Source organism: Anser anser (genome assembly GCF_964211835.1).
Source record: "Anser anser genome assembly, chromosome: 2".
Taxonomy (NCBI): Eukaryota; Metazoa; Chordata; class Aves; order Anseriformes; family Anatidae; genus Anser; species Anser anser.
Window position 1 is genome coordinate 39,929,497 of NC_139721.1, and position 115,705 is coordinate 40,045,201.

At 41.5% G+C, this 115,705-nt stretch overlaps 1 protein-coding gene across 13 annotated transcripts; it reads right to left on the minus strand.

The window, feature by feature from the left end:
* Positions 1–2,004: 2,004 nt before the first annotated feature.
* Positions 2,005–110,489, minus strand: FAM110B (family with sequence similarity 110 member B). 13 transcript variants are annotated; one of them, XM_083823430.1, is made up of 5 exons: positions 110,335–110,489; positions 81,240–81,370; positions 18,269–18,335; positions 7,358–7,445; positions 2,005–4,877 (listed from the first exon to the last, which is right to left on the minus strand). In XM_083823430.1, exon 5 carries the CDS (start codon positions 4,570–4,572, stop codon positions 3,460–3,462), a length of 1,113 nt encoding a protein of 370 aa, XP_083679556.1. In that variant the 5' UTR covers positions 4,573–4,877; positions 7,358–7,445; positions 18,269–18,335; positions 81,240–81,370; positions 110,335–110,489; the 3' UTR covers positions 2,005–3,459. The 13 variants fall into 13 exon arrangements, with proteins under 13 accessions (XP_083679556.1, XP_083679555.1, XP_083679551.1 ...); XM_083823429.1 differs by lacking the exon at positions 7,358–7,445 and adding an exon at positions 42,096–42,249; XM_083823425.1 differs by lacking the exons at positions 7,358–7,445; positions 81,240–81,370; positions 110,335–110,489 and adding exons at positions 21,642–21,884; positions 23,522–23,684; positions 24,271–25,035.
* Positions 110,490–115,705: the final 5,216 nt, after the last annotated feature.

Here is a 115,705-nt window from a genome sequence, read left to right on the forward strand (position 1 = left end):
TTGTTATGAAACGAAGTAGTTCAAAGACCAATTCAAAGACTGTGCTGCCTGTCTTTCGCTCAGAGGAAGGTTTATCTTTGTGCACAACTGCAGAGATTTGAGAGTGTACCTTGTTGCAGCATTTTGCTCCTTCTCTCATTGCAAATCAAAGTAACAGAACCACCGTAAGTCCTGTTTTTGTTGTTGTTTTGGGTACATATGCGCACACACATACCTGAATTTACACTAACCACTGAAAACACGCTGTTTTTCATCACTTCTTGGGCCAGCGCTGTCAGTGCTGGGCTCGGTCCTGGCTGTCGCAGGATGGCACAGCCCTGCATCTCCCTCAAGAGCTGCTCGTGCAGCAAAAGCTGCTGTTTAACCAGGGATGCTTGCCGTGCATTTTGCACCTGAGTAAACGCCTGCTGAAGGCAACAGGAACAAGACCAGAATGCATCCCAGGTGAGGCGTTTGAGTTGGTTACAGCCATCTGCAAATTCAGTGCTTGGCACTCGGGAATCTCCGAAAACACCACAAAACAATGGGCGCTCTGGAAATGACTGTTACCTGCCTGCAAAGGCAAAGTGGTTATTCCCATTTGAAAACAAAACCAGCTCAGACACCAAATGATGTGGCTTTTATACAGACACACAGGTAAGAGCAAGACTATAAATAAATAAATCCTGTCTGCATGAACGCTAATAAAGTGATAAATGAAGGCAATTGTTATCTGCTTCTTCAAAGCCTTGCAGAATTTCTGCAATAGATCTTTTCTTGCGATTTCTATTGCTGCAGCATCATCAGAGTTGCAAGTACGGCTGACTGAGGAAGCCTGGGTCCTGTAAAATCTTATTCACATGCCTATCCTTAAGAAGCAAGGACTGTGGGGTTGGACTCTCATTGAGCTGTGTCAGAGGTGCTTCTTAAGAGCCTGGGTGAGGAAATGTTCTCTTACAGACAGCTTACAAGCCTAAACCCTTGTGGCATTAGAAGGAAATGAATTTGGCTTCTCAGAGACCGCGGCTTCAGAGCAAACCTTGGGAAACAAGTCCAGAATACTAGCATATGCGCTAATCCATTTTTCTCCTGACAAAGGCTTCTTTATTGATGTTTCTGGCTGACAACAGTTGAGATAAGTGTTTTAAGAATGATGATAAACATGCTAAGAGAGAACAATGTGAGTGCATTTTTATTTCAGTATTCACTTCTTTATTTCACTGCTGTACAGCTGCATTACACTTGGCTTTAATCCCTTCAGCATTATTTTCCTTGGCGAAATAGTCACTGAACTGAGTAGAATCTACTATTGGAAAAATATGCTTGAAAAACCAGCGTGATGTCAATGCCAACTGAAAGCTATGGAGCTTAAAATGTCACAAGTGTGCCCGTAGCCGAAATGCCTATCTCCTCATTTTTTTTGACCAAACTAGGAATGTTATAGTCTTAGGTTGTGAAGCCAACTGTACAAAGCATAGAGTAGCCTACTGAAACTGAAAAATCATTTGGAAAGCAATTTTATAAAAGGATGTAGGGTAATTCCACAGGCAACAACTGACTGTATCGCTCTACTGTTAGTCTTGCCTGCGTTAACTGTGGCTATAGGTAAGAAGCTGGACTATAGACTTCTTACAGAAAGGGTATAACCCAACTTTGTAAAACATCTTTAATAGTCAAATATATAAATAAGCACTGCTGAGGAATAACTCAGAAGACTGTGGTGATTCATTATGAACAGATGCTATAAACGGGAGCAGTAACATTGCTAGGTAAAGAAGCAGCAAGCTATTTTAGGAGTCCTGAAGAATCTCTTCTAGTTCTTCAGATGGATCATGCTGCTACAGTTACTTTATAAAAAAAAATGTATTCTGAAAAGCACTTTTAGGAAGAAAACCTAACTGGGACTATTTTACTGGAACTATTATTTAACCAAGACCTTCTACAGCACTAAAACACACTGAAATTGAGTTCCCGGTACAGTTTGAGAATGGGAGGGGTCAAAAAATGAACAAAAAACCCACCATACCTGCACCAGGAGCTATTTATTAGCATAACACTCTTCCTTTTAAAGATTTCATAACAACTGAAGTATATACAAAGTCTTACAGCATTTACACAATAAAAAAAGTTTCCTATTAGCTGATGAAGTATAAGGTAGTGCTGCAATTTACTTCAAAGCATGTATACAATAATAATGAAGCAGACCACTGTACTTTCAACTTCTCCGCTACCACACCACAACTGCCAGTTGAAATGACAGTTAATTAAACCACTGGGAAGACACAGATTGTCAAAAGATTTGTAACAGGTTGACTTGCAGCACTAACCATCATAAGGAGGAAAAAAAAAAAAGAAAGCTACATACTGTCATGTTTCTACACTTTTCTAGAGCTGTAACAAACTTTCACAGCCTTAGATATAACATATGCAAGACAACATAATCACAAATTTTCAGATATAGTTCAGCTACTGAGTGTATTTACTTCTGAATAGGAGGCGTTATATTGATATGGCTGTGTGTTTCCATTTTTATTCATTAACTGTTCGAATAGGTCTACAAAAAAAAAATTAAAAGACAGCATGGAGTTTGTAGTCATGATGTGTTCGACTAATAAAGGCATTCAATATCAGCTATAGGATCTAATCATTCCTGTCAAAAGTTTAAGACCAGGAATCTTAGAGTTAAAACCAAACCCACAAAATCCCCCACCTTCAACGTTTTTGTTTGTTGACTCCAACCCTCTTTAAACTTTTACCAACAGGGTAATACAAAATCATTACAATACTTACACCGAACCAAACGTAAGACTCATTTCGTTTACGAAAGGTCAAGCAGATTCACGAGACCGCTTCAGTTGTAAAACTGAGGGTGCTTTATCTAGAAACGGAAACCTTTACTTAACAGTCCCTCACCACAGGTAGGGATATATATTTTAGCAAAGAACAGAGCATCCTTTGCCTTTCAGAGACAGTTTTACAGGTGCCAATAAGCCACTTTCTACAAGAGATAAGGCTGCTTTGACTATTGTTGTATGTCTAAACCTCTTATTTTGTCCAAATTTGCCCCACCCCCCAAAGGGATTCTACTTCAGCTTTGAAGCCAGTAACGTCAGTTGACAATATCCGTATTAAGACAAAAAGTGACATATAAAATCCACAAGGAACCACATAAATACCAAAGAAGTCATATAACCTTTCCATGTAAACACTTTGATTATACTGAAGCCCTAATTAGATTCTTGTCTTAAACTTTTGGCAGATAATGTGTATGCTTAGCCAGGCTTTGCAGTTGGTTATTGTTCAAGTGGAAGCCAGGTCAGTTCACATGTTGACAGGCATGCAACTTGGAAACATTGCACAACAAGCAACACAAAGAGATTTGAGAAGTGTACAAGACTTCAAGTAGACTTCACAACCCTTCACAACTGAATATTCACAGACAAAGATACAGTCCTTGCTTTTTCTACTGTGGATTTTCTCTCACACATGGGACACTTTCTGTGACTCTCTAGCTTGCTTGATGCTATATAACCACTTGATGATTCTGGCATTCCTTTCAATTGCAGAAATACCATATGGCACACGGTCATTGGCACTGTCATCGTTTCTAAGGTCACTGTTGCTGTCCTGAGACTGTTCACAGTCTGAACTAATCATGCTTGCACTGCGAAAGTTGAGGGATATAATATCAGAGTTAGCCCTTGCAAAGTTTTCCATCCCAAGGTTTTCAAGCTCTTCAGGATCCAGTCCGCAGTAGTTAAAGAATCGTTCAACGTCTGCGTCGACACGAAAGTATCTGTCGCTTAAGTCTGATTTTGACCGCTGCAGGGAGGGTCTTCTACTAACTCCGCATCCAGACTCGACAGCCTCGATCTCTGGGGACTTCAGGGTGGCGATGGCAGCGATTTTGGGTTTTGGAGGAAGAGGTGGGGCTGAACTACTGCAGGGTATTGCTTTTAAGGGCTTTGCGCTAGTTACTTTCCTAATGTCTGAGGAGCTGTGAGAGACATGCAAGAAAGTCTCTGCCGACTGATCTAGGAGCCTTCTGCTGACGTTGGAGCTGCTCTCCTGCGGGCTGCTGCGGCCCTGCGTGGGGTAAACCTTCAGAGACTCGGCAAACGAGTGTCGGTTCAGTTCCGTCGAATCGGCTCTGTGGGGAGGCCAGTTTCGGGGACCGTGCTTGTGCCCTGAACCGGAGCTGGAGCCCTCGGAGCTGTTGATGATGTTCTTCAAAATCTCCAGCTTCAGGTTTTCTCTCTGGACGCCGCTCTCGGTCTTGGCATTGTTGCTGAAGACTTTCAAGGTGGGGCTCCCCAGGGCTCGCTTGGCCGCGGGACAAACCGGCGGCTTCACCAGCACCGCCGGCTTCACGGGCTCCTGCTTGGCGTTGATGACCTCCTGGCTTTTGACGTACTTGGCCTTGTCGGCTTCCAGCCTCTCCACCGCGCTCAGTCTTTTGGGGTTAGGCTCCGCCTGCCTGCGAAAGTAGTCTGGTCCTTTGTTCAGGATGCGGAGAGGGACGGCGGACGTGAAAGTCACGGCAGGGCTGACCGGCTTCACCATGCTACCTGTCGGTAGTGTTTCTGTAGGCATGTTTGGTGGTCTTTCCCCCGCAGCCGTTTTGGATTCTTCTCTGGGATCTCCTAAATGCACGGTGTAGAAACATGTACATTAAGCACAATGAATAGCCGATGAATCCCGGGATCTGAGCGTTAGCAGCAGCGCCTCCTCATCTCACAGCTCATTAAATAACGCTGCGCTTCTCTTTTAAAGGCAGCCTTTGTACCGCCAGGCCACCAGACGCAAGCCCGCGTTAGTCTGCTCCGCTGCCTCCTTTCTTCTCGCTGAAAGACGTGGGAGTCTCGCCGCTCCCTTTGTGCTCTGCTACAGGCAGCGATCTGAAAGGCAGAAGGACCAACCACACGTTAGCAGGAGCGCCTGACATCAGAGCGATAGCAACAGCCGACCGACCCTCCTCTCCCGGCCCTCCTCTCCCAGGCCGCAGCGAGCACGGGGAGGTGGCGCTGGGTGGGTGCCCCTCTGCCAGCACCCAAGGGCCCAGCGGGGGGAACGCTCTCTCGGCACCCCCAGCGTGGTCCCAGCACGCCCGCGCTGCGGAAGGCAGGGGAAGGAAACCCCAGCCCCGCCACCACCCACTTCTGCAGGCAGACAGGGGAAGCACAGGGGATGCCAAGCATGGCAGGGCAGGGGGTTAGACCCGCGGGGCAGAGGGTTAGACCCATCTGCCTCCCGAAGATGGGTGAAAGAGCGCTTCTGAGCTGCTAGCCTTGGCTTTGACCAGTTGATTTCTCTACCCATTTTCTCTCAAGCTCCTGATCAGCAATATACTCTGTATATCCCACAAGTTCAGTGTTTTCCTTTTTTTTTTTTTTTGGTTAAAAGCTCCAGAAAATGAGCTGGTCTAAAAAGCAGCAACCCTGTGGACAAGTGACTTTTTAACTGCAGGGTACACGCTTCATCATTAAGCTACCAAGAAACCAACAACCACAAAGCAGGAATCATAGGACCATTAAGGTTGGAAGAGACCTTTTCTTCAAGATCTCGCTAAAGCCCCATATTGCAGCTTTGAAGCCTGTTTGAACATCGGTCCCCACAGCATGGGTGCTCCAGCAACGAAGCAAGGATTTCCAGCTTCTGGTCATCAACTTACAGGCCAAACAGAGGGAAAAATACAAATAAAATTAAAAAACAAAAAAAGCTTTTTTCTAAGAAAGATTTTGGAGCATGTAAAACATTCTGACTGGGCTTGAAGGAGAAGAACTTGTGTTCACGTTTGGATACAATTGTTCAAGCTTTCTACGAAGCACGGATTCCCAGCAAAGTTTACCTCAATTTACATCCTTTTAAGTTTCTATCACTGGATTGTCACAACAATCTGAAATGCAACAGCATGGATGACAGGACAAGTGCTGTAACAATTTTTCCCACATGAGGCACTGAAGGGCACTTATCAAGGAACCTACTTTTCAAGCAGTGATTTAGCTAATGGGTCTCATTTGTTTTATTACTGCCCCATTAATCTATGCTGTCCTTTTTAATATCCCATTTCTGCTACTATTGCGTTCTTCAGGGAGAGAAGGAAAAGCTGCTACTGCTTCTCCACTCATCCTGAGGTGCTCGAAGCAGCAGCCTTCCTGGTGATGACCTGCTTTCACGTACATTGCCATGCTCCCTGTGCTCATCCAGCAGCATCCAACTTACTAAAATAGGGTATGCCATCAGGATCCTGTTTGGACCAACAAGAAAACCACCCCCACATCCCACAACAGAACCCTTGAATTCCAGCTAAAGGTACATTAAGAGTAAAAGAAAGCAGCCTCAAGTACTTACTCCCAGAAATACATGATACATACATTGAATATTCCCTCTAAATCACTCAAGGTCAAGGCAAGGAAATCAAATACATAAATGCTATAACGAGATTACAGAAAAAAAGCTGAGCTTTCTCCTGAAGGCTCACTGTGACAAGCATTCTTCAAATACAAACTAACATATTTAGGTGGGTGATAAACCAGACACGCATTCGGTGCAATTGAAAGGGTAGTGAAATGTTAATTAAGCTTCCCTTTCAATGTTGTTTTATAAATCCTAGTGCTAACTCCTCAGCAGTTTGACTTCCTGAATTTTAACTAAGTCTTTCTGAAAAAGAAAAAGCTCTCTTTCCTCATTTGAATCAACATATTTATCGGTACTATTTTGAAATTAAGCATCGAATCTCCAAATGCTCTGAAGGCAATTCCAGCACGCATCTGCTCATACACATTTCCATTCCATACACACAAATCAAATCTTTCCACGTCGCCAGCTCAGAGCTTGACGGCTAAGTGCTTGTAAAAATACCCGATCGGTGTGTGCACTTGATGCTCATGTGCAGAAACCTAATATATGAGAGAACATAGGCCTTGTCAGGAGGGAAAAAAAAAAAAAAAAAGAAAAACACCACCAAAAAAGACTCAGAGCCATAATTCCACATACTATAACAACGATGTTACCTATCTAAGTTAATACCACTTAAATAAGAGACAACTCTGCATTTCCTCCTTGGACATTGCCATCGAAGGTCTCAGTGGTTTAATAACTTCCTCACTCATGACAGCCCTAGATGATGCCAGCCAGCATTGCTCAGAGGGCTAAGCATCCACCAACACCACACTTAAAAGGAAGAAAGAAGAAGAAGAAGAAAAAAATCCCACTGTGCATGCATGTTCACCCGAGGGAACAAAAGTGCTTTTTCATAAGCACTTATGGGGCCAAGTTCCTCGAAGTCACTGGAAATATGCTGTGACTGGAGATGAGCTTCAGGCACCCTACAAAGAAAAGCAAAGGGCTCTGGGGGACCGAGGGCAGAGATGCTTACCAGAGCTGGTAACAGCCAGGGGGTTATGTGGCCAGCCACAGAGGCTTTCTACCTGTGGGGCCACTGGTAAAAATTAAGGCAGATACAGCTACAAAAGAAAGATTAAAGTGCATTGTGTTAAAGTGTGTTGTTTATATTTTCCTGAGGTACTGCATTTAAATATCACAGGCAAGTTTATTCAGTATTCTCATCTCAGAGCGCTAGAAATTATTAACCAGACACCATCAGAAAAGCAAGTGGGATGAAAGAGGGGTGGGATGGATACAAGTGTAAATGAAACAGCCTCTCCTGCCTGCGCTGTGATGGCTGCAGCCTAATTCTGCTGCTAATCGGCAAAGCTAGTGCAATGCCTATCAGCCCCTCTGCTGTCCACCGGCACCTGAAACACAGCAGCGACACTACAAGAGCCTTGTTACCTATAAATTTCATCACTAATGAAAAACGCTGAGCAGCAGCAGTACAGTGTAGTCCTAGGAAGACTAAATTGTGCCACTTAAGTTTCCAGTTGTGAAAACCATCACTGCAGCAACGGAGGTGAAAATGGCTTTCTGGCGGCTTAAACTCCAGAGAAACTCATCGCTTAGCCATCTGAATTGCCTGTTGTGGACAGAACAGTACCGGTTTTGCACTACAGAAATTCAATGGCAAATTTTCACTCCCAGAAAATGCATGAGATATACTTAGGGACCTAAGTGATGATCCTGTTATTCTATTCTGTTTACATCCAGATGTCTATTCTGTAGGTGCATTTCGTCCTGCAGACTGGGTTGTGTTTTTCACGATTTGCTCCAGATTTCCATTATTGTTCTTCTATATAAAAATCACTATACTTAAGAGATCATTTAAAAAAAATGAAAACTTATGCACCCGTTCAAACATGGCTCATTTTAATACTATGCATGCACAGATAAAAGCTTAAAGTTCATACTAACTGACCTCTTCTAACATCAGCTACTCTTGCAGAACTGCTCAGCAGAATACAAAACATACAAAGGGGTTGAGGGTTTTTGTTTTTTTTAAAGCTACATTTTCAGCCAGGCACTTTGATTCAGGATTCCTTTGTGGCAAAGGCAGAGATCCAAAGCACTTACTCATTCTAGGCATCATGCTCTAATCACTCTTAGGTCTGCAATATGTTTGTCAGGTATTCACATTTAAGTAACAGAATCACTATCTGCATGATTTAGGGGGAAACAATACAGTTGAGAGAAGCAATAGCTACATGACTAACAGTAACTACAAACAAATTCTCTATAAAATATTCTTCCCTTGATTTAAAGTCAACACAGTAGGAGAAAAACTATGCAAAAACTTTGGAATTACAGTTCCATGTGTATTAAATATACATTTTTTAAAATATAAAAGAAATTTATGAAGTGGTCACACTGACAAGTATTTATTTGTATACCTATTATTTTATTAATGTATAACAATCAAGTTTATTTTCTCTCATACCTAAAACTACATTCTAAACACAAATCGAATGATGCTATCTGACAGCAAACACTGCACTTCTCTCCCTGCTCCTGTGTTGCCTTGTAGCTCCTATAACTTGGCCAGATTTCAGCCAGCCTTTGCCTAAAAGTCTATTCTGAAAACCATCACATATTTTAGCAATATTCAAGTTGCAGCACAGCATCAAAAAACAACAGTGAAAGTATGGCTTAAATGACATCAGTGGAATTTTTACTCTTGACTTCAGTGAGGACACAGCTTCATCCGACAATGCCGTGCTGAAGCTGATGCTCTTAATTCATCCCTCTGGGACAGTGGATGAGGGGATTGTACAGGAGGTAGGATGAAGCACAGTGAATAAATATAACAAAGGTTGACAGCCTTTCCTCTGCTTTCCTTGGTATTTAAAGGCCCGTGTCAATTTTGTTTTCCAGATGGTAAAATATAACTACCACAGTCTCAAGATGCACCATAAACATCACAAATTCAAGTGTAAGTAATCAACAAGTGATCTCAATAGGGCTCAAGGAAATCACAAAACAAAGTTTGCAAAGGAACATAGTACACAGATGAAAAATAACAGGCTCTGCTAATGACTAGGTGCACTTTAGAGTTGAAAGTCCCATTACGAAGATGCTCCTTTGTTAATAGTTCCTATAAAGCCTATGAAGACTTCACTGAGAATAACTTGCTACAGTCTATGTACTAGGATATACTAATGTGTATGCCTGAAATGAATTTAAGTTCTTCTGTGGATGATTGTCACATTAAGCCTCACATGTCTATCTTATGTTAATAAGTTTAAAAATACGAGCTAAGTCTAAATAAACTAGGCTTACATTGAAATAAAATAATCCACATCCAGAATGGCAACAGGTATTACATTTTTGAAATCAATTTTAGATAAACATGTGCATGGGTGTAGACTTGGTCTCAGTTAACATTAGCTGTCAAGATAAAGCATGAGGAGATTAAAAGATCTTTGAGATCTACCATGACCCAAAATACTAATCAATGTGCTCCCCTTTGGGAACATGAAACAGAGAACAACAAGTGAAGAGCAGTATCTGTTCAAGGAGTTAAAGCCTTGGAAAGGTCACAAATATGGTGTACACTGGCCTAAAAGTGGGAGTGGCACAGTTATTATAGAAGTGGGAGTCAAAGAATCATTAAGGTTGGAAAAGACCTCCAAGACCATCTGGTCCAGCCATCCCCCTACCACCAATGTCGCCCACTAAGCCATGTCCCTAAGCACCGCGTCCAACCTTTCCTTGCACACCCCCAGGGATGGTGATGCCACCACCTTCCTGGGCGACCCGTTCCAATGCCTGACTGCTCTTTCTGAGAAGAAATGTCTCTTCATTTCCAACCTAAACCTCCACGGGTACAACTTGAGGCCATTCCCTCTAGTCCTATCACTAGTTCCCTGTGAGAAGAGGCCGACCTGCAGCTCCCCACAGCTTCCTTTCAGGTAGTTGTAGAGAGCAGTAAGGTCTCCCCTGAGCTTCCTCTTCTCCAGACTAAACCCCAGTTCCCTCAGCTGTTCCTCACAGTTCCAGAAACTGGTGGAAGTTTCCACCAATTGAAAAGATAACAACTTTGGAAAAGGCTACCACTTTGCACTGATGATATATTACATTCAATCAAAAAAACCCTTAAACGCTTGCAACTATCATCAATTTTCTACTACTTTGCACAGGTGAACTGTACAATAGCTTGATATTTACACTAATTCAGCTCTGCTCTTGCATTACACTCAATGACATCCATTAATGCTGCATGCTAAACATGACTGTGAAGTGCTTTCAGGCTGTAAGTTTGTATGAGAAAAAATTCCTGTAACATAAAACTCTCCATAGACAATACTACAATCACTTGACACACTTTCTGTTTCAGCGTGCAGTTAAAACTATGAGGCTTAAAACCAGATGCTGACATAACGAGAAATGCTAACTTCGTTGTGTGGAAATCCATAGAGGTATAAATGTCTGGAAAGTGCCTTGGTGGCTTTACTTGCATTCTGCCTCTGTACAGTATGCTCAGTGCTCACGGGGAGCTGGATAGAGATGCCTCTTTGAAATAAAAGTCTTCAGAAATTATTTTGCTGCTTCTTAGTTCTGAAATTTAGTGCTGTTACGTTATTTTTTTACCCAGTAGCCACAATCCACTATCAGTGATACTTACTTCTGGGTAAATTCTGTCCAAACATGAAAACTCTGATTTCTTTAAACAGGTGCAGACAGCTGCACAAATACACAAGAAAATTCAGAAATGAAATTTCCCTTTCTTCCAACTAGATAGTACAAAAAATGCAACTTATCTTATTATTTAGAGAGATACTACATGCTGTGTTTGTAAAAGCAGGAACGGAAATCAATTCTGTTTTCTCTGGACCCCTGTGCTGCTTACAACATACCGCACTCTCAAATAATTTCAGCCTCTCATTTAAAAATACTTCAGGAGAAGGCCTAAAAAGTATAAGGAATGCAATGTAACTTATTATATTTGTAGCTCTGGCTTTTTGAGGATACTTCTACTTTAGTGCATATTTTATCAGAATATTTCTCTAAAACCCCTTGCAAAGCTTTAGGTGACACCCTTACCACTCCTTCATCAGCCAGTCTCAATGGTCCCAAGTACAAGCCCCAAGTATCTTAATTCTGCTCCTCTCCAGAACTGCTGCATTTAAACTTATGCCTTCCTCCTTACAACCACTTCACAGCCCTCTATTTTGGTTTCCTGGCCCCCATACAATTTGCCCAGGATCATCTCTGTACTTTTAGAAACGAACACAACCACTTTTGTTAAAGAACACTTGGCTCCGGTGCCTCGCAGCATTTCGGAGTTCATCAGATGCCAAGACAGGTCCCAGCGGTTTGGTCCCTCTTCTCGGAGAGAAGCAGAGTGAACCCTTATTTTCTCTCCTTCATCACCTCTTCAAACAATTTCCCCCTTTCACCATCCCATTTTTGCAAGATGCAGTAACTCCCGTTCTGCTCTGGTTAAAGCAGCAGTGCTATCTACTACTCTCCTTTCTTCTCCTCCATCAGCAGGAACAGCCAGCACCTCAGGTCTCCTTGCCCCTGGCAGCTGACTTTCACAGCCACGCTTGGAGTTGGTATCCTGGAAAACCATTTATTTTTCTAGCAGTAACATTTCAGATGTGGAACACAAATAATTAATTGGCCAGCTTTGTGTGTCATCGCTGCACACTGGGAGGAAACAGAGGGAGGCCGAACAACAAAGCATTTTTAATTAAGAAGCTGAAGAAAAATGTTTTGAACGGAACACTTCATATTAATTCGCATCTCAGATCTGCGGTAATTCCTAACAAGTCCATTTTGAGAGCGAGCAGTATTTTAAGCTACCCAAACTTCTGAGGTTTCTGTACATCACAGGTTCAGCATAAATCAGGTGCAAGTGCAAATTCAGTATAAATCACAGGCAACTGAAGAAGGAAAATCAGCATCTTCTATCTGCAAAAATGTGAAAATACAGCAAAAAAAGCACCCTTGTTCCAGCATTACCACACAGATACAGTGCCTCGCTAGCAGGGCTGGCAGGCTCCGTACATCAGTCACCTGCATAAGCAGTAATCGGGTAGTCGGGAAACAGCTCGGTATCTTCTGAAGAGTGGTGCGTCACCAAAAAAATGATTACCATTAACTCAGGATGGAACATATATTTTGCTAACAATATTTCCAACTTGTAGTCTCATTTTTCACCATTTAAGTGACAGCAGTATTCATAAATTCTTGGCTAGCTGATACTTAGACTCGAGACACCTGCTCCTCTGACAGAAATTTTTTGCTCAAGCCAAAAATGAGAATCACTTCTGAGCTCTTCCAACCCCATCTAGATCCTAACACCAAATGGGGTCAAAACCTGGACACCGTCCCCATCTCCCACACCGGACTTCCACAGAAAGGGGCTGTGAGAAGGCTGGAAGCAACAAGCACATGTAGGCCCAGCGGGATGCTCAGGGCACAGGCCCGTGGGCATGCCCTGCTCCCACCTGCCACTCAGCATGGGTGCAGCCCTGTTATTTATATTAATGGGCACGCACACAGCTAACTAAGCCAGATGGATAATTCCCAAGCTGTAGAGGAACCAGGGATTTCCTTGCCTCTCCTTGCCCGTTCATGCTGCCTTACCCAGGCAGGTACCTTCTGAGTATGCTGCAGGCCCCAGAAATGCAGCTGGGGATAAGCAGGATGACACAAGAAGCACTTCTGCCTCTCCTTCATTTGGAGTGCAGACTGGAAGTCAACTTCCACAGCAAATGAATAAACTAGTACAAAATGCACGTAGAGACAGACCCTTATCCAGCACTTCTGTTCAAAGTTTTCCACTAAAAGACAAATTTGCAAGCTTTAAGTTACAAAAAGAATGACAAAGCCCACACAGGGTACTTGGTGAGGCAACTTGGTTAATGACCCTACTCCAGCATAATTAAATAATTTCTAGGAAGTAGGATGGCTCCAGCTGAAATAGGAAGAGTCACCCAAGAGTGCCAAGCGGGTTCTTCCTCGGCAGGTGGAAGAGGACTGGAAGCTGGACTTGCCCCAGTTTGGGGACTGGGGAATTGATCCAGTCTCCCACTTCTCAGAAGCGTGCAGTAACCAGTGATCTCATGGTCACAAATGGCCAGCAGCTGCTACTGCTATGTCATTTTTGTGGGAAAAAAAGAACAGTTTACCAGACTCTGTCATAAAAGGCCTCAAACCCTGAAATCTCTAGTTGCCATGTTTAGGCTATATTTATTGAGAAAGTTTTCCAAAACAGTTCACAATGAGAAATATACTGAAGGAACATAATATCGTAACTACAAACATGTTTTATTTAAAAACAATAAAGCCACAATGAAAATAGCTGCAGTTAAGCATTCTCTTGCAGTTACTAACACTGTAAAACTCCAGAAATGTTAAAGTACGTGAAGATCCAGAGTAAACAAATACAGCCCAGAAGAGAAACAATCCTAACAATTTATGCTGTGAAAAAAGATACCACAACGAGCTCTTATAAATGGAAAAAATATATCAGACTTAAAATTTCCTTTCCTTTAGTAGTCAGAGATTTAATTAGTAAGAACTTTTAAAAATACTTAAACTTTCAAAACTAAGCTGAATAGCTTCTTTCTGAAGTTTCTTACTGTTTATGAAAACATATTTGAAAGAAACAGTGCACAAGTATATGGAGAATTTCTTATAATACTTACAAATTTTTACAGGTAAGAAACCAGAAAGTCACATAGATTACACAGTTATATATTTTCTTTCTAAGTCTAACGGCTTGTTGTTACCTTACTATACAGAAAATTCTTTTTAGTAAACGCCATACACAAATACAACCATTTCACCCTTTAAAACACAGAAAATGAATATCTTCTATTACAAATCTAGAAGACGACCTTTAATAAAGTAGTTGGGGTCTGGAGTGAGATAATCTTTAAGCTCCCATCCAACCAGAGCCATTCTGTGATTCTACGTAGTACACTAGGCGCAATTAAAAATTGGGTATGCTGAAAAAAATATCATTAGAAAAATGACAATGTTCACCCAGAGGAGTACAACAGAGTGGCCCAGTTCTGACAACTGAGGACTTTCAGTCACTTTGCTGATTAGCTGTGGGGTGTTGTTTGTCAAGTCTTTGTACTAAACATCATTTCTGTAACATGACATATTGCTGCAGTAAGGTCAGCATGGCTATTTAAAAATAATTTCTACACCATAATTGTCCTGGGCTAACCATTTATAAACATTCAGACTTTAAATACATGAAATAGTGCCCATTTATTTTTTCTTAAATAAACAAACTCTAAAAGTTTTGACTAAGTAAAAACAAATCTCTCTTTTTTTTTTTTTAGCATGTGTGGTGTTGTTTTTTTTTAAGCACCCAATTTACAACAGTGTTCCAGGGCACTGCAACCTTCAGAGTGACTCAGTGAATGGTATCTTTTATTTTTGACTGGTACAGCTATGTTTTCTCTAGATAAGAGGACATTTTCCCATACCACAGCACAGTTCATTCCTTTTTCTTCCAGCCTCAATTCTAAACATACATGGCGTTGGAAGACAAGAAAGAAAATCAAAGGAGTGCATAGCTCTACATCTGCATATTTAAGATTTGTTTAAGCACATGGTTAAACATACCAATTTTGGCTCTGGAACACAATACAATTTAGGTCTTCGGTGTTATTCTAAGATGTTGCAATCAATATGATATAGCTGTATAACCCTACACAAGTACTATATTGTACATGCATGGCATGACTGCACATTTGTGTAACTCCTTAGACTATACCAGATGCATTTACTGTAGCTGCTAGAATACATTGAGTACATTTCCTATTACCGACATTTAATGTAATGACTCTTCACTAAAATAGTGCACTTAAACAGCTGAATTTATGAAGTCAGAAATGCCCAGGGTCTTCTTATTAAATGGTTTTCAGCATATCTGAGGACCCTGATGAAGTTACAATTATGACAGAAATTCTTCCTGAACACATCTTCTGAGACACCATAAAAATCACACCGTCTTAAAGCAAATAAAGTCTGTGTTGAGTCATCGTGACCAGGGCATTTAATAAAGTGAAGAGGGAGGCAGCAGAGGGAGGGTTGAGGCATCCCATCTCCAATTAAAAAACATAACAAAACAAACACACAAAAAAATGGGAATTGGGAGTGTGGGGACGGGCACAAGAAGCAGGAAATGGTAAGAAAAGTCAGAGGAGAAATGCAGTTATTAGGAAAAGAGCAGAGAATAGGTGATGGGCACAGAGATAGTGGAACCAAAAGAGTGAGCTGGGAAGAAAAAGATTATAAGGACATTGAGGGATTACAGGAAAAAAGGAAGACACGCTTCAAGTGCTCTTCCTCATCACCCCTGGCTCAACTCCTATGTTCCACATGGGGAACAGAGATGTCTAAGGGTGCAGGGGAGAAGTGCAGACCACGTTAGGGCTGCAGCCAGGAGACACATCCCTCTCCTGCAACCTCCATGCCTGGGACAGGTCACCCATTGAGCCTGATGGGTTGGCAAGGAGGAACTGGCAGCAGGAAGGTTAGCAGAAGGAGGTGACAGAAGGAGACCAGCCTTTGAGCCCTGTATGTTTTCAGGAGGAAAAACAACGGAGGAAATCCAATCAACCAGAAACACCTGCCAGACCATAAAACAAGTGCAGAGGTTTGCAGTAGGTTTCCTAGCAAAGCCAGTTCTTCCTTTTGGCGCTGCTTCAGCTGGCTTTCACGTGCTGTCGGCTGCTGCAGTGCCAATACAAGCAACAGACTTGCCCTTGGCAAGTCCTGAAGCTAGGATCACTGTTGACCCTCTCTACAGAAGTGCCTTGGACCACTGCTTACATAGACTGACTTGTTATTTCTCTACTCGTATCCCCCCAGAGTACTTCACCATTGCCTACATACCTGTCCTTCTCTCGCAGCTGTGATACACGGCCATGTTAATAGTTCCCCTCTCTCCAGTAAGCAAAACAAATTCTCCGAACAGGACTGAATATGATTGCCCAGAGTAACAGAGGAAATTTGATTCCAGCCTAGAAATTGGATACAAGTCTCCTGAGTTCAAGGCTAATGCTTTACCCTGATAAATTGGTATGTCTTTATAGAGGTGAATAGCAGCGAACTTTGAGTAGGTGGATCTAGCGAAACTGAACTTCAAAATCCGAAGGCCAAACCCCCTAAGCCAAAAGAATTATGGGATGCTGCAATCAAGGTGCTGAGCCTCAGGTGAGGAGATGCAGTGCCAGCTGTTTCACCTGCCTGTCCTTGCCACATAAAGGTAACCGTTCTCAGCCAGACCGCCGTCCCTGCCACTGCCAGCCTCTCTAGCAGAGGGGACGCCCCTTGCTCACCAGCACCAGAGTGTCACTAATCTGGGCAGCCTGCTCTGGGTGCCCTGCTTGAGCAGGGGGCTGGACCAGATGGCCTCCAAAGGTCCCTTCCAGACTCAGCCATCCTGCGATTCTGACCTGCACTGGTCTCCACACATCCTTTAAAAGCAAAAAAATTTAGGAGGGCTAGCTGTGTCACTGTATGCAGGACCACATGCTGTCATTATCATAAATCACAGATTCCATCTTTCACACTTCAGAATGTGCGCTATGTCTCCCACACAGTTACAGACCTCCCAGAGCATCTGTATGAACACCAAACACTGAGTCCATTCTCTAAGACAGTGGAAATAAATTCCATACAGCATGGCATCATGAAGGTGAAAACCTGAAATGTGATGATGGAATCGGTGCAGGTTAGCTTCTAACTACAAAAAATGAAACAGAACAATTACAAAGCTTTGAATGTTCCTCATGTCAGTCCTTGCAGCAGCTACAACAGCTTTGCCGTTTTTAATTTCAGACCACAACATATCTGGAATTTCACATTCTGAATTTTCTCAGCTGACAGAAATCGGTTTTGGGATGATTTCAACATTCTGGGAACTGATTTTTACCCCTATATTAGCCATCCATATTCTCAGACCTAACACTTTAATCTAAAATAAAACCAGCAGTGATAATTGTTAATTTAAGACCCCACGCGATGCAAATTTCTATTCTGGAGCCAAATACGGTGATTGGAAACAGATGAACATAAAATGCCTTCTACTGAGTGGAGTTAAAACTAAGTACTAGTGAAGCGTGTTGCTAATTTGATGCATCAGAAATTGATTACTGATTTCTTCTTTGCCACAAAGAAATGCTGAAAGTGCTCTACTAGCCTTCCGAGAATTGCATGATCATGGGGACGAAGCGCCATGCTCATATAACTGCTGTCTCCCTGGGTTTCAGCTGGTTTCCTTGTACTAACTGAGCACAAAGCTACTCAATATACAATATGCTTTCCATTATTTCCGATATTGGATTTTCCCCCTTTTGTTTAGCAGCTTTTAAGATTTAAGATTTAAGATTTAAAGATTTTAACATTTAATACTCATCTTCTGCTCCAACCTTGAAATCAGGCTCAGTGCGTTGTGGACAGACTCAGGGATGTTTAAGCTTTCCTCTGGTTTTGAGCACATATGTAGTTACCAGATAAATTACAGAAGGCTCTGGAGCACTAAGGTTACAAGGGATTGCTTATGCTGAAAGTCTCTGTTATGAAACAGAGCCTACTGAACTGGAAAACCGTAACCAAAGTACAGGTTGGGAATAAAGAAGGACAAAACACTGGGAGCTACTTGATTATTTTGAGAGAGGATTCTGCCATGTTGACATGTCCGTCACTATGTGACTGAGGCTAACAAAAATAAACCTTGATATTTCTTCAATAGTACTAATGAATCCACCAACTCAATCAATTAGTAAAGGTCAAGAAAGAGAGATTCATTACCAGAACACACCTCCCAGGACAGCAGAGGAGGACAAAGAAAAGTGCCTCTGGAGCTGCCGTCCTTCTATCAACCCCTGGATAACAATAGGTATTTTAATTCAAAGGGTACCTGTAAAAGTGCAAGGCCAAGCTCTTGTCCAGGCTCTGAATGGTAGGCTGTAATGCTCCAGGGGGCTCTGGAAAAAAAATAAAAAAGAAAAATAGTATGAAAAAAGCAGTTTAAAAAAGGAAAAAGACCAGAAATATGACAGTTGCATACAGATCAACTGGAGGATGTGGAAACGAAGCACCAAGGCTGGTCCATGCCACTAGAAGGGAAGGAAAGCAACATGCCACCAGAGCAACCAAAACTATTCACATGAAAGACAAAATATGTGATGGAGGCAACATGGCTGCACACTGCTACAAGTTGTGCAATTATAACTAATTAAAAAGACATTTGGGAAACCTCAGATCATAAAGTCACATATGCCACAGTATCTCAGGTGCAAGACTGAGATGTAGCCATACTGTGGATAAATACATAAATGCAAACAGGGCCAAATTTCAAAACAGAATTTAGTATTCACAGATGAAGGACAACATAAAATTGCGCATTTTAAGTTCTTGTTATTGATTAACAAACACTTTTTTTTTTTTTTTTAACCATTTCCAGATGAAGAAGGGAAGAAATAATGGTAAAAACAAACAAACAAACAACAATGAAGCTATTTCCATGAAATAGCTTTAGCAGGGCGTGGAATCAGTGTCAGCTACCCTGGTGGTGTTTGTCTGAGGAAAACTATCAATACTTCAATGTACTTTGCAGAAGCTGCTAGTTGATTTTGACATGGAAATATGGAGCCCACAATAATGATCTGTTTGTAAGTGACCTCCAATATTTACAGTCAAGTTCAAAGAGTTTCACTTCATATTGAGTATCATCTTTTTCTCTCCAACATTATTCAGTAGTATTTTGGATTTATATCAGTTATTAAAATGCATGCAAAAAAAATCACAACCTTTGTATTTTGTGTCACTTGCTAAACGTTTGTAAATATCTCCACATTTTGAGATTATAGTCCTGTAATTAAGTATTTGCATACACAAAAGTCAAGAGAAAAAAGAAATCAGTGTATTAATTTTGACAGAAGAACAGTTCTGCAGAAGAATGCAGCCTTCTTCCCAAGCAGAAGTGTGTTGGTTTGAGTTTAGTTGAGTTCATGGTAATTTGCCAGTCCTGAACATGTAAAAACACAGACATGCTGTAAGGGCAAGCACCAAAGAGTATCCTTCTCATATCAATATATACACTTTTTTATTGATAGAAATATATATGGCTTACTCTAATACTAGTAATTCAAATGGACTTGAGAACTATTAGAGAGATAGTAGTGATACACAGAAATAAAGCCCTTCAAAATACTGGCAAGACTAGAACACTTTCTATCATTTCCTCAAAAAACGTAACGCTTATTTTAGATCATTATTTTGAATAGCAACAGGGATCAACACATTTATGATGTGAGTGTCAGTGTGAGCTATATAGCTGAGTATGCTCTTACTTTGTGAACAGCCGTGTATACTGTTTCAAAGATGTGTGGCCTACTGAATCTCCTAAGTGCTAGAAAAGAGGTCATGATAATAAAAAGTGCAAGTATTAATACTGGAGAAGCTCTCGTACAGTGGATTGTCATAATTCTCTGGTTCCACAGTAAACATCCTCCTCCACGTCTCAAGGGTTTCTTGAGAGGATATGCATTAAACTGTGAAATTACTAGGAAGGGACACGCCACATGGGCTTCACTGAACTTGGATCTGGACCCAGGATAGCAATGAAAGAGAAAGATATACAAACAAAACCCACACAGATTAATGTTCTGTGGAGCTTTTAAGCACATTACTGGTTTCAACATTCATGATATGGAACGAAACACCAACGACTCCATTTAGCAGCCACAAAAGGAATGTACGGTGACAAAACTGTTAATAAATAGAATAATATGGAGTCATTCAGCTCACGAAATACAGATAAAAGGCACAAAATTCAATTAAGTAGTTTATACAAAGCATGTTTCTAATGGCTTATACACACACATTATCTACATTATAAACATTCAACCATGTAAACTATTGTACTGCATTGCCACAAGGGCTCTTTGTACCATTCCCAGTCAGAAAGTGTATTTCCAAATAGAAACCTAAATATTATGCAAGTTCTTCAATCAACACCGCAGCACAATGCTCCCCAACCTACATGGGCCATGCACAAATGGGACCAACCATGAAGATCTACCTTGCGCAACCATCTAGGGGGGCTTGGGTGCCTCCACCAGCCAGGTGTGAGAGCAGGCAGAAGAGCAAATCCTCTGGCAGGTGGCAGTGGATTTTGTAGGTGCAGGAATGAACAGCCCAAGGCGGAACTATACATTAAGTTCACTGCTTGAAGTGGACGTATTGTTTTGGTAACAAATCTCCTCCAGCACTCTATCAGTCCAACACAGTGCCCTTCAGTGACACACTTCACAAAATCTTCTTTATCTACCCAACATCCTTAACACAGTTGAGAGGGACTAGGTACACTATTTTATACGTTTACAAATGTGCAGCTGCAAGAAAAATCTTGAGAAAACTCAGCACACAACCTAGACCTCAGCAGAAAACATGAATGAGGATTGTTCAGCATATTTGGCAGGACAGCTAAAGGCACCAAATTCCGCTTTCTCAGTTTATCCTACCTTTTTTTTTTTTTTTTTTTAAGTAAGTAAGAATGTAAATTTTATTCAGTTCTAATTACCCAGGTAGATTTAATTCTAATGTCTTTAGAAAACCTCATCCCTTCTGTCTGCACTACACCAGATCCTTCTCAGAAACGTTTGGTTCCCGTACCTATCTGTGTAGCCCAGCCACAGCTCAGACCAACCCAGGAAGGCCACCAAATAATCATTTATCTTCTCAGTGAGGCAGAAGGAAGGCCATGAAGATGTTCTGCACCTTCTGGGGAATTAGCAGTACGATATGCAGCCAGCCTTGGCTCAGAAGAACTCACGTACTTGTGACTAAAGCACTACCAATGACAGGCCTCCAATAACGCAACAGAGCTTATTACTGTTGACAACCAACGTCACTGATTCTTTGGTTCCTTTTAATGCTTGCTTGGATTTCATCCTGGGTCCGAAAGTCCAGGATTCCACTTCCTTAGCAGATGTATGATTCAAATAAAAGTACAGCTAGGCGTGCTGCCATACAGTTTTTACATTGGACACACAATACAATGTGAAAACATTTGCTAGCATGTACAAATGCTAGCAGTGCTGCTTTCTGGGGATGCCCAGATCTGCTCCATGCAGACCGGGTGCAGCAGGCACCTGCCTCAACATTGAGTGCAACGGTATGCACTGCCAGTTTTGAAAAGTTACCACTCCACTTATTGCTCATTTCAACTCTTAGATTTTTTCCCTTTAATCAATCTAACAAGACCAGTGATAGCAAATTCATATCACCTCAACGGGAAAGACTGGCCTCCAGAATTCTTCCTTTTAGAAACAGCAAGTGGTCCAACAGCACTCCTCTTAAAAATCAGTAATAATTATGCTGATATAGTGCCAAAGACATGGTAGCTGAGATCTGTGCAAAGAAATGATTGATCATGAGCTCCTAGTAGATGGGTGCATGGGATGTAGTTTAACTCTGGCCTCAAGGCAAATCATTAAAGCAAGTATCTTCATCTTTCCAATTCTCTTGTTCTAAAGAGTGGGAAAAAAAAAAAAAAGAAAGATAGATAGATTTTAAGATATGTCAGATCTAAAACAGCACAAGGAAAGTGATGTCAGACTTCTAAAAAAAATCACAGAAATCCATGAAACTGAACAGTGTACACAAGCCAGTTTACCTCCTGAGCTTTAGCTGAAAGATTTAGCATCATTTGTAAGGGCAGAAGATATATAACACCTAGGCAGGAAGCACCAAGATAAAAAACTGGACTGGAATCAGACTATAAGAAATGATAATTTCTTCAATATATGTCTCATCAACAATTCATACAGGTTTGAACTATCATCTTCTTCTCCGAACTGGTGTTTATCTATTGCTTTGTTCTCTAAAAAAATCCCACAGCCTCATTCAAATTTCTCTCCAAAAATCATTTTTGAATGCCTATAAAAACACTCCATAATGGCCAGGCAGCTGGCATACTGCAATTGCTTGTTATCCTAATTTTAACAGTCTCTCTCATCTGCTGGAAAATCAAGGTCAAGTGAAAAACATTAACAACCACTATAAGGAGATCTGGGGATCTTAAAATTATGTTTGTAGCTAAATACATTCTGAATGTTGCTACTATTTTCTTCTTTTTCTTTATTTTTTTTTTTTTTTACTCATTTGACAAGCAAAAGGATATACGAACCGTTAAGGAAGGAATAATGCTCCTTTTTGAGCCTGACTAACTTGAGGAAATCCATACCCAGGCTGGATGCTGGCAGGACCGAAGTTCTCCTTCCACTTGTAGGCCTGGGACATTCTAGTAACATGCTACATTTAGAAGACTTATTAAATAATATATATCTTTGTAACGGGGTTGAGATATTTAGGACTAAGAATCGTTGAAATGCAGAGGTAATTAAAAGAAAATAAAGATCTCCTTTTCTTTCTGGCTAGCTTCCCTACTTCTTTCTGTGGGTCAGCATTATCCCTAAAGGTACCTGGATCCTCCTGAGGTCAAAGATGTACACTTTCAATTAGTGGAGCCAGAAAATTTCACTTTGTGAAGCGACTAAGCGGTCCCTTTAGTCATCTGCCTGTTAGTTTAGCATCCTTACAATGGAAACACTATACTACGTGCAAAAACACTGAGAAGCCCAGATTGTTTCAAAATCTGAAAGGAATGGCCAACTTGTCTGCCATGCAAGCAAGATCCCAGAGAGGATTTTTAAAGAAGAGAGCCTAATACCTGGATTCTTTGAGACACATTGGAAGAATGAAGAGACATCCAGCCCTGGATACTCTGAGCAGAGGGACATAGTTCGTAACCAGTTCTCAAAGACACTGCCAAGGATGTGTCTTCCTCAGCAGCTCTTAACTAAAGAGCATGGTGAGCCCCATGCCTGCAGTAAGCATACAAGGCATCATGGACAGGATTCAAGGAATTCCCGTTTTTACTTGCTGGAAACCAGAATGCTTGGTTGCTGAGCCAGAGCCTGGCTTTTCCTTAGATATTCACAACCTGAGAATTACCAAAACCTATCTTACAGAAAACAATGAAAAAAAAAAAAAAGGACTGTTTCCTCTTGTTGAAGAAAAATGAAGAAAAAAACAGAAGAAAGTTGTTATAAAACAAATTTTGAGCATTTTCTTGGGAAACATCATGTCACTGTTTGTAGCCTACCTTCTTTGTGCAAAACTAAAATATTTACATCGAAATATTCTTTCCATAGTTGTTCTACTCTTTGCCTTCTTCCATGTTTAGTGTCTTGACCCTGAACAGCAAAACCACAGAACTGCCACAACAGGAGAAGTGCAAACCGCACGTGCAACTTTATTTGAACAACCTGGATGGCAAAAAAAAACTGAATCAGAACACTAATGAGTGACATGTGCAGACACAGAGAGAGGGGAACACCGTGTGCCCAAGTTGACCAAGGTGCAAATGAACAGAGAAGGAACCCAAAGCTGCTGCCCATGCTCCACGGAGGAGCACCCCATGCTTTTACTACAGTAGGTGGTTGGAAAGTGCTGGCACAAGTTAGGTGAGAGATAACAGCTTACAACATGTCTCCCATGATTGAAAACAAAAGCTGGAAATTGTGTGTTAAACACCTCTCAACCATCTTTCTATGTCAAAATATTTTTCTCACTGATTTTTTTTTTTTGTGCAAAAATATCATAATGGGGAAAACAGACCAAAAAACCAAACAACCAAACAAAAAACAACAATAACAAAACAACGACAGGACAGTTACAGAATCACAAAAATTAAATGGAAAATTTTAACAGAAGGAACTTCAAGTCATCAGTGATCTTTGCCTGCATGACTCAAGGGAAAATTTGGCTGGCTTTGGCAACACCAGCAAAGATGCCCTAAAATATTTGATGGTTTATATGAAATATTTGCATCTGGGTGTGCCACATTCTTACCTCACTCAAGAGGTGTGCTGGCATTTTCCATGATCGAATCCCACATTCCTCTACTTGCATTGTTAGAAAAAAGTCTTGCAAAAATTGCAAAAAGAATGATTAACAAACAGTTGCAGGTATTTTTTCGTTCTGAGTTATCACCGAACAGATGTTCTAGCACAACTAACAGTACTCAGTTTTGCTTAATCTACTACAAAAGAAAATCAATTGTTGAAATGAATAAATGTAGCTCAAACAGCATGGTTGGAGCACATCTGAAGTATATTACCTTCCCCAACAGTTACCACATATAATAGATATAAAAACATTTCTATAAATGTATATATTTTTGTATAATTTTTGCAAAATGTGAACTCAAGTACTGAAAAGTTGGACTTGTGTTTTTCAAAGAAATGGTTAATTAAGCCTAAATTCAGAGACTCTCTGTGTCCTTTCAAGAGGTACTTAACATCCGCAAGTTGAAGTGTGATTGCAGAGAAGAAGGAGCTTGGTGTCTCTGAAAAAAAATCAAACGTAGCAGTTCAAACTAGAGCGTATAAAGTTAAAGGCTACCGCTAGAAAAATGAGACCCCATGCCCCTTTGCTACACGAAGAAAGGCACCATGCACGATGTAACGAACACATTCCTCCTGATCCCTGGTCCATCATCCTTGGCAGCAGATCATACACATCTGTTACTAACACCTCTTGGTGAAGAGGTGGAGATGAAAATAGGACTCAGCTACATTTGTGCTCTAGTACCAAAAGGGGATTCTTGCTTCCTCTCTGAAAAAAAAAAAAGAAAGAAAAAAAAGGACTTTGATTTTAATGCAGTTACCTAATTAAATTTCACTGTGCATTTTTTCTGATGTCTAGCTGTTTTATGTTCAGCCCAAAATCAAAAGAGCACGCTTCCTTTTCATTAAAGGCAACCAAACCAAAAATTAAGACAAGGTTTTATCATATGTAAAAATATCCCCTGCTCTACTTCAGTTGTTTCCTCAGTTCAACCGGGGAAAAGAGATCATGCACGTAACTCCTAACTAGGTCACAAGTGCCACCTTTCTAATGCTTTATTCATGTGCCTTGTAAAGGGGTGCACATGATCCCAAGTTCCAAAAGGAGCATCACACTCATGCTACGAGCCACAGGAACCGATCAATACTGTGTTGGTATTACTGTGTTTTAGAGAGTGAGAGACGCATCCAGTATCTGCAGTCAGCAAGAAATAACAGCATAAAGTCAGGTTGTCAATTTCTTGACATACTGTTTGTTTTAACCTACGGTCAATAGTTCCTTGATGAGTCTCGGGATTATTCCAGAGGAATTCTCAAGAATACCTATTAGAAGAAAATGTATTGTCCATGGTCTGAAATTCTTCATATAGAATTCATACACATATTAGACAACAATAATGGTCTGCACACCAAAAAAATTACAACCTACTGCTTCACATGATGTACACTAAAAACAATAATACTTTTAGAATTATATGCACAGAATAATTGCACAGGAATTTCCAGATGGAAGACGATGGATATCTTACAAGATCAAATTTGAATTCATCAGGTGCCCTAGCTCTCAGGTCATTAACCTGCATGTTTACCATATGCCTGATCCTCAGGGTTCCTTAGGAATCGATACCTTCTTTCAGATCAGTACTCATCACAGGTGATTCATTAAGATTTAAAAAAATCTTTTTTTTTTTTTCTCTCTCTCTCCTGGTTTGAAAGTTTTGGCTATCCCCAAATCCACACCATGCTCAGCACTGCTGAAAAAGAGAAGGGCCTTTGCAGAGGTTAAAAGCAGACTCTGGGCACAGAGCCAGTCTCCAACTGTGCTTTGCCCTGCTAAACTGTGTTTGGATTTGCTGCAAGAGCATACGATATCTACATAAAAGCTCTTGAAATACCAGAGGCAATCTAATCTGAACAAAATCTGGAAGCAGCAGACACCGTTAAAGTGCCATTTTTCCACTTCAGTCATTAAGGGCATAAGATTTACACCCAAACCCTGGATCTGTAGTAGCATCCACCTGTCTTTCTGTTGGATGTTTGCTTTGGCTGATGCAGCGTTTTTAATTTCATGCAAGCCAGCATGTGTTAAGTTCTTCAAGAAAAGAAACCAGGATCAAGGCTTGCTGAATGAGGACAGTTGTAAGAATGGACACTATGAGAGAAAAAAAAAAAAAAAGAGCTCAGAAATAATAGCATGTGGTGCCACAGCATAATGTGTACGACAGTCTGACAAGTTTCCAGGTCTTCTCATACTGCTTGCTTTTTTGGAGATGCTGTACAAAAAGGTAGAAAAAGGGAAAAGATTAAGACCAGTTGAGATGAAAAAGGGAGCCGGTCTCTGGATTACATCTCGGGCGCTGCAGAGAAAAAGGAGAGCTTGTCCCTTAGGCACGCTGCTTGGAACGATGCCGGCTGCCCGGCGCCAGAGCGATACCGACCCAGCGGGGTGAGTTATGGGGTTGGAGCACATGCCATGGGAGGCTGAGAGCACTGTTTGTTCTGCCCTGGAAAGAGAGGGCTAAAAGGAGACCTAAATGTGGTCTGCAAGTACCTAACGAGATGGGATGCAGAGCCTTCCCCTAGGTGCATGGGAAACTGTAGCTCTATACAAGGAAAAAAAAAAAAATCTCTCATTGTGAGGGAGGTCAAACACTGGAACAGGAACCCACAGAGGCTGTGGGATCTTTGGAGATCCTCAAAACTGTCCTGGACGTGGCCTTGAGCAACCTGATCCAACGGAACCTCGTTTGGCAGCAGGTACCTTCTGGAAGCACTTTCCAACCTACACAGTTACTCTCATCTCATCTTGCTGCCCCTGTTCCAGTGGTAACAAAAGCAGTGACTCTTTGCCTCATCCTATCCTCAACAATAAGTGACCCAAATGTGGGAGACATGGTAATAAATATCACCCTGTAGATGTTAAAATTCATCACCATAGGTAGCCGTTTCATTCTAATGCTCCTCTTTTCCACTCTTGAAAAAAATAAGATATTTGCTTCTCAGTATGCAAGGGGCATTTCCTTTGCACTCCTGCTTTTTGCATCTCTCAGTGATTCAGTTGTCAGCCGCACACAAAACAGGATAACCTGAGGAAATAAAGAAAGCAGGAGGAGACGGAACAAGGCCCACCTATACAAGAATGCATGATCTCTCTTTTTTACTAGTGGGCACCTATAACATTCAGCAAGGCAATCAGTTAACGGGGAGTGCTGTGCAGGACTTCTTTGCATTCAGCATTTCGGAACAAGTTCGGGAAAGGGCTGAGAAGGACAGGAAGCTGCTGATGTTGGTGTTAAGCTTTCAGTGGAGGCTGAAAGAAGAGCTAATGTCCTTTGCCATTCTGTGCTAGCCTTTGCTGGCATGCTGTAATATTCAAGGTACTACAAGAACTCCAGATATATTGTACTGGTGATAGAGCTACGCAGGGACATAGAAGGATATATAGGATATGCTGGGACAAAACTACGTGTTGAGAACAAAATCCTGCTATTTAGAAACTGTCTAATCAGAGAGAGTTTCTGATGCCACCAAACAAGTGCCAGGGAGGGAAATCACTGAGGATCCCATGCGAAGTTCTGCGGTACGTATCACATCTACTGCATTAACTGATTTGATGGCAATGATGCACAGCACAATGATGGTGTTTCTGCCCACAGTGCAGTTAGGAACATACAAATATTTGTAGCGATACAACTCTGAGGCAGTATTCCTAGCAGGCTTTGAGCAACAGAGATCACCAAACTCATTTTTTCTATTTAGTGGAAATAAATAATAGCATTATTAAAAACTGACAGAGAACAAACAAACAAAAGCAACAAAGCTAACCCACACAGAAACTGACTAATTAAATAAATTCCATTTTTCACAGCACAAATGCCTGGAATCTCAAGACTGTGAAACATGCAACTCCTCCCCCATTCCATTTTCCTAACTCAGCTCTTTTTCTTCAGCATCCCAACCAAAAGCAAACTACCATTTTAAAAACATCCATCTTAAGAGATAAATACAGGTTAATAATGAAGCTACTGAAATTGAAGTGCAATCCTTTTTACTTGTTGCTCCTGCTGAACACCGCAGGGAAGAGGCTGCCCTTAAAGAAGCGGGTTTTTCTCGGCAGCTGCATATCTGAAAGATGTTCAGTGCCGGATCCCAGAGTCTGGTCTCGGAGTTATCTTCCCTGCTAATTACTGACGTATATGAAGCAAACTTTGCGATGATAACATTAACGTGCTCATTAACGAGCCTCCAAATACCTTTATGCTGTGGATGCTGTCCAGACTGTACGTAAGCCATGCTATATCAAACACTGCTTAAGGTAAGTGAGGTTTCCATACAGCATCTCTGCACTAGCAGTCCATTTTCTCATCAACTTGTCTATTGTGGAACTACCCAATATGATTATTACAACAGTATACTAGTAATCCACTAGAAAGGCATATTTTTAGGGTGGATCTGTTCTACTTCAGTATTTCCTAGGAAAGAATAATTGTATGCGGCTCACATCACTACATCTTTGTTTTCAGATTCCAAGCGGTATTACCAAGTCTTTTGATAAGGAAGTTATTATTTACGTTTGCACAACAAGAGCTGATGCTAAGCATTAATAACATATATGCAATGTTTATTAATTTTGTACTGACAACTTATTTGCACTTAGAAGCTACACCTCAGTTACAACGACAGCACAGCTGCCCTCTATTAGTGGTCACAGTAGACGATCCCTCACCAAATCTTACAGTGAAGACAAAGCACCCCATATGCAAAATTCTTCACTTCTGAATCGCTGTTTTAGAAGTTATAGTAGAGCACCTGCAATGTATTAATGGCAAACCGCTAAACCTGACTGCTGAGGTCTCCCCCAGCAACCTGCACACCTGGTGTGGCCAAAAACCGTGGCAATGAGTGGCCAGGCGCAGCGGGTACCCTCCCAGCAGCTTCTGCTCTCCAGGATGGGGCATCGAGGCAGGTGATGCTCGGGTACAGCTCACCTGTTAGACAAGAGCAGCTTCAGGTAGGATCGCCCCAGGACAGGGCTGTGTACCACAGCTCTCTGTGCAGCTGAGCACTGGCTTTGCAAACATGCTCACCCTGTGCCGAAAGCTGGATCGGCTGTGAGAGCAGAGGGAGGCAGCCGGAGCGAAGGGCGCTGCTCACGCTGCAGGTCGGCTCCTGTCCCCGCTCCTGACAATGGCAGATCTCTTGGTCACGTCACTGTTCTGGGAAGAGGGTATCATCGGGTGAAATTATAATGCCGTTTTAACGCTACCATTATTATTAGCATTGTCTTCAGACAATAAAATGTTCCGCCATAGCCGTTGAGGGATGACAGCAGTGAATACACACTGAGTCACCCCACGTTAATTTAAATAGCACAACTGTGTGAACACATGTTCTTCAGTTAAATCCACACGCACAAGTAAAAATAATCAGATCTCCAAGGAAGAACTCACTTTTGACACAATGCAGCACCAATCCTTGTCACTGTACTTCTACTCCCTGAACAAACATGAGGCAGAGGGCTTAGTATGGCTACTACTATTTTCCAATCTGGTAGCAGACAGGTACACAAAACCACCCCTAGGGAGTTATGTCATTAAAGATGTATGTGCCTAAACCTGGCTTTATTTGGTGACCTCCACAGCAGAAGCAGAAGAGGTGCCACCACGATGCTGACACAGTGAAGTTTTGGGTTCCCCTCCTCCCCCTTCAAATCAGGGCCGCATCTTTCAAAGGAAAAAAAACAGAAGGAAGAAAAAATCACACCGATGTTTTCTCACCCTAGGTAGTAACGTACCAGAGCTAGTGCATCGCATTCACAGCAGGACATATCCAGAAGGTTTCCAGACGGGGCACAGAGGGATGTCTGCTGCCCAGACGTTTGCCCTTATCACAGGACTTGCTGTCCTGCCAACTCACCACATCATGCTGATACCAATGCATATTTAAAAAAAAGCAAAGCCAACAACTGCTCTGTGTCTAGACTTGTCCATGTTTGTGCCCCATAACTAAACAGCCACCAGGAACAGAAACTGGACAAAGCACACCATAAATGAAAATACAGAAGAGTTAAAGTGAGCACACTTTTCTTCATATTAACGCCTGTCAAACTACCCTCAAAGTCATCCTCACCCCAAAGCTGCAAGGCTGCCTCAAGTGGCATAAAAACTTCCTAAAACGAAACCTCCAAAATCTAATGCTCCCAACACAAAACTGCATTTACTCAAACCAGGTGCTGTTACTATAAAACAACTTTGTTATCACAGATGATCCCAATACTGGGCACCTGAACGACTGCCTGCCTGATATAGGATGACTGCAGTACCACAGGGATTCAAAGCACAGGAATGGAGGCCAACAGATCATTCATACCCCGAGACCCGAGTTATCTCCACTAGATTCTGCTGTAAGGAGCTCTGGTACACACACCTTCAGCCCCTGCTCTTGCCTGGCTTCCTGGGGGATCTTCTCTTCCTCTCCGGTAATTCTCCATACACAAGAGCTGGGGAAACACATCCCCTGGCTCAGGATTTTAAGTTCACGTTACACAATGTAAGTGAGTAACACAGCATTAAAAAGTGTTCCTATCAAGTGTAGATGGGGCTGCATAAAAAAAGAAAATGCCAATAAAAAAGCCCTGTGTTTTTCCACGGAGGGTATCTGAAGGGGACCAAATCTCATAGGCAAATCCCTACCCCCCTCCAAACAAGTGTCTATGGGAAAGAAAAGGGATTTTCTTGCCTAATAGCGAGGCATGGTTTCTTAAATACCCAAAACGTAGGCAATACCTACTGCAATTGCCTACACAGAATAACATTAGACAGACATCCAGTACACCTTAAGCCCCGCGTACGGCAGTGCAGGAGCCAGACACATGCTGGCAGATACCCTGGGACTCAAGTGAGGGCCCACATGGGGAGGAGGATCGCGGAGAGAAAGTTGTAGGTCCTTGCTTCAAGGTCTCTCCTGCCCTTAGGTTTATCATTCTTAAGCTCGTTTCCTTCCCCAAGGGAGGCCGTTCAAGCCCTGGCTGCAAGTCACAGGCAGGCAGGCTGGCTGTCAGCTTGGATGTGGCATCCTGGTCCTTTCAGATTAGACAACTGAGCCAGAAAGTGCTCCTCTAACACGGAACAAAACCAGTGTAAATTACAAAGGGAAGCAGTACGGGAATGGAGCCTGATCATAATATCATATTCCAGAGCCAAACTTTCTAATTGGTCCCGTGTCACTACCAGAAATTGCAGGGTACACAGCTTCTGAGAAAGCTAGTTATAACAGCCCTTCACATTTTTGCATCAAAATCAATTAAATGACGCAGCACTGCACACTGACTAATAGCTAACTTGTAGTATTACTCACAGCTGCTTATATGTAATCAGGATGTGTATTTCTGATCATGCTTCATGACTGTTACCATTTTCATTTTAATGCTCCCAAGCAGATGAATACTTCAAATGACTATGCAAAAACGGTGTCAAACCTCAAAATTTCAGGTCAGTCAATCAATGAAGTCTCTCCTACTTCACCTGAGACTTTTTAAACAAGGAAAGAATTGCAATGCAGAGAAGCAGTCTTCCAGAAAAGTTAACTTTCAATGACTTTTACAGTCTATCCTCTGTAGCTGATGGAAAGGCTTGTGCTCTAACTCTGTGAAAAAAGTTATTAGGTACGATATGTTTCATGGTAAACATTTACATCCTTTTCTCCAGTGCCAATAACTCATGCTGATGTTTTAAATTGGACTCTGCAGACATGAGTCTTGTATTTCTGGCTTGTGTCATGTGCCACCCCCCAGACACCAACATAAGCTTTAAGATTTATTCAGAAAAAAAAAAAAAAAACAAGCACAAGAACAATGAAGTTTTGCTGAAAAAAAGCTTCTAAGACAAAAAAGGCCTGAGGCATTAAAATATATTAAAAATATATTTTTCATTTCACAAATTCAAACCTTGAATGATTTTTACTAGCCCCCAGAACATTAAAGCCTTGTAAAGTCGGACTGACTTCAGAAAATGAACCAGGCCCAGCTATAGCCTATGAAGTAGTGTTATAATACAAACTTCAGAAGTGTCAAAATCCAGTGAATTATGACACTCGCCGCTTCCTCCATTTTTCTTTTAGCTGGAATCACTGCTATGGAAAGCAGTTATCACAAGAACTACCTGCCCTTGTGCTGTAAGGATTGATTTAGTTATTTACAGCTGTAAAGATTGATTTAGTTATTTACAGCTGTAACTATGATATTAGAAGCGAAAACCATTCATTAAATCATTGATTTTGTGAAACTTTCTTAAAAGCTGGAATATCAGTATGAGCAGGTCTAGACTCAAATACGTAGATAAAAGCAGAAGGGACAAAATGAACCAGGAATGAATAGGTATATCAAAAAAGTCAGGTTTATAAATTTCATATTTTGAAATATATGCAAGGCAAAAAAGATAGAACGAGAGATCTGACAATAAAACATATTCAGACAGTAATGATATGAAACTTGCAGATTCTCTTTACTTCTTTTATGCAACTGTTTTCTTTTTGTATTCCTTCTTTCCGGTTTCTCTTAGATTTCTGTTTTTGCTAGAGGATTTCAGCAAAAACACAGTATTCTGGTTTGGGTAAATCTGTTCATTTTCTTCTCTGTAGATCAAAATGAAAACGAACAAGTATGAATTTCTACTTATTTTCCACAGGGCATGAAGGTCAACAGCTATATGTTATTTCAGAAGAAATTCGAGTATGTAAGTATGCTTTACCCAAAGAAATATGTGCATTTCATATATAGAAGCAAATTAACGGGGGGGTGGGGAAGCAACTTCTAAATAAATCTGCACGTGCTTTGTTTTCACATTGAAGGGCCAAATTTGCACCTGCACTGAAGGATAAACATGTAACAGCCTATGAGTGAAAAGTTCTTGATTTTTTTTTTTCAGTAACATCTTACTAGTTCTTATCAAATAGCATTTTTTGCACTTGGATTGATTTATCTTTTTCATTCATCATCGGGAACTATAGTAGAAAATCAATAACAGATGCCAAACATTGCCATTAACTTCAGTATTGTATGAAAAAAAAACAATTTAAAACTTGGAAGGAGATCATAGGAAACAACCTTTTTATTTTTACATTACTTATATATATATATATATACACACACACACACTTATAAATGTGTTTATGATACTTATGTATTTTACACTGAACACCAGAAAAGTCACTGCTTTCCTCCCCAGCATACCTGCTATCCTCTGCAGAAGATATCCTAAGTAAAACATCGTTGTTTATGATGCAGAATACTGTACAGAGAGTAAACACAATTCACCTGATGGCAGGGGAAGATAAGAATATATGAGAAATGTCTGAAATACTGCCAGAGACTGAGAACAAACCCAGGTCGTTAAAGAATGCAGTTACTTAGCTTCTCAGTTAAGATACCAAAGACTAAAACTAACAGAGGATTGACATCTCCACCGACTGCTAGGATTTGGAGAGAGCAGAACAAAGAATGCCTAAAATTAGAGGAAACTGAATTTAACCATCAAATTTTGCGAAACTTTTATGTGTTTCCTCTGGGATGTCAATTTTCCCCCTCCAACCACCTTTTCTTCTCTTTCAGGGCCATTTCCAGATGGTCTCCAGCAGAAGGCAGAAGCACAGTGAGCTATAACAAGAAACCAAATTTACTAAATCCACTGCAAGACTGGATGCCTACGGAAAAGAAATCTCCTATTCCCAAACAAACAGATCGGATACATCAGTATGTTTTGCCATCTCTAATACAAAAATGTGTGTCAGCAAAACACAGTATAAATTCTTGTAAGCCCCTGCGAGAATGCTGCTGTTTTCCTCTGAACTGTTCAACCAGCACAACCACCAAGGAACTTCTGATAATCAAGGAAGGATACATAAACAAATACCCACCCCAAATCCTCACTTCTGTTGGTTCAACATACCAGAACAACCAAAACATTTTTTTTATTGGTTAGATGGACCTTATAAAAAATATTTCCTTCACCACCGGTGGGCCTTCACCACCGATCCTTGGTTTGTCCCTTGTTCAACAGAAAATTAAAACATCCCTTTTGTGGGATACCAGTGACATCATCAGGGCAGAAAAAGAGGAAACTGGCAGCAATTCACGGCCTGGAAGTAAAGCAAAACAAACAACCCTGCCTATAGGTCAAATCTGCTTCTTATCAGCAAAAGTAAAACAAGGCATGCTTCTACAAGCTGCATCTTACTATGCCTTACGAAAACCTGCCTGGCTCTTTTTGCTCTGTATTTTTCTGTTAGCAGGCACCACGATCAGCATGCGCGGGGGCTGTTGCCAAGTGCTCCTAAAACTTGCCCTCCTACACCTTGCACGTGTCTGCCGGTGCTCACCATGCATAAAAAAGCAGCGGCAAACTGTGGTAACCGCGGCGCGGAGGAAGCGCTTAGCACCGCCGACCCTGTGCTGAATCGATTTAATGCAGACTGCCAAGGTGCTCTCCAGCAGCGGTGCTCAACAGCAAAGCACACATGGCAAATTAAAAGGAGCTCCTTCTAAAAAACAAACAAAAATAGAAATATTTTGCCTTCAGGCAACTTCTTGTTTTGCCTCCCACCTAGAAAAGCTTTATTTTTTTTTTTTTTTTTTGGCAACCCATTGCTATCATCCACATACATAAATCTACTGATTTCACGCCTGATCTAGAAGTGAGCAAATGGAACTGCTGAAACACACTCCTGTGTATGAACAAAACACAAGCTACTGTGCTTTGTGCAGGCTTCTAAAGTACAATGTTTTCTACGTTTCTTTCTCTTGCCTTCTCCATTTCCCTCCATTTTGTTCTATGTTCCTGACTGACAAATTTTAGTTAGATTCAGGTGATGGAGACCTGCTCCTGAATGAAGGCATTTCTCGCTCTGCAGCTGCAGGGATGCTGGGTCAGCCGTGGTGAGCACAGCGCTGCAAATTTAGGTCACTCCTGTCAGTGTCATCCCAGCCAATGGTGACTGCACTTTTTTTTTTTTTTTTTTTTGAACACTTGGCTGTTTTCCTGCCAACCTGCCTATCAAATGAGACTGTCTAAAGAACAAAATCAACACGGAAGATGTTTACAGCTGAAGATTTTGGGAAAGGGCTGAGAAGACCAGGAAGAATTAGCTTTCCCAAAGCTCGCTGCTGCTGTTGGAGGTAGAGGGCTGCGCTCACCAGAGGCCGAGCAAACATTGAAACTGCAGGAAAATGCATCCTTCAACTAGGATGCTGCTTGTATGACTGGGACGTGGAGAGACAGACCGATGGCAGGTAGAAGCCATCACTGTGTGAGGAAGAGACAAGCTGTTCTACCAGAGGTCACTTGAGGCCTCACTGGTACCGCAGCCTGAAATCCTTCCAATATTATTGATCTCTTCCAAGGGACAAAGCATCCGCAACTAACTGGATATTGGAGGTATCAACACAAGAGCTTGTTGCAAAGCCAACCAACATCAGCAGGGATCCTCCAACACCTTCAGCGGTGCCAACACCAGACCTTCAGATCCACTACCCCCCACACACTCCCCTCAACTGTGCATCTTTATACAGACACTGTCTGTAAAACTCCCCACACATCACATATTTCAGACCCTTGCTAGTATTATTCTCAAGGTTTTTCTGGCACTAACCTTTCTGAAGTCTCTCTGTTGCATGCAATAATTTGGGGGGGGGACGCATTATCTTTTGAAAAGTTAAACTACAGTTAGATGTGCTTTTCATTTTATGTTTTTACCTCTTTATATTCTTTTGAATTTTAAGCATTTATCCAGACTTGTATTTTCGGTTCTTCCTTATTTGAATCTGTGTAGTGCAGCAATTGAATCCTCTTCGTATCATCGGTTTAGTTTAGAAAAGACAAAACTAAAATCTTTCAGACTGGTGAAGCGGGACTAAACTCTAGAAGAGATACAAAAATGAAATCCTGCTTTATCACACTACTACCACACTATCAGATCACTTGTTGAAGCAATTTTGACTTCAAGTCCTAAAATACCAGCACAAATGAAATATAACCTCTTGTGCAGAACACAAACTAACAAAAAAAAAAAACCCTCAGACTGACTTCTTTACTAAAGCAATAGGAAACAGCAAACTGGGGAGAAACAACAAGAGAAAACATCAGTAACAGATGCATGGATCAGAGCTTATATTGACTACATTTAAGAAAAATAAACACCAGCCTACTGGGAATTCTCAATAACATTGCTGCTTTGAAATATAAGAAGTAGTAGAAAATAATTCTTCAGAAAGAATCATAGTTAGGTTAACTTTCACACCTGAAGAATTAGTTGTGGGTTTTTTTTGTTTGTTTGTTTGTTTTTTCTAGTTTAAGACCAAGCGTGCCTCTACACACAATATGCAGAAACCTGGGGAAGAAAACAAAAAAACAATTTGTGCTGAAGACTTGAGCTTGAAAATAAGGGCTGTTTCTGATGATTTTTTCCACAGTAAACAATCATACAAGACAAAGGTGATGTAGACACCATATGGTATGTTAATTCTAGCTCTGACAACAGCTCTATTTTCTGTCTATTCCTTTGCCAGACTGAGAGAAAACATGCAACTTGTGTCACTGACATCAACAGCAAAACTCATGGGACTGAAGCCTTCTGCCCGGCCTCATCAAGCATAACGAATATTATCACGTAGGTGAATAAAAGCATGGGACACCGAGAACAAAATTTCTGAATGAGCATTGCTGCAAGATGTCTCTCCTCATTAGGAGCATCGCTGGTGGATAAGGTACCACAGAACTTACTCTCACATGGTGAGGGAAGTAAGGATGAACCAGGCACAAATATACTCAGGCACAAAGAGGATGCACATTGCCTTCGTAGAACAATGTATGACAAAAAATTATCCAAATAACACGCTTTGAAAAGGAGCCTGGGACATTTTTATAAAAATCCAACCACTCCAGACAGCACTGGTGCTCAAAATAATCAAACCTTCAGCACCCCACCAGACAATACCCTAAGGCCCTAGGTAAGGGCACTGCAGCTCTGTGGGAAGGGACAGCCCCACCACCGCAGCGACCATGCTGAGCTGTCCCCGCAGAGCACAGCGAGAGCTGGTGCCTCTGTTAAACACCTGGAGTTACGTGGGACACAAAAGTTGGAGCTCACCCACAGAATCACAGAATTGAAGGGGTTGGAAGGGACCTCGAAAGATCATCGGGTCCAACCCCCCTGCCAAAGCAGGTTCCTTAGAGCAGGCTGCCCAGGTAGGCGTCCAGACAGGCCTTGAATATCTGCACAGAAGGAGACTCCACAACCTCCCTGGGCAGCCTGCTTCCAGTGCTCCGTCACCAAACCCCCAAACCCACTGTGTTTGGCGGTAGAACTAGGTGAGCATAATAAACCACAGAGATATTTGGAGCATTTTTACATTTTCTTGGTGCCACACACGCATCTTCTAGGACACACCTAGAAGCTGATGCTGTTGCTTCTCTGCAATAGGAACTTTGTGCTCCAGCAACAGCCTTCGATGCAACTTGACTCTTCCTTCCAAAGGGCTTGCATGGTACCATCATTAAGTGGTCTGGCTATGTAACGACAACTAGAAGAGTGAAACCCAGCATCAGCTTGCTGGAAAAAAGGAAGGACTTCTGAGAGGAAGGTAGGGAGGGGGCAGTTTGTTCAGTCAGTGCGATGCTTCATATATACCACAGTGCCTTTCATGGGGAAAAAATACATACGAACAAGTGCAATTGAAGAGCAGAAAATTGAGCCAGGTGACGGGATAGGGAGATGCCAGGGCAGAGCTACCCCTGCCCGCACTTCCCAGCCTGGCCCAGAAACAGCTGGAGTCAGAAGGGCTGCAGGAGGCCGCATCTTGGCTTGGGGTCTGGAAAGAACAAAACCAGCCTCTGCTTTCGTGTGCTGCACCACAGCACGGGCAGCACTTCTGTCAGAGGCAGGCTTTGGCGTTTTTTTTTTTTTACACCTTTATATCAGAATACATTTTAAGTCAGTTAAAAAAAGACAGTTTTTTAGCTCTAGATAATGACAAAATGCCAGCATTGCTGTTACTGAGTTGTAAGGACCACAGCATGTGGAAATTTGATTTTTTTTCTTGCTAAATAAAGTAATTCAGATTTTAAATATTCATTTACTTTTGCAGGGGGGAGGTAGTGGTGGGTGGCAGGAGGGATCAGCTGAAGCATAGCTGGAATAACTCGGCAGCATGCGTCACAAACGCAGTCCCCCCACCACGAAATCCTGTGCAACCGCAGGCAGGACAAGGAAGGGAAGCATCATTTGTAACCTGGCTCAATCCCGGATGCATTTTACTGGGTGAAACTTGCTTTTTTCCTGTAGGTTTGGTCAAAGTGATGAATTCAGTTGTGCACATATACAGTGATATGTAAGACAAAAGCAAGTGTCATCTTCTACCGTGAGTGAATAAACATTGCCAAAAAACTATGAGAGATCTGGTGGAAAGGGACATAACTGCCCAGCACCCTGCATGTGCCTGGCCAGTCCCACACCAGCTTCAGCAAGAATCATAAAATGGCTCGGGTTGGAAGGGACCTTAAAGATCATGTAACTCCAACCCTGACCTCAAGAGGGCAGAGCAGAGGGGCACAATCACCTCCCTCACCCTGCTGGCCATTCCTCTGGTGATGCAGCCCAGGATGCAGTTGGCCTTCTGGGCTGCAAGCACGCACTGCTGGCTCATGTCAAGCTTTTCATCCACCAGATCCCCCAAGTCCTTCTCTGCAGGGCTGCTTCTCAGCGAGTTCTTCTCCCAGTCTGTGCTCATGTCTGGGATTGCCCCATCCCAAGTGCAGCACCTTGCACTGGACTTGTTAAACCTCATGCAGTTCATATGGGCCCACTTCTCCACCCTGTCCAGGTCCCTCTGGATGGCATCCCTTCCTTCTTTGGCATCAACCGCACCACTCAGCTTGGTGTCATCTGCAAACTTGCTGAGGGTACACTCAATTCCATCGTCTATGTCATTGATGATGGTATTGAAAAGCACCGGTCCCAAGACTGACCCCTGAGGGACACTGCTTGTCACCAGCCCCCACCTGGACATAGAACCATTGACCACTATTCTCTGGGTGTGGCCATCAAGCTAATTCCTTTTCCACCCTTCAAATTCACGTCATCCCAATTTAGAGATTAGGATGGCGTGTGGGATCATGTCAAAGGCCTTACAGAAGTCCCGGTACATGACATTGGTCAGTCTTCCCTTGTTGACTGATGCAGTCGCTCCATCACAGAAGGCCACCAGATTGGTCAGGCACAATTTGCCCTTGGTGAAGCCATCCTGGCTGTCTTGGATCACCTCTTTGTCTTGCTTGTGCCTTAACATTGCCTCTAGTAGGATCCGTTCCATGACCCTGCCAGGCACAGAGGTGAGGCTCACTGGTCTGTAGCTCCTCGGGTCCTCCTTTCTACCCTTTTTAAAAATGGGAGTGATGCTTCCCTTTTTCCAGTCAGTGGGCACTTGCCCTGACTGCCATGACTTTTGAAATATGATGGAGAGTGGAAAGAAGAAACCAAGACTCACCGCAGCCTCACAGGGTGTTATGGGAATAGGTTCAAGCAGTTTAGCCACTGTATAGGAAATTACCCAATGGCAAGAAGTCTAACAGGTCATTTTTTGTGGTGAGATAGTGGAAATGATAAATATAGTAAGAAATAGTGACAGACACCTCACTGAAACATGTATTTGTCCTCCTAATGTATATTAGCATTTCGTCCTCTCTACCATTCACAATTCTAATTCTCAACTAACATAATAAAGTAAAAAAAGATTAAGTATATTGCCAGCTACATAGTATGTCAATTGGACATCTGAATCACCAGTTGTTTTTTTTTTTAACCAAATACACAGAAATAATAGTAAAACTCAGCCCCAATATAAGCACAGCTGATATAAGTCAATATCATTGGAAAGAATCTGTAATCACATGCTAATAAGATGATGCAAAATTTGTTAATATCCAGCACTTGGAAAATGCTATACAGTCATTGGCAACCAAAATACATAACCATTTTCACAGAAGTCCCAGAATGAGTGGATTTGCCCTGGGAGCGCACAGCCTGCCTATCGGGAGCAGGAAGCACATAACAACAGGTTCACAATGGAAGCCCAAAGGTCCGACTCCAAGAAGGAAATAAAACAAATTAATAAGAAAAACACTGCAGTCATTAAGATAAATGAATATAAATCGCTTTATGGTCATAGACTTGTTTATTTTTTTTAATAATATTAGCAATATGACTCCTTGGCAAACTAATAAGAAATTGGGGGAAAAAAATCCACATGTATCTACATGGCTCATCCTAAACATTTAGCAGTTACTTTGACAGTAAGTCTTTTCATGTTTTGGTATCCTAGTGCAATGTTAGCATTCTCAACACTAGCCCGAAGGGTTTCTAAATTAGTAAGTCTATGTTACCATGGTAACATAATGTACTACCAAAATGGACCACTTTTTACATCCACTATAATCAAGTTAGTGACTAAGAAAGTTATAAAAATTCTTGCCTTTTCATTTTTTTGAGTTTGTTCTTTTTAAATATTATTATTAAAATATACACACAATGTTTTGTTTCTTACACAGAAAGAGGTCCAGAAAAAAAAATCACCACCACCAGCAACAAAAAGCAGTTCTTCAGACTTGTTCTTAGGTCTCTTTAGCTCCAGTTCCCAGACACAGAAAGTTTTAACACCCCATGTCTGGTTTTACTTTTGCAGACTGTGATGAGCAGATGATGACCTTTCCTTAACACAATACTGTTTAAAACACAGTGACACCTCACCCGCAGAAATTTCTTATGTTCCAGGATCCTGCCCACCGCGCTGTCTCGGATACCCCGGGGCATGTTAAATGGCACTAGATGCCCTAAAAGTCAACCTGCCATCCTTGATCAGACAATCTTCAAACTGAGAATATTCACGTTAAAAACATTCTCGTATAAAGTTCAATGTTCAAAAGGCATCATCTTCACGGTCATCGCATCCACACAGACCAGAGGATCTGTCCTACATTTACACAGATTAGATAAAATATGACTTTCTTTATATCTCAAAAAAATAATCACCCTGACAGGAAACACACTCACTACAGCCAACCCTCGCCAACCAGCCACGCCACACAGCACAAAGGCTACCACAGGATCCCATGAGGCCAAGGAGCTTTGCCCATACAAGCAAGTTTTCACACAATGGGCCTTACTCAAATGACATCAGATATTTGCAGTCAAAATCTTGAAGACTTATATTAGGATACTTTCTTTTAAGAGATAGCATCTCATTGCATATAAATATTTTTTGTCATAAGCCTGCTGTAACAACCTCTTCAGGGTATTCCTGTGGTCTCACTGTTCATAGAAGTCTTTTAAAATAATTGAGGCTATAAACATGAACTTTTTCTGACTCTTGCTGCAATGAAATTAAAAGGGAAAAAAGTCACGAGTTTATGGTTGTGTCAATAAGAGCTAGACCTATTGGTTTATCGTAACACTTGCCAATAGCGCTACCATTTTAAGTCTGCTGCCGAGTTCAATGATTTGTGAAACTAGAGGTATTTTTTAAAGGAAATTAAAAAGAATTTTTATTCACTTTTATTAGTGGAAGAACATGTCAAATATTCAACTTCTCAAATTTTGACCCAGTTGACTGGTTTTTATTCTTTTAGACAATGTTATCATTTACAGTTGGGAGCTAATGCCAGAGTATTTGAGATTAATTTGCTGAAATAATTTGCTATAATTTATATTCCCTTCAGAAAGCTAGGGGGGGAAAGAAGAAACAGTGTCCAAAGACACTATGAAAATCCCTCCCAAAAGACTCACATGAACACAGTATTGATCCTCGCCTTCCTTCACTACACAGCGTTGCAGTGAAGCAGAACCAGGGACTATTGCTTCTCTCCAGGCCCAGCTCTCCAAAAGTAACATCCAGAAAATATAAAGAAGAAGTTGCTCTCCTGTTCAAAGGATCTTCCTCCTGGGAAAGCATATCAGTTAAAATCATACTATACACAACACAGAGTTATGCAACTACAGTTTAACTTGTGTGATTTCCAATCTGGATGCACTTGTTTGAATGACTTTTTGCTGCACTCTTTTTGTCATTCTGCTGGAAATGCAATGCCTATCTGTGTGTGTAATCGGGGGTGAGTAGAGTTCATCATCATCATCAAAAAAAACCACATGCATGAATGGGATGCCAAAGTAAAATTATATGCAAAGATCAAATCTAGCAATAACCATCTACAGACCGGTCAACTTCCTGACTTTCAATGGCTGAGTTAGCAATAATTTTTGTCTGTGTTGCTTTCTCTCCTTCTTATTGCTGTTTCTCAACTATAAATAATAAATAAAAAAAAGTAATAAAGGTGGCTAAGGGATTCTCAGCTGAACACCTGGCTGAGCAAAAAAGTTAAAAGCCTCACAAACTTATATGTCCAATTAAAAGTTTACAAGTAAGAAGTCCTTCATCTGTGAGTGCTCAAAACATCACAGGAAAACTAAGTTCAACGGCATTATGCATTATCAAACATACATTCCCCAAGTATATCACAAAACATGCACTGTGGGAAAATCCTTTATAAGAGTCTTCTCTGAATTGTTCATTTAATGCAACTTCCATGAGAACAAAAAGACCAGATCATTTCACATGTATTGTCAGAAAAACAAAAATCACATTCTGGGGTACTTCTATCTATACTTTGAGGTATCACAACCAGATCTTTACCTGTCTGGTTTTGATCCTTACTTCAGGACTATTTCAGTTATACCATTAGGTAAAATAATCACCACCTTCCAAAACTCCTAATAGCTACAACTTAATTGTAAGGAAGAACTGGTAAGGAAGGTAACCAACAGTTGTTGACGCAAACTAATCTCTGGATCATAAAGCCCCATGTAGCTGCACTCCTGTCACGCAATACATGAGTTGTAAAGCTAAGGTGCTTGAAAATAAATCAAACACCAAAAAGAAATTACTGCCAGCAAGGACAGCGTATTTCAATGATAAAAGTGCACGTGACGCCAGCCAATTTCAAGCTGCAATAATCTGAACATAATCATCGTATGTAAATCATAATTTATGGGAAATCATCCAAAATACTGATGGTAGAATTTATATCTTAATAGCTAGCATGCTGACGGCTAAAATAGTTCACACATCTGGCAGTTTTTATACTATGCAAACTGCCGGGGTAGTACAGAAATAAAGCTATTTCCATGTGATGTGCACCGCAGGAGCGTGCCCCTCCTCTAACAAGGGCTGGGAACCGGTCAGCAGCAGGAAAGTTCTTATTTCAAGTCCCTTTGCTGCATATGTGATTGCCTGTCCTAAGACACAGAAGTTTTACTGTAGTATTTCACTATCTGTCAGAGGAACGCTTAAAATACAGTGTCCTCTCTTGTCAAGGATAATATTTATGTGCATTAAAAAAATGGAATTGCTGTGACAGTATGAAAGAGTTATGAATTTACAACGGTGGCCCACAGCAAGAAAATTGGGACTCTTCTCCATCACCTTGGAAGTGACACTTGGAAAGATAGCTGCTGCCAGCCTGAAACTCCACACAGCCCAGCCCCCCCCTTCCTCTCCCTGCCCCAAGGACAGTCCCAGGGTAAGAAAAAAAAATACAATTTTAGAGTGTTTTTCCAGTTCCTTAGCAATTGCTGGGAAAACCCAAAAGATTTCACTTGACAAACTGGCACACGAGCCTCTAAAAGCATAGATGGTGACACAAGAGGTGTCACCGCTCTGTTGGACACACAGTCATGGAAGCATAGAGCGGTTTGGGTTGGAAGGGACCTTAAATATCATCTAATTCCACCCCCCGGCCATGGGAGGTTGGATGGGGCTATGAGCAACCTGGACTAGTGGGAGGTGTCCCTACCCATGGCAGGGAGTTGAAAGTAGATGGCCTTTAAATTCCTTTCCAAACCCTATCCACCAATGCTGTAACCCCATCGTAGAAGGCCACTGGATTTGTCAGGCACGATCTGCCCTTCGTGAAGCCATGTCGGCTGTCCCCAGCCACCTCCTTAGTTTCCATGTGCCTTAGAGTTTCCAGGAGGATCTGCTCCTTGATCTTGCCAGGCACAGAGGTGAGACTGACTAGCCTGTAGTTCCCGGGGTCTTCCTTTTTTCCCTTTTTCAAAAGGGGTCATGCTTCCCCTCCTCCAGTCAGTGGGAGCCTCACCACACTGACACGACTTCTCAAATACGATGGCCAGTGGCTTACCATCTCAGCCTGCCCCCTCCACCCCCCGACCCCAACACCAGCACACATCTCCTTGCTCACCTACTTCGAAACTCCCAGAACCACAGGGAGACAAAGCCAAGTGCGCTGCTAACAAGACTATTCTTAATTGCAAAGAGGCCGGCTCCACCCTTCCCTCGGTCACCACACCCCTAATAAAGCAGCACTGCTTTAAAAAAGCGATCAAGATTCAGAAGTTGCCCCCAGAGTAGCCCTTCTGTGGTAGATACTGGGTTTCTAAGACATGCAAAGCCACTCGTCCTTCCAAGCCAGGCAATGTACAGCAGCGACCAGCACGTGCAGTTCTCATGCCTGTTATCAGTTTCAGTGGGAAGCGATGGCAAAATTGCACAATTCTTTTGGACTCCATGATCACACAGCATCTTCCTAGCTGGAGTTTCCAGATTTTCAAAACCCTGTATCCACGTGTACACATATATGCAGATTTTGGAAGAGTCTTAGAAGAATCTCTGCTCCTCATCATAAACCACCTCTGTGTTCACAATTTATATGAACTTCAACAGATGATATAAGGAAGCTGTTTGAAAATAAATCTTTTCTGCTTTAGAAGCTTCACCCCACAGAAGGAGAGAAAAAACCCACTCTGTAGTGCTTTGAATTATACATCCACACTGCAGGAGAGAGACATGGCCAGAACTAGCAGTTGGCTCATCCCCTGGTTTTGTGCATTTACTGGGTCTGTTCCAGCACTCATGCATTTCTCTCACATACTACCTTTACAGTAAAGTAAGCAAAAAAAGTGCTGTACCCTCTGTAAATCCAGAAGAAATATGCCACAAAATTTCTAAGAAATGTATCAGAGTTGTGTCTGAATTTTAAAGTGCATCTCATTTCCAGTGCTTACTTCAAAACCTTAAAATGGGAATTTCCTTAGTTTTAGTCCTCCCCTCTCCCCATAAATTAGTACCCACTACCTTTCAGAACAGGTTTCCTGCTCCACGTCATCACTACTGACTGAGCTGTACTTATGGCAGTGCTCACACCTCTGTGACAGAGTCTCAGAAACATCTCACTCAGGACCTCCATGGAATCTGTAAAATTTTTAATTTACCAAAAAGAAATAAAAACTCTTAAGTAAGAAGTCCACTGTTTGCTGAGAAGTTTTCTGATTAGCACCTTCCCGATTATTTTAAGTCATATACTCCCAAATGTTTTTATGGGAACACTGAAGATATAGTTAAAGATTTAGGTATCTCAACAAATAAGATGATTATTGTATTTATTTATCATAAATGCAGTTACCACACAGTAGCATTGCCAACTACCTTGTCTGGGAACTGGTGAATGTAGCACGGTTTTAAATAATCTGGCAGACAAGACTGGACTTAAGACTTTCAGGCATCCATTAAAAATAAAACAAAGGCACCAAGGACAACAACAAAAACCCTTTGGCTTTCCAGAATGGTATTGAACAGTTACTTAATGCTTGGAACCGCACTGTGGGTTGGACCAGTGTCATTCCCGTTTTGTACATGGAGAAAAGCACTTGGTCAGTGGAACAGAAGTGCAATTATTATTCCAGTATCTGGCTCCTGAAGCAAGGCAGCTTCCACTCATATTAGGCCACAAAGCAATGCTTCAAGTCTGCCAAAATAGCACGGCTACCTTTGTTCCCACAGTACCTGCACAAATTACTTTGTGAAGCACCAGAAAATGCATACCCAGTTTGCTTTGGATCTTCAATACCAAGCAGAACCATAAAAAAGTTGTACTTTATTTCATCATTCTTGAAGCTGTACCTTATCTGCTATGAACTTTACCCTTTATCTTCCTTCACAGGACAATTTGCTTTTCTAACTGATGGTAATTCTCATGGCATGCAAATCTACTCATCTCGAAATGCCACTGGGCCAGACTTGTTCTCTCTAGTCAGCGAAGACGCTTAAGCAAGTTTCTGTTGTGTTACAAGCTTTTGCATAACATCTGCACAGAGAAGTCTTCCCAGCAGATACCGTTCTCGAGATGTGCTGCTACAAGTACAAATCCAGGGCTTCCTGAAAAGACTTTTTTTCTAGGTCTTAATCGAAAAGTTAGTCATACTCATTTTGCAAGATTGCTGTGTGATACAAGGTAAATTAAATACCACCAAGACACAGCGAAGCATACTGAATCGATTTAACAGTGTTAGCTCTTCCCAAGTGGAAAGGATGTAAAACAAAGCAGCACCACAACTGTTCAAAAGCATAAGGGCAAAGTGACATTAAGGAGACAGAAAACCAACATTTTGATAACAAGTGAGAGATGATAGATAATGCTAGGGTATTATATTGGAATTTCAGTATTGGCTATGACAGAGAAGAAAGAACTAACAAGAAGATGTAAAGAGAGATGATACGATCAAAGCCACAGGCTTGGGAAATGCACTTTCATGCAATATTCAGAATTGATTTAAATGGGACAAGACTGCTTTCATCCAGGCTAGAAAAGTGATGGCGAGGTACTTTAGTAGTAAGATGAGACAGGCGGATGGAAGATTTCACAGCATGGGCAGATAGGGAAGGCTGCACCTTGGACACGCAACACCAGGAGAACAAGATACAGACTGCACCGGGTTGCAAAAACCTTGACAGAATTAAAGCAGGGGTAGGAAACACTGAGCAGTTTTTACTCCACTAATACTGTATTCGTATAATACAGTATACCAGTACTGTACACTGTATAACTGCTTTTCTGTGCATTCATTTTTCATTACTATTTTAAAAGATTAATAGGTTTAAGGGAAGAATAGAAATATTTTCTGATTCAAGTGGATTGCAGAATTTTTACCTTAGGGAGAAATTTAGGAAGCTAGTAATAAGAGCTACTTTGTCTGCAAAGTTCATCATAAGGGCTCCTTAAGACATAAGGCTCTCAGTAGGTTAACTTAATAGCAACTGCACCGGCTACGTAAGAAAGTGACCTTTATTGGTAAGAAATATTAGGACACTTCAGGGGTTTAAAAGACCCCAAAAAGAAATTCACGGTATCAGCTGAGCAGAGGACAACTTGGAACAGACTCTTACATTTTAACTCTGTTTTTATATACTTACAACTTATACAGGCAAAAGTCACATCTATTCAGAAATAAAGGCTGTAAATCACCCATATCAGAGGCAACTCAACCATTCAAAACGTATGCAAACTATTTAAGGATTAAGTTTCAAGGGAGAGTACATTTAAAGAAATACAAACCACCTCAGGTGACAGCTCATGTGAAATAGGGATGCTAAGGAAATCTCCCTGGACTCCAAAATTATGCTAAAATCATGCTGGATACAATGGGGACTGAAACAGAATTACACCTAGCACGGTTTTGCTCTTTGTGAGGGAAAAATTCAATTATTTTTTTGAGGCTGCATCAGCTCTGCATTTGTAACTGGGCCATCTGATTTCTCCCACAAGTACAAAAAGTTGAAATGAACCAATAGTAAAAATAAACCTCATCAGCCTGTTTTCTCAGTATTAGACATTTTCTTAACACAATAAACACAGCTCTGTTTTGAAGACAAAATGCGAGTGAGGCTGCCATAAAGGATCACTGTCCCTGGATGCCTGTCCTCTGATAAACAGCCTGAACTGCCAAACCTTTCCAGATCAAGCAAAAGCCCTGATACTGTGGTGCAAGGTGATGAGCCGTGCTCTGGCCAGTATTTCTGGCTGAAAGCAACCAAACACTGCAAGGATCTCAAGCTATTGTCATGACCTCACGAAGTCACACCTCTGTCCGAGCACTCCTTCCAAGAGCATCTGGTGTGGATCTGCCTTTGTACAGCATCCGATGGTTGTTCTCAACAACCCCGTGCCTCTAACTGGCAGATTTCAGCAAGAAAACATCCTAACAAAAGGAGCTGATACAGCACCCTTGTGCTTAATGAAAACTCATTTCCAGCTGTGAGGAAAAGAAGGCAGCTTGCACCCTGGTGCACTTTACTGCCAGAAGCAGCAAATCGCTAAAAAGCATTGTGAAGAGCTGGGAATCGAGTCCCCAGAACTAATAAATCCTTCCTTGCTATTTACGTGGCACTCCCTAAGTAGCCAAAGGGGAACCCTTTCTGCCACTTGGGTCACCTCTTCCCTGCAGAGGTTGGAAGGGCAGCACCAGGCACCAAGGCAACAGTCACAGCGGTGACAGCCTGGTGCTCGCTGCTGGCAGTGCTGAGCCATCTCCAGCTTTTGGGGCAGCTCGATTTAAAGGCAGGTCCCAGTTCTGTTGAAGAATTTCACATCAAACATTTCCAACGTTTCTAGCTGTATCACATAAAGGAAATGAGAAGCAAGTCTTACACCTGTAAACATGGAACTGGACTTTTTCTTCTTGCTCCAGACAGCCAAACAGTCCTTGCAACTGAAATCCACAGCGCACTTGAGCATTATAGATTTGGGAAGAGAGGGAGCTGGAATACAAGATGACGACGGGACGGTTTTAAAACATACTTGCAGGAAGGGGAAAGGAGAGCAGGGAAGAGAGACTCAGCCCACCAGTACAAACCCACCTTCTTTTCAGGCACGTTTGTGACATCCAACAAGAAAAGACTTCTTCACTATTACAGATTACCTCTAAAGGATTTTTGAAAGACAGTCGTATGGACCAAAGAAAATAATCTAATCAAGTGTAAAAGGCCTAACTGCTAAACTAAAATGAAACAAGCAGGGAAAAAACTGCCCCATTCATAAGGATTAAAGTATTTATCTGATTAATTTTTCAAAATTTAACAAAAAAAGAATTTCAGAACTTCTTACTGGCTGTGATTGAACCTGAAGCAAGGAACTAAGCAAGCTCTCAAATAGAAATTGGTTTCTTTCATCTTCAAAACATTTTTTTTTTCCAAATGCCTTCACTGCAAGAAATGTCTACGTACCATTTCTAAGATGTTATGTCAGAACCTGTAAACAAGCAGGAAAAATAAATCCCTCACCATATTTGAGCACAGACCGTCAGAACAGAAAATATGGCATTGTCATGTATTTAAACAGTAAAAATCCAAATGCTTGTCAGAACAAAGATAATGTTTCTGCTACTTCAAATATAAAACCTTAGGTCTGCACTCTTTGGCACTTGTCTTGGCCAAGATGTAAACAAAGACGACCTCTTCAGCCCCAAACAATGTAATACTAATGATGGTGATCATTTAAACAAGGAGAAAATTACTTTAATTGGGGATGAAAACAAGAAAGAAATCTTGTTAATATTATAAGGCAGGAGTAATGGCTTTGAAGGGATGGGATGAAGAGCTTTGCCCTTCTCCCACAAAGTTACCCAAAGCATACTAGAAAGGATGCCTGTAGACAGCTTCCTCCAACACTGCCCTGAGGGTCGCCTGGTGCTTCGTTTGTACGTACCCAAAGACTAAATTTAATTTTTGTAGTCAGTCAGCCTTGTCCAGCTTTCCAGTTTTCAGCAGTGATGTCAGACCTACACACAGGCTGCAGAAACAGGGCTGAAGCAAGCAGAACGGTAATTAGGTGCATTTAGGACTCCAAAAAGTATTTGCATAAATACAAAGTGTCTGTTGAGTGTTCCCAGCTCTCCATGTTTGCTAGTGGATTTGGAGCTACGTTTTGTTGGGAGGGGACTCCCACTGAGGGTGCGCCTCCCTCTTCTGGCCCAGAACCCTTTATTCTCCTCTTTCTCTCATGCAGATTTCCTTCTGTGCACTTTCTGCCCACTTAAGCTTAACACGGTCCCTAACAAAGATGTAATTCTGTATAAGTGGTGCCCAACTGAAGCCATCTAAGAAGAATAAAGCTTTCTGTAAAGCAATTTTATATAGCGCTTTTGACTATACCGACTTGACATATTATTGTGGGAGGGAAAATATGTAAGAAAGATTTACAATGGCTGCATAAAGCATGGAAAATAAGTGTGGTCTGTATGAAATGGAATTTTTATATGTAAGAAAATATAAAAAATAATCTCCTTAAGCAACCCTTTCTCATCTCATTTTCTCCAGTTTGTCCTTGACTCCAGTTATGTTTATACAGCAGCTAGAAATAGGTAGATGTATGCTTATCATATGTACACATGTGCACACTCACACATAAGGATAGGTATAAATGAAGTAATTTTGGACAGCAGGATTAATATAGAAAAAATAACTTGCCTAGAGGTGAGAGGCCTTACGTGGTCAGCTGTTGGGAGATCTCTGATCACAGAACTGCACAACAGCTGAGCCTGGAAGGCACCTCTCTAGGTCGTCTGGTCCAACCTGTTGCTGCAAGCAGGGCCACCTACAGCCTGTTGGCCAGGATCATGTCCAGATGGCTTTTGGAGATCTCCAAGGACCTTCCTGGGTAACCTGTGCCAACATTTGTCCATTCTTACAGAAAAAAAATAAAATTATTATGCTTATATGGAATTTCCCATGTCTCAGTTTGTGCCCATTGCCTCTTGTCCGGTCATGGAATGCCTCTGAGAAGAGCCTGGCTCCATCCTCTTTACTCCTCCCCAAGAGTTATGTATATACGTTGATAATTCCATACTTGATTTTGGCAAGAAGCAGAAAAAAAAGCTCTGTATAGGATCCTACTGCCTCCAGTAGTACGTTCCACAAAGTCAGAAGAGCTGCTATAAATGGCAGATGTACGTATTTCTTGGAGATGAGGGAAGCATCAATCCAGTTTCAGCATGCTTGCAAAAAAAAAAAAAATCAATAGTAATTCAACACCAGATGGATTCAGTATTTGTAGATGTCTTCTAAGAATGGATTTAAGACTTAGTTGCAAACACGCTTTTGATGCAAGTTTAGGCTTCAGAGTCATGCTGAAGTAAAATAAGAAAGTGTAAGTTGCTTTGTAGCATAAGGAAAGAGAAAATACTTGCAGAAACTCAGGTTCTTTAGAGAGCTAAAAACCACAGTCAATAGTAAAGAAGCACCACAGTTTTTCAACATGTACCATAGGAAAAATCCCTTATCTAGCCACACTACAGACAACGAACCCAAGCCCTATATACTTCAGCCAAACTATTTGCTTGGCTGTTGCTCTGCAAGGACTTGATGTAAGCACACACAAAACCTCCTCCCGGGGCAGAATCAGAGCTGCTGGCCTCCCGCAGGACCCTTTAGGCAGCCAGCGCAGCAAATTCGCCAAGTAGCCAGCAAAGAAGAGCAAAACCGACGTGACACTAGGCCAGAAAGCATCCACGGGGTTTGCAGCCCTGTATGCAGCAGCGAAGCTGTGAAGATTCAGGTCAGTGCTGTGCCGCTGCTGCCTGCGACACCTACAAGAGGGGTAGGGGCAGCTCCTCAGGTCACCACCTTGTAGAGGCCCCGAGGATGTGGGGTACCTGCACGGAGACGTGATCGAAAGACATGGGCCCTGTTTTCAGAAAACAGTCAGCAAAACTCATTAATCACTTTGGAAAGCCCTCATGCAGAGATGACAGGGGGATGACAGGAAGATGAAGAGCAACACTTGTTTTCAGTAAAGAGGTAAGAGAAGAAAAGCAGACATGCCAGACTTGGAAAGGTCAGGGGTAAGATTCGCGTTTGTCAAAATGAGCTTTCCATGCAGGAGCCAAGGACATCTTCCATCAGTAAGCAAATAATTAACAAAACAAGGGAAAAAAAAATCAGGTCTTTTTTGGTAGGAGAACTTGAATTCTTCACCTGCATGCCCTTCTTGGCCACCTCCACCTACAAGGTATTTTTAGATATTGCCCACTCAATAGGGAGTGGTGATTGTGAAGATGTCACAGAGCAGAGGGTTGAATGGCAGATAGAAGCTGAAAGGCAGAGAGAGCTTGATTGGAGAAAGTGAATACAAAAGAGAAGATGGATTTGAATGGGAAAACGGGGCAGACAAATTTAGAAAAGAGACCGGGAAGAAAAAGAACTGAACGTTTAAGGACAATGGGGCCATCTACTACTTCAAGGTCCTGTTCTGTTGCACCAACCACGATACCTGCCTTCCACATTAAATTATCAGCAAGCACACTGCCTCCGCTGGGCTTCACCAAGTCCCTGGGGACTCAGAGGCCAAAGCAGCAATCTGCATTCCACAATATGCCAAAGGAAAGTGGGGGGGCAGAGGGGAAGGCACACGGATTTCAATAGTGTTGATGTAACAGTAATGAAAGAGAAAGGGATGCAATTTATCGAGTCCCTCATACATCTTCTGATTAGACTGCTGTTGTAAGATCACAGTAGAAATACAAAGCTGCACACTCATTTCTGGATGACTGCAGTGCCCAAAATACCCAGTGCCAATTATGACACTGAGACAGAAGGAAATCATCCTTATCCTGGCAAGTTTGTACTGTCAGTGCTTACACAGGCAGGAGCAGTTATACTGATCTTTTTCACCCTTTTAAAAGACATTTGCAGTGATGGTTTATGACCCTAAAGCACAGACTGTTCAGCCTACCTTGCAAGCCCACAGCCTGTGGTCACATAAAAGACGCTTCGATCTTCATCTCTGTTTTTTCTCTTCCTCTCTTGCCTTTTTCTGTCTTGATAATGCAGGCAGAGAATGCTTTGGGACAGAGGCCGTATCATATTGTGTGTCTGAATTATCAGCCATCTCATCATATTAATACCTCTCCTTTATTATCATTACTTTATTATCACTACCTACAATAACAGTACCCAGATTTTAAAAGAGCTGATTATAACCATTGACTGCAAGCAGATACAGGAGCCAAACATTCCCAAACTTCTGAAAACATACATACCCATGCAAACCTGCACATTCAAATTTCTCTCCATTTAAGTGGCACTATTAATCCATATAAGTTGTACCACAGACTGCATGACTTGGATACTGAAAGCATTCATACAGACTTCCTAACAAGGGAACAGAATAACCTGATTTTTGGGCTAGTCTACCAACTTCCCAAATGCTAAGGTCCTCTAAAGGAAAGGCAGTAATTTATCATCCTTTTCTTTTTTGTCATTGAGATTTTGTAGTATGCACATTCTCATTAGGAATGGATGCAGTAAAAACCATTCCACAAAACCCAAGAGATATACAGCCAATAAAATAGACGGTCATATAATCATCTGCAGTATAAATAACATATTGCTTCAATTAATAAACCGATATACCACAGAAGTATCAGGCACAACAAGCAATGTCAGTTATGGAAGGGAATAGATGATTCACGTTTAAAAATGACATGTTTACAAATTGAGGATCTGGGTTGAAAACTTCAGCTGCTCTGTGAAAAGACTGCAGCAAGCAGCGGTGCCTACAGGTGGCTGAAAGACATCCACAAAAGACAATGAGAAATGAGACAGGAATCTTGTTGCCAGCATTACCCAGACAACAGCAACCAGGATTATGATTTGCCAGTTGCATTCTACATTAAATCTATCAAGCCATGTTAATACCTCAGGTAATACATTTACAAACAATTAAAATTAATTGTTACAGGAGATTAAACATAGGAAAAAAAATAAAGATATATATCCATTTTGTTTTCAATCTCCTCCGCCAGATGTATACAACTGAGGGAAAACACTGCAGTTGCGAGAACCACAGCAAGAAAATATTGCTGCTTGCGTCCCCCTGATCAATAGAACACAATCTTCCTTTATATATTGCAAACGTTTGACACAAAGGTGCCTAGAGGTATGCATGTTTCATCCTCTATATGTCTCCAGCTCCACACAGTTAGCCCCTGGAATGAATTGCAGCAGGCAAGCGAGAGGCCCACAGGAGAGGAAGCGCGGCCCCATCGGAGCCACTTCCCCATCAACTGCTCGCGCTGCCTGGCAAGGAGGGGAGCTTTCTTCTCACTGCCCCTCTTTGCCCGGCCATCTCCACACAGGAGACACGGTCACATTTTGGATCCCGTTCATCAGTGTTGCTGGAGCGGTGCTGTAAGTGTGTGGGGACAGTGAGGCCTCCTCTACTTACCACACACCTCGCAAAGGACGTCCCTCATCTTCTCGTCCAGGCCCCTCCTGCTCACCCCAACCCCAAAGTTATGAGATTTACAAGAAGAAAGACCTTCACCCAACAAAACACAGGGAACAAACAGGCTATTGATCTCCCATGAACTTTCAGTGTGTTATAAGCAGCACTTACAGATATCCTATTGAATGTGTCGACCACTTAAGCAGACTGACATTCCGTCAGCAGAGTGATAATTGGAGTCGGTTCCAAAAACAGAGGAAAAGGAGAAAGGTGCCTCAGGGCACTGTTCTCATTTTAACGTAAACCTTTACACAGATCACTTACTGCTACTCATCTTTAAAAACAACACGGCATATAAGTGCAAATCCTGCAAAATAAACATGTTGGTAATATCTTAAATCCCTATCTTGACCGTTCCTTCTGGAGTCTCTCATTGCTTACAGACCGCAAAAAAAAAATGCATTAACCTTAAGCATCACCCTTCTCTTTTAGGTTTGGTATCGTTTTAACTGATGCAAAATTCACTTATACACGTAATGCTAAAAAGACATAATACCTTAATAAACCAGAGGTAGTGTAACGCTGTTTATTACTGGTACTCAGCTTACTGCATATATCCATCTTCAGCTAGCAGCCAAAACCAACGCTTCTGAAAACACTCCTCTTCAAGGAATATGATTATTTCCATCGGGTTATAATGAAATTACCAGTATGACACTGAAAGCGTTAACAACATACTCATTTCTACACAAACATATCTTAGTGACAGATGACTGAAGTGACTCTATGCCAGTTATATACATACGATGAAACATTCCAGCAGCTGAGATACTCATTTTTGTAACATACTTTTCTGCTCTCACCATGCGTACGCATACCACACGCCGCATTCTGGGTCGGAAAGGGAAGTTTCCCTTTCACATAACAAATGACTTATAGATTTAATTACAGAGCAACACATCAGAAATAAGGGCAGTTTGCAGAGCCACACAGCAAACACGTACTGCACACAGCTCCTCATAAAGAGCAATTAAAAACTTAAAAAACTTGCTGGCAAAATGGGAATATAAAATCTCATGAAGAATAATCTGAAGCATGCTAGATTTCCTGTAGCAATAAGCTGGTTATTGTTAAAATATGTTTATAGCAACAAAGATGGCAACTTTTTTGTTGTTGTTGTTTATAGAGAGCAGTCCACATGAACTGTTGCTTCAATTTCTTTGTTTACCAAGAAGAAAAAAGAGGTTATTATAAAAAAAAGAGAGAAGCAATAACAACGTAGCTTATTCCTTGCTGTTAAAGCACTGCAAGTTTCAATTATAGTGTCACCAGCTCTAGTTTCATGACTGTCATTTTTTCTGGTGACGCTTGTATAGATCATCACAGCTCTTTTTGGAAGTAAAGAGGTCCACACCTTAATAGCTACTGGTGCAGTATTCCAGTTCCATCAGGTGGTGGTGGTAGCTGTATCCACCACCACAAATATGCTAACTTTTATAGCATTTTGTCCAGCTGTGCCTTATGTTACTTACAAATATTGATAGCTCAACACATGAAGCAGAAAATAAAATGCAAGATATGTCAGCCTCTCCTGAAAATAAGCTGTCTGGATATGGTAAATACATAATTCAGCTGGGGATTTTACTTTCTATATTTATTTAACTAACCATTACTTATTCCTTCACGGGATGCTGTAACAAAGGTCATGAAGATATATACTTCATAAAAGCCTGTTAAAAAGGTAGAAGACAAAAGTTAGCTTAAAACCTCTTAAAGAAGCTTCTGGTTGCTAATTTGGAAGCAATGAGGGAATACGTGACACCCTGAGAACATGCCTTCACAACCTGGGACCTCCCTGTCTGAGCTTAACAGCTATTTTCCAAGTCTGCATAAAAGAAGTAATGTTGGAAATAAAACCCAGATGAATGCAGACAACAAGGTAACTATTCTAGTCAGTAGCAAAAATTCAAAGAAACTGTTAGGTGCTAGCTGTGATTTAAACATCCCAAACACTTTTCCTTTTGAATACACTGTCACAAATACAAAGCATGCATAACTGTTGTACCCACAGCCATATAAAGTTAAAAAGTGAGCATTTATCTATTTGCTAAGGGCATCTATTCAGGAGGCAATGTATTTTCACACCACATAGTTTAGGAGCAAATGACTTGATTTTGCTTTGGTCTACGCAGGAGGGAGAAGAACATCCTCACTGAGAGGTGCGGAGGGAAGAGTGAAGGCTAGTACCAAAATAGCTCCCGTTCCTGACACCTTTCTGACACTGGCTGAGACAAGCGACTCGTACCTCAGACGCATGGTGGCAGCCAGCCAGCCGGATGACTGGTGACTTAATACACAAGTTTATGTGGGCTCTGGAGTCTGACACAGACAAGGGCATCAACTTCCAAATCTCAACAGTCAGCCTCAGTATTCAAACACCATCAAATGAAGCACGGCTATATTAAGACTTTTATATATATACACACACACACATATACACACACTTCGTGCTTGCTTCCCTCTGTTCTGAACAGCTTTCACTGTAAGAAGTGCTCATTAAATATACACGCTTTTTTATTGGAAAAGTTGTGATCAATTGATGCGTAGGTCAAGAATGAGAAGAACTTAAATGAGTATACGACACTGGTAAATACTGTAAAAATAGTCTCAGAATCACAGAGGGAAAGACTGGCATACGCATCTTGTTTCATTCTACTGCTGAAGGCAGTTCTGACAATAAACAAGGCTATAGGCCAAAATTCAGCCTTTGAGAACAATACAGGCATTTACGTCTATACGTGTGCGCGTGCAAGCAAAGGATATACTGCAATCTACCAGGCAGGGTTGCTTTAGTTTCACATTTTGAAAGCCACTGAAAATCAAATCCTGTCGATGAAACAAAGAATCCACCCAGACATGAAGGCTACAGCATCTTTGTTGAAAGAACAATAGAATATTACTCCTCATCCCTCTATCTTTCTGCTAGAGCAGCATCAAGATAGTTATTGGTCTGATCAAATTAAAGAACGCTTCACAGAATTACTCTTTAAACTAATCACTGTTCAGAGATTTCTCTTCATGTACCAATAGTCATAAATGCTCTAATTCAATCGCTTTGCAGAACACATCTCAATAAAAGAAATATTTCTATTAGCATTACAAAAGGCAACCAGTAAAATTACTCCAATGCACAGGCTCAAAATTTCACATGAAAGCAATATTCCCGCACAAATACACTCTATTTTTGTACTAAATCCACTCTAATGACATTTTGTAATCTGACGGCTCTCCCACTGGAGTACACACAATATTAATGAAGGCGAGATCAAATTAAACTGATGACATGATTAACAGTATTCATTTCATGCATGACTGTGTTTTACCGGAGAGATAAAGACCTGAAAGTAATTACCACGAAGTAAAACTCCTCCACCGACCTCTCCGCTCGCGGCTAGCAGTCCTTAAGCACTGATGTTTTATAACAAAGACCAATGCCTTTCATCCGCGGGCTTGCTTTTACGCTACGAGCCGAGCACCTCTACCGTTGCGTGCACACAGTACCTCTGTATCTATGTCTGTAATGCAGCACGAAGATGACTGGGGAAACCTATCAAACCGGCAGGCAGCAGCCTCGCCCGCCAATAAGAGCCGGGCACATGCAGGATCCAGCACATGCTCGCTGCGGCTCCCACCCGGCCAGCCCAGCGCTGCTTAGCGGGCTGCTAAGCTAATTATAGCTGCCTGCCCTAGCGCCGAGCTGCTCAGCCACCCTGCTCGGGGACCTACGGCGCGGGCACGTCGCACCTGCCAGCCGAAAGCGTTGGGATTCGGGGCTGTTAGTCAGCCAGGTGCAGGAAAATAATAATAATAATAATTCCTGTGCATCGCTGTTTTGGCTTTTCGCCCCCTACCCCAAAAACGTTTGCCTCTGAGAAGGGGTTGTATCCGTCTCTGAAAAAAAGGATATATTTAGGAGTGTGCTTTCAGAGCTGACCACTTGTGGTTTGCTGGATCTATTGGAGTGAGAGAACACAACGTAGTAGTGGACTCTATCAGTAGGGATTCTTGTTTTAAATGCACACATTACCAATGTAATACACACAGTAGGTCTCAGACTGATTTATTTACTGTAGTTCACAATCTACAAGGCAGACCTTTGACCAGCAAGGTACTAAATGCAGGCTTTCAGTGCACAGTAGCCCTACAGAAGTCAACAGGACCACCTCTGTCCTTTACATTCACACGTGGGCAGATATTCAGATGACCTGAGGGCTTGTGTGTGCACTGGCACATGAAGTCCTAACAGCTTTCACGAGGCTTTGGTGGAAATGCCAAGGAAATTTTTGCCATTATGCAAAACAACTGAACTCGTTTGGAAAACACTTTCAGCAAGCCAACACTCCTTAGAAGTATGGGGAACTTATTCAAGTAAATCTTACATGCATCTTATAAATATGCAAGTCCACAAAAGTAAGGAATGTTTTGATCTAAGAGACCATTGCATACTAGAAAGATGCCAACAGCTTCTACAGTTATTCAGGAAACAAAGTATTGGGTAAATAAGAATGAAAAGAAGACACAAGCACTGCAATTTAGTATTCCTGAGCAGTATATTACCATAAATCTTCTTTCTGATCAGCACAACAAAATTCAGAAGTTTCCTGTTCCTCTATGGTTCATATATTACCTTGTTCAATAGTGGCCAAATGGTTTCTAAACTTCACTGTCAGGATGGAAATACACAGTTGGTTTTTCTAAAGTGCCAGGTAGCTAAGCTGCCTCTCATAAGATACAGTAGATTTTTCAGGATTGATATTGCCATACTATCATCATAGTACAGAATTAGGTGTATATAATTTTAAAACACATTGTTAAGATGTTCCACTACGTTACACATAAAACATATCCATAAACATTACACTTACAAGATCCACTGCAATAATGAGTTTCTACATGCCCACGCTGGCATTTTTTCCCATTCTTTTATCAGCACCATACAGTATCAGGTACAGTCCAAGTACATGATATTAAAGGTTGTTCATAAACATTTATGTATCGTATTTTTACTTCAGTACAAAAATTATGTTTGCTACTGCATAAAACGTTACCAATGGAACAAGACTTCCATGTGGTAACAGTGCAAGACCGTATTTATTGATAATATGCAAATAGCTGTGTCACAGCTTTCTTAATCTGCCAGGGAAATTGCTCATAAAAAGAATCATTCTGTGCTAGATGCAGACTTCATTTCTATATGAAAAATATTCTCAAAGCTATATATTGCGAGAAATAAAAATGAAATGCAGGAAGAGTGACATTTTGCCCCTTGAGTCAACTTTCAGTCAACATTAAGTTTTGTGTTGCAATAAACTAAGGAGTTTATTTTATTAAGTCTTCCTTTTCGGATTACATCATCTAAGGAGCTCATCAATTTTTATAAACCGTGCTTCTTTAAAACTCTGTGGAATATTCCAAGTTTCTCAGCAGCATGGCTTGAATCCAGAAAACTATATATTTCATGAATAACAGCAGGGGGCTGTTACACACAGGTTAAAAACTTAATTTAAAGAGAGTTCAGGAGATGTGAATCCCAGTGAAGAAGATTGACAGTTCTTAGACGATCAGATCTATAATGACTTTTCTAACAACATTTTGCCAAAGGTACTAACAGGGGAACGGGCCTAAGAGTCTTGACCCCAGCCCTCTGATCCAGCTTATGGGGCTACTCCTGTATGGTAAGCAACGACAGACACACAAAAGTCATTCTCTAAAGTCATTCTTTAAATCTAATCCACATCCACAGACCACCAAGCCACCTTATGACAGGTGACAAAGAGACCCAGAGTCCTTAAAGAGAAATTAAATAAGTTTCAGCTGCACGTCCCCTGCTGGCCCAGCAGCTCCCCGGGCCCTCACAGATGGCTCCTGCACAGGCCCAGCCTCCTGCCTCCTTCCCATGAGCTGCTGGCTCTGAAAGAAAATACAAACAGTGTTCTTTTTTAAGCTGTGAACTGTAGTTGGGGGTCAGCCCTACCACATCCAACGTGACATGGCAGCTCAGGGTCCTCCAATACAGTGCTTCCTGGTTGACAATTGCAAATCTGGTATTTCAAGAGACACCGATTTTCCGTTCTGCAGCACAATGAACGCTCACTAAACCTCTGTGGTTAGCTTAAAAGGCCAGCTATAATAGTCTGAATTTCTGTATCTATTCTGTCAGTCACTTCTACCTCCTCGGACAATCTAGAGGGAAAAGGAGGTGCAGGGAATAGCACCTCGGGTCTGATGTTTGGAGCCTGCGGTGGTTGACGAGGGCAAAGGCGGTCAGCTAAAACCCCTGCCGAGCACAAGGCAGAGCTCTGCCAACCTCCTCACCGCCCGTGGTGACCGCACACAAGTGCCTGGATCACACGCAGGACCTGTGACAGGATACGGCCATGAGTACGCATGCCAGCTAGGGAGGCTGGGAGAGGTTTCCTGAGGACACCGTAACAAGAGGCTTCGCAGCCCCAGCAAATCTCTGTTGGAAGTGAGCAAGTTGTGAAAGGTAGGCGAGTTGGCCAATATTCGGCAGGCTTTCATAGAAAGCAAAAGCTTGTCCCTGGCACAAAAGATCCATCTGGGCTGAACTTCGAGTTTCCTGCTCCTCCGCATGGAAACAGAAGGGCTCTACAATGTTTTTAGAAATGAAAAGCAAGGTAGGCTTTTTCCGGCCCCGTTCTTGACAGAACGGTTTCAATCAACAGTTTCCAAAACCATATGGTCCAATGCAGATGCCCATCACGGAGGGGAGAAGAGAGGAAAACCTATGGACAGGATGAACTGATATGAAACCAAAACCAAATCTTAGAACTGAAAATTGCCTAGCTTGCATATTAATAAATTTTACACGTCATTTAGGCACTTCTAAGTGAGTTAACAGATGGATGTCTATTTTGGGAACAAAACTTTTTCTGTGCTGTGAGAGCTTTTTTTAAGTACTTAAACGTACAGTGGTTTCAACTCAGAAATATTTTAAAATAAAAAAAAAATCTGATGTGCCTTATGACTGAACACGTTTCACTCCGGATAATAGTTAACTTTTGACTTAAAAAAAATACCAAATATTGCTTGGAAACTGCTACAGCATTTACTTAAACGGGTTTTGCAAAATATAGTAAGCATATGGAATGAAAATGAGTTGAGTAAAAACGTTGTTGAATCAACATGCTGCATTTCTAAAGGCAACAGTGTGTGTATTTCCAAGCTGTAGCCTTGGGAGGTTGAACTGAACCAATTACTCTAATGAATATTTTACTTGGCTTGGTGCATTCATTAGACTTTTAGAAGAAATCAAGCTAAACCATCCCATGGTTATGTATACATAACAAACAACAACAACAAAATCTTAAGATTCACGTATGTTGGTATTTTTTTTTGCATTTAGACGGATTAAATGATGTAGGGTTAATTTTTTCTTTCACAAATTTTTCTAGATTTCAATTTTGATTTTCAGAAATATTTATCTAGCATTATTTTCTTTTTCTTGGGGAAACTACCTTTTTGACTTCACAGTAGTTACTTGGTGTGTCCTCTCCCTTCTCAGCAAGTGCTTGAAGTTTGGGCAGTCTGCAGGCTGGTGGTAAATGCACCACGAACACCATCATCATTCATGGAGGGAAATAAAACACAGGCCTAGTGTTTGCCAAGTAAACCTTTCTCAGGAAGTCACAAATATCAGATCAGCCTTCAGGTTTGGCACTCAGTGTAGAAAAAGATATGTTCATTTTAAGGAGCACAAGGATATTTTATGAATTGATCCTAATTTGAACCTGGTAAGAAAGCAGTTACCTGTACATGTGTGCATGCACATACACAGAAATGGTACTGATCACGTTTCAGAGTTAGTAAGCTAACATCCAACTTTAGGGCTGATTCTCTTTTCAAATATGCTGATTATATCCCTAAGCATCCTAGACTGCTGCTTTAGGTACTTAATAACAGGTAGAGAAGTCCCAATAACAAAACAGGGATTCTCTGCAGGACACCAGACTGATTTAAAAACAACTTTTTTTTTTTTAATAGCATTCATTTCTTCCTCAAAAAAAAAAAAAACAAGCGAATAACCCCCCCCCCTCCCACACACACACCCTAAAGACCATCACCATCCCTCACCTCCGCAGATGTACACATTGGCAGTATCCTCACTGAAAACCCGGCTGACCAAAATGAAGACATCAATCTGCCACTACCACCTCTGAGAACCACGGGAGGAGCAGTCAAGCTGTCAGTAAGGTGTGTTTCATCCTGCCACTGATGGATGCTTCCAGCACACACTGTAGGATCTAAAGTGAAGCCTGTTGGAAGTTTACTACTCTGAGCACTTACACTTTGCCCACACAACCAGACATGGGAGAATGCAGATGTTAGTATTGTTCTGGTTGCACCCTAAGAACACAGAAATCCCAAATTCAAATGATAGATCATTTATAGGCTTCATGTCATCACCCTGAAATACATTTCCTGTCACACACGCCACTCCGGCATCTCCATGCCAATATCAAGCTTTCATTTCTCCCCAAGATCCTTCCACTTCTCCTTCATTGTAATGTTTTCTTCCAACTCTACACCATATTTCTGCAATTACATCAAACTACACAAACATCCTTCGTGTCCTTTTCTCTTTCCACTCCACTTATATTTCTCTACTTTTCCTCACAGCTGGGTCCATTAATTCCCCTTTCTCTGATCAGAGATGCAGTATGAACTGTTAATTTTGAAGTACTACACATTTGTGAGCACAACCAAGACTTTTAGAAGACTAACATGTGCCTCTTAACCACCACTTCATGACTTCTGTCAGGCTGGCTAGATGGCCATGAAGCTGGTGAACCACAGAAATGGACCACACTGCTCATCAATAATAAGGCAAGCACAAAAATAGTCCTAAATAGTGGATCCATATAGCGTATGCTTGACTTCCATAAAAACAATGATCACGACCCCAGCGAGCCAAAAGCTGTAAAATATATTACAGAAATAGCCTCTGCCTTCAACAGTCAAGTGAAAGTGATGCATTAGCAGAAAATAACAAACAGGTTTAAAAAAAATAAATTGTGACTGATTGTAAGATTCTGAAGTCGTAACACGAGGTATAATGGTAGCAAAAGTCAATTGCTCAAAAGGTTAAAACTACAATGAAACAGGCCACAAGAGGGCTTCATAAGTGGGGATACGTCTTTTGTACTCAGAGTGGAAAACAGGGATCCCAAGAATATCATTTAAGCCATAAAGCTGACACACAAGTACAGACCTGTTCCTGGATTTTCCTCATTGGAAGTACAGAAGGAGAAAAAACAAGCATGCACTACAGTAAGTGCACTCCAGCACCTCCGCAGTATTATTCTTTATCACAACCGCAGGCACTTTCTTCTCCATTTCTATTCAGTATCTTCTTCACTATGACTGGCTTACTGCAATCTGTGACACAATCCGATGCTGAGCATACCTAATCAAGACATCTATAGCTTGGCCCAGGAAAACTTTAAATGCAAGTCTTCCATCAGAGGACAGGTGTAATTTTTCAAAAATGCTATGTTGCAAACAGCGCAACAGCTGAAGAACAAGGCGCAGCGTTCCTTCCTTTGAAGGAAAAATTGTCAGACTTGCTCACTTCTGTAATTAAGGACGTTATTTCCAATTCTGGGTAGAAAGTGCAACTTTGTGGCTTTCTTTGATCTTCTGTGATGACAATGAAGACCTATCAAGCTCTCTAGAGCCCATTGTTTTGGTCTTTTTATTCTTCAAAGACTGTTTTCCGCTCTCTTACATCTCCCTACACAAGAAGGTGTTTATGTTGAGCTGCAAGACACAACTAGAAAGCAAGTCAAGGTGCGACTGTCAGAACATGAAGCGGTTCTTCGCAGACACTAGAGCGTGCAGGCTCCCACTCGAAAACCGCCCCGCTGCCAGTGAGTTCGCTGGGAGCTGAGACGGAAAACCTTTGAGACTTCATGTCTCCGGTCCCCACCCATAATCCAGAGTTTCAGAGCAACTCTCAGATCCCAGAACTGTACGCAAGAGCTGAAGATATTCAGCACAATGAATCCCAGACAAAAACTAGCTTCGTATGCAATGGCATTGGTTATCATTTCAAGGCTAATGAGTCTGAAGACAGCCTACTAAACTTCAAGCCTTTTTAGTACAGCGTAAAATAAATTTAGATTTCAATCTTAGAAAGATTGTTAATTTAATGACTAGAAATTGTATCCATATAAAACCAACAAGTGTGACTTTGTACAGAACCCAGTCTCACAGTCTTCATACAAGAAACCAGAAGCATTTTGCTGGCACAGATGAAGAAGCCTCTCCAGGAAGAGAGGCTTAATTATTTAATGGAGCAAGGCAAAAAGCCCTTGTATGAATAACTCTTCAGGACTTATTCCATACAATGTTCCTGAACATGAGTGCACTTATACCTTGGGCAGCTTATAGGCCTAGCAGCTGGAAGTTTGTGGGGCAGATAAGATCTCAGACCCTGCTTCCACGACTGCTTGTGGCTTTTAGCCAGTGCTCTAATGTAAAACGTGCAAAGAATTCACATAACTATGGTTATGAAAAATTAGTATAAATGAAGACAGATGAATGCCCAACCCTAAAGCCTGGAGACTCGCACCCCTTGTTTTCTCCCCCTCCCTGACCACTGAACAGACGCTCCTCTTCCAGCACAGCTCTCCACCTAAAATGAGGGGACAGTGATGATCCCGTCACAACCAGCACAGGGGCTGCCGGCAGAGAACGCTCCTAAAAAGATGGCAAATGCACATCAGGGGAACTCTGCAACATCCTGGGGACAAATCACTTACCGGTCTGCCTTCTCAAACTCTTCCCAGCCAGAACAGCAGGCATTTTCTTCACCTTCCCCTCCCAGGCCTGCAGGCAAAAAATGTTGCTCCATGTCCTTGAAGCACATGTCAGCATGGCATACGAACCTCATTCAAGTCACTTGCTCTAACATTACCGCCATCAGTACTATTCAGGTGGCCATCCAGAGACTCATCCTCAGCTGGGGAGTCCCAAACCAAATGGTGCCTTTTATCCCTTTATCCCAGCTGCAAGTCCCCAGTGCTTCCAGGATAAGTTTCTAAAAGCACAGGCATTGTGATCTTCAGTCTTACATTTAAAAAACAAAAAACACAAACCAAACAGAAAACACCACCACCACCACAAAAAACCTTTGACACCCTGGCACTGTAACTTATCATTGCTGACTACACATCACTTTAGTGGGTATTTATTTTTTTTTGGCATGAATTTATGTCAACATAAGATTAGGCACAATGCAGGCTGATGGTTACAGGTCTTCATGCAGCATCTTCCCTAATATTGTACACTCTAAAGGATGGCAATTTTTTTTTTAGATCATTTGTTTCCTGCTTCCTCAAGCGGATGATGTCTCAGTGGTAAGTCTGAGAATCCCAAACATGCCAGAGGTGGAAAGGGAAGTCAATAATCCTGTAATAATATAACTTTTTTTTTTTCTCCCTGTAAAAATTAGGTAGAAAACCACTGGAAAATAAAATCAAAAGGCAAGTGGTCAAAATTAAATTAAGTCAGAACTGGAGCTTTCAGTCACTCTCAAACATACGTGTTCTGCATGCTCTGTAATAATGTAGTCTTTAGCCGAACAAGAAAGTCCTTCCATGCTCCCCAAACGTCCCCTTTAACCAGGGTCTAAAAAAGAAATTGCTTCAAAGCTAATCGGCAAATAAAACAGACATTGATATTTTCAAAGCAAATTCCAGCTGGCTGTAGTCAAAACACAAGCAGCATAACCACAGTAAAAGGGCTGCTGGAGAAGGGAAACATGAGGAAATTTCTTGGTTGCGTAAGCGTTTAACATTTACTTCGCTGTACGTAGTATTCATGTTTATAACAAATTTATGTATGACAAAAAAAACATCATTTCTGTACTCAGCTGCACGGCCACATGCAATCCTACCAGATCCCACTCACTAACGTAAATATCCTTACTTGGAGGGACCAAAGGGAAGCAATGTAAATAACCCTACACACAGGACAGTTTTCATACTGAGCCGTCCAGCACACAAGTTACAGTGTACACATGCCTAACCTGAAAAATCTAATCATTTGTCTCATTTAAAGTATTCAAGTTTCTCTGAGTACTTACAACCACACCATTTATATAATTCTGTATCTGTTTCATTAAAAACAAATTGAAATAGCTCTGAAATATTGACGCTCAGAAGACTTTAGAAAGCTCATTTTCTCTTTAGGCACTTACAATATAATCATTTCTTGTGAAAAATTAGTACAGTACTTCAGGAAACAGTAGCTTCTACTATTGCTTTGTATCTCAGCAATAAAATGAGACAATCACATTAAATCTATGAACACTTTTTTTTTAATTCTACTTTATAAGTCAGTGTAAAAATTGACTAGATTCAGAAGTCTCTACTCATTCAGCATGTGGGATTTAAATTAACGTTCACAGATCTGAGCATGCATAAAGGAGATGTCCAAAAATTATCTTTCACTTTTTGCAGTAATTACATTTTTTTTGGCCTCTGTATACATACTTCAGCTTCAACAGAAGAGAGCAGCTGGAGTAAGATCAGAGACTCCAAGTCTTCCATTGTATACTAGAGTATCTCACATCAAGTAAATAAAAATACGAGAGGAAGAAGTATCAAACTGTGCTAACTGGGAATACGTAAAATGGACTGGTGATTTTAAAAAAAAGTTATCTGTAGAATATGCTGGCAGTGGAAGAGATGCATAGATACACTTGAGAAGTTTGTTATGTCTAAAAATCCCAGAACAACAAAAGCAAAAGGAAAATGGAAAAAGCACATGTCCAAAAGAAGAAGAGGGCGACTAAATCCACACCTAAGAAGTATCAGGAGGCACAGAACTCCAGAAAACAAAGCATGCCTTCCAGCTGACAGTACCTCTTCACTCACCTCATCAACTTGCAAAGCCTGCTGGAGGCAAATCTACAAAATTTGTGAGGAAAACCAAAAAAAAGTTACTGTTGAATACATTACTTGCATCTTGCTACTACAACCTCAGGGGAATGTACCCATAACTACTTACGTACAAAATTATCAATACTAGATCCTTCCCAGCAACAAACCCAAGCAGCAGTTCGTATTTGCTAGCTGTACTTCTAGCAGTGTGGATGTAGCTTTTTCTTTTCCTTCTCCTCTTTACACAGATAAACAGTTTTAATTCTCATAGTCTTCAAGGCAGCCAGATGGAAAAACAGTATTGATTTCTTGTCTGAACCCCTGCAAGCCAGCACTTGGATCTAATGAGCTAAAAAGGCAGACATCCCGACCCATGGTTAAGTACTGCCGTCTGTAGCACACAGCATTTCCTCAACGAACGAGGAAAGTAGTTAAGGCTGGGGTCTGGAAATCTCTGATCTATCTTTTACGAACTAAAACCATGTTCTTAAATTAACTGGTTCCCATTTTCTCTGGGAGTTTCACTTGCATCACTTCGTTGTGCATTTCTTAGGGTTCAGACAGCCTGAATCAAACCCCCCTGGGACCATCATCTTGGCAATGCCCAACCAGCAGAACGAAGGTACCACTGGAGCTAGCCCGTATCAGGGACACCACAACCAGGGCAGAGCCCACAGCAAGTAGCAGAAGGAAGGCACCTCTTTTTAAGAAAAGTATCACCTCCAACTTGAAAGTGTTGCCTGCTGGCAGGTGGGGTTATGTACCTTGTGTTTAAAGGTACTGTGTAAGAAGCTAGAGGACCTGTTCTCCACATCCCCTGACCATCAGCAGAAAGAGCCTTTGAAGAGCCTGAAGCGGTTGTACTCATGAGAACACTTGGGAACGCTTCCCAGGTTGTTTGGGGTTTTTGATTTTCTAAACACTGACGAAACTCACTGTAGCTTCCAACTGAGAAAATTAAGATAGAAACAAGGATAAGAAGCTAGAACAAAGCTAAATATAGGTATAGTTACCTGATGCTTTAGATAACTGGTGAGTCATTCAAGTACTTGCACTAGAATTAAAGCATTTGAAAATTAAAGGGTGCTGGTGCTCAATCTATAGAAGAATGGAAAGCTATATTACATGCATAGCCAGGCTTCACCTTACAGGCCTTAGTGCTTCTCAAGATTACCCGTATTTTATGCTACAAGACAAATCCATTTTGTTCTTTACACAAAGTTCTTTAACACAAGGAGTACCATTAATTTGAAGAGACTCAAAATATTAAGCTAACGAGATATGAAGTAATCATCATCCAGGACTCTATATAAACACTTTCTTCTGCTTCCCTTAACACTGAAATTTAAAACCTTGCCTGTGACTAAAGTAGGTGAGTAAGAGAACTAACTTGGCAAAGATCATAAGCAATCATTCAAGAAAAATGTGATCTAATACTTGTAATTTGAAATTATCTTGCAATCTGACTTACAAAATAAAGAAAACAAAAATATCATTCAGATGAGTCAACATTTTCATTACAGGCTGCCTATCATAGTGAAAACTCAAGTGAACGAGCATTGCAAAAGAACGTGTTCTTATAGAAATGGGTTATCAAGATGTAACTTGAAACAGTCACAAATTAAGCATGGGGTATATAGGTTTATCCATTCCTTTGAACCTATCTGGTCTTATTAGTAGAACACCGAGGAGAAAGACAATGTAAATATTAGAAAGCTCAACAGAGGACAAAACCCCTGCAGGAATAATCCACAGGTAACAGAAAACTTCATCTAGAATTGATGTGAATATATCAAGCTTGGATATGAGAATAATTAAGTTTTAATGCCAAGCAATTCTGGGCAGAGATAACTTAAATCACACTGAAGTGACTGAATAGTTTTTGGCTGAGGTCACTTATCTAAGGCTTGCTCTCTGCTTAAACAGTTCACCAGAGTGCTTCTTATCACATACTGTTCGTGTGACACATGAGAAAATACTTTCACTCCTCTGGAGGCTTACAGCACCTAATCTAATATAAGTTACAAATTGTGGCTGCGGCAGGCAGCAGCACTAAGAGAGAGTGAGTCATTTTTTATTTTTTTTTTATTTTTAAGCACTATTAAACAGATCTATGCATAAACACGTCTCTTCCTTGAAAACACCTTATAGATCAGAAAATTATTTTGAAGATGTTGGCATGTACAAACCAGGGAAGGCTGATTTAGGTGGCAGATTATGCATTTATCTAGCATAAGCATTTATGCTTATTAAGTCCATTAAGAACCCTGTTATTAAGGAGTTTATTAACTGCTAGGATAACAAGCTCTTCTAATGCAACGGCAGGAGGACTCGGGGACAATGATGAAAAATGAAGTCAACTACCACTGAGTTCAATGAAAAAATGATTTTCTATTCTTTGCATGCTACAGAATTCATACAAATCAGACAGCCTGGTACTAGGTTCTTGGGAAAAAAATAAGCAGGGTTTATTTTCATTCAACACAACGTCTAAGAAACTCCAAAAAAATCAAAACAATTAAAAATATACCAAGATGAAGCAAACTATTTCAACAGGCCTGAGTGGAAACATTTTGTCTTATCACACAGCAGGTAATTCTGGATGACTTACCATGATAAGCACCATGACATCAGCAGCCCTACAGAAGAATAAGGCCTATCTCGACAAGCTACGTTCGGTGGAATAATGCTACTTCTGGCAAGCTGGGCAACAGCCCCAGAACTGGCAACCACGGTTGTAAAATTGCAGTAAGTCCACTTAAGACTCCCTATGTAACATGTATGGAGAGCTTTCCTCCTCCATGAGGAGCTCCTTCCAGAGCAGAGAACGAGGAACCCCAGCTTTCTGAGCAGCTCAATGCCCCATATTGATACAGGTCAGCACTAACCAGGGCTAAGTGAAAAATCCACAGCAGGCATTTAATGCTTGAGATTAGCACACAATTGATTAACGTGACCTACTGGCCCCATTTTTGTTTGTTTGTGGTTTTTTGGTTTTTACATCAAGTCCATTATGCGACTAAGTCTGGTAGATGCAATAGTAGGGTTATGCCACCTAATGCCTTAAATCCGTAAACTTTCCCACTCTGGCATAGCCCCCAAAAGATTATGGTTTTAAAAAAAAATATTTGATTCACCACAGAAGTTAAATTCCTTTACAATGGAGATAACATTCACTGTGTTCAAAAAAAGAGAGGGAGAGGAAGCTAATTAGTCCTCCTTTTAAAATTCTCACAAACTCCAGAATTTTATTTTGTTTATTGCTCTTTCAGGGAAGTAATAAAATCATATACCTAGTATTTTAATATTGTGTTTCTGCAACCATTGTAACTGACAAGTTTCATCATCTCCGAAAATGTATCCACTAAGGAAACAACATGAACTTCTGGTTAGCTTGTTCATTTACTAGGGGAGTGCCATGGGTGGAAGATTTGTGCATCTCTTATGACAATAAATACTACAATAGTCAAGCTGAAGAAAAAAGCTTCAGAAAAATAGAGCTTATAACTCATCCTGAGTCATTTCTGCATATCAGCAGGGACTAGTCTATAGTAGCCAGGTGCTTATCAAGCTATTGAATTTTTAAAAAGAGTTCAGTTTAGGAAAAACAATCATACAAAAGAGGCAATCCACACCCCTCTCCCCCCGAAGTAACTTCCTCTAGAAAAAACTAACTGCAGAAATTCAGGCCTCTACAAGAAGATGCACAAGCCACAGAACGGCTTTACATGGGATGTGCTCCAGCAGCAAGAATCCTGGAGCCACCCTAGGGGGTGAGGCAAAGCTCCAGACAGGGACCCCCACACGAGTGCTCCAAGATTTTCCCACCCGTCACTGTTTTCTTCACCACCCTGGTTTGGAGAAAACTAATGAAGTGTAGGATATGACTTTTTTTTTTGGGAGGGCAGGATTTTTCTGCCTTTGTATCGCCTTAATTAGGTCAGAGCTCCAACACAACCAGGCGGAAAAGGCAAAGACCACAAGGTGATCCTCCTAGCACTGTGGGGCACCTTAAGATTTGAAGGCCATGTACAATGCAGGAGAAACCCAGCTGGGAAGTAGAGTTTGTTTTTTCTTTCTGCATTTGATGACCTTCACATGACAACTCCGAGAAAATAAGAAGTACTGAACCCAGGAACTGCAGCAAGGGCCTAACTAAAGCCCATAAATATCTCAAAGAAGTGGATTGATGTTGACAAAAGCTTATGCAATCCAAATAGCAGACAGACCTTGACTGTGCAGAGCTCCTTGGATATGACTTCACAGCAAAGAGGCTTTCTTGTAGTTCTAGGACTCTGATTATGTAACAGATATATAGAGATATGTTTGTCTTCATACTATTCACTGACCTTTCTCCGTATCACAGTGAGCTTTACACTCTTCTTTTTCCATCATCAACCTCAGGCCACATTATAGTTGACCCACAGCACAATAATATGGCTGGGTCTGAAATCCTTCAAGGGTAAATAGGCAGACACCAAACAAAAAAGCTGAAGGAAATGATTCTTTCTTTCCCTGCTAGAATGATCTTATTAGATCTTGTCCCTTCCTTCTCTCTGCTTCTTGCAACCTTCCCTGTCTTTGTATGCTGGCCCGCCTGTTGCCAAAAAGGACAGCCCATTTTGGCTCATTCTTTACCTGTCAGAAATGCCCTGCTGGGCTCTCTTATAAACCCTCCACAGCCCTATACCCATCCTCTTTTCTGGTGTTTCTGCAACACTAACCGTGCTGCAAAGACCGCAATTCAGTGAACCCCATCTCTTTCAACTGCTTTACCTCCACAGGCTGTCCAAGCCCGGCTCGCTCTCTAGCTTCCTCTCTCCACCAACCTTGCTGCAATGCTCTGTCCTGAGCACACTGTGGTGTCCCTCCTTCCTTGCTGTGGCACCACGTACCTGTGCTGCCATTCGCCCACTCCCCTCTTGCCCAAAGCCTGTTTTTCCTCCGCTAAGGCACCAACCAACCTGCGTGCCTCAATCTACCCCTCACTTGTGTGCCTTTACCAAGCAGCCTCCAAACACGGCTCAGCAAACTCAGCCTCACTGTCAGACACTTTCTACCATCACCTCCCCTCTTCCAGGGCAAGATGTTTTTCTTCTACTACTCCTGTCAACATCGCCTCCCTCAACGCACAACTGCTTTGCTCCTGAGGGCCACCATATAGGTATTTTTGATAATTCTTTGTTAGGTTTGAAAATGCATGCCCCTTATCCCCACCTCAAGTATAACGTTTTCGAACAATTTTGACAGCAAAAATAACTAAGGGTACGTGAAAAACTGGAAAGATAAACTGCAACATATACTTGCAAAACATATATTGGGCTTTACTAGTCCAGAACCCTTCCTTAGCACCGATTTTTCTAGATAATGTCAATGCAGTATGTTTATCTCTAGACTCATAAAACATTTCACATGATGAGACATAGGAAATTTTCAGTTCAGATGAAGACAATCACTACAGAAGTGGGAGAAGAGCTGAAGCAATTTATAAATGTGACCAAAATAGTTACTACAGAGAAAAGACAAGAAATTATTTTGAAAAGGAAAAGCTCCTACATCAACAAAATTATGCTGGTCCCAGTCTTTTTTCCTATTTTCCTAAGATGTCTTGCTATAAGTTAGGAGTGTGCACAGATGAGCCTTTCTGACGACACAAAGCTGCAAGGAATCATCAAGACGGAGAAGGACTGAAGTACCTACTGCACTAGAAGAAACAAGTAATCTCATGAGTTAGAGTAGCAGAAATGGAAGGAATCGCAGTAGCATAAAGTGCAAGGTCAGGCACTTTCACAACAGTCATCAAAAACTCTGCTAAAAACCAGCATTCATCTGCTGGAAATATGAAAAGAATAAAGACCATGTGCACGTCAGTCTCAAATGAGTGTAAGCTGCTGTTATGATGCAGTCTGTGATGGAGGTCTTGGGCAAAGGTTATCCCAGGAAGAGAACAGCGTAATATGTGCTCAAATTTCAGTAAGCTGGAGATAGGCAATCTTTTTCTCACAGAAACAGAGTTAAAAGAACAGCAAGACATTTAACCCAGAAACAGTCGAAAAATAGAAAACCACTATAATTTTAAAGATGCTTCACCAACTACTCCAATACAATCGGTAGAAATACTTCAGCAGACAATCAAGAGGAGAGCTTGCACCTTTCAGAGGTGCACACCAAATGAAAACCATGTTGCCAAGAAAACATGATTTATTCACCAACATTTCTCCTTTCAATCAGCAGGGATACCACTGTTTGAAACGCAGACTGGAGGAAACAGCCATCCATTTTGAGGAACAAGATTTTTACTGCTCACAGAAAACAGAGCCTGATCACATATGTAACACATAATATAACACATTACCTGCAGTATAACCCGTAAAATGAGTAAAGCACCAGTGAACTGATGCCTCAATATTCTTTCTCATAGGAGCACAGTCTTATTTTTGTATCATATAACATAGCTGCAACACAGTGCAAGAAAAGCTCAAGCCAGCAGAGGGAGGCAGCTGCTCTCCAGGACACACATCCTTCACATTCCCCGATGCACAGTAGGAAGCCAACGAGTTTGTTTTTGTGGAAGTGAACTCACCCCTCAGCCATTGTGTAAATGTGGCTTTAAATCAAGCTGTAATTAGATTTTGCTGTATTTAACAAAACCCCTCTTGTTGCTCCTCTTTTCCAACTCTAGACAGGAAATAAATGCATTCGTGAAAGAAAAAAGGGGAAAAAAAAAGTTTATGCCTCTTCCCTGAGCATGTTCTGGCACGCATGCAAAAGTAAGTACAAAGCATAAAACAATAAACTCAACAGGACACTCAGTCTTCACATTACACAGGAACACAGAGACCTCTTGCATTGGTCCACTCTTAAACTTTAGCTTCTTTTTTATCAATATTCTCCTTCACCACATTAACCTTGTTAAAAGATACTAACAAGTCAAACACTTGGAGTCAAGCTTTTCTTCATAAATTTAATTAACTTGGCAGAAAACACAAATGGAAATCTTCTGCTAAAAACTCAGGCAAAATAAGACTGCCACGTATTCATTTTAGGATGGATCTTTTCTTTCCCTCTTATTTTAACTATTTTGATCGCAGCACTCCCGTTTTTTAACCAAACAGCTTTATTTCCATCACAATCGTTGTACAGGCCAATACCCTAAAATTTAACTATGTTAAATCAAATCCATGTTACTGCAATACACGTTGCACAAGCTGGTTTTATTTTGTTGATTGTAGTTCTTTATGGTCTAAACTGTGTATTTCCACTGCAGTTTACATTGCCATAGGAGTAAGTGCATAGCAAATGAAGTTGAGTTTACTCAGAATAATGAACAGTTTCTATAGTTTTTTTGTTTTGACTCCAAAGCTCTCAAACTAGTTTATGGTGGCGGTTGCAGCAGTGAATACAATGGCAAACTGGTGCAAGCAAGTCAAGAGGACATGCCCAAGGCCACGCCGCAAGTTAGCTGCTAATCAAAGAACAAAAAGTTTCTGCTCTTAATCTAGACCCAAGAAAGCTTCTTCCCGTGAGTCAAAATGTACTGATAACTATCTGGTCTTTGAAAAGTTTTAGATTCCTTAGAAGAAAGGAAAAGAGACCAAATGCTAATTACTTACTTACATGCATACAAACGTTGCTTAGGATTTATTTACAGACGTTACTCATTTTTAGGACAGCTGGAAAAGCATGCCTCTTCAAAACAAACTGATTTCAAGAACATGTGCTCTAATGCCCTAATTCTCTATAAATCTTCTATTATGCTGCAAGTTTTAAGAAAGCTAAGGCAGGTTTAGAGAACTCAAACAATAACTTCATTCTGAAATCAGAAATTCTCTTCATGCATCTAATTTTGAAAAACACCAGGGCTAGGGAGTTTGTCGGGTGTCAGAATAATTTTCCTTTCTAAACAAAATGAGGCTTGGAGAAAGCAGCTAAAATGGTTAAGGTTATGGAGATAACATGACAAGAGCCTAAAAATAGAATGAACAAGGTAAAAAACTATATTCAATTATTAAAGATACATACTTGTATGCATTTAGATTTGCATGGATATATTTTAGAACAAGCTACAACTTTGGCATGGAAATCTTTATCACAGAAGTTGGTAAGACCAATATTTTAGCAAGATTCCAAGAGCTAGATATTCATACAGCAATTATATTATTGAACACGAATTATTAAACTGATTGGTTTGAAGTTTAATCTCCAAACAAAAAAGATTAAGGTAAATATTGGGAGCAGATTATCCTCCTACACCTGCAGGAGATCTCTTACATTTGTTTTTGAAATACCTGATGCTAGCTCTTCCTGGAGGCAGGAACATGAAGTTTGGTTCAGTTTCAATCCAAACTGACAATTCAGAAATTCATATTATATGCACAGAAATTCTGCTTCTGAAACTGTAAACGAGCTGAGGAAAAGATCACAGGAATTTAGGATTCTAATCTTTACTGTATCTCTACTTTTATAAAACATGTTAAAGTGAAACATCCCACATTAAAGAAATGCAAGTTTACCATTGCCAAACAGACTAGGTGGACACGTATTTTCACCTTCTTTGACCCACAAAAAGCAAGAGCATTTTTCTTCCCCTGGAAGTCTGTAAATTGGCACAGAAGGGCAATAATCCACAACTGCATGAAACACTATTAATATTAATGTCTTCCAAGCCAACATTTCAGAAAAAAAAATCTGGGGAGAAATCCAAAAAGGCACATGGCCAATGGTATGGGGCCATAACAAGGAAAGGGAAGTTTCTATACTAGCTCCTAAAGTGGAAGCATACAATAGGATTAGCCTTATCTTATTTAAGTTTTTTAACAACAGGTCTGCATCCTCCAGGCAGTTTTCTGCTTGCAGGAGGACTCAGATTCTGAGTAGGAGTCACTCTTACAATGAAGCAGCAATACCTATGCTTGGCAGAGCTGGAAGCACGAGGACAACATCAACAGCAAGAACAGTGATTCACGTTTGACTTCAGAGAAAAAAAAAAAACAAAATTTCAGGCTAGATAAAAATTCTTCTTTTTCCATACTCAAAGCAGCTTAAAGACTACAGTTTTTATAGGTCATGCCCTGTACTTTTTGATTTATATGTAGGATGGTAAGATTATAAAGTGGCTTCCACTATGGCATTTCAATTCAGATTATTCTCCACATAATAATTACTGCCTTTCTTCTCATCACTTACATACTGTTTTGCTAGTCTGAGAATGTTTTGTATTTATTCATTTCTGAAAAGGTTTTTTAATCCCTTCAAAGTACCAGAGTCCTAAGCGGAGCTAATCTCATGCTCCATGAACTTTAGTGCAAACGCTATAAGCATTTCTTTTTTTTTTTTTTCCTTAACAACTTCATTTTATATGGGAATACAGCGTTACTACTGTAACCAAGCAAAGCAAATATGCTGCAGTAAACGTAAACTTTATTCAAAGTGTAGCTTTAAAAGTGTTATGGCATATTTCAGCCTGGACTGCCAGTGTTAGTACAGGGGAAAAGGCAAAACGAGAACTAAATGACAGACCTTTCATGTCAACAAGAATTTTAGAACAGTTAAACCGGAAACCTATGGACTAAACATACTGCCAAAATGTGTCAACCTGCTTGTCGAAGCCAACTGCATTTCAGTTGCAAATGGATAGTTTAAGTAGAATTGGTTGAAACTACTGGGAAAAAAGAAAAGGAGGGTTTGGAAGGGTGGGGGGAATTATGCCTCTTTCTTCTTCTCAAGATTCAGGTGTTGCTCCTTGTAACGCTCTATTTTTAAAGAGTATTGGTGGGCAATACCCCTGGTAATTTGATATTTTGTAACACAAGACAAAATTTGCAGAAGAGCAGCCAGGGAGAAATTGATGACTGAACAAACACTGAAGATCCAGCTTTGTCACAGCTATTAAGTAAGGCTAATACTGAGGCATTTTGTCGGTCTTCAGGAAGCATTTCAGAAAATAATTTAGGCTGTTCAAAATTTCTTGGTAATATCTGATATCTAGAAGTCTCTTTATTATGTCTAAGCAAGCAGATACTGGATATAAGCTGTCCTTATGTTTATACAAAGCATAACAATCACACTGTCTCTGTATGCTCCTCCATACTACTTTCAAAAAAACTTTCATAGCAAAAGATACGTTCAATATGTCTTAAAAATTCAGTATTTATACCAGAACTGCTCTGTTTTTCAAAAAATCTACAAGAATGTTTAAAATTGTACTGAAATTCAGGCCTGTAGATCTGATGTTTTCACTGTTTCCTCTAGATAAGCATAATCCAATTTATAAATTTTAAGGATTTATGTACTTCTACTAAGTCTCGTGTGGTAGTCTTTTCAAAGAAAAAAACAACTGTCAGCAACAGTGCTGTCCATCTTAATTGTGTTCATTATCACACATTCTCCATCCTCTCAAGAAAAAAATAAATAAATTCCAAAAAACTCAACCCAAGACTCTTGTACAATTTCAAACCGCATCTTCCTCTTCACTACCACGCACCCTGAGCCAGCCCAGAAAGAAGGACCTCAAGCCTACCTGTCATCTTTGGCTGCTCTAGCGAAGGCCTACATAAATCACCTGGTTCAATTCCTCTACAGCATCTCCTCATGCTGTTTACTCACCATGAGATTGATAAGTATATGGGAGAGAAAAATGATTAGAGAATTGAAACCTGCGTTAAAGTTACTAGAGAAATGGAATTAGTAACAAGCAAACAAACAAAAAGTACTTCCGGAAAGTAATTATCTAGTCATGATTTTCCTTCTGGTAGTTATGACCACAGGGACCACCACCGGCAAGAGTCTTCCATAGGTAATACATACACCACTAGGGGAAAAAAGCACCGTCAGGGATCCCGTCCTAAAGGCTACTTTAGAAAAGAATTTCTGCCAGAAGTAAAATGCTTAAACAAGACAAACCCCACTGGGGAAGAAAATAAGGGAAACATCAACTGCCTCTTATAGGACAGAGTTTATTTAAAGTCCAAGCAGAGTCAGTGAGGGCAGAGGGGAACAGAAAAGGAAATAAAGGCATAGAAGTTGTTTACTATGAAAATCTGCACTGCTTGTTTCACTTCTTTGGGGGAAAAAAAAATCTATTGTAAGAACATTTTTGGACTGAGCCAAAACAACAGTGTTGCATTTTGCCTCCTCTGGCAGGAAAAAAAAAAGCATTTAATGATCAGAGCTTCTTCTGTACTAAGTGGAAAATTATGCTACCCCTTAACACTTCATTTGAATGAAGGTCTGCTTTTTGGTTTTGCCTTTTTTGCGTGGAAAAAGGCCCCACAGACAGGCACACATTGGCACACATCGCATATACACAGAGCTGTACTTTAATTCAGGAAATGCAAAAAGTAACTGAACAATTTGAAAAAAAAATCATAAGCAGACTGAACTTGCTATTTTGAAATTCCAATCTAGCGTTAATGGCAGTAAATCAGAGAAAAAGCTATGAATAAAATCCAACACCATAATATCTCAGAGATACAGCGATGCCTGAATAAATCAAAATCATCAGTTTTGGTTTGCGGTACAGAAGTTTACATTCGAATGCAGCTGGATTGCAGTCAACTAGCCAGCTCCCATAACAGCACCTTCAAGCTGTATTGATTTCTACAGAAGGAAAGGCACCATAAATCTGCTGGAACAGCATTGCGTCATCCTCTTGGTTGGCTTTAAGAAGTAAATTAAATGTTTTCCATTAGCATGGTAAAGAAGCTATACAATTTTGTTTTTATTTCGGATACGGTCTCAAGTTACGGAACACTTGAGCTAGCTCTGCGGCAAGGACTACATGTTTCACGTTTGTAAAGCCAGCAATTCATGCTTATGTGAAACCAGATGTGTATACTGCATGGTTCCCAGGGCCGTGGATTATTTTAAAATATGTTGTTGTCGATTAAAAAGGAGAATCCGCTTCTCAGTAAATCATGGAGCACGCCGAAAGAAAAACAACATGTTCTTGCAGAGAAGAGAGGAGAGGGGGAGAACAAAGGGGTGGGAGCAGAGGAAAACTTAGAGGAAAAAACAGCAGTGCTGCAATGTAACAAAGAATAACACAGTTCTGAGAAGCAATAAGCATAATATTACTTGAGGTAACAAGAACACCTTGATCAATTATTCATATAATTTACACCAACAGCTGCATCAATGAAAAAAAAAACCAGGGGAAACAGAAAATCTTCCCAGCTAGAAAGTGCCCTTGATTTTCACCAGAACATTTGGCTATCTCCTGTCATGTGTTTCTGGTTATCAACACACCCCTCCAACAAAGGGAAACAAGAGAGACAGAAAGACAGAACAAACTGATTCTCTGGAGGTAGTAACAGCCTTCAAGGCTGCCTTTCAGTCTGTAGGCTGTGCATCACCAAGAGCTTACGGCACTTTACACTTCTGTGCATGAATCATCACCACCAGCACCCCGCTTAAGTACATTCACGCACCCCATACCATTATGCAAATACCTTCCGTGAGTCCTTACGCTCTCAAATGTGTAAAACTGCACTTTTTACATAATATTCAGAAGAAACACTGATTTATTTATTTATTTATTTATTTTAAGTTCATGGTTATCTCAGCTTCTATTGTTTCGTGTAGTCCTACGGTAAATGTAACAAAGGGAAACATCAAGGAGAGAATTTTTTTTTTCCCCTCCCATTTGAAATCACTGTATAGTTACTGTTTTTTCTGCTCTGTCAAAGTTTCAATACAACATCCTCAGTTGTTCAAGATGACCTTGCTGATAGACTGAAGAAGCTCAGTGAAATTGAACTTAAAGCCATGAGAAGCAGAGAGAAAGGGAATGGATTAAGAAAGGGCTCAGCTGGCCTCACCAAACTTGGTGGTCTTACTGCCAGGCATGTACAACACATCTCATGAGGGAAGGTTATGGGGTGAAATGCTGACTGTACTAATGGGAAAACTCACACTGAGTTTGGTTTTATTCCATTAATGTTAGGATGATGAACTTTTGGTCTAGTTCAGAGCCCTAATTCAGAAAAAGATCAATAAAGCATTAACAGGAAAAATCTGCAATTCTTCTCAAATGAATCAAGTAATATTCATTTATGGAACCTTCCAACTAAGAAGTTAACACCATGCATAACCTATTTTAAAACTGCAGAAGTTAGAAGACCTTTAGAAGGACCTACATTTAATTTTGACGAATTCTGTGGAAAATGTTCCTACTACCTTTTTTTTTTTTCCAACCAATCTTCTACATAAAGTTCAATTAATCTCATCAGTATAAAAAGCCTATGCATGTATCACCACCACATTCAAGATCCTGGCTATTTAATAAAACCATAATTTAGTAAAATGCCCTAAAGTGCCTGTATCTGTACTGCTGTCTGTAGGTTCAACCAAGTTCTTGGGGTCACATTTTGTCTTCACCCATACGCATTTTGCCCTTTACAAGCGAGAGTGAGTTCTAGATGACCAAATGAAGAAATAATTATAGTGCTGGTAAACAGAAATTCATCACATGCAAACCTCATTCTTCTGCTGTTGCTGGAGACATCTGAAAGTGCTTCCATATTTTTGTGGCCGCTCAAAGTGAAGTTCGAAATGCAGCAATTAAAGAGGGATACATTTCTAAAAACTGAGCACACTGTAGAGCTCTGGAAGTCTGTTTCTTTGTCAACATCAAACCACAGATATATCTTTCTACTGATATTGTAAGGAATTATTTCTGTTTCTAACCTACAATGCACTGTGTTGTTGTTTCTATTCTACCCCCCCACCTTTTGCTATGACAACATACGTACCAAGCAGCAATCCACATAAGAAGGAAAATGCTCAGAGATGCATTGGTGTGCTTATTTAGTAAGGAGGGGGGGGGAAATATCCTTTTCTTGAAAATCACATCGACCACTTCAGATTGCTTGAAAAATGAATCTCTTTACCTTGATGTAAAATTCCTGAGCTCCTGCTAAATCTGCCTGGTCTGCTTGGAGGTCTTCACCTTTAGCAGAGGTCTCCCAGGGGAGGCAGGTCTCTTCACCCTGGAGCTCCCGGCGGCTCCTTGCAGCAGTGCCTGGCGACACAGCAACAGGGAAGGAAGGCTTTTAGCTTCATCATCATCATGTCATCAAAGCCAGTTTTAGGGCAGCCAACACGCCTCCCCTTAGGTTCAATCCACTGGCTTAAACAACAGAAGCATTAACTCTGGAAATTAGATGTACTTTGATTTTTATTTTCCCTTTTTTTGGGGGGGGCGGTTGGGGGTAGGGAGAAGGCTGCAAAGAGGTGGCTAGTGATACCAGATGGGCATCCAGCCAGCTGCAGATGTTCTCTCTCGTTTCTAAGTCCCAACAGCAGAATCTCCAAGCTCTGCAATTGTAACAGACAACCTACGGGCAGGTATAAATTCTCGGCTTCTCATGCCATGATTTTCCCACACTGGAACTGCTCAGAGACATGCTTCAGGAATGGTTCAGAGCAATGAGCACAAGCGGTGAGACATCTTCTCAGGGGATTTGCTGAGTGCTGTGCAGCTGCAGGCAAGAAATCCAGCCTGCCCACCACCTTACCTCCTTGCCCATGACTTCCACCCAGCTGAGGGAACAGCGCTTGTTAAATACATACTCCAACACACTTTATTTCACTCAGAAAAAAAAAATAAAAATCGAAGTCCTCCATCTCCATCATCACACGGGAAGAATAACAGACTACCTTCCTCAAATGAACGTCTATTAAAAGCTGTTTCTTATATGCAAAACAGCCATACAAAATTTACAAGGTACAGGATATGACCTAAATCTCTGTTTAGGTTTATGTTCTTTTTCCTCAACATGCCACTTGAGGTAAGACCAGCTCTAACTGTAACACACTTAAAAAAAGAAGCACTGAAGCACCTGAGTTTTCTGGAGTTTGGCTTTATTTCACAGTTATGTGCTCAAGCACCTTTACTGGCAAAGCAGATGGCACAGCAGCTTCTTTTAATCAAGTATCTCAGAGCTTCTCCAAATGACGTTAATTTTCCAAACAGTGGTATTCACAGCAACAGGCCTGCAATCAGGCTGCAGTTACGATGAAGCAAAGAATTCCTTTCCTAAAAATGTCAGAAATATTTGTAGAAACTATTTAAGCACAAATCCAAAGAAACAGTCGTCTCACACAGTCAACACACAAAAGAAGCAGCAATATTTGCCAGTCAACTACTTCATGTTTCCCAACCGCCAGTATTTAGGAAATCTGCTTGAGTTTGGGTCTTGATATTCATACACCTAAGAAGAGGGGTTCATTTGCTTGCAAGCATCTCTGTGTTGGGCAGGTGGATGGGACCTAGCACAACTTGCCTTGAAGATTTGCTGCTATCGAAACAGCAGTACAACAGAACTGAGCAAAAACAAAGGGAATTCAGGGACAGATGGGTACCTTCTGGAAGTGCTTATAAATTAGAAGAAATAAGACAAACATGAAGGCATGAGCATCATTATGACTACTCAATTATTGTGGGGATACTGTAGTATTGTTATTCCGGTATTTGGTAAAAGAAGAAAAAAATAAATGTACTTTAAGATCTTAAAAGAGATGGTGTGAGAGGGGGAAAAAAAAGCTTCCCAACCTTGTCTTGTCTAGTCCAACAAATCCCAAATAAATATTATTAAAAACACATTCCTATTTTATTATTACAAATTATTCTGATAGTCCAAGCTACCATATTTCAAGCAATAGCTCTGAACTGACATTGTACAGTCCCAAAACTGAAGCAACTTCGCAGGGAAAAGAACAGAGCAGCTCATAGTCTAAGATCCACCTAAGTTCATATTTGACTTATGGTGAAGAAAGAGGGGAAGAAAAAAAGGGAGCACAGCCTTACTTTCACAGGTAGTGAATCTGTTCCAGCTATATTTCTTTACCAACAGCTCCAGCGAGTTCAAGTACACTTGCTTTTACCTCCAAGTCAAGTGACAGCTATTACACCTACCAAGTGGTCTTGGCAGGACAGAAGACACCTCCAAAATCCCTAGGAGGCACTGCTTAAAAGAAAACCATGACAAAATTTTACAGAAAAATTTTGTCTTGTTGTGTAGGGAATAGCTTCACAGATTAATTCCCCCATTTCTGCCCTGCTGAAGTCAGAGCTCTTTGCTTTCTGCTCCTCTGGCAAGTGATGGTCTCTGTGTTAGAGTCTGCAACGAATATGGATTGCAGCTCCCAGTTTACATCTGTTGCTGGTAACGTTACAGTCTCCTGCAGGAAATACACATCCTGGACTTTAAAATATATTAATTTTTAAAAAATAAGGTATGGTATGAGTGCATGCATGTGCACGCACATGCACAGATAAATTCACGAAGTATCTCCAGAGTTACCAGTCAACAGCTTCTGAGATACTCAGAACTGCACTAAGGAATATTTTTATGAAATTTGTTTTGTATTTATAGACTGCATCTCAAGTTTCAGCCTTCAGCCAACAAGCTGGAGCCTTTCATGACACATGCTGTTTCCTGCTTCACTGTCCAATATCAACAAGTTTTTGGACTTCCTTTCTAAAAAAGAATTTTCAACCTCATTTGCTATGTTCCTCTCTTCTTTCATTCTCTTGCTAAGTATGAAATCAAAGTTTTAGTACTTACAAAAATACACGTCTCAAGAAGAGAAGCCAAACCTAATTCAGAAGGATCCGTGAATGCATGAATGGACTTCTTATTCGAACAATCCCAAAGGCACCTACTTAAACCTTCAAACCTCACTCGAGTCTACCCTGAGGTTTCCATAATCCAAACTAAAGGCTTTAAAAATGTAGGATTTCTTAACAAAAGAATAAGTTGATACGGGAACTCAGCAGCAGGCGATTAAACATTTGATAACTTGATGCTTTGATGAGGCGTTACCTTAATCGCTGTCACTGGGGAGAAAGCGAAGTCAGGAAACTGAAACTAGGCAGCTGGAAGTATCTAGCTACTCAGATGAATCAGATACGCTCTCTATGCCAAAAGAGATATCAATGCTTTCTGCACCCAAACAGCACACAGATCCTTAGGAGAATAACGTTATTTAACAATGCAGATTAAGTAAAGGAGACCTCAGCCATACCTATAACTAGAAACAAGGAAACATTTGCCAGCGGGTTTTATGCCAGAAAGATTCAGTCTGTTTAACATATATTCTAAATTTTCACAGGCAGGAGTGCTGAGTCACTACTCTTTACATCTCTAAAGGTTTTGGATAAAAAGCTCAGATCAAACAAATTAGAAGGTGTAGTCAATTTACTGAACATTATTTCAGAAACATTAATTAGCAGAGTTTAGTTAGGAAGGGGCCACATCCACTAATTTTGGCAGTTTCTACTCCTGGAGACAGACATGTTTTCATAAAAAAACAACATCACAAAACTGTAATCTGCTCACCTATATACAGCATTAAACCACCACAAAGATGGAGAAATCAAACTGAAGAAATCCAGAGAAATGAGAAGTCAGGCTTCCCGTAAGTGATGCTAACTTGTTTGTTCTTCCCACGGTAATATGGTATTGCTTTAGACTACCTATGCTGGCAAATACATGCAGAAACATCTTGGACGTAGGAGGTTTCACTTCTGAGCTGGGAAACGTGACTTTCATATTTTCTGACTTTATACACAGCTGGAAAAATTCACCTCACTGAAGACAAGGATGGCAAGTTTCATCCCAAAGTAAGACACCCACAATCTAAAAGCCTTACTCTCCTTTCCACAGGAAGTCGGGCAAAAAAAACTGCTAATTTTCTGGAGCAAGAGTTGCATCAACTGGAAGATAGAAACTTCTTCACAGGTCTAACAGTTTCACGACCACTATGCTTGCAGCTGCAAGCATCTCACTAGAAGGCTCTAGATCAGCGCAGCCACTATATACTGCCAGGGAAAGTTAAGAGTGCACTCACAGGAACAGGAGGTCCATTAATCTCCCAGATGTTAATTACACTGTCAGGAAGCTTCAGCGAGAAGCAGATTACCAAGTCCAGCACGCTAATTTTTCATTTGCTGGTGTGTATGTATGCACGTTTGAAAAATAGATATAAGCAAAGGAGAGACAAAAAGCAGAGTTTAGTTTAACTTACGTTCGTTTCCTACCCATGTTCTCAGCTACTCTTTTCTAGTCTTAAAACAGGGTTTCATTTAGGATTTGCAGTTACGGATTAAGCATCCTATGTGTGTGGAAATGCATGCATTGGGTATAGACAAGCTGTCATTTTACAATCAGCATGTCCTGTTGCACCATTTATCAGTAAAACAAAACAGAACTGAGTCCTTAATGGAGTCATATAGTTGCTAACAAAACTCAGAGCTTCTGACCTTCCAGCCTTCCTCCCCGGACTTCTTTTAAAGTTAACTTCTTATGAAATTAAAGGATAAAATACACATTTATTCTAAGAACTTTTTAATGAGAAGTCTAGCATTTTCCTGGAATGAATCATGAACAGTCATGAAAATTTAATAGACAAAAAAAAGCACCCAGAAAAACAGGTTTTGTGGCCAGTGTGTTACCTGGTGCTGTAGGGTGTTTTTTCATTCTAGAATTAAAAAAAAAATAAAATGAATGAGAATAAGGATAGACTTTATATAATAGAAGAAATCAGGGTTCTTAAGCATCCGTGGGCAGCCAAGTAAAACACAACTCCAAACGAGTAAGAAGAGATATAGTGTCTCTTGAGGAAGAAAAAGCCTCGGATGGCAATGGAAGAACACGGCAGAGCACGATACTTGCAGGGAGGTTACAACACCGGAGCAAAGCATCCATGCAGGGCTGGATGGAACTGGAGGATTTCCATCCTGTGACTCAAACTGATCAAATTAACAACAACAAAAAATACGGGCAGATTTGGGTCTGGTAAAACAAGCAGCTGGGGCAGGCAACTATCAAAGAGGATGGACACAACTGTCATGGTGAACCATTCCTCCAAGAAACGTCACTGATAAGCAGCAGCTGATTGAAAATACTCCGCCCAGGCTGAACACACAAACAATTCCAGAGGCATGAACTAAAAAACACAACTGTGAATATATGAACTGAGTTTATATGCCGATGTACAGTCTCCTACTGTTTTCAGTCTCTGAATATTCACCTCTAGTCAAGAGTCTCAAGAAGAAAGCCTGAATACTTACGAATGCTCTTGGGTTTGGTGACAATGGGCAAGCTAAGAGTTCAAAGGAAGGAGGTGAAATGGTTAAAAAAACATTAGGTATAAGATGAAAAGCAAGTATAATGATTCAAGTGACAACAGAAGAACAGAAGACAGACTTAAGGAGTAGACCAGTATGCCAAATTATCTAAGTAAACATTACTACAAAATTAATTCAGAACAATCAACTTTCTTACTTTTTTCCTTGTAAAAGGAAACAGAAAGATACCACACTGCCTTATTACTATAAACGTCACTGAGAACCATAAAATACAAAACTGAAGTTGAAATTAAGGCAAAAGAAGAGATCCTTCCTAAGAGTTTCTGTTGACTTCTACAGTAATTAAAAAAAAAAAAAAAAACACTCCTAAATTGCACTCCTACAAAGGATAATACAGCTGCAATATTAAAGTAATTAGAGTTACTCTTTCAAAGATACTAATATGTATGCCAATGAGATTCATGACTTAAGGGGTCTTTAAAATGGTTTGAGACTTGGACACAGTCCTGGCAATTTCCGTCTATAAAAAACAGCATACCCTCTTGAGTCTTTATCGATCATTCTGGGACCATACACTATCTTAAGGAGTTACTGCCAAAACATAAAGGTTTCTGAATGATAGCCTGGGTATAAAACCTGAAATAAACCAAATTCTGAACTATCTTCAATTTTATGCATATAGGAGAATGGGAGGGGTGATCTATATTTCACTGATTGTGCTGGATGCCCAGCAGCGCATGGCATATATTACTTTAGGAAACACTTTTTATTTTTTTTCAAGTTTGCAATTTAGCTTTATTCATTTTTCATAGTCCCTATGAAAGCAAAACCACTTTTTAGCTCATAAGATGCAAGCTAAGTAATTTGTTTGACTTTAGGACAGACATTACAGGCAACCATATGCCATCACCATCTTTGCCTGTTATTTGAGTGAAATTTTAAGACAAGACAGTCATGAAAAAATACATGAGAGTAATTATATGCAGCTGAAGAGGGAATCAGATACACTACACTACCCTGTTTGTATTCTCACAAAAAAAAAAAAAAGCTTTTCAAAAATTAGTAGCACTTACTGGGTAAAGCTAGAACTCTAGTAAGCATAAGAAAAAGCATGAAACTAAAAGCAAGAACTAAGAAGGAGAAAAATTTTTAGACCTGATAATTGTGACATCTCTTTCTATTTTTCAACAGTGACACCATTATCATTTTAAGACAGACACTCTGGAAGACATGGACGCTTTCAGAAGTCTTTACAACATCAAAGTTAGGCAAATGTCACTTAGTGCCTTCAACAGATTTGGACTTACTATAATTCTTGTTGAAAATCCAGCCATGTTTGGGGAAGTAGAGTTTTTATGCAAACTTAGAACAAATTGGTTGTGGCCTCTCATATTCCCCATCTTGCTATATCCACCTAAGACAAGCTGTGCAGGTGACATTGAAGCCCCAAGCCTTGTATCCTGCTACTGAACCAACCAAGATGCGTTAGTTCTCTTTTCTGTATCATCAAGGGAAAACGACCCACATTCAAAACAGTAACAGTGACACCCAACACCATTAAATGATCAGATCAATACAGCTCTCAGGTTTTCAGGTCAGAGTTAGATGCTGATGTAAAATTTGCCCTAACAGTTTTGCCAGGGAACGATGCCAGGAAGCTGCCAGGATGGCTCTCCAGCATACCTGAATGACCAGAAGCACCACGGCACTTCTGTCAAAACTATGGGAAGGCAGTAAGTATCCAAGTGTAGGAAAGTTACCAAACAGTGAGCAATGCACACATTTTGCAGGAGTTTCACAGCCTTGCTTGCTCACTCCCCAGCACAAAAATTGGATTCACTCTAGTTCTCAAGTTTGTATTGTAAGTACAAATAATTAATGAAACATTTACAAACACAGAGGTCAAAAAAAAATAAAAAACAAAAAACAATTATGCACTTCAGAAGAAAAATGAAACAATTGGCAAGGGGAATCACCTGAGGGAAGCAGTCATCAATTCATCTGTTCATTAAGCACAAATGAAATATAGACAAATGTTATAGCCTGGAAAGGCAAATTTTCTTCTGGCCTGACAGCTTCTCCAGCCCACACATCTAACACGCATGTTTCCAGTTAAGAAATTTTCATCAGTAAGTTATTAAAACTCAAAAACGGCAAGAATTTAGTTTGATTTATATGCCCTTGAGGACAGCCACTTGCTTACCCTGCATTACACCGAAACCGTGCATCTCCTTTGCAGTACACCACAACCAGTACAACCTGAATAAGCTGGTTCCTGGTTATTCAACTGTAATTGTTTCTCTTTGGATGTTTTACAGCTGGAGGAGAAAAGGATACAGATGGGTGAACTCGGTTTTGGACTTCACGTCAGTCAACAGATAACATGTTAGTACTAGACGACATGAAACAGATATACTGACCATGACAAGAAAATACTAACACTATAGCTAGGCTTCAAAAAAGGCACAGTCCATCTTGCTAGAAATAAGAACATATGCAACATTTCAACTTTGGGTCAGGCCACAGGTTTAAACGTGCAAATGCTGGACTACAAAGGCAGTGTAATGCCTCCCTTCACGACCTGTTTCAATAGTTCACCACCATCACTGACAGGAACAATAAAACGGTATCACAACTCGAAGGAAAAAAGGGTACCGGATATAGGATACCAATGATCCTATTTTAATTGAGTAGCAGAACGAGTCGCGACCCCCAGCAACCCACAGACACGGGATGCCTTACCAAAAGCCTTTCTTCCTGCATCTCAGGAGTGCAGCCCACCCTTAGGCGGTGGGCTCCATCCTTGGGACAATCCAGTAGATGTTCACGTAGGCAGGAATTATGTAGAAGTTGCCAGCTCTGCAGACTCAAACTTCATTAGAGGCATTTAATGATAATCTTTTCATGCTGCATGCCACAGTTTTGAAAAGCAGAGAAGGAACCAACTTCTAACGTGGATTGAATTCTAGCTTAGAAACAGACCATTGGAAGCACTGCTGTTTACACAAGTAAAAATATTTAAGATACCATGATTGTTTTCCTTTGTTTAGAACTAGCCATCAAAATCCAGTCATTGGTTAAAAGATTTAGATTAAAATACAAGTTACTGCTACCCAAAATTTCAGTGCAGTGCTACAGCACTTCCATATCGAAGAGCAAACAGATCCAGGCAACTGCTGCGCTCTAAGTAACGGGAAGCTGGCAAATGCAGGCAAGGGGCAAGCAGCCAAACCTGCAAACGCTCAGAGAGGTATAAATCAGCGTTCGGAATCAGGTTCCTTTCTGAGGACTTCAGCCCTTACTGCTTCTTTTTTAAACGTTTATCAACCTTCTATCAGGTCGCTATTGAAAGGCATGGAAGAGGCAACAGCTGCACAATACCTCTCTCATCATCAGCTTGACTTTGCTTTGGGCCACTTCTTTTGTCGAGTGTCAAATCAGGAGTGAAGCTTAAGAGACTTGTATTCTCACACAGTTTGTTAGCTCATTAGCTTAAGCTTCAGACAATACAATATTTTTATTTGGACAAAGCATACAATATTTTTAAAAGCTTTTAAAATAGAACAAAGTTCATAAGGTAGACAGCCTTCATCACTAATAAGTAGAAACATCGTAGATGCAGTAGTTCACAAGACCTCTACTCAGATATTTCACAGCAGAAGACAGAGAGAAAAAAGAAAGACATAAGGGAAAATGCTGTGCAATGGCCCATAAGACAAGGTCTCTCTTCTACCCCGAAGCCAGAGGGCAACTGAGAGCTCATCGTGCTCTGTCACTCATTGTGCAATTACCTAGCAATTCCTTTTTAAATAGTAAAGATGGATCAAGAAGGCCCACTCCACTGACAGCTGTACTGGTTTATCTTATGACAGATGATCTCGTTGCTGAGAAAATCATGCTGATGATTTGAGATATAAACATCTTCAAAAATACACACATTTTCATACATCAAAATATGTATTTTTCACTGGAGGCAATCTCCTACAGTTACATCTCCTAACAACAGGAGCAGTTGGAGAATGATGATTTTAAGCTGACAATACATATTTTGATGATTCCACCAGACTAAAAAAAAAATGTCAGTATGGCCTCATCCCTGTAAAACTCGGTAACATTTATTATACCAGATACGTTGATGTTCCTGCAGAAAATTCTGTATAAAATGAACTATAAAGACAGGCACCCAAACAAGTATTAAACCCTAAACACTGAATTTGAACATTCTGAATTACAAGCTCAAATATAAGAAGCTTCTAAGAAGGAGTTTGCATACAGTACAAAATTGTCAAAAGCACTAAAGACAAAAGGAATAATCTTTTTTAAAAATTACATCATCTAAGGTGAGTTCTACCTTGATCTTTACGGCAGTGTTATCATTTCTACTGCTACATTTTCACACTGTACAAATGATGCATTTCAATTTCAAGTTACGTTTGCGTGCTAGGAAAAAAAGGGATAAATTAAGAGGATATAGTCCCGCTTAGATCCTACTGAAGGGTTTCACATGATGTAATTCAAGACAGATCTTCCCATGAAATAGGGAATGATCATTTTATTAAATTTCTTTAAAGAAAAAATAGTAAACCAAAAGTCACCATTTGGTCACTAACTATAGACGTCACAGTAAAATATAAGGCATATGAACAGAATTTGATATATACTTAAAATACATTTGACATTTTTCCCTCCCATGCTCCCAGTTTTAATAATCTCAAAGTTTGCTCATTCTACATGCAAATGTAACTATGCAAATTAACTTTTTAACCCTGGAAGTTTCAAGTGATATTCAACATAAGAGGGACTGTTGGGAACAAGCTTTCTTTGTATTGACGCTACTTTAGCACTTACACTGCACAGCAATTTATTCGGGATGTTATAATTTAATCCTGTGTGGGTGTCAACTGACTCGCTTCAAAGTTTGCCTCACATCTACAGCAGTTATTCAAGAAGATGCAATTATATTAGTCATACGGGCTGACTATTACGTGTAAGGCTTCTGCACTTCTCATTTTGGGAAAGTTTGGACCTGCAACTCCACATGTTTGAAGATCTGAAAATCTCTCAGCACAAAACCAAGTTTTTGGGGCAGATACGTATTGTTGACAACTGCTGCAGCAGCAGATGGGCAGGCATCCTGCCCTCCTCCCACATCCACACTATCTTGGGCAAGAAAAGGAGAAAAGGACAGTGCAAAAGAGGAGTCTTGAACGCAAACTTTTTAACTTAGTGACCTTTCCTCTCTCAGAATTGTCCTCCTTTATACCACGCTGCATACAGAAATACAGACTAGCTCTCCAAACCTTGAAGTCTGACTCCAGAAACAACTTCAAGAGGCCAACACAGATGGCATCTAACTTAATTCTTTTGTCAAGTACAGCAGCCACATCTTATAAACAGTGTATTTTAGAGAAGCCTCTTATCTTGATTTACGGAACTTGCAAATTGGCAGAAAATTCATTACATCCCCTTTGTAAGCTGTCCCATGATTAATTATCCTAATTTAACTACCTTTCCTTTTGGTTTTAAGGCGAACCAGAAGCTTTAAGGAAAATTAAGGGCTTCAGAACAACTGTTTTCCCTGAGGTTTTTCTACACCCCTAATACAGGGGATTGCATGGAGGCAGGACACCACAGTGAGGGGCTTCTGGAGGAGCCCCAAGGCTGACACTCTCATGACAGCCCAGGAAGGCGACACTGGGCACTGCCACCACAAAGCACATGGAGCAGGCCTATGGGACAAGCTCCAGCTGAAATAATAGGTCACCGACTGGCAAGCCAGAGGGGTTGGAAAGCCAGACATGGCCACGGAGGAGATTTAATGTTTTACAACTCCCCAGTTTAATTCACTGGGAGATACTAAGTCGGCAAGCTTTCTCATTTACTTATTTTGCTGACGTGAATGTTTTCCACCAAAAAAAAAGGATATATATATATTCAGGCCCATGGCCAGAGTTTATTTTAGCAACATAATGAGACCTGTTTTGGGGGGGAATTTGCTTAATTTGATTACCTGCACATCTTGGCCAGCATGGCCACGGACAACAAAAGGCGATTTTACATTTGCTTCCAGACTGAAGTTTTCTTTAAAAAGTAATAATTATAACAAAGGGCAGGCCCCACAGCTTGCTGAGGTAAGACCACACAGCTGCCGCCATGTCAGGTGGGCAGAGGGGGAGCCGCAGCTGGCTGCCTGTGGGGCACCGGTCTTCTCCGGCGGCCAGGAGAGGTGGCCACGGGGCAGGGCCTACAGGAGCAGAGGATGGTTCCTCACGTGGTGGTGGTGGGGAAACGCCAAGGGTCCCCAGCTCCCTGTTGCACACCAAAATGGAAGGCTTTCCTGCGTTTCTCAGCCCAACGTCAGCTCTAGAGCAGAAGGGAAAAACATGCCCCCGTGAGCTTTCAGGGTTGCTTATCAGAAAATGTATGAAAGGAAGATGAATGTTTTAAAACTGATGGAAATGAAAAGCTCCCATTGATGTTTTGGGGCAGCACTTCCTCCCCCACCACTGCTTCTCGAATCGGGAAGCTTCCTAGCCATGGAGGAAGATTTTTGTTGAATAAAGCCTTGACTTATTAATAAGAATGAAATCTCTTGACCTAGATTTTCTACTAGCTTAAAAAAAAGTCTGTATACACAAACACACAACTGTCCTCCTCTACAAACACTAACATTATACCCATATTATACCAAAAGCACTTCAAAACAGATACTTCACAATGAAAACATAAAAGGCTTTTCTCACCCCTCCCTTACCCAGCTTTGCGTAGAAGCATGAATACAGAAGATATTCGATTAAAATAGAAACTTGAACCCCAGGTTGAATGTATTTACTTTTCAAAAGCATTTTACAATTTGATTTTCTTCTTTCCTGCTGTGATAATTGATGAAAACTACACAGGGATTAAAATGAGCACAGGTGCGTGTCTCCATGGTTCAAAGAGATTTGATCCGAAATGAAAATAATAATAAAAAAAAAAGCTCCAGTACTTTTAATAACGGATTTAGCATAGCCTAACCAAATAAGCCTAGATTAAAAGTAAGATTTTACAGTCCAGACTTTATATTACCAAAATTTAAAACTCATTTAATAGTGTATCAGAAACTTTTGTGAGCCATACCTGATTTAAGCAGGTATTAACAGCCCTCAATAACATAAGTGTCAGACTGGATCCATAGGAAGAAAAAAACAAACACTAAAAGCAATAAAGAGCACTAAAATACAAACACGCAGGTACAACAACAGACACTTGGCACTAAATCAACATTATTTTTAAATTTGAGAACGAGGTAAAAGGAAAGCCCATGAGCTGAGAATATTTTACTGCCAATATACAAATCTGCACAAAACCCATGCTTATTTTTCTTTGCCAAATTTATACTGCTACAGCTGGATCACAACTTCCTTGTACCCGTGAGGTCAGGAACCGTTTGAAAAGAAATACACGATACAGCTAATCTTTGTGCCAGCTAATCATACCTAATGCAAAAAACGTGAATTTCCCCATTTCTCTGACCCAGCCTCCTCCTGCAAAGCTAACTAGCATGTCGCTAATCCCAAATTTGTTGCACTACTTTGTTAAACAGATTTAAAAGACAAATACACACCAATCACACAGGATAAAGAACGTATTCTGTGCTCAAGGCTTATTGCTGAGCTTCTATGAGAATTGAAGAAAAACGGTATTCACTTGTGTAGAAAACAAATTAATTTGTCTCAAAGGCATGCCAAGGCATCTCCATTTCCATAGGTATTTTTATACAGCAGCTATTTTCTTGCATAAACTACCTCAAACACTGTCCCTACAATAACATATATTCAATCTTCTTTTTGAAGCAGAATCCAGTATATTTTTAGGCCTTTGAATAGCAACAGTAGGAGATTACACATAGATGGATCAGAGATGGAAGATATCCCTTCCCTCCCCCAAGCAAGGGGCATCTCACAGCTCCCTCAATGTGGGACACAGAGCTAATTAGCACTACTTCCAAACAACCTTAATTTTCACTCAAGCATCTCTTTAAATAGTGAGAATGAGGAAACGTGGGCCATCCCTCTGCAGAAGCGCACCAATGAAATTTGCAAGATCTGAAATTTTCCAATTTTTCCATTTAAGTATGTTCAACTCCTTATGTTTTTATGTATGAGCTACAACGAATTTATATTTCTAGTGCTCATACCGTGTATATATATTATAGGTATCATATTGTTCATAAAGGAACCATATTTACTGGACAATTAAAAAATAACAGAAAGTAGACTAATAAAAGCATTCATTAAAAAAAATTAAGAGATTTCACATCCTAAAAAATTTAGTTAGGAATAACCTCGATCTGAAATTGCTATCATTTAGTTTTAATTAACAGATAACCACTTCTTTCTACTGCATGAATTTGCATAGCACATGCCTAACAATTACTCAGTGAAGAGTGGGAGGGAAGGCACAGATCTTAATATAGTTTATCAATACAATAAATATCAAAACACCATTTAAAAATTAACACAATTCCATTCAAAATGTAATAGTTTTTTTTGTTTGTTTGTTTTTAATTTAGAGAGGATGGCACAAATAAAACCATGTTCTTTAACACACAAGCAACTGAACAGGAATAAGACTCTGAACCGAATCTGCACAGGAAGCCCGGGATTAGGGCTGAAACTCTACTCTAATCCTTCTGTCCACAGAGGGAGTGATCAGCAGCCAGCACGCCGTCCGGGCTCTGCACCTGCAATACACAGGCAGGATTGAAAATGCTTACAGAAAGATCAAGCTTTGTCTGACAAAAGTTTCCTTTTGGCTTAGGAAGTGGAGTATCTGCCTTCCTCAAAAATAAACAGTAACCACATGCTGCAGCTCGTCAGTGATTTTGCCAAGATACCTGCACATATGCTGAACACATCACTCCTGGGAACAGGCTTGATGGTGAGAGAAAGGTGCAAGAGAACAGAAAAACTGTTGTTGTGCTCCTGCTAAACAACTCAAGTTGATCATGTCACTCCATCATTAACTTTTCTGCAAAGTCCTAAGGTAATTGAAGTCTAAGCACTTGGTAAAAGCCTCCACAAACCAGGCAGGAGAGATCCTTTCAAAACAATGGAATTCCCATAATAATAAATTTATGATAAAATACAGTAGCATTTATATGACATTGCAAGATGCCTAGAAAGGGGGGAGGGGGTGTATGTTTAAATACCATCTCCTTTTGCCTCATACAACCTTTTCTGATACTTTTACACTATGATGTGAAGGTGCTACAGCAGGAAACACCCAGCCAGGCTTAGGACATCAGGAATTACTGATGTCCCCGAATGGGGGCTCTTCTGTCGCACCTGGAAAGTGGAATGAACATCAGCTGTTCAGCTGATAGGTACTGGTCCATGGATCACTTGTTTCATGGAAATACGGGGTCACTTAAAAAGTACATGGGGAGGGGGGATCTAAATCCTGTGATTATAGCTTTAATACAGAATAGAATAAAAAAGAAGAGAGCCAAAGAGAACACTACACTTTCCAGCACAGCAGCTTTGAGAAGCCTCCATTTTCTACTGAGACAAACTACTGCTCTCAACCCTATGCCATCTTGTCATGAAAGTTTAAATAACAAAACAGCAAGAGGTCTCCTGCTTACTTTTGGTGTTGCTTCTGTTAGTGTGGAACAGGACTTCACTTTGCAAGACTACTCCATAAACTGGGTTCAACTCCTCGTCCATCCGCAGCCAACACTGACAATAAAACCACAGGTTAGCACCTGGAAGTAAAAAAATCTGCCAGCTGTTTTCTCACCCTTCTCCCTCAAATGCACATCACAAGCTGATTGCCACTGGGACTATTTTAATACCACTGCATGTTTTACCAGTACGTGTGTTTCTTGCCTGAAGAGTCAGCTGCAGTTCACCAGCAGGTACCACAGAGCGAGGGAGTACTTTCTGATCTGTCCCTGTACACCATATGCACGTTTGTTACACAGCTACATCAGGATCTGTAAACTGCCTTCAGGTTACTATGCATATAAAGAATTTGACAGTGTTTGTTATTATTTTAAAGCAGTCAGATATCATCTGACAGATTTGAGCAATGAACGAATGGTCACAGGCAAATTAACAAGCCCCTAAAACTGGCAATCACCACATGGATGCTGAAAGATACTCGGAGAAATAAAATAGCACTTCAGCTTCCAAACTAGAGACTTTTACATAATTAAGATATTTTTACATAATTAAGGCATGCAAATAAGAGGAAAAAGAAAAACAAAACCTCTTTAAGGAATATCTAAGAGTCCTTAACAGTGCAGGTCCAGCCTACATCTGCAACCATTTTTCTACTTACAAAGCCACACCCTTGATTTTCAGCTCGGTAGGAAGAAAGGCTCAGAGAGATATTTGTACCTGCTAATTCTTCAATATTATACTGTGTTGTTGCCAACAATCAGGTATTAATACTAACGCTTACTTGAAAGTTCATAATTACATAACTTATCCTTTGTAAATAGTTTACTGTATTAAATGCTAAACACTTTTATCCTGTGTAAAAATCAAGCCAAAAACGCAGCAGAGCATCTTCAATGCAGTTCTCAGTTCTTCCTTTGAAAAGCAAGCAAACTCATTATGTTCTGTAAAGAGAACAAAGTCTCTAAAGGAAGACTAAATTCTTTCTTTCTCAAAAGCAAGCTATGAACTGATTGCATAAAAAAGATTTTATTCCTGGCTCAAATACGAACATTTGGGAGTTACTGCTTTTGAGCAAGGACTCACCCACTTAAAGGCTGAAGCATTTATTTTGAAAAAACGGTGTGAAATTTTTTTTTGGGGGGGGGGGGGACCACACTATTTTGCACTTCCCCGCTTTTGGTAATTCTCCAGATACGACAAAAAAAAAAATCTCAAAATAACCTCTTCCCTATGTAATTGTTTTCTCATAGATGCTGCCAAGTTATCTTACACCACCAGTGAGAGTTTCTAGAGGATGTAACTACTTCCAGACAAAGCAACTCTGAGCACAGACATTAAGTGAAAGCTGAAAGCATTTGAGGTGTTTTAGAAGATACCTGGGGGGGGGGGCTGTGGAACTCATCTCACTAGACGCCCACCACGCGCTGCTCAATGCCATCTGAAGCCATCAGGGGAGCAATGCCATAGCAGAGGGCTCACGTGCCACCTCCTGGATACCCTGGGCAGATGAGTTTGAGCCCAGCCCCGCCGTGCAGGACTAGATTCCTACCTCAGCTAGCAGTCCTCAGGGGAGCAACACTTCTCCTTTGGATGCAGACCACGTACTGTAACTGTTTTCCCAGATTCAGCCCAAACCAGCTGCAGAAAGGGAAAGCTCATCTAGAAATTAGATCAGGTCCCCACAGAAACATTCAGGGCTTCTGAACAAAGAATATTATTTGCGTGTGTACACACATGTGGACACCATTGTGCTACGGCAAAAATACCAAGGGATGGGGAGGAGGATTCAGCCTGCTGTCTCCGCGATGACTCAAGACTACCTGGAGACATCCACGTAATGTTTCTTGGATGCCGAGGTACGCCGCTGGTCCCACGGCCAGCGGTGCAAGTCATCAACCAGAGCTCCCTGGTCAACTCCCTTTCCCTGCCTCATGTGCACATACACTCCTGGGAATGTTGTTCTGGATATTCTCCCTGTATTTTATGTGAAGGGATTGCTACTTTCTCTCATCTATGATGCAAGAGCTTGACTGTGACCTGGAAGTGCTCTGCAAGATGCACTTACAGCAGCAACGGAAAAACAGCCCTGAGATGCTGAATATTTTGACAACTGCATTCATTTCAGAAATGTCAGTCTCCAACTAAAATTACTGCACTGGGCAACAGCTCATCTTTTTTCCTTTTTATTTAAGTACCTGCAGCCTGCAAAGTACATTAAGACATTTTTACTATATAGGTCAAGTCCTGACCTGTACATCTACATACATTAGCATAAAGGTAAGAGTACTACAGACATCAAAAATGAAGCGTTAATGACTAGTTTAAATACTCATCCTGCAGATTGCTAGAAGAAAAAAATAAATAAGACAACAGAAAAGTAATGACTGAAACAGAAAGACAGTGCTTAATTTGAATCTTCTCCCAAGAAGATTTTTCCTTGTGACTAGTTAGTAGTATTTTACAAGCAGACAAAGTAATAAACCAGGCATCTCCATTTTGCATCACTCTGCATTTCATATGTATTTAGGCTGAGGACTAACTACATAATTCACGATAATTCAGATCAGTTTTGCAACATGCTTTTAATTATCTGAAAAAAGCTGTACACGGGTTTCCATACAGAACACATCCCTTTTTCATGAAGAACACATCCTTTTTCTTCCCATGTCAGAAAAGAATTGGTTAAAACAAAAATTATCATGTAATTGAGAACAATTAAACATGTACATTCTGTAATTTCTCAACAGAGGAAAAAAGTTCTCCTTCACTTCAAGCTGCCAAAGGCTGTGTAGCTGTGATCAAAGACATGATAATATCGAAAAGAAAAAGACGACAGACGCTGGACAGCAACCCAATGGCACACTCCCTACTTTCTCAGGAGCCTTCAGACATATAAAGCCCAGCAGCCAGAATGAACCCAGCCATTCTCCAACACTGTAATTGCCTTCCCCTGTGTCCTCACCATCCCATCCCTGGAGAACACTCACTGGAAGTCCCAGTGAAGTTGGTAGGGTGGCGACCATAGAGTCTCTTATGTTCTCGTTTATACTTTATTAATTGTCATGCCAAAGTAGCTGATCATGGATAGTAATTGTAAGAGCTGTTTGACTTGATAAACGAGATAAGCAGTGCTAAAGTGAGGTATATTTCACTGTCAGAGACCACAATCTTTGCAAGTATGAAAAATTGAGTTCTGACACGGACTAATAAAAAATCCCAGCCTAGCAAGAACCAAGCAACTCAACATAACTGTGTAAAAGAATTTCAAATAAAGCAAAAAGACATTGCATCCATGTGACTGCTCTATCAAAGAACAAGAGAATATTTTCTACACTCCAATGTATCAGTTATTATAATAATGCTTAAAATTGATTTTAGAAGTGTTCTATATATTGCCTAACAAGAGACGGTACTAAGCAAACAGTGCTAAACCCACTGTTTTAACTCCAGAAACGTCACATAAAAAAAAAAAAGACTATTAACAACAAAGGGCAGAACTATTTTATTACTTCTTCCAGTTCAGGATATTATAGTACCAAGTTACACTTCAATGAAGGACGGCTTCACTGAGATGGTAGCACTGTTCAGGCTGTTTCATTGCTGAAAACAGCAGGCTTTATCTTCAAATATTAGGCAGCTTTCACAATTCTCACCAAGCCGAACGAAGCATTCCGTGAAAGCAAGTCACACTGATTAAGGAACAGGTTTTGTTTCTCATTAGAAATTCCACTTTAAATTAGTGGAAGTTTGAGGCATGGGAAAGAGGTAGCAGAAAGACAGGAACCTCACAGCAGCTTGCTTTGCATTTGGACAGCGTCTGTATCACAACAGCCGTAACACCAGCGCTCCTCCAGATAAGGACGGCAAGCTTATTCTGCAATTACTGCGTTTGCTAAATACCTCTGAAATTAATATAATGGTGTATTTATAAACCTCAGGTGTGTGAAGGGCAATAGTAAACACCAGACAACTGATACAAAACAGAGTTCATGTCAACAAGCAAACCGTCTCCTTGCCTTCCTGTCCCACTCGGACGGTGGCTCCTTCGCACTCGGACCGCAGCAATGGGTGCTGCGATTCCACTGCAGGATTACCAGCTGCAAATGCCCCTGGGCACTTTGGATATCAGTCTTGGACCCTTCAGTCTCCAACACCTACGTGAAGGAAAAGGTTTAGGAAAACGTTCCTGCCCCGCAACAAAATGGAAACACGGGGCACCAGGAGAGGGAGTGTGGATCTGTGGGGTGGACAGGTCTTCCACTCATCAGCTCCACCGATTCCCTCTGACCAAAACACATAATGCTATCGTGATATTCAGCTGTAAAGTAAGCCTACTGCAGTTAGCAGCATTTGGTTAGCATGGACCACAACGACACACGATGCACGGAAGTGCACGCAGGAGGTGGAGCACGAGGATCTGATTTCAAGAAGGGGCTGTGTGCCCTATAAAACATCTTCTCACTAACAGCGATGCAGAAGTAATATGGAAAACAAATTAGTCTATTCCACCAATCTGAACAGCATCATTTGATGCCTTCACAGCAGTTCTCAGATAATGAAAGCTTAGAGGGAGAAATTTTATCTCTTATTAAACTCAGTGTCGCTGGGGGACAGGGCCTCTCCTCGTGCATTTTGCCTCTTGAATTTTGGGCCATGTAATGAAAACATTACTGCTGCTTAGCCAGCAAAGCCCGAGTTGATTCAGCTTCCATGCCCCCAAAGCCTCTAATTCTCTGGGCTAGTCTTCACGAAGAGCACTTAAAAATGAGTGAAATATAAGATGAATGTCCATATAGCCACCTCCACGAACACCACAGGCAGTACGGATGCTACTTCAGAAGGCACTGTGGCCTCACGGTTCCCCCGTTGAGCACCAGAAAGATAAGCAGGTGTACCTACGGGGTCAGTACATTAAAACAAGCCTGGTAAGCAACGTGTGTCCCTACCTTTCTGCTATGGACAAGCCTATTGCAATGACACAGCTGTTTCAGGAGTGTGCAGTATCAAAGTTACAGGCGTACACGGTCTGCGAATACGGTTAATCCTAGTGCACGCTGTAAGCATCCACGTAATTTGGGGCCGGAGCATAGACAGAGGCATCGCAGGGTGCAGACTGAGGAAATTTCAAGCAAAGCCCAAGAACTGCCTGAGGTGTGAGGAGATGCTAGGTAAGGTACACCCTGTTCTCCATATAATACCGACAAAAGGTGTCCTCTAGGTCAGCCCTATACCATGGTTCGAGCACAATGTCTGACTTCCTACTCTACAGTACATAAGCCATTACCTCCAGGCCTTAAGTGAGACCTCCTTATTTTTTCCGTTCACATTTAGCATCTACTTGGACAATTTTCCTTCATCCCCAATCTCTCCAGCCCCCATAACAATACAGGTGATTGAGAATAGTAGGCCACTGACGCAATTTTGCATTTTTATTACATTTAGGGGAAAATACGCTGCAATAATCTTGTTCTTTCTGAGCATTCCTGCTCTTTAGTGTATGTTCTGAATAAAGCCTATTCAGGCAAGTTAGCAGGGCAATATTTCTTATAGTTCTTGGTGCCCATGGTTCATTCTCTTACCTGCTAATGGTTCCTGTCAGTTGCCAGGTTCTTAGATCAGTAAAGGGTAATTTGCACATCTGGCTACTGTAACAGCTGTCTTTGTGAAAATTAGGATGGATGGCTTCACAACCCCAGCCACAGCACCAGAACGGCCCAAAGATGTTGAACCGTGAGGTTTTTAGGAGGAAGCGGGTTCAAAAAAAAAAAAAATCAGAAAGGCCAGAAGAGAGCATTTGATTTTCCATCTTGCAGAGTTTTGAAATACCACTTTTAAAGTCCCCTCCCCACCAGTGAGGGGCCAAAGAAGCTCCAAGAAAGGTACACAGCAAATTTTCGCCCCGAGTGCTCCTAATTTTACACTTGCTGAGTGAAATCCATATGTCTATTTGTGTGCATTTCTGCAATTGCACTTTTTCATTCACTAAGATGAGAAATCACTTATTTTATGCAATCTGCTACTATTCAGATAGCAAAACATTGTGATGTCTGGTAGCAGGCTTGCTGTTTTTGGCTTTAGGAGGTTTTTTTCCCCCCCTCTTCCTGTGAGAGGAAAGCTTTTCCCAAAGGATTTAAGTGATTTCATAAAACAAATGTAAAAACAAAGACACTTTTGTTTAAGGACTGCAAGTTTTGTTTTGTTTTAAGGGGGATGGAGAGGGAAGGAAGAGAGAAGTGACACTGATCATCTTTCAATTAAACAGAAAAAAACCAGATCTCATTCCTAAAATAGAAACTTTTTGATAGCACAAGCTTGCTATAATAAGGAGTTCATCAGAAAAAAAAAAATCAAGTTAACATTTGTTTCTAAAAATACACATTTTGTTTATGACAATCACAAGTGAATACCTGAAACCATTATAACAAAGATCAGAGGAAAGCATTTTCTCGCCAAATCTGCATGCTTACATTGTGCATTCCTATACTCTCTGCTTCATTAGAGTCAGTTTCTTCTTTCCCTCACAGTCTACCAAACAGGAAGAAAGGGAGAAAAAAAAAAAAAAAGGCTGAAATGTGTGACTTTAAACACACAAAGATTTTGGAGATTCAATTCAGCTACAACTTCGAAAGCTTAACCTAGTATGTATAATTTCATTTTTGCAATTATGACCGAATACTATAATGGGAGTAATCCCCTGTACTTGCCCAGCAAACATTGCAAGAAGGGGACAACAGTAAGAATAAAAAAAAAAATACTAATGAAAGCATCAGAAAGCCTTCACCAAAGCTTGTGTTGTATTCTTGCAAGAAACCTTCATATCTGCAAATGCTCCCCAAGCATCTACACAAACACACTGCAGAAATGTCTGGTGTTACAGAACTGGGACTCTAGTTTCTCACTAATAGACATTAGTTAATGGAATTAATTATATTTATCATTAAGTCCCTAAACATTGTATAAAGTTCTATTACATAGAAAACTCCCACAGCCATAGAGGATCTTCAGTGCGAAAATGACATCCATATAAATGGAGCGAAAGCAAGCCATAAATTCCCATTCACTCTGCCTACCATTTCAATTCACTCAGGATTGTCACTCACTGCAATTATCATTCGGCATCTAGAAGTAACTCACTGGGAAAACTCAACAGCAATATACTTCGGCAATATTGCAAGCTCAGAAAGGCAAAACAACTCAGATAATAAGAATCTTGCAATTAAATACAACACACAAGTGAAATCTATCACGTTTTAACAACTCGTACATACACAACTCATTTATCTAAACAAAGTCTCCTAGAAGTATGTGCCTGCATGGGAAGTGACAAGATGTTCTTAATTAAGAGAAAAACAGGTCAAAAAACACTGGGGGTGGACAGGAGAAGTAACAGTCTGCCAAACAAATCACAGAAATATTACTATACATATACACACACGTATTTAAAATACATGTTATCATCTCAGAGTGCTCTCCCAACCATTCCCTAAATTATTTTCCCACATCCTAGTTTAAGCTGCACATACATACATGCACCCCAGCATGCACAAACACATGAGAAATAGTTTCATTTCTAGTGGCCCACTGACCTCCCAAAGGGTAACGCGCCCTGATTAAGTTGTCAAACAGAAAAAGACAACAACATACAAAGGTCATCACAAATCCAAAGGTCTGGGTTCTTTGGGTAGTGATGGCGTGTAGAGGTACTGGACAGAGACAACGACACTGCTACCAATCAAATCATCCTTTCAACAGGAAAGGACACTCTTTCAGCTCGTTTGCATGCACACACACACAAACACACACACACACACACCATGTGGAAAACGGGAAGCACGAGGCCAGTGAGTACTGGGAGGCTGCAGAACAACTTTTCTTTCCCCTTTCTTCTTCCCACAATTCTTCTCTTTTCCTTTGCTTTGTTTCTGAACTATGCAAAGTGCCACGTAATCTGCAGATGCTCACACCTAAAAGGATCTCTCACAGTTTGCTGTAAGGTTCTGCTTTGTTCCTTCCCCTGCAGTACTGTCTTCATTCAGCTACCTTCTCCTGAATAGTGCAACCCCAACCAGCTAATGGATATCCCAGTTAGATCACAGCGATGAATAAAACATGAGCTTTCCAATTTAATTCAAAGAGGAGTTAATGTGCATACTGAGTTCAAGTGTGAGACAAGCATTTCTCCACCATCTCCCTATTCACCCAGTTTGTTCATTCAGTCTTTCCATAATTCTCATTTTGTCAAATCACATTCTCTCCCGTATTTTTTTACTCATGCACGTTCCAGATTAATTTACCTCCATCTCTTTAAGCCACTTCCTCCTTGCTCCAGTCCATTTCGCTGTTTCCCAGTCTGACCACGCTTGCCCTGACCACTCTCAGTTCCTTCATCTATTAACAACATCAATAAGGATATTTCTTTCCACTTGCTTGAGTTGCAGACAATATTGGATGCGGCCATTATCTTCCCTGTCCAATAAAGTCATCAAACATTTCCTCCCGTTTCTTAACGCAGACTTTTCCAAGACCTCAAATTGTTACAGGAAGTTATTGGAGTGATTTTGTTTTTTCAGGAGCCCAACAAAGCATCAGGAGATGTGTGCTCTGCTCTCTGAACTGCTAGAGACTGTTCAAATTTAGGTTGACTTTATGAATCTGAAATAATAACTTTTCCACCTCATCCATTAGCATCTGGAACACGAAGACTGTCGATGAAAGACACTACACAAATGCAAAGCGTAACCCTAGTCTCATCTTTTTTAATGATACACCCAACACTCGTATAAAAGAGCAACAAGAACAGATGAAAAAAAAAATCACAATAAACGAATAGCCTAATAATACATGCTAAGAGCTACTGAGACAATAAATTCAATTTTCCCTGGGATTGTTAAATTATTCTTTTGATGGCTCAACACAATCTTTTCACGTTTATTTCCTATGGGAGATGCCAACACATTGAACTCATTACACAACTCCTCTTGAGGAAAGGAAAAAAAAAAAAGGAAAAACACGTGCATTTAAAGCAAACATTAAAAACGTGAACTATGAAATTTTAGGTAGACTAGGCTCGGAAGGAGCTTGCAGCTGGATATTTCTAAAGGAAGTTAGACACCTGCCTTATAAATTCAAAACAGACATAAAGCAGTATCAAGACACTGATCTTGCTTTGATGTACAAACATTCTCAAAGCATCTTACTTTTTTTTAAATGACTCTTCTAAAGGCACATCCACACAAATGACATTCGTCTTCCTTTTTGAAGAGTCCTCTTGAAGCTTCCAGAAGTCTGACTGTGCATACAAAGCCCAGCCACGGGAGAGCTTATAAACGGGCAGACCCTAATGCTCAGGTAGAGATCAAAGCCAACACGGTGGGGCCTTCAAATCACACACTCATTAAGCTCATTAAGCTTTCTATGAGGTACAGAGCTTTTCAGTTTGTACCAGACAAGCCCTCAGCTGAGTTCAGACTACAGAAAGCATGCACGAGGTGTCTGAGCTGGCATGTCTCATACCTCAATGTGTTCCCGGTGGTTAGGTCACGCTGGTCTTTTCTCAGCACCAGGCCTGGGTCAGGTAGTACCCGGTGAAGTGAAGCCGTAGATGAGCACACGTCCTCCTGGCTGGGAGCCACATCACCCATGCACCAGGCTCTGCCCGAGCCCCCTCCCAGGCAATGTCTCCCTCCCGGTGCTCACAGCAGCACAGAGTGGCTTGGGTTGGAAAAGACCTTAAAGACCATCTAGTTCCAATCCCTTCCACTAGACGGGTTGCAGGGACACCTTCTGCTAAACCAGGTTGCTAAACCAGGAGTTTTACTTGGCAGCAATTCCATTCACCATCAAGTGAATGGACTATAGCTACTCCCCAAAAATAAGCATTTCTGCTCACCTCGCCTCCGTCATGGAAGTGTCTTCTGTTTCTGTTGATTACCGGTGAGGATTGAAGCACCAAAGTTATGGCAGCTTGAGTTACCTGAGCTGCATGGTTCTTCAGCAGCCGCATGCAAACTTGAACACAAACTAGGACTTAACACAAAGACAGCTGGGCGGGCATCCCAAATTCAACAGCTGGGAAACTCATTTTGGTTTTCAGTGAACGTGTACTCCAACATTCATTCAGCAAGTCATCCAGTCATCCTCCTGTACGACAAGCTTTTAATCCAAAACTACAGATGAACTTCAGTTTATGACCTTTCCAGTTCTCTAAGAATTTGCCCCAGGGAATTTATAAGCAGATGCTATCTTCCTTCTCTGCCCTTACTAAGCTACAAAAGCCTGCACAACTTAAGTTCTAGCTTCCTGTCTAGCTCCAGAGTATTCATGCCACATCATCCTTTTAGCCTGGACGCTCCTGTACACGTTCCACCAAGATTTTGTCTTTTCTGTACAGAAGTGACCAGAACTGTGTATAATATTTGACACGAAATCTCTCCAACGCCTTGCATATCAACTTGCCTATCTCCATTGAAGAGATCTCAGTGAGGATCACATTTTCTTTCACTTCGTGTCCAGCATCAGAGTCCATCCCTGTTTGACTACAGCATTTGGGCCTTTTCCTCCAGGCCTGTTTTAAGGGATGACTGCCAACTAACAGCAGATACGTTGTTAATAATCACTCAGCTGATAATTTGTCGTTTAGAGCTACTTAACATCCTGTCATTCATATTGCTTCAGTCATCATAGACATCCAATTCCTCCTGTGCAACAATCCAGCCCTTCTCAGTGCTGACTGTGCTTCCTAACTTTGCCTCATCAGCAATCATCCCTAGCAGTTATCTTACCCAGTATGAAGGAAAAGGAGCAGCCCTCCAGCAATACCTACCCAGAGCAGTAACTCCTCTATCCATGCAGCCAGAGTCACAATTTTTCTCCTTTGGGCTGCTTACCATTCTTTAGCCAACCCCACGTTTCCAATTCAGTCATTTTCAGCGTAGCACCGTAATGCTCATGTTGAACTGAAGTCTTCTCCTCCTTTTGTCTAGGACATCCAGTATTTATCCAGCAATAATACAACTTTAGTCTTCCATGACCTAATTGTGGCAAATCCATGATGCATTTCATCCAGTTTTCCACTTATCTTTGTATATTTAATTGCTTTTTTCCATTCCAAATTTGTTCTAAATCCTTGAATATCATTAAGACTAGAGCAAAGAGTGTGAATGGATTTCATTCTCTTCTCCTTTTAAAGCAAATACAAGTATAATTGTTTTGCTATATTGCTGTCACAACCACTACACCCAACTTGATAGACAAACAACTTTTTTTTTTTTTTTAACCTGGCTCTGAAGGAGCTGGAACAGAATGCCAGAGTCCTAAACCAGAGACTCTTTGCTTCCTTAAATTGACAACACTAAATCTAGAAGCTAGTATAAAATCTATTTTTGTTACTTCTTTATGTCACTCTGTTTTTCCTCCCATTTTCAAATCCTCTTCCCTATAGAAAATTGGTCATAACTAACTAATTTTGGAGGTGTCCAAGCCACGTATCCTTCAACTACAGCCTGGTCCTCACAATATCACAACCAACTTCTCGTTTCCTCCTCTTTTTCTCTTCTCCCCTGTTCATCTTAAATTTCTTTGTGCTCTTGCTTTTGGCAATTCATAGACTATCCCTGTAGTTTCTGCTCTCTGATGATCAGTCCTCTCCTTCACTTAATTTTATACAGGCTTTCTTGTAACTTGTGGTATCTTTTTCAAGGTACTTACTATTGCAGCAAGGTCTGCAGCACCTCTTGGCAAACTTCATCCTGCTCAAAATACAGCTCCTAAGCAGATGTACCTTTCATTTAAGACAGTCCAAGCACCTTTTTTTTTTTTTAATATATATATAAAAAAAGAAACCTGAAACTCCTGTAGGCCTTCAGTCCAGTGGACTTCACAAACCAGTTCCTCTAACTTCTCCAAACTTGCCCTTCTGAAATAAAACTTCCTTGAAATAAAAGCAGTTTGTAGCTGACATATATTTATCCTTCAGTTTAATTTAAAATGATTAACTTGTGGCTAGTCAACACGTATGCCTTAGGTCTTGCAGTACAGAGCCGTAATCTAGCAATGGGAAGCAAGATCCAGTGTCAGCCACGGAGACATTCCAGAACCACAGCATCCAGCTCTGGGCAGGCTGCAAATATGAGCCTTAGTTTATGGTGCATTCCACTACAATTAATGGTCAAAATCCACCTGACTATACTTTAATCTACCAATATCCACTGCATGTCACCACCTGGAAACCTACTTGCAAAATCACACCGTGCGGAAATCTTCCTTTTGTATGCTGCCACCAGATCTCAAATAGGTCCTGTAGCTCTGAGCAACCAAAACACACCTGCAAGGCCACGTTTTATAATTTGACTCATTAAACGAACGTCACCCCTTCAGATTTTGGAGCATAACATGAACTTTTAGTAGAAAACCTCATACAAGACCACACCTGTACTGAGCACTTCCAGCAACAACCTGCGGTCACTCAGCTCAGATGCACCACCAGCCCACCAGGAGCTGGGAAGGAGGGCGCTGATGGCCACGTGCGACAGCAGGACATGGAAAGAAGTGCTCCAGTAAAGTGACAGTGAATGGTCTCTGGTGGAAAAGCACCACTTCCCTCTTGGCTTTAACTTGTGATACAATTTTCTCAAAATCAACAGGGATGCCCTGGCACGAGGGCAGCTCAGACCTTCCCTGTAATGTATCAAGCTTGGACCATCAGTTCTATCAAGGCAGTAAATCATGCTAAAAAGCACATTCCTGGTATGCCTGGTACAGATGGGAAACTCAATATCATAGCTTGAAACATCAACCATCAAGACTGATTACCGCCATCCCGCCAGCTCAAGACAAGGCTTTGCAGAAGGGATGTACTTGCCCACCCTTGGGACAGAGGAGCACAGCTTCAGAAAAGCAACTCTCTGTGTTAGTCCCCCACCAGCAAATAATGCAACGCTTTCTACTCCAGAAGTGCTTAGAAGTGTTTTATTTTGTTAATTCTAGGTCAGTTGCGTGCATGGGTGGCATGGATTACACTGACCCTTTTAGAGCTCTAAACATTTTTAAGTAAGTAGGACACTTCACACTAGACACAAGGCACGCCGTACACCCACTGCACCCCACACACCAAGAACAACCAGCAGGCTTTATCGGCAGGACCAAGAACAAGCTGCTCTATAAAGCACGGTCCTTATGGCACATAAACATGGATGCAAAATGAGCTGTAAGCGCCAATTCTGACCCAGTACCACATTAAATCAATACGGGCATTTTGGAGAAGAGCGAGGTTGAACTGAAGTGACCCCCGCAAAGCCACCCAACAAATCAGCGGCAGATTTAAAAAACAGAACTAGCATTTACAGCCGAGTGATAAAAGCCCCGTGGTAAAGATAAAAGTCGTCTTCCTGCTTAAAAGCACAATAGCCGTGTCATTTCAAGCACAAAGGATACGCTTCATCCTCAAACATCTGAACGCTGTAGCTGCAGATTTTACATACAAGCAAGGATCAGCATGCAAACTACAGTAACTCGGGTTTCAGTAAGTTAACGATAATATTGCATGGGAGGTGTTGACTTGCCAACGCCAGGTTTTCGGGAGTTTTAACCTTCCCTGCCCTAAAGGTGCCATACACACAGGACCCCGGGACACAAATAGCTCCGGTGCCATTCCCTCGCTTTGAGAGGCGCAGCACTGCCCTGCCTGGGTCCGGGGGGGAGGAGGAATGGCCATTACACCGGTTACCTTTCCGAGCAGCCTCCTCTCTCCCCTCCGAAGCCTCCGTGGGGTCAGGGCAGCCCGCGGGCGGTGCGGGGCAGCGCGGTGGCACGGCAGCAGCAGCCCGGGGGCGATGCCATGTGCTCGGCCCCTCCATGGGGCACAAGCACCCCCTTCCAGGCACCTCGGGGTACCACCTCGGAGGGGTCCAGCCCGCGGCTCCCCCAGCCCGTTCCTCCCGGGCCGTGCCACGAGCGAGGGATTTCGGCTGAGCCCGGCCCGCCGGGGGCCGGACCCAGCGCCCCGAGGGTGCGGGCACGGAGCCGGCTCCGCTTCCCCGCCGCCCCCCCCCGGACCGGACCGCACCGGGTCGGGCCGGGCATGGCGAGCTCCCCGCCCGCTCCCCGCCGCCCGCGGGGGGTCCGCAGCGGGGAAGAAAGAGCCGGGGGGGGGGGAGGCGCCTGGTTCAACCCCGGGCGCCGCCGATCCCGGGGCAGCGGCACGGCACGGCACGGCACAGCCCTTACCGTCCTCGCGGAGCCTCCCGGCGAGGAGCGAGGCGAAGCCGCGGGGAAGAGCGGGGAGCCGGGGCCGAGGAAGCCGCCGCCGCCGCCAGCAGGAGCAGGAGGAGGAGGAGGAGGAGGAGGAGGAGGAGGAGGAGGAGGAGGAGGGGGAGGATCGGCCGCGGAGGGGAGGAGACGGGGGGCGGGGGAGCCGGGCGGCTGGCACCCGCCCGCCCGCCGCTTCCTCCCGACGCGGGGCCGGGCCGGGCTGTGCCGGGCCGCCTGTGGGGGCCGGGGCCCGCCCAGCGCCGCCGGGCCCTACCGGCACCGAGCGGCCCCGCCGCCGCCTTTGTTCGGCCGAGGGAGGCAGGGAGGCAGGGAGGGAGGGCGGCATGCCGGGCGTAACGCCGCCCGAGCGACCTGGGGGCTGCCCTGACAGCCCCCGCTCACCTGGGCCGAGGGGTGCTCGGCACCCTGCCGGCCCCGAAGGCAGCCCGCACGCAGCCCGGTTGTGCCTCAGCAGCTGGCTGGAGGCTCCCCTCCTCAACTGTGGCTCCCGCCCTCCTTTTGTGAAGGCAACATTCTTAGTATTGTGCGCTTGGCAGCCACCAACAACTGTAAGATGATTTCAGATGGCACCTTTGTCCCATTGTCTGGGTGCACGGGTTTTCTTTCAAACACTGCCACTCGTTTGCTTATTGATGTACGATCCAGTTGCCCGCTGAGCATTGAGGTACCTTGTGAAAATACATCTCTTCACCATGCTCCATCAGGCATTCCTTAGCCCCAAGCTTTTTCCCCCTGATTTCAGCTCTTCAGTTCGGGTACTCCAGTCAACACACCCTGTCCCTTCACAGCAGTTAAAGTGGTAGAAAGGGGAGGACTTTCCCTTCGTCACTTCCCACTTAAAAGAAACTTAAACCTCTTGCGTGAGGCCTTCTCCAAAGGGCACTTAGAGGCTTCCATCATCTGGACAGAAGCGGTTCAACCTACAGGACCACCTACAAAGTGAACTTTTAAGAAACTGGTGACAAAATAAAACTAGACTATCCCAGGTTTTTAAGACCTCGAGGCTGCTTGGCAGCCTTCCTTAAAAGCCCTTTCCCCTGATGCTCATTAGGAGCCCTGTTGAGCCCCAGCAGCACAAGATGGCACCTGGGAGTCCCCAGTGCTTGCCCGGGGTGCAGTGGCCTTGGCTGCCTGTGGTGCAAGGGTCAGGATAGCACAAGGCTTTTGGTGCCAAGCCAGTTCACATTGTTCAGCACCAACTGAAGTCACTTGGACGCTCCACGGACTCTTCAGACAACAGGCTATGATCAGCGCATATAGCTCTTGCCCCAAAATTATCTGTGAGGTGTCTGTTGCAAGGCATAGGTGTGCGGGGAAGGAAGGGAACGTGAAGCACTTGGGATACTTTCCGTAACTGACAAGGACCTTCTGCTTCCTGCACGTATTAGCACTGCTGCGTTAGAGAATGGGAAATAAAAGTATGTGACTTGAACCAACTTGTGGGTGGGATAAACCTTCATTTCTATTTCAAATATATATATATACATACATATATATATATAGAAGCAGGACTGATATCCTCCTGAACAGTGAGGGGGAAAAAAAAGAAAAAGCCTGAAAATACAAAACAATGTAATAAACGTGGAAAAGCCTGCCCAAGCAATCAGGCAGCCTTAAACAAAGCCAATGTGCTAGAGGCATAAGCTACATCATATATCCCTGATGCTGCCAAGACCTGCTTGCTGCGTTACTCGCTGGGGATGGAAGCCAGCCACCGGCCCCGCAGGCTGTGCTGAAGGGAGTCCCTGCCATGCAACGGGACACGCATCTGTCACATGCTCAGCACGCAGGCACCCCTCCTCGTGTGAGCAACCTTCACAGGGGGTGCATCTCGTCCTTCACTCTTCAGACTGGGCGGCTGCACTGGCGGAGGAATAGGTGAATGCAGCTCACCTCGTTCTGTGTGAAAAATGAGGTGACCTGTTCTGGTCAGAAGATTCTCGGTCAAAACAGAGGCCTACCACAATACGTACACAGGCCAATACACAAACATTTGTTAAAGAGCACTTCTGTTGTGTGCGCCCTTCCTGATGGAACAAAAGGAGTTGGCGTTGTTTCTTACACTACCGAGCGGTAACTTTTTCACACCCATGCATCACATGATGGATAGCTTTATTAAATTATGCCACACTGTGCAGCTGCTGCCTCTGGGAAGAAGTATGGAATAATACAATTAATGTCTCACCCTTTAATTTTAATAAAGCTATTAAAATATTCATTCTCACCATCAAGATCGGTGACAGCCGAGCCTCCGTCCCTGTAGACAGATGACTAACCCACTAAAGCAGTCAGTGCCTGGAGATCCCCCAGCTGCAAGGCAAGCCATAGACCTGAGCCATAGACATGAACACCCATGGACTTCACCGTGTTGCAAACCCTTTTAATGAAACCAGCACTCTGGCTCCAGGATGATGTTTGAGGGCACTTTAAATGATTATCCTTACACTCTGAGCTTTGCGTTTTGAGGTGCTGTAGCCCCTGATTTACACATAGTGTCTGAGGCAAGAAACTAATTCTATGAACATGCACGTACCTGATTAAGCTCATCTGATTTAGTAGGACTGCTTAAAAGGAGAAAAATAAAGCATGTGCATAAGAAAAATTGTTTTGTGGAACTAAGCTGGGAACCTTTGGAGATGAGCATAAAACTACCTGGTTCCAGTCTTATTTCTTCTTTACACTTACCTCTGAACAGATAATTATAAAATGAATTAATCTTGTCAGTCCATTAAAATACTTCACAATCTTCAAAAGGTTTTCAGATACAGAATTTTAAAAATCCAGCTACTGATCATAACTGCCTTCCTAAACCCATACTCTTTTACAAGACCAAGAATAAAGAATTTGTCACTCTGATCAGTAGGTTTACTCAGAAACAGCTGACACTGCTTAAAATAAACTTGTGTTAATTAACACAGGTTCTCAAGGTCGTGCTGTAGTGCAGCACAGCTCACCAGTGCAGACGAGCTCTGTCCACCGTAAACAATGTGTTGCTTTTGTTCACGCTCCCTGAACCCACCATCAGCAGCAAGTCTGCGTGTCACTGCTGCTTCTGAACCTGAGGCCTGCTTGTGTTCAAAGGGAATTTCGGCTGTATTTTGGCATTGTATGTGCCGTTCACAAAGCAGCAAGCAGAGGGAGGAAGCAGTCACCTGCGGCTGTGTGTAAGGACAACCGAGGATAAAGAAGCTCAGTTCTCTCTTGTTAGCTCTCTGGGCCTGGCTGCGGGATGTTTGGGTTTGGGATCTGTTCTGCTTGTGTAAATGCAGGCATAATGATCAAAATACATTTCAAAATGCAGACTGCTGCCTGGATTACTGTGGCACTCATGCTGAATTAGCCCCAGCAGCTCAAGTACTGCTTGACAAAGCTCTCCTCCCTGCCCCTCTGCCCCCTATGCCTGTAGGATGCATTGGCTCTGAGTCCCACCAGTCCACAGACCAGGAGGTGTGAACTGAAATCAGCGGCAGCGTGAAACAGCTGCACCAACAGCATGTATGTTAGCATACTAGTTCTGGGTTAAATCCATGAGTAAGATGTGTATGCGGTCTCTGATCCTTGTCCTGGTCTGCCTGCTCAGCCCATCCATCTGCCGCAGCCACACCTGGAGAGCTGGGGGCGAGGCGGCTGGAGAAAATCACAGCTTGAACCATCGCAGCTGAATCAGCCAGCCCATGCTTGAACATCCCTGAGCTGTACGTTCAGCAAATCCCACTGACTGGTACTTCAGAAAAAAGACTGAGCTCTCCATCCCTAACCCACAATACATCCAGCTGTTGGCGCTAACAAGGTGGTGCAAGACCCCATAGTCCTGTATTTGAGCATTGGGAAGTAGTTGTTGAACTAGTACTACCAATTACTAGTAAAGCTAGTAATAGTAGAAAATGCGTATACTTCGTGGACAACATGTCAGTGGGGCTACAAATGCTGTAAGTATTTAGGTGTGCTGGGAAAAGTGCTTTCTCAGTATTGTTTGAAATGGGGGGTAATGGCAAAGGATAGGAGTGAGTCACGGTCACCCATTCTTTTGGTGCTCAAATGCCATCATGGTCAAATGAGAAGTGAGCCAGAAAGCCCTTAGCTCCCTGAAACTCTCAGCAGTACACAGGAGGACCTGCCCTTGTCTTCTCTCAGTCACTGCATTCTCCCTGTCAATTTGAACGTGGCTGTATTTAGGATCCAGTTTTGTTCCTAATTTTCTCCACTCTCACCTTAGGCATCACATCCAAGGCTGTTACAGTTGTGTTTAATATCCGGTATCAGGACGTGCGTGGAAGTAACCCCAGCCAAAATGGAGGAACTGAAAGGTGTGAGGATATGACTACGTCACTCAACATATTGCCTCAGCCCATGCAAGCAGGGAAATAGACACAGCTGGTCCTTTTCCCTGCATGCACGTACTTTGGAAACACAGATCCATTAAAGCTGAGCCAGACAGATATCAGTTCTTTAATTAGGCTTGTCCTTTTAAGTGCCCCGGGAAAATTATTATAAGAAATACCATACGATTGCCCAAGAACAAATGAGATATGGTTTTAAACACCCTTTATTACTAACATTGCATAAGGATTCTAACAATCAAATCTAACAGTTTGTTATCATAGATGCAATCCCTTTGGCTTAGCAGTAGCAAGATGAATAGCATGTCATATCTGTTCTCAGCAAATAGCTGCCTGCCTTTGTAAACAAAACTGTCAGGACCGATTCTCCATACACATTTGCAAATTATATCCATTGGTTATGTGTCTTGCGGCGTATTTAAAATGCTGGCAGAGGAATGTTACCCACACAACCCTTTCATATCTTACCAGCACCTTAGTGTTGTCAAGGAACAGGCACCTTGGGAACTATGGCTTGAATTCACCAGTGCCTCATACAGGCCTCTGACGAGAAACCTGCTCATTATCTAGTTTACAAACATTCAAACCTAGCATGCAAATGCACTCCAAGAGTGTTTGCTTTGATTACGCCATTAAACAGGAATCACATGGCCTTAAACAACGTGATTATGTACTTATTTCAGTCCTAAACCTGTTACAGACAGTAAGAAACTTTTAGCTACACCTCTGAACATCAGTTTGCTTTTTGTGTGTGTACCTGCCATCGCAAAACATTTTGGCAGTAGCAGTGGGTACTTCACTGTACTCGTCCTCAGTTAAATCCACGAGTGAGAAGCGTATGTGGTATCTTGCCAGTCAGCCTGCTGGGAAGTTCCCAGCCTTGCCTCCTCATCCCAGCGCCGGCATCTTCCTTACTGGCTGGCCTGCAGGAATTCCTCTCAATTCTTTGTCTCAATTTAACTGTGTGAGATAGATAACAATATTGC

Coding starts and splice junctions, on each gene's coding strand:
- FAM110B (XM_083823418.1), bottom strand. CDS start 4,572: ATGCCTACAGAAACACTACCGACAGGTAGCATGGTGAAGCCGGTCAGC.